This window comes from Lissotriton helveticus, chromosome 2_1 (genome assembly GCF_964261635.1).
Source record: "Lissotriton helveticus chromosome 2_1, aLisHel1.1, whole genome shotgun sequence".
Classification (NCBI taxonomy): domain Eukaryota; kingdom Metazoa; phylum Chordata; class Amphibia; order Caudata; family Salamandridae; genus Lissotriton; species Lissotriton helveticus.
In genome coordinates, this window is record NC_136059.1 from 1,925,952,835 (window position 1) to 1,926,097,013 (window position 144,179).

Sequence of the window (144,179 nt, forward strand, 5' to 3'; positions counted from 1 at the left end):
ACTGTTGCTCCCTTCAACCTTGGGGAAGGCAGGTACAGAGGGCAAAAATATATCCTATCCCTTGGGCAAGGCATGTTTTGTAGCAGCATATAGTCCACTGTCACTTGGTAAGTCTAATGCTCCACCATTATTAGGCCAGTTGAACAGGAATAGTAATTAAGATCCATTCTCATAACTAATATTATTTAACAAAATCTAAATCACTGCAAAAAGTATGAAGCACTAAAAACAAAAAGTAGCGCCTTCTTTCTCTTGGACAAGGAAGGGGGAGGGACAATGACAAAATCCTCACCCATAGGCAAGGTTGAGAGGTGCTGGCACAGGTATCATTTGCCCTGACAAAAATGAGGATGAGGGAGGTGGGTGTGACAATTCACTTCTTTTCCGTTATCCTGTTTTCAAATGAGAAAAGGACTGGGGGTTATATGTAAACAGTGATGACCCTCTTTTAAATTACTTTTAGGGTGAAGGAAGGATATAAGGGTTGAATTATATACCCTGCCCTTGATCAAAGTGGAGTGTGTGAAATCTACCCCCCCCCCTATTTCGCCACAGCGGACCCCAGAGACAAATGAGCATAACGTGTATTTGTAAAGCACATGTTCACCCAGGAGTGTATCTTGGCGCTGAATAACAGACATTTAGTGTTCCCCAACTCAATGATACTCATTTTATCGAACTCAGATGAATGAAAGGCTGAGCAGACCCACCAGGATATGAAACCTGGACCATGAGGTCGAACACAGGCCCCTGAAGTGGACGCATTAGTCCACTGATCCATCAGACCTAGCTCATATAGCACCTGTAAACTGCTTATTTTTTTAATTCTCTCTTTCACATTGGTCAAGGTGGGGGGAGAATCAGTAATCCTTCACATCCCTTAAGAAAGGGTAGGAAGATGTGAAAATTGAAATCCCCTACCTTTGGGGGTGGTATTCAGATCATGCAGCAAACTGAGGAAATATTGATTTTTTAACATTTAGGCCTTATGAGACGGCGGTGAGTAAGTTCAGTTCTGTCCATATCAAGTGATGGGGGAGCATTGAAACTCCTGTTGTGGTGCTTCTTTATGTTTTTTATTTCATATATAAAATACATTTTTCATAAATAATTGGTTTTAGGGCATGTGATGTGTCACTATGGTGCACAAATAGGGTTTCTTTGGAATTAGATATTCATGATAACTACACCTGTATATTGCCTTACTTAATTTAACACCACTGATTTTACATGCTATTTTTACTGCCAAATATTGAATCCACCAGTTCGAAAATTCCCCTGTATGTAGTGTGTTCTATATGAGGCGATAACTGGTAATAAGGTCATTGCAAAGCCCTTTCTGTAATTCTTCTAGAACATTCCTTAATTTGGAAAGGATTTCTGACAAAGGTGATGAGGGAATTCCCTTTTAATCAATCTATCAATCAATCAACAACATTTATAAAGTGCTGCTCTTAAACCCTGCGGGTATCCATGCTCCGAGGTTTTGCTGGTCTAAGTCAAAAAGCCAACTCTTGAGTCCCCTTCAGAATTCCACGAGGCTGGGTGATGTTCGTAGGTTGAGGGGTAGGTTGTTCCAGTCTTTGGTGGTGAGGTAGGAGAAGGAACAACATCCACTGTGACTTTAGCGAATGCGGAGTGTGTGTGCGAGGGAGGCAGAGCACACATGTCTGGTGGGTTGGTGTAAGTTCAGGCAGTGGTTGATGTGTGCTGATCCTTGGCTGTGTATGCTCTTGCAGGCGTGTGTCAGTATCTTGAACTGGCCTCTCTTCTGGCCTGGGAATCAATGGAGGTTCCTGAGGTGGGGGGTGATGCAGGTCCATTTGGGGAGGTTGAGGATCAGACGGTCAGCTGCATTCTGTATGGTGTGAGGTTTCTTGAGGAGTTGGGTGGTGAAGCCTGTATAGAACGTGTTTCCTTAGTCTAGCCAGCTGGTGACGAGGGCTTGGATGATGGTCTTTCTGGTGTTGATGGAGATTAATCTGAAGATTTTTCAGAGCATGCGGAGGGCATAGAAGCAGGAGGAGGTGACTGCATTGATTTGGCACTTCATGGTGAGTTTTCTGTCAAGGATGATGCCAAGGTGGGCGGGAGTGATCTGTCGGTATGGGTCCAAGCTCATGGGGCCACCTGGTGTTGTCCCACGGCAGGTGTTTTTCCAGAAGATCAGCAGTTCCGTTTTGTCAGTGTTAAGCTTCAGTCAGTTGGTCCTCACCCAGTCAGTGACACTGGCTGGTGTTGCAGAAGTTCGATCTGATGGCGGAGGGGTCTTCAGTTCTTCAGTGAATGAGAGGATGAGTTGGGTGTCGTCTGAGTAGAATATGATGTTGAGTCAGTGGGTTCTGACAATGTTGGTGAGGGGTGTCATGTAGGTTTTGAACAGGGTGGGTCTGAAGGGGGGAACATCCTTTGCAACGCAACTTTTACAACGCACTACCATTACGACGCAACTTTTACAACGCAAACTATTACAACGCATAGCGCTGGGGGGCGCTCTAGGATAGGGAATAGGTTTAATGTACTATCCAACACCTTCCCTACTATCCACGGGGACTGGAGTTGGAATAGTAAATTAAACTATTCACTATCCAGCGCCTAAAACCACTATGCGTTGTAAAACTTGCGATGTAAGAGTAGGCGTTGTAAAAGTATGCATTGTAACGTCATACATCCGTCTGAGGGACAATCCTTGGGGTACTCCGCAAATGATGCTATTGGGTTCTGAGGTGAAGGGTGATAGGCAGAATCTCTGAGTTTGTCCTGTGAGGAAGGATGCAATCCATTTTAGGGCATCCCCTGGACTCCCATGCGGTTGAGTCTGTTGATGAGATTGTGGTTATAAACGGTGTTGAATGCCGCTGAAAGGTCAAGGAGGATCAGGGCTGCTGTTTCACCCCTGTCGAGGCGGCATCTGATGTCATCAGCGGTGACTATCAGGGCAGTCTCGATGTTGTGGTTGCTGTGGAAGCCAAATTGGGAGTCATCAAGCAAGTTGTTTTTTTTCTAGGTGTTCTGTGAGCTGGTGCTTGATGGCCTTTTTGAGGACTTTGGTGGGGAACAGTAGCAGCGTGATGGGGCAGTCATTTTTTCATTTGCTGGGGGTCGGCAGAGGGTTTCTAGAGAAGGGGTCTGACCTCGGCGTGTTCCCATCTGTTGGGGAAGGCCGCAATGATGATGGATGCAGTGAGGATGTTGATGAGTTCTGCACTGATTCCTTTGGTTCTGGGGTTGAAGAGGTGGTGGGGCAGGGCTCCATGAGTGCTCCAGAGTTAACGGACGACATGATGGCTGCAGTGGACTGTGTGGGGAGCAGAGTCCAAGTCATGAACAAGTGACTGGTGTGCGTAGGTGGGCGCAGGTTGCTGAGGTCAAAGTCAGTGGGTTGAGGGTCAAAGTTGTTGTGGATGGTGCGTATCTTGCTGTGGAAGTAGTCTGACAGCATGTCGCAGAGTTCTTTGGAAGGTTGAATCCTGTTCTCAGTGGCTGTCGGGCAAAAGAACTCTCTCACAATTTTTAAGAGCTCCTTAGTGTGGTTAGCACTTGTTTCAATGTGGTCAGTGAGAGAGTTTCGCTTTGTGTCCTTGTTAAGTAGTTGATACTTGCCGAGGGCTGATTTGAAGGTAGCACGGTCTGCGAGGTCTTTGGGGGTGCACCATTGTTTTTCTAGTTGTTTCCATTTGCGCTTGATGGCTCTGAGTTCTGGTGTATACCAACTGGCTTGTTTTGATCATCTGTTGGTTTTGGCAGGATCATGGGGGGACTCTGACAGCGCATTTGGTGATCCAATCGGAGAAATTCTGGAAGGTCTGTTTCAGGCTAGATATGGCGTCAGGCTGACTGGTGTTAAGGGCCTCCATCCACTGGGTCCCAGTCACTTTGCTCCAGCTGTGGTGGAAGGAGCTCAGGGCTAGATGGAGGCATATGGGGAACCTGTGATGTTGAAGTGGACAATGGCGTGGTCAGTCCAGGTGAGTTCAGTGACATGGCTGTACTTGACTGTCGCTGGATGTGAAGAGTCGGTCTAGCTTGGATCCTGCACTGTGTGTGGGGTTGGTGACCAGTTGGGTGAGGCCAATGGTGCTCATGCTTTCCAAGATATTGGTCGAGTTGGTATTGTTAGGTTCAACAAGTTTGAAATTGAGGTCGCCGAGTAGCATGTAGTGCTTGGAATCGATATCCAGAGGGGCAATTAATTCAGAGATGGCGATGCAGAATACGGGTAATGATCCTGGAATTCTGTAGGTGAGGGAGCCTCTGAAAGTTGTCCTGGATTCAGTTTGGAGTTGGAAGTTGAGGTGTTCCATTATTGATGTGGTATCATCTTCATGGTGGTGCATTGAATGGTTTCCTTGTAGATGATGGCGATGCTTCCTTCTTGTTTGTTGGCGCGGTCTCGGTGTAGCATCTTGCAGCCATTGGGTGTTGCGGAAGCGATGTCGGGTGCTGAGGAGGGGTTGAGTCAGGTCCTGGTGATGATCACATCAGGGTGGAGAGTGATGATGGTATCACAGATATCTGTGGCATGTTTGTAGAGGGACTGGATGCTGAACATAATTCCGTGGAGCAGTTGTGTGGTGTTCATATCCTCCGGGGTGGGTTTAGCGACGGTCCCTGGGCGCATGGGCAGTCCTGCGCTGCAGGTGAAGCAATGGCAGGTGAAAGGTGCTTCCTTAGATCGGGTAGAGATGATACAGCAATTTTTGTGGCAGCTGAGGTCCAGGGTCTGGAACTCGGTGGAGGAGTATAGCTAGGTTGTCGGAGGGGCAGTGTTCCTGGTGCTGAGCGCAGTTCAGGCATGGACAGGAGCAGATGGGCTTGCCTTTAGCACCCGCTGTGTGTCTCCACTGCGATGCTATGCTGTGGCCCCTAGTAAGTCGTTCCTGGGGGAGGGAGGGGCTCAAAGAGGCGGGAAGTGTGAGGCGGAGGAAAGAGAAATGGTGGAAAGCACCCAGTGAACTGCCTGGAAATACAGGCAAGGCAACACAATGACAACACAAAGGCTAACAGAAAAATAAAGGCTCCCTGGGCAAAAATAAAATGAGCATGCTAGACAGAAAATAAAGGTTAACAAGGCACAGAAATCAGGCAAGGCACACAGACTAACTGGGCCTTTGAATGCTTCAATGACAGAAGCATGTAAAGGAGCAAACATTCTGTGAGATAAAAGACATTTAGGGCTTCATTTATCACACTTTCACACAGCACAGAGAGGCAAGCCACCTTGCTGCACAGCTGTGTGTGAAAGGGCATGAATGCGCCGTATTTAAAATTATACAGTGCATTTCTGTCCTTTCCTTGCGCTGGCACACAAACTGCTGCCTAGCGCCAATGAAAGCACCCTTGTGCCATGGTGCAAGGGTGCCTGTGTTGCAGACAGAATTGTTTTTGTGCAGGAAGTGCACTATCCTGCACAAAAACATTCCTCTGAGACATTTTCCTCTTTCTATGTGTGCTACAGAATGCAGCACACATGGAAATTGGAAGTAACAAGGAGAAATAAAGATATTTCTCCTTGTTACACCTCACCTGGAGAGGCATAGCATTTTGACACATTCCCAGGTCTACCACTAATGGCCAAATCTGGAATGCACTAAAATCCATGGATGGATGTGTAGGAAAACTCATGCTCCATCTATGGAATGCTTCCCAGGGGCAAAGTAAGGAGACGCAGCGATTTGCACTGTGTTGCATTACTCTAGATTTATCAAGCCACTCAAGGCCATGCAGCTCAGCTTTCTAACCTCACTAAATGTAAAAGGCATGAAGTAAGTGAAAAGTGAATGGGGAGGATAAGTTAGGACAAGCATCAAGTAGTGGAGAAGTGTGGCTCACTGGTTAGAGGTGGCAGACCCGTAAGCAGAGAACGGCCCGGGACCAGGGTTCGATTCCCGACGCAGCAGGGTCGTGGACCAGGGTCAGCGGACTCGATAATTCTCGCCTCGGTGCCTACTCTAGTCAGAAACCACTCTGGGCATCAGCTTGCCTCATCTTCACAACGGCCCCCCAGACTGCCGGGGATGCTTGGTCGCACCTTAGAGATACCCATCAGAGACCATCTCTCAGGGTGAGCCAGGACGGGTTCCCCAGCGGTCGAAGCGTGGAGATACTCCTCCGGGAGTCGATTCCTAGCGCTATATAAACCCACAATAAAATTATTAAAATTAAGTAATGATTAATGTTGGCGAAAAAATGATAAGGTGTTTGAGATTGTTTACAAACATTAAGAAGAGCATAAGTAAAATCTGTTTTAAAAAGAGGTAAATCAATTTCTGCAAATGTCACAAAAACCTCCAATGCGTTATGCTGGAAGCACCAAATCGCTTTGCATAAATGGCTGGGTAACGCGTGATATTTTACTTCAAGAATGTGATTAAGGATTTACTCTATTTTAGCTGTTGTTATTTACTCAAGGTTACGCTTAGGCATTTAACCATGATATCCTATATTCTGAACAATATCTCCTCCATGGTACATTTTTGTTCCGCAAATATATTTAACTATTTATAATGCTTATTTATTTCAGTGCTCCTATTTTTGGTAACACATATTATAGATAACGTACTGTATGTGGTACATTACTTGCTGACTGAATAGTTGGTACAATAAAGGGCCAGTGTTAAATTTAAGTAAATGCTCATGTTTTTTTTTTTTTTTTTTATCGTCCTCATTGCCCAGGTTTACAAAAGATAATTATCCGAACACCATCCGGTGATCTTTTGTTTTTTTAGCCCCGGGGTTGCACACTCTACACCTTACTTTCTATACCCTACCATAGGTGGCTAGTCTCTCTTTGCTCTTGTTTTCGTTTTTACAGGTGAACATTATTTATTTCACCAGAGTCTTTGTAAACAACAAATGTAATGGCAGATACACAAATATAGCAGAAAGATTATTTGGGACAGATATGTAAACAAATATGTGCACAGACACTACAGATGAATAGCTATCATACAACTTGATGCATCATTACTTTAGAAATGTAAATATGTTGATATATGGTTAGAATTATTTAAATGTGCATGCACATTGTTCGCACTTACAATTTTTATTTAGCTCTTACCTGATGACATGGGCAAGTTGTTCTGCAAAACAGCACTCACATGTTTTTCAAAAAAGTAGGGGGGAACGAATTACTTTCCCAATCTACAGTTTCCTTTAGGTTTTAAATTCCTCCACAAGGGAATTCCGTTTCAACATATTACTGTTTCCAGACGCCACGAATGACTGCTCACGGAATCCGCATATTAAAAATAAATTTTCAATGTAAATGTAGCATTATTTTCACACACGTTGTCTAAATAATCTTGTCATTGAACATGCTCAAGAGAACCACGTATATCTTACACTGCACCTATCATTGCTCCCATCTTCACCAGCTTGTCAAAGCTTTACAAAACAGTGAAGACAAAAAGTCATTTTAACATTGTACATGAAGCCTTCTGGAAGCAATAGACCAATCTGGAAGTCATTTTGCCTGCCTCTCAGTTTTAGAAAGGAGTTAAAATATTTTAGATTTTATATTATGTGATAGTGTACATTTACCTTTGCATCTTGTTAAGCCTTTCAGCAATCTTTCACTGTCTTTTTCTTTGATGCTGCATTACATCTGGTTGTGAAATGACAATATAGATATGCTTATCGTTCAAAGTTATGGTCAACGTGAAGAGCTGCGGAACTCGGTGGAAATTTATTTCTGAAACATTGTGCAAGACAAAACAAAAATTAATATTCTGTGCCTACTCTTTGTTCTTCATGTTGTACTTTCTCTTCATACTTCTCACCATTCCCTTTTGCATCCATAATATAGTTTGTCTTTTACAGATTTACGAGCCCGTTTCGCCACTTTTGCGTCTCTTTCAACATGGGAAAAGAGACGCAAAAGTGGAGCAAGAGGCTTGTAAATCGGCCCCTTAATTTGTAGACTCTCAGGCTTGACAATTAGAAGTGACAACTGAACATCACCCCTAGATCTGAGCCACCTCACCACTAAGGGCCTGATTCACAGAGGTAAGCGTACACTTTTGTGTAAGTTTACTACTTTTTTGTGATTCACAAACACCGAGTTAATACGTAAATTTACGACTGTGGAGAGTCCGCAGACAGGAAAAAGAGCTCATAAAAAGATTGGCCTGTCTAATCTTTTTTTATGTACAGAGTCCTCTGCCCCAATTGTGTAATCTCTTCAGTCGTAAACTTCCTATTAACTTGGAGTTTGTGAATCAGAAAAAAATAGTAAACTTATACAAAAGTACAAATTTACATTTGTGAATCAGGACCTAAATGAATAATTTTACAACTTTCGTCAGTCAGGCCCTATTCTTTGCTTGTACTTTTTTTAGCCTAATAGACCACCTCTCTGAGGATTCTTGGGCTCATTGACAACTAGAAAGTCCTTGTGAACAGTATGGCCATTGTCCTAGAATCAAAAGAAATTAGGTAATAGTGTGAGTTTACTGAATTGGTATGAGGATTATTTTTAGGTCCCGCCTGATCCAGCGCATGCTCTGCATGGCCGAAACATTTAGTGTACAGGTTTTCAAAGTGCTGCCTGTGGCCGAAAGCTTGCGTCCACGTGAGCGTGCACGCGCACAGCCGCCATGTGTCTTTTCTCTGCTGCGCTTGATCGCGATCACGATCACTTTCACTTTCGCGGGCCGCGTGGCAGTGTCACTTTCACGAACGCGCGCCCAATGCTTGTTCTGTAATTGTTGTAAATATGTGTTCCATAGTTAACTAAGTACTAAGAAGCCTTGCACCTTTCAGACCACAAGCCAGAAAAACTGTTAAGCAATATATAACGCTTCGTTGGATTAATAGGAGCTTTCACGAGATACTACTTCAATGTAGTCTATTTACAACGTAATCTCTTCACATGATTCCAGGGATCAAAGTAACAAATAATGAAGTGATTCTTTCGGTACTTCTACATTTTCCAGAGGAGCACACTACATATTTTATCAGTAAGTGTTATTTGTTACATTTATTTTTGCTAACTTCTGAAAGGTGACGTGCTGAGTTCGCCCAAGTGATATTTTAACTTTGAAGCTTGCACCCAGTTCTCTGCAGTTGGCACATTAACCCTCAGGGCCAGCCAGCATCCTAGTATAGTAACACGTATAGTGCCATTCGCATACAGATCTCTGCTGCAGATTCACTACCATCTCATCAATTTTACAGAGAATCAAAACTACATATGCTTGTTAAAGGGATAGAACAGCATAGAAATTTCCTCTCAAACCAGTATTTTGGAAATCGCAATTGCGCCTGCTTAGAGTCAGTCATGTGACTGATTCTGTCCTATCTGTACCTGCTACTTAGCAGGCACAAGTCTAAGTAAGCATGAAGTGCGGACTTCTGTAGATGCTGGTCGGTCGTAACTTCTCTACGCTATCCACCTGGTCTGAAGCACTTAGTCACTTTAGTATATATTGTTTTTAAGTTGTTTTAACTTGTTTTTACTGTTTTTTTTGTCACTCTACTGCGTGTTGCAGAGACTTATAGATTCAAACTTGAGTTTTCCTCTTACTCTTTCCTGTTCGTGCTGCTAGTAACTGTTCTTGCTTTGCTGCTAGGCACTGCCTTCACTTTGCTCTACTGTATGCATCATTTTAACCCTACAGTATTAGTTGCACTCCAGTACCTATGGCGCATGCTGCTTTAGTTTGATTTTTTTGCTTTTCTTTTCTTTGGTATTCGGTGTAGTGCCTACATTCTGTTTTCCGGCTCACTCTGAGCAGTTAGAGGAGCTGTGAACCTACCGAGACTAAAAACGTAATGGAGAGATTTGTGCTATAAAGAACAAAGCAAGCAGAATGAGCAGTGGGCAAGTTTTGAGCTACGACTATTGATTTCTTTTTTTTTCCTGTCCCAAAATTCTACATCTAGTGCATGTCACGGTTCATTTCTACTTATTTTATTGAGAATATTTGTATCATTCCAACTCAACTGTGGTCTCAACAAAGTGCTCCCTGTAGTATGACCAAAAGGTTTGAGTCTTTTGATGATAGTAACAGATTTTGGCAACTTTCTGTTGCGAATGTGCGACGAACAGGTCCGTTTCAAGCAAGAATTTGCGCCCATGTTCGCCATCTGCACCCAAGTAGGGTCATCCACCCTCTTGATCTGAATTGGGCAACTGATCTCTGTAGCCCTGAAATTTGTAAGTTTAGTACTTTTGGTTTTCTGTTGGCAAATACTAGCTTTGCCTCACAGTGCTATATGTTTGTCATAAGGGTTGGCACCTTTCCCAAGCACACAATATAAGTAACGTTCAACCTCCCTCATTGCCTCCTTTAAGCTTCCTTACTGTGAGTGCACAATAACCTTTTCACTCTGACGTTCACCAACCAGGGAGAAATGTGTCCGTGATTGTGGAACGCCTTTGAGCTCGTTCTTTCTCTGGGTCCTGGTGTTGCGTTTACACTCTAGTGACACTGGATGACGTCATGCTTCCAGTCATTGCAACTGAAAAGGGCGCTCCTCTGCCTGTTTTGCACACTCGCAAGGTCCGCTTGCGAACACCTCCCAGGGTGTAAACTCCTGACTGGGAGAGTCCCTCAGGAATGTGTGTGAGGAATGAAAGAGAGGTAGGAAAACAAGGCGTGAGTCGATGTTTTTATCGATTTGTGCGTTCAGGAGTGCTTTTACCAAGCAGGACTCAAGTCACTGCTGCTGCAACACTGTGCATACCCCTAAGATGGCTCGGTGTGGTAAGTAACTGCTGCTATAAGGTTTCGTCTCCAAATTTTTTATTTGTATTCTATGTAAACAAGAAATAATTTGGTCTCCATGAACTTTTCCTTCTATTGAACGGCAAAATATCTTTCTTACATTAATTAGCTCTGACGAACTCCCCTGAATGTACAAACTTAACAGATTCGTCACATCTTAATACTTTGAATACTTTAGCACTTTTTTTTATTTTTCATGAATATATTACATTTAATACTGTTCTTCAGCATTTTCATTAATTGCTATATGTAGTTCTCGTTAACTGGCGCTACCCAACCCCATTTTCTTTCCTCTCCCCTTCTTTATTTTATGTGTAATATAGTACATTGTTCTTGAACATGAGGTTCCTGGCACTGCTGGGCGTTGCAAGTGAAGGAACTAAGCTGCATTATATATCTATTTATAGTTGTAAGACGATGTTAACTTATTTTAATGATGTGTTGCGGTTATGATTCATGCGTATACTCAAATATTGTACCTGCTGTTAACACCTGTGCTCGACATGCAAGCAACAGGTTTATATCCCTTCTGGGCCTTTCATCCTTCTGAGGTTGATGAAATGAGTATCATTGACGAAGGCATAGTTTAGAGTTCGGGGGCTACTGCACTTGTTGTACTGTGGTGTCCCGCACTCCTTTCCTCCTTTGCTAATTTATGTTTTATAATTTCCAATACCAACACACATTTAATGTGGGGTGTTAAATTAAGTGTCACTGTCTAGAACAAGCTAAAGAGTGCACTATTTTCATGTAAAGAATACACATTTTTAAACCTGGCTCCAATTTGTGTCAGACCTTTTACTGTCAATTATTTAAGATACACAGAGAGCGGCTGTCGGCTCTGCAGAGAGGAGAATTTTCGTTTAACTTCATGCTATTGACTGTTTGGTATATCATCCCACCACCAATGGAATGTGTGCACAAGGGAATATTTTAGATCTAAATTGTCCACTCAACCACCAGACTTTTTGTTGCATTATTTCTTTTTTGTATCGTAAACATGAAATACCACTATCACCGGCAATACTGCCTCCACCACGACAGATACCATCAATAATACAACCAGTACTAAAACCAATAGAAATACATCAATATGACCAATATGACCACCACCAATATCTCCACCGCCTCGATGAACTACACCATCACTGTTACCGCACATCACCTATACACCATCACCAATACCACCATCAACAATATCTACACCCTACCACCAGTATCACTACCAATATGTTACCAGCTCCACCATGACCAATAATAATACTGCCACCACCAATACCACACAAGCACCAATAACACCATACCAGTTAAATCACAACACCCCACAACCATCAGCAACACTACCAATATCACACCACCACCTGCCATGACAGATGCCACCACCACAAATACCACTAACTCTGACAGCTGTGTTACCACTAATACCAGGTTGGTGGATCAGTAGACTAAGACATCCAGCTCCGGGATTTGTGTTTGATCTAATGGTCACAGGTTCGAATCCCAGAAGGTCCACTCAGCCTTTTGCCCTTCCCACATCAATAAAACGAGTAACATTGAGTTGGATAACAATAAACATCTGTTATTTCAGAGTCAGGAGGCCCAAGACTTGGGCGAACTTTAACTTTACAAACTCACATTATGTGAATTCCATCACAATAAGTATCAAAGCTACCACTACCCTAAAACAAAACTCACCACCAGCCCATTCTCCCATTGTCACACCACCGCCAGTACTACTAATGATGCTACCAACACTACTGGTGTAACCACTACCACCACTACCATGTCAATAGGTCTGGCTTTACTGTTTTATTGAATGAAAATGCATTCCTGCATTTCTGTGTTTGCAGTGCATGCGCTGTCACTTTAAATCCAGACTAGACCTATTGGCTTGGCTCATGCTTGTTTTTTGTAAATTCCTCCATTCAATCCAGTATCATTGCCCAGTAAAAGAGAGAACAAGCATTGGCATAGTCAATAGGTCTCGCCTTTGGGACCATATAAGAGTTTAGCCATGCAACAGTTGATGTTGTTGCACTAGGTATATTGTGCTGCATAGCAAAATACTTATAAGGTCCCAAAAGCGATACCTTGTGGCTATGCCAATGATTGTTTTACTTTACATTTATTTCAGGGGATAGTGAGGTCAAATATTTAAGACATTCTTGAAGGATGGTGCAAGGGGCAGCTTAGATACAGTAAACACTTAACTAGCACACAATAAGTCGAACTGGCAAGCCAGTTACAGTTATTTTGTAAACAATATGACTTCCATTCACTCTGGTCCAATAGCTCAGTAAATGCAATATAGCACACTGTGTAGGTTGTTGCTGACTTTCTCGAACAGGATAATTTAATATTCAAAGCACAGGAAAAGTTGAATAGGAGATAAATATATGAGAGGTTCTTGAGCCAACCTAAGCCATGCGTGTCTGGATCTTTTCGGGGTGTGGTATGCGGTGTGGACATAGGACATTGTGGTCACAATGAAGTCTTTCTTTTGCTTATCCCTTAGCCTCCTTTTTCAGGGTGCATCAGGTTCTCTGGTTGACGTTGAATAGCGGAGTGGCCCAGGGATGTTGCAATTGGAGGAGAGCAGCCGGTTCTATCATTTATGAGGTACATGGTTAAATCTGTGAAAGCAGGGCACAGGAGATGAATACACCAATTTTCCAGTGTGATCAAACTTTTTAACTAGAAGGTGGCAGACATTGCAGCTTGTAAAGTACAGCGCATGCCACTATGTTGTGTTTAGAGGTGAAGAATTATGACAGTAAGTAGAGTGAGGTTTGAGTGTTTAGGTACTCCTTAGAAGAGTCAGTATGAACTACAATCACATATCAAGCTTCTAGAGAGCTCCCTGCAACTGCCCTTCTAACCAGCACACACTGGACCTGCCTGAGCCCTGCTGGCAACTTCTGCTGGAGTGAGTCCTGATCCTCAAATAGTGCCCCACCCAGGTACTGGACATTTGGCTGGCATCAGAGTGTGCTCCTCTTGAAGAAAAAGTGTAGATAAATAGGTGTTTTGGTCCTTGCAACTGCAAAGGCACCTCTTCGCATCGAGAATCAACTCCCCCTACTGACCACCCATGGGACATGCTCTTCACATGGACAGCTATAGCCTGCGTCAACCACCAATGCGATTCTCTAGTGATGGCCAGCTCTTCACACTACTGCAGTGACTGTCCGCGATGCCCAACCTGCTCCTTGCAATGGCAAGCACCTCCTCGTGGCCGCTGCCAATGCAAACAACACACTCTTTGCACAGACTTGAGAAGGTAACACATTTCTCGACAAACATGGTCCCTCTATTCTACCCGGGCTCCGTCATGATCAGTCTGAAACTATGGCTTTCCCCCAGTCCAGTGCAACCAGATAACTGTTAGTGGGGCGGAGTGCTTTTTAACACTATTTTCGCCCAAAAATATAAAAACTCATAGCTCCAGTTCTACATATTGATTTTTTGTTTCTTTTGGTGTCATTGTATTCAATAAAATACACTCTATGTTTCTAAATTCTTTGTGATATTTCTTTTATTGTGTTTTCATGTTCTTATGGTGTGCATTCTGCATACAAACATAACACAATGCCTCTATGTAAAGCCTAGCTGCTTTTGGCCCAACCTACCAGAGGGTTAAGCAGAGGTTTTTTAGTGACTTCTGTGGTTCATCCTGACAATAAATGTGTTATTTATTGGAGTGGAGTTTTACCCCTTTCTACCAATAAGCCATTGTCTTACAGTAACCTGTGGCCATCTCCATTTAAATAGCCATGTTTTGTGACTGCTCATGTTCTTTCTAATAATGTGTGGCATGAACCCGTGCTTGTTCATTCAACGCTAATTTGTTATTGGACTCGGTGGTGCATTTGATGGTGATCATTTAATTTTACTTTTTTGTGTCTTTGCAACTATGAATTTGTTGTGTTACGTGGATCGTTTTATGTCAGTGCTCTCAACTTGTCTGTTTATCTAAGCTATTTTTGTAGCCAAAACCTTTGAATGCCAAACATCTGTGCCTATGTTGGATTCCTTCACAATGTTGAAGTTGTTGAGGTGTTAGTGATCAAACATTCGGACACTGTAATATATGTCAACTCCATCACTGTGGTTTACTAGGCAATGTTCATAGGTGTTTGGTGTTATGACATGGTAGTTTAAAACACTGGCCTCCTAAGTACCCCTCTTCAATGTACATATAAAGCTGCTAGCTTGGGTTGCCACAAAACATGGTATTAACCAGCTGTATACATCCGAAAGAGAGATGGTAGACATATGATAATAGAAGGTCTGTCCATAGATAATAGTGAATAGACATTTCTTCCTGGATGGTTAGAACAAACTGGTAATGAATAGGGCAGAAATTGAAAACATTGGTTTTAGGGACACACCCAAACTATGCCACATTATAACTAGCTTATTTCTTTGATTTCTAACCCAATTCCCCTTAAGAGATGAATAAGACAGCCTTTTAAATTGATTACACCCCATATCTGGAATATAAAAACTCAAAATTTCACGAGGCCTTGCTACTTTTTCTCACATTCGCTAATTCAATCTGTAATTAAAGCCTTAATATAGAATAGCTATCGGAGTCATCACCTTGTTCCCTTTGGTTGCTGGGAATTCTGTGTACAGTGGCTTATCAGCCTACTTCATTAGAGAACCAAGAGGCCCATACTAGATCAATGGAAGTGTTGCGTCAATTGGGCTGAAGAAACCATGTCCGACATGAATTTTCCCATCTAAATTGGCCAGCTGCTACAGAACACAATAGGTTTACGGTATTGACAAAACACAGTGGAATCAGGGGGATTGACCACTATATTTCCAGAGTTTGCTTATAAAGCACTTGTCTATTCAGAACCTTTCCTCAAGGTCTTCCTCATGATGAGGCCACCTAAGTGTGCAAATCTGATATCCAGAGAAAGGACAATGATGGTGTTCAGTATTAGACAATAGAACAATCACCCGGATGACTCAAGCAAGGAGGAAAGACTTCCAAGATTCCTGAAGCTTTTTAATAATTTAATGATTACCTGAGCATTCAGAAAGAGCTAATGTAAACTGTTGATGGTTCCAAACGATATGCACTCAAACAATCTCTTGTGCATTATATCCAAGTCCTCAGAGTGGGATATTGAGAAGCATGGATGTGAAATCCATAAATAACTTTGCACTTTGAAAGTAATTCAACACAACATAATATACAGCTAGCTGTATTGACAAAGTAGTTCTTTTCTTATTGTACAGAAGCTGTCTGGAGATGCTGGGATGGCTCTATGTGGACTGGGGAATGCGCTTTCTATTGTATTTATGGAAGTGTGTTTGATGGAGTCATTGTGCTGATAACAGAAGTGCTTTGCTCTGTAATTGCTGGTTTCAATAGTGCATCGCATTGCCTTTTACTGGTTTTATTTGCTCTAGTGTGGTATGACTATTTTCCTTTTGTCTCGTTTTTGAAATGATCAATTTAGTGATTATTCCTTGCTCAATTGGCCACCTCGAACCTTTTCTACTTTAATCAACGATTGCAAGATATGACATAGTACATTTTTCCTGCCTCTAATCTGTTAATAAATCTATTTATAACGTTTAGTAAGAATAAGTGATGGATCCTCTCTGCACAATTGCATTTCGTTTGAAAATGTGTCCGTAGTTGCTTTGTTGTTGCTGTTGCTTTAATGAAGTTTTACATTACAATTTCATATAGATTTATTCTAGGTCTGTATTATATTTTCAAATCAACGAACAGAAAAAGTGTGCATGAATTAAATATCTAATGAATACTTGAAGGTTGGTAGACTGTTAATGCTGCGTTGCTCTTTGTAACAGAAACAATCACAGATTCCCTGAACTTTCGACACGATAAACCAAAAAAGAAATCACATTCTTATCTTTTCTTTTTCCAGAGACATGAAAAGTTGAAATCGCCCTGAATTTCCCTTGTAGTATATTTTTTAATTAAATCCTACGTTCCAGCAACTCTTAACGGTAACTCCCTGCAAATCAACAGGGGGTTTATAGAGTAAATCATGGGTCCGATAACTTGTGAAGCAGTGATTCAAACATTCTTAAAACGGAGCTTTAATATTAGTTTCATGTCGAGTGGTGCTTGCAGCACTAAGCAGCCTTCACCTTCAGGGGGAAGGATTTTCATATTTTAAAGGGCATGAACTCTGCACTGTCAGAGCTGAAGAAGCAGAGCACATTAGGAGCAGTTTGACTGCACGGATTACATTGTTTGCCTCTCAGCATGACGAATACTGTGCTAATTTCCATCAGTACATGGAAAAGGCCAAAGTCCTGCTGTGTGGGTTGGATGTCGGATACCTCTGACCGGTGTTGTACAATATCTGGAACACCGGCCAGAGTCTGACAACCAGGCACGAGGAGCAGACATCTGCAGTGGGGATGACACGCTGGGAATGCGCAAGCAGGCCGCATCTCTGGGGGGAGATACTTGAAAAGAGCAGCGAGGCTGATAAATGGCACGTGGATTACAAGGATGTTTATCAGATACTTTCGTATTTGATCTTTCACTTAATAACAAATCAACTGAAGCGTAGCTTTCCATGGGAGTCACTGTTGGGACACCGTCCTTTCATCTGAGCTTGCTCTTTTTAACTTCACTTTTTAGATTTCTACAGGGATTTCTTTGAAAGAAATCTATTTGCTGAGCTGTGATTTTAGTGTTACTCACTTGGGAGCACGAGCTAGAGTTTGCAGACTGAAGAGGAACCTTGTTTTATCCAGTTTTCCTCTGCAGCTGTGTGACCAGGAGCATTCACCTAGCGGAGAGATTGTGCATGTCTATACTTAACGGGTATTTAGTGATCTCTCACTTGGTACAACACCCTCCTCTCTGTAACCACGTTTTCAGCCAGATTACATTTCCGCCAATGATTTTGTAGGGCAAAAGTTTGACATAAACTTAACCTGGGATCAAACCAGCAAATGAGACATGGTTTAGAGCAAGTTCAGTTCCACTGAACAGTAAACGTCTTTTTTCAAAGCCACAAAAGAATACCAGAATTCATGGCAATATTATGTGTGTGTGGCAGTTAATACTGGCATTAATGGTTCAAAATAAGTGCAGTAAAAGCATGAGTGACATGAAGGTTACGGACAGATCCCTGGATTGGGTGCTTAAGTCACTGAGGTCAATGTATAGATTGATGAGTTAGTGAATATGTGAGCTCTGCCCCCATTCTTGCTTAGGTGATACACCGAGTCAGTATCCTGAAAATTCTGCCGCAGTCACTGAGAGACCTGCTGCTTTTGTTGATCCTTTGGTGTTCCATATATTAAAAGGCAGCCGTCACCCAGTAACTAACCGTTCTCTAAACAGGACAGGCAGGTGCCAACCTCTATGAAAAGGTGGGGAGTGCACACGCACCAGGCGCTGTGACATCCCTAGCTCTGTGCTGCTCCTGGTATTGGCCGAAGGCTAGTAGATACTAAAGTATGGGTGAGGGATGAAGCTCATCTGCGATGGCCACCAGTGTAGTGCCTAGGCAGTGAGCACGTTGGTTGTATCTTTAATTGTCTGAGTACTGAAGTCGAAATTTAAGTCAAAGTTTGGGTAATGGCTTAAATGTCCTGCCACTGTACTTTTGTTCCATTCTTTTCAGACCCTTCTCTGCCCAGTACCATCAGTATCACATCTTCCCCCCAATGAGTAGAGCTCAGTTGTGCCAAAGTGTCACTTTATCATGCAGGAGTGGTGCCATGCCTTTGAGTGTATGAGCCTGCTTCCAGGAACGAACCCCATCAGTGAAAGGGGTTTGTGCCACCACAGTAACTGAAGGCATGCGGTACACTGGAAGCCCCAGGCCAGCACGAGCCATGATATGTCTTTCATATTGCACCGGCTGTGGTAAGTCCTGGGGCAAGTACAGATAGGGTCTCAGTTGTGATATATGGAAGGCAAGGCTAAAGAGACATATGTGGAGTAACCACAACACTCCGACAGAGGTATCCACCCAAAGTGGAGGTGCTCGCAATTTTACTCCACCCTAGTTCTTGGAATTGATGTCTGCATACATTTTGGACAGGATGAGCTTGCAAATCTGGTTGTGGAGCTTGCTAAAGAGGTAACAGACCACTACCATCTTAATAGATTCAACTTTGCCCCATTGGGAGAGGTTGTGTTGCGACCCCTTCAAATAATTGCTATTGGTGCCTGCCACCACTGGGAGGAGGTTATCTTCCACCATTTGTGTGAGAATTGAGTGATTTTTAGTCCAAGATATCTCAGGCCCTCTGGGGCTAATTTTATGTCATATTCAGCAATGCTTGTGTTAGTGGTGCCCTTTGATATTGGGAGCACCTCATTTTTCGCCCAGTTGATTTTGTTACCTGCTATTCTGGAGAAGTCAGAAATGAGCTACATCTCTGTGGCTATGTAGGATGCGGGATTGACCAGTAGGAGCATCGAGAAGGGTGTTCACCTCTCCGGCCTTGGTCGGGATACCCTGCACATCCAGCGACCAGCGTGTGGCAACAACCAGGGGCTCCAGGGCCAAGAGGTAGAAGAGGGGCAAGACGAGGCAAATTTGGTGAGTGCCTCAGCCTACTTGGAAGGGTGCTGAGGTGTGCACTCTCTATGTGACCTCCTCTGTAGGTGTGTGGAAAAGTAAATTTTGCCATGTTGTATGTGCCTACGTGTTTCCCCATCTTATGTCATATGTGCATGATCGATATGCATGTATTCCCTATGATCGATTAAAGACGCAATTATAGTTGTGTCCAACTTTAGTATGCCAGTTCCCAGTTCTCGTGAAAGCTACGAGTATTAGGCCTATGTAAAGCTATGTTGCCACGTTTCACAGTGTGCACGTTAATTCACTGAAAAGTCCCCGTTTCTAGGCCTCAAAAGGGCCCGGACACCAGATTCAGCTCCTGTCTCCTGAACCCTCTCCGAGGAGCGATACAGCCCCCACCTGTATCCCTGACCCTTCACTTACTTCCTGCCTCACAGTGCCTGGCTCGGCCTGGCTCTGCCTGCCAGTCTGCCAAGAGTATGTTATGATTCTAGTTATCAGTCCAGCTTTCCTTCTCTGCATTCCTAAGCTACTGAATCGCATCAATAGTTTCAGTCATGGTCTAGCCTTTACGTCTCCATGTAAGAGAAATACTGTATTAATGGTCATTTAATATTCCTCAGCACGCACTACGTGTAGAATAATGCATGCATCAGTCTTAGTGTCTGTTAGCCTTTGCCCTGATAACTCTTGGATTCTATCAACATGTTCTCTAAACACGAGATACTAGATAGGCTTTAGGTACATGTCGCTCTGACACTCCAGACTTTCGTCTCCTCTTCTAGCGCAGAAGTCATAGCCCCCCAGTTCTCCCTAGTAACACGTCATTGTCAGTTTGCGCGCACCACTAGGTTAGAGGTCCCAACTGCTCAGGTAGCCCCCTCCATGTTTCCGCCCCTTTTATGACATATTCTGTTACGTTTACATCACATGTCTATGTATACGCCCTGTACACACCTCTTGTTACACCCACTTTATGCCTTATCTTTCGCGACTGCTACGAACTCCGCCCACTGCTACGCCTACTGTATTAACTGTAATGCTATTGTTTAACTATAAATATTGTGCACTGTTATTAAAAGTTGCTAGCCATTCCCAGATCCTGCCCCGGCAGCTGCCGGGCCCTGCCATCCTATTCCCGTACAGGCTGTCTTGTTCCAGTCCTTTATGCTTAATTAAAGCCTGTCAACTCTAGCTACCTCGTATCTTGACTCTTATTTATTGAGCTATCTGTTTATATTGTATCCAGTCAAAAATAGAACCGGTAATTAATTATTTATTTACCACATAATGGCGCCCGAACAGGAACTTGCCCTTTCCCCACGCGCCGGAGAAGCCACGCAAGCCCCCTGACCCTCTGCAGCCGTGACGGAACCATCCTGCGCACCGGCAGATATTTCTGCTTTAAGTATCCCTCAGGTCCACGGAGGAGACGGAGGTTGCGGTCCAGCATCCAGACGAGGCGGTGGAGGAACGCGGCGAGTCCCGACCAGAGCCCAAGCCGAGAGTCCAAGGTCCGAGGTATCCGGAGTCCCACCTGTAACTGAAGTCCGAAGTTCGTAGTCCGTCCTCGTAGCAGTCCAGTCCAGTCCGAGGCCTTCCGTTCTTGCTGCCCGGTGAGTACCGTTGCTGGGGTAGTATCTAGACAGGGTCAATTAATTTGTCTCTGGTCCGTGGGTTTGGGTACACAGATCCAACACGAAGTGTCCACTTAGGTGGATGCGGGTCCTGACGTGTCTCTTTATGGGACCGGTAAGTTTCGTACTGTTTCAGCAGTGCATCTAGTCTGTTCTAGTAAGTTCTGTTCTCGAGAAATTCATGTGTTCTGTTTTCAGTATTCCAGGTAGTATCTTGTCCGAACTGTTATTCTGAAATGTTATTTCATGTGTTTTCAATGTCGTGGTATGAATGAGTTGTTTCCCCAGTCATTATTGTGTTCATCGTGTATTGTATTGTGTCTAGATCCCAGTCAAAGTCATGCCTCTGTTCTCTAAGTTACGTCAGTTAAAAACTAGAAAAGGTCTGCTCGAGGAAGCAGTTCCTGTCCCGCCTAGGGACAGTCCAGGTCATTTTATGTATCATAAGCATGGCATAAGTGCCATATTATATCTAGACTTATGGGTGGAGTACACCAAACAATTAGAGGAAAAGTATAGATGGCCCGTATCAGGTACGTGGGATGCCGAGTGCATCATGCGAATAGAAGAAGCATTATGGAAAAAGAAAGCCAGACAGTCCCAGAAAGATGCCATCGAGTTATGGCGCAAAGAATCTCACAGGAGAACAGAGAAAGAAATCAGAAAGTCAGAATTAAGTAGAGAATCCTCTGAAAGAGCCCAAGAAAGGGAATTAATCGAAATAGGTGAACGAGTTAAAGCCGAACAGTCAGACAGACAGAGAAATGCCCTCATTAAGGGTATGTATCCTCTTCTTGCCGAGGGCTTGCCAAAAGCAACCCCGGAAGCACCATGTAATTTTCCGCCGCCATTAGTTCCGATTAAGCTACGTCACAAACCGACCGCAGCTGATATTTTTCTCTCGTCCTATTTGGACGACACAGTCCCAGAATATGTGAATCCAGCTCCGCCAGCTCCTGTAAATAATGTAATTCCTGTTCCTCCAGCCACCGGGGCACCTGTTACAGCACCTGTTACGGTACCCCCGGTCCAGCCCATAGTACAAGTTCCCGCTACATCAGTCACTCTGCCAGCACGAAGAGTATCAGTCGACGATTCCAGTTTAGGGGCCGCGGGGGGAGGTCCTCCTGGTACCCCGCCGCCACACAAACGTGTAACGTTAGTCGAGTTACATGAACGTGCGTTACAGCGTACGGCCAAATATCAGTCCGTTGCAGATATCAGGCGAGCTCTTACCGAATGCCGTTATGATCCAGTCCCAGGCGATGATAATATGGTTATATATTCATTGCGTGTAAGACGGGTGACCGAGTATTTGGACACCCTGCCGGATATGAAAGAAGATCTAGACAGAATATATCGTTTCATCCGTACAGGGGATGATCCAGAAAGTATTGGCGAAATCATGTCTCTAAGGAAAGCTGAGACCCAGCTCATGCTATTAAAGTTTTTAATCAATTGCTTAATAAGGGAACAAGATTGTCCGACTAAAGATCCGACCGAAATGAAAGTTCTGACAAGGTGGAGTGATAATATAGCCGAGGGAAGACACAGGACACTCAGTAGTATAGAAAGTATGTACAAGAAAATTTGTAAGGAAATAATAAGGTTACACGACAATCGTAAAGCAGCACAAGTAAGTGAGAAAGAAGACAACTCTTCTACTGAAGAGGTAGACGACGAGAATCCCACTAGAATAGCGTATGTAGGTAGAATCAGATTTCCAGACCAACATTCACGCCTAGAACACAAGAAAGTTTTTCATCCTCCAGCACCAGAACAAGGTTCTCTGGAGCAGGTATTTCAAACTACCGATCACATTCTGAAATCACGAATCGGTTATAGTGAATTAAGTACTATGCATGAACAAGAACTAGCCCGATCAGCAGTTCGATGGATTACTGATTCTACCACTTTTCCAGATGAAATAGTGGCACAAATGTTTCTGAAACTGCCCCCAGCCGAGCAGCGACTGGTGGGTATGTATATGATCCAGCACCTCATTACACTGTATGAGGGTCAGCATTCTGATCCAGGTCCGTTACATGATGTTCTGAACGAGTTACTCCAGTATAAATGGAAAGGTTTAGGTACTGATTTAATTAGTGTCATTCTAGAACAGCGCCACAAATATAGAACGTTTCTGAATCCGCATTTCGTTCACGTCTCACCCCCGGAAAGTAAACCGTTTTACATAGATAGACAGCATGCGTTACGAGAAGTACACCCAGTTAGGACACCGGATGGTGAAATGCAACGAGTATTTGTTTACACCCCAGTTACCAAGATGGAACTCTTAGAGATGAAGAAATTAATCCCCTGTCATGACAAAGATCCAGCAGGGTTCCATCGCGAATTAAAAGACATGCTCCGTGTGGGAGAATACACGTATCCAGATATAATTAAAATGTTAAAAGTCCTGTTGCCTGCGGGCATATATGAAAAACTCAAAGAAAAAGAATGGGAGGTGGGAGAGAAAAAGATAGATTGGGCAGTTCTAGAATCTGAAGATAAGATACGAGTACCAGGTACCGGTCTTGGAGATAAATGTAAAGAATTACCAGAGTTATTGATTCAGGTTTTGCCTAGGTTATTAGCCACGAAAAAGGAAGACTGGGATGCCATCTCAGCTTGTAAACAGAAACCAGACGAAGATACTAGTGATTTTTATTCTAGATTCGAGAAATGTTTTATCATTAACAGTGGTTTGAGGACAGGTAGCGAGTCATACCCTCATCTTTTTGTTACTAAACTAGTCGAGAATTCAAGCCCACAAGTTAAAAATCGAGTTTTGAAAGTCGAAAGTACTTGGCAAGCTAATACCCCGTCCCAAATGCTCCAGATGCTCCAGTATCACCAGAATAGAATCATGGAAGAGCAAGAACACGAAAGGAAACGTATGAAAGATACGAAAATGAAAGTACTAGTTGCACAATCTGTTCCACAAGACAGTCAGAAAAGGGGTCCGAATCAAGCCAGTCATCCTGCAGCTCCCGTTAAAGGGACATGCAATTATTGTAAACAGCCAGGTCATTTTATAAACGAGTGTGCAGTTCTGAAACACAACATAGCCACTGGTAAGACTAAAGAAAGACCACGTCCGCCTAGACAAGAACAAGTTTCACAGACTTCTCAGTCACCACAGAATGCACCACAGCCAGTTCCAGCATCACAGCCTATAGCTGCAACACAGCATGTTACACAGCAGATGTACCAGTATGCCCAGACAGAGTATCCAGAGTATCAACAGTATTCATGAAACAGCCTAGAGAGGGAGGTAGGCTTGCCTCTCATCGAGATACCTGTAGATCAAGAGGGTCCCTATGTACACAGTCAAGTATTAGGCAAAGACAGAAAGTTTCTGATTGATACAGGGGCAAGTAGGACTACTATCAGTCATGACGAGGTTCCAGGGGCTCCGCTCTCAGGCTCTAAAAATGTTTCCCTTGGATTTTCAGGAAAGCCTATTGTAAACGAGATATCAAAGCCAGTTACTCTAGAAGTTGGTCCATTGTCCCGAACTACTGATTTATTACTTACGAAGTCATGTCCAGAAAATTTGTTAGGTATTAAAACATTGAATGAATTAGGTGCAGTTATTTGCTGTTCCCCAGAGGGAATACGTATGTTTTTAAGGGACTTTAAAGGCCACTATGTATTACGAGATTTTGATCCAAGATTGTCCAATGTTCCGCAGCATTTATGGGCGCAAGGTCCAACTGATGTTGGTTTTATGCAAATCACACCCCATCGTGTGACTCTCAAGCAAGGTATTATTGTTTATTATTGTGGGTTTATATAGCGCTAGGAATCGACTCCCGGAGGAGTATCTCCACGCTTCGACCGCTGGGGAACCCGTCCTGGCTCACCCTGAGAGATGGTCTCTGAGGGGTATCTCTAAGGTGCGACCAAGCATCCCCGGCAGTCTGGGGGGCCGTTGTGAAGATGAAGCAAGCTGATGCCCAGAGTTGCCGAGTGTGGTTTCTGACTAGAGTAGGCACCGAGGCGAGAATTATCGAGTCCGCTGACCCTGGTCCACGACCCTGCCGCGTCGGGAATCGAACCCTGGTCCCGGGCCGTTCTCTGCTTACGGATCTGCCGCCTCTAACCAGTGAGCCACACTTCTCTAGTCCTGCCACGAATCAGGCAGTACAGATTGCCACCTGAGGCTGTAGCAGCCTTATCCAAAATTATTGACGAGCTCATTGCTCAAGGAGTGGTTGTAGAAACTGACTCCAATGTATGTAATTCTCCTATTATTCCAGTCATGAAACGTACTGATCCAAATGCACCTCCAGTATATCGATTAGTGATTGACCTTCGAGAACTTAATAAATGTATCATACCCCAGTATCCAGTAGTCCCAGATATTTCATCCCTATTGACAGCCATTGATTCTGAAGCCACATTTTTCACTGTCATAGACCTCAAAAACGCATTTTTCAGTGTCCCCATTCATCCAGACAGCCAGTTCCTTTTCGGATTCTGTTTAAATGGAAGGAGCTATAAATTCACACGAGCTCCTCAAGGTTTCACAGAAAGTCCTAGTATTTACAGTCAAGCACTTAAGAGACAACTAGACAATATTCACATGCCAACTGACACTGCCCTGCTCCAGTATGTCGATGATCTACTGATCACAGCCCGTTCTGAACGTGACTGCGAGCGTGCGTCACTTACAGTTCTGTATTTCCTAGCCGAGATGGGGCACAAGGTGTCCCCTTCGAAGCTTCAATTCTGTGTCCAGCAAGTGATCTACTTAGGCCACTTACTGTCCAAGTGGGGTAGGCAGTTGACACCAGACCGTATCCAGTTAATAGCGAGTCTTCCACAGCCCAAGACACAGAAGGAGGTACGTGCTTTTATTGGCCTTACTTCTTATTGCAGACAATGGATTCCTCAGTATGCATTCCTAGCCAAGCCACTGATACAGTTAACGACACAGGAGGCAGCCGTATCGACTGTCATCCCTTGGACATCTGAACATACACTTGCTTTTAATGAATTAAAGAAAGCCTTATGCCAAGCTCCTGTTCTAGCAACACCGAACTACAGTAAGCCTTTTACACTTTTTGTCACAGAACGTGAAGGTACAGCATTATCTGTTCTCACACAAGATCAAGCAGGACAATACAAGCCCTGTGCTTATTTTTCGAGCACATTAGATCCAGTGGCCCAGGCTTTGCCTGCGTGCCTCAAGTCAGTTGCAGCCACAGCACTAGCTATCAGACAAAGTGATTCTATAGTGTTAGGACACTCCCTGACAGTACAAGTTCCACATTCCGTGGAAGTTCTTTTAAACCGAACACAGACTCAGCACTTGACAATTGCACGTTTAACAGGTTATGAATTGACACTATTCCAGCCACACATAGAAATAAGACGCTGCAACGTTCTAAATCCTGCTACACTGTTACCGTCAGTTTCTTCAAATCCTGCCACATATGACTGTGTGGAAGTAGTTAACACTATGACTAAGCCAAGACAAGACCTGACAGATATTCCGTTACCTGATCCCGACCTGACACTTTATGTGGATGGTTCATGTATGAGAACTAGTACAGGAGAACTAGTAGCCGCGTATGCAGTGACTACTGACACTGAAGTTATAGAGACACACCGTATTGACACTCTGTCCGCTCAAGCAGCAGAGCTAGTTGCTCTGACCCAAGCCTGCATACGTGCCAAGAACCTAAAAGTAAACATATATACAGATTCACGTTACGCATTCGGAGTTGTACACGACTTCGGAGTACTCTGGCAGGAGAGAGGTTTCATGACTTCTCATGGAACCAAAATTCAGCATGGTCTCCTCATTCAAGCTCTGTTAGATGCAATACATTTACCGACAGCTATCGCTATCATGAAGTGCAAAGCACATACGAAAGTTACAGACATTATTTCCCAAGGTAATGATCTAGCAGATCAAACAGCCAAGCTCACAGCTCAGACTCCAGACATTCCAGTTAACACGACGCAGACACACACTCCAGAACAGACTACATGTATGACAGTTAAGGACCCCACTCAAGATGTCATAGATATCCAGTTACATGCTACTCCTGATGAAATCAAGAAATGGTCCGAACAAGGAGGGGTCCTGACAGATCAGGGATGGGTGACGAAGGGAAAAGCCACATGGTTTCTCCCCGACTCTATGGTTCAAGTCATTATCAATACCGCACATAGTCCAGTACATTTAGGAGAAAAAGCTATGTTAGACAGTATACAGAACCTTTGGTTCAACAAGCACTTACGAGCTGCAGCCAAGCAGAAAGTCCGTACTTGTATGATATGTTGCCAGTTCAATCCAGGTAAAAGTGTCCCGGTGGAACAAGGTGGATTCCAACCCCCTGACCACCCTTTTGAAGTCCTCCAGATGGATTATATTCAGATGGAGCGATGTCGAGGTTTCAAGTATGTTCTTGTAGTTGTATGCGCTTTGTCCAGGTGGACAGAAGCATATCCAGTTCCAGATTATACAGCAGCGACCACTGCCAAGCAGTTGGTTCGTGAATTCTTCCCCCGTTATGGACTCCCTAGGGTCGTATATTCTGATAACGGCCAGCCATTCTCATCTGAACTTATGAAACAAGTTTCCCTTCTGTTAGGGTACCAGTGGAAGTTCCATTGTGTACGCCATCCTGAAGCAGCCGGTCTCGTAGAGAGACATAATCAGACCCTGAAAATTCGAATTGCCAAGACATGTAAAGAGAAAGGTGTAGACTGGCTAGTTGCCCTGCCAGTTGCTTTATTTTTTATGCGCATGGTTGCACATTCCAGATCAGGTCTGTCCCCTTATGAGGTCGTATTCGGCCGCCCCCCAAACATGTGGGGTACACCTAGACCCCGCAGTATTACAGATGTTTCAAGTAATATGCTGACAGATTACCTAGCTTCCTTGATGTCTGCCCTCCACTCTTGTCGTTCACAGGTTGCCGCCGCATTTCCAGACAATACCGAGGTGAAACCGCATGAAATCATTCCAGGATGTTTTGTACTTGTGAGGAACTTTGATCGTTCAAGTCCGCTGGAGCCCCGCTGGAAACAACCTCAACTTGTCCTTCTGACCACCCGCACGGCCGTGAAGCTAGAAGGCCGCAAGGGCTGGGTGCACCTGTCTCACGTCAAGAAATTCCATGGATGTCGCATAAAAACATTGGACTGTTCCATTTTAAAGGACTGCCAGAATTCTAAAGACTGCCCTATTCTCAAGGACTGTCCCGCTACTGATTTCGAAATCAAGCCTCCCCTGTTAGAGGAAACTCCGCAGCAGGAGTATAAAAAGAAGCTCCGGTCTAGTAAAATAAGTCAGCCAGTTTAATTGTCTAAGTCCCCCTCGGGTGAAGCGGTTAGACAGGTTTCTGACATGTATGAGATAGACCCCCATAGTGAGAGAGTTAGTCAAAACTCTATCCGATGTATCGTTTTTCTAAGTTTTCTATTGTTTCTAAGTTTGATGGTTACCTGCACAAGTTATGCATTTCATTTATGTTTTCCAATTTCTCATGTAAATAAGTTTTCTAATACTACAGTAGAGCACACATTTAGTGATCTGCCTCTTCACGAGTTATCCTATCGTCTTGCTATGAGAAATAACACGTTCATCAGAATGTTACACTATTCACACCAGACCACCAATGCCACTAATTGTTGGGTGTGTGGTCGACTCCCCCCTTTCCAGACACCGAAGGGAGTTCTGCCACTCTTTCCTTATCCGTTTTCACATAATGGTTCGTGTGGAGCATGGTCCACGTTAACGTCATCCTCAACTGATATGTCCCTTCTGAATAGTACATGTTTTCCAGACAAGCAAGGTCTCACCCATAGAACAGGGTTAGATCTAGAAAATGAAGTTTATAATTTAGGAAATTATTCTTCGAATTTTATGGTCCTGAATGTTCAGTCTGATACTACTCCAGACTTACCTGCCATTTCAGTACTACCAGTCAAAGGCGAATTATGTGTCAGAAAGAATGGTTCCGCACATGTAGGACATAGTGATTGTACTACTACTGTCGAGTATAGTGACAGTGGGAAATCTATTTTCAAAGCCTCACGTCATTCTTATTTTGTTTGTGGTCAGACCGCATATGTTCGTCTGCCCCTCGATTGGGATGGAACATGTTACATTGCCTTCCTACTGCCACCAGTTTTCCTAGCCCCATCTGATTATCATAGAAACACACATCTAGTACACGTCAGACATAGAAGGGAGATTGAGTCCCCAATTGTCGATCAAACTGAAACTACTCTAGAACAATATCAAGATTTTAATAAAGGTTTTTTCTTCTTTATAGGCTCTATCCAGAATAGTAAGTTAATACGTAGATTAACCAGAACCCTTGAAGCAGTAGTGAATGAGACTACTTCTGCTCTAGGTAACTTAACCGAAGAACAATCTGCTATGAGATTTGTCGTGCTCCAAAATCGTCTCGTTCTTGACGTCATACTGGCCGATAGAGGAGGAGCATGTAGAGTCATCGGATCTAGTTGCTGCATTTTCATTCCTAATAACGCGCCGTCTGTTTATTCAGCTATAACCAGACTTCATAAAATTGCCCATCAGTTACACCAGAATCCAGGCACCTGGACATGGTCCAGTTGGCTCTGGAGTATTATATCTGCCTGGGGATGGAAAGTATTGTCATTTCTAGGTATTGCAGTAGCGATCATATTCAGTTGCTGCCTCTGTATACAATGTGGCCCTGCGATTTGCGGCATTTGTGCTACCTCTTGTATTCCTAGTCCTAAATCCCGTTCCAAGACAATTCGAGACGAGCAAATGATGCTATATGAAATGATAGATGGTATCATGAATATTGATGTTTCCTGATGGAAACGTAGGGCACAAGGAGGGAATGTGGAAAAGTAAATTTTGCCATGTTGTATGTGCCTACGTGTTTCCCCATCTTATGTCATATGTGCATGATCGATATGCATGTATTCCCTATGATCGATTAAAGACGCAATTATAGTTGTGTCCAACTTTAGTATGCCAGTTCCCAGTTCTCGTGAAAGCTACGAGTATTAGGCCTATGTAAAGCTATGTTGCCACGTTTCACAGTGTGCACGTTAATTCACTGAAAAGTCCCCGTTTCTAGGCCTCAAAAGGGCCCGGACACCAGATTCAGCTCCTGTCTCCTGAACCCTCTCCGAGGAGCGATACAGCCCCCACCTGTATCCCTGACCCTTCACTTACTTCCTGCCTCACAGTGCCCGGCTCGGCCTGGCTCTGCCTGCCAGTCTGCCAAGAGTATGTTATGATTCTAGTTATCAGTCCAGCTCTCCTTCTCTGCATTCCTAAGCTACTGAATCGCATCAATAGTTTCAGTCATGGTCTAGCCTTTACGTCTCCATGTAAGAGAAATACTGTATTAATGGTCATTTAATATTCCTCAGCACGCACTACGTGTAGAATAATGCATGCATCAGTCTTAGTGTCTGTTAGCCTTTGCCCTGATAACTCTTGGATTCTATCAACATGTTCTCTAAACACGAGATACTAGATAGGCTTTAGGTACATGTCGCTCTGACACTCCAGACTTTCGTCTCCTCTTCTAGCGCAGAAGTCATAGCCCCCCAGTTCTCCCTAGTAACACGTCATTGTCAGTTTGCGCGCACCACTAGGTTAGAGGTCCCAACTGCTCAGGTAGCCCCCTCCATGTTTCCGCCCATTTTATGACATATTCTGTTACGTTTACATCACATGTCTATGTATACGCCCTGTACACACCTCTTGTTACACCCACTTTATGCCTTATCTTTCGCGACTGCTACGAACTCCGCCCACTGCTACGCCTACTGTATTAACTGTAATGCTATTGTTTAACTATAAATATTGTGCACTGTTATTAAAAGTTGCTAGCCATTCCCAGATCCTGCCCCGGCAGCTGCCGGGCCCTGCCATCCTATTCCCGTACAGGCTGTCTTGTTCCAGTCCTTTATGCTTAATTAAAGCCTGTCAACTCTAGCTACCTCGTATCTTGACTCTTATTTATTGAGCTATCTGTTTATATTGTATCCAGTCAAAAATAGAGCCGGTAATTAATTATTTATTTACCACAGGTGCATCATACATGAGACAGACCTTGCGGATGAAATTGTTTGTTAGGCCCATATGTGTTAAGACCTGGAACAGGTGTGCCCATTCTATGCTGTCAAATGCCTTTTTGCAATCCAAAGATAGAGCTTGCTGTTCCCTCAAGTTGGCCTTCAAGTTCCAGAGGTAATGGGCCAGAGTCCGAAGGTAGTTCTGTGAACCTCACATGTGACTCATGTACTAGCTGGGTTATCCCTTTGCTCAAACGCAGCACCAGGATCTTGGCCAGTATCATAAGGTCATCATTAAGTAGGAAGATAGGACAGTCCAGCAGGTCTTTGAACTCCTTGGGGACGATTGTGATAACAACTGTGTTGGCTCCCAGTGTTATGTTCTGTTGCCTCTTGAAAGGCTCCGGTATGGATAGGGACCAGTAGGTACCATCCAGTCTTGTAGAATTTCCCTGGGAACCTGTCCTCTCATGGGGATGTGCCAGTCAAGTGTGCAGCTATGGCTTCTTCCACTTCATCCTCCATGATATACCCGGCTAAGAGGGCGCAGCCGTGCTCTGACAGTGCTGGGAGACGCAGAGATACCAGGAAGTCTTGTACTTGCGAGCCATGAAAAAAGACGGAGCTCCAGGGCCCAACGGTCTCCCAGCCGGGTTATTTAAATGCGCCCCGGAAGAGTGGGCGGACCTTCTGACTCCCCTGTTCAACAACGTTTTCGCGACAGGCCAGCTCCCAGACTCTTGGTTAGGTTCGACTGTATGCCCTATATTCAAGAAAGGTGACCCTGCGTCACCGGCCAACTACCGCCTCATTGCCCTATTAGACCTGGAGGCAAAGGCATACGCTCGATGTCTTCTTCAGTTGCTTGAAAAATGGTTCGAAGAAAATAACATAATACCATACTACCAAACTGGGTTCCGGGCATCGGCCTCCACAATAGACAACATCATTACTCTAGGCGCTCTGAGTCAAAAAGCAGCACAAAAAACCCATCTTCCACTATATTGCTTCTTTATAGACTACAGCGCAGCTTTTGATAAAGTGTCTCGGAACATCTTGTGGAGGAAGCTGAACAAATGGGGGATTCCGCATGACCTACTAGGTGCACTAATTTCCCTGCATAAGAACACGTGGGTGCGAATTAAAACCAGCCCAGAGACACTTTCTTCAAGAATTGCCGTCGAAGATGGGCTAAAGCAAGGCTGTGTTCTTGCCCCGCTGTTGTTCATTCTCTACACAGCCGACCTCGGTACATTCTTGGAGAATAGTAATATTCTCCCGCCAAAACTGGGACCCGCTAAAAAGCCTCTTCACATATTACAATATGCAGATGATATTGTAATAATGGACCAAGCAAAATCGGGTCTCCAACGGGTATTAAGTATGCTTCATACATATAACTCCGCCAATGCCCTGAAAATCAACCAGGCAAAGACAAAGGTACTGGTATTTGGCAGATGTAAGAACAAGAAAAGGCTGGCATGGAACATCAGGCCCGCCAGGATTAACACAACAGTAAAATATAATTACTTGGGAGTCTGGTTCAACGAGACGTCCAGGCCTACGCACCTAGCCGCTTTGCAAAAGAGAGCAGGCGCAATCACATACTCCCTGACCCGGCTGAACCAAACTCTGAGCAGCCCCTCTGCAGAAGCCATCCTGAAGGTGGCTAAAGCTACTTTACTTCCTGCATTCACTTACGGACACCAGGCCTTTCCTGGAGCATGCTCCTCCAGTCTTGAGCTCGCCCAAATCTCCACCTACAAAAAACTTTTCCATCTGCCAAGTTTTATTCAGCGGGCAAGACTACGATTGGAGCTGGGCCTACAAAGACAATCTCTTCACTGCGAGGCCGACATCCTGAAATATTTTATTAGGACCCTAAAAGCAGGTGATAACACCCTTAAATTCCAGCTAAAAGGAATCCTGTCTAGCCCTGGCAACCCCTGGAATACTCAGATTATAAAGGCCTTAAGAGTGTTAGAGATTAACGAGTCATCTCTCCTCTCAGTCACTATTCCATACTCGGCCTGGAAAAGCTCCATCAATAAGCAAGTCAAACTTATTTCTCAGTCCATGGATCTGCAGGCTCTAAAGACATCAACCATTCTGCTCCCCTTGAACTCTTCGTATCTTCTTGGGCGTCCAAAAGCATACTGCCAGGAAAACTTAAGCAAAGTGGCTCAGAAGAACATAATGTTTATGCGACTTCTAGGCCTGCGCTCGACGGCCTTCAACAAATGGGCCCCAACAAGTGAGGGGGGGGCTTGCAGGCTGTGTAAATACCACTCCGAATCATGGCTGCATCTCCTGTGCTGCTGCCCGGCACTAGCAGCCCCCAGAAGGTCCCTTTTGAAACCCTTGTTCTTAAAATGGGGCGCCAGGACGTGCTGGGAGGCCTCGGCCTTGTGTTTTACATCTACTGACATTCAAGTGCTCGCTAGGTTTGGAAAATTTGTGAGACTTTCGGACAATCTTCTATTACCTCCCTTGCTTGCCATGCTTCCTCCCCCTCCTCCTCAAAGACTCATTACAGACTTTTTCCATCCTTTGGCCCAGTACTCTCTGTCTTAACTATTTTATCCGGCCAAGCATAGCAAAACGCTCACATAGGCAACTATAATGCTGCTCCTCAATAAGCATATTGGTCTCTAAGCCTTGAAAATTGTTCTTTAGCCTTGTTTTTATTTGATAAATGTGCTAAAAGCTAAATTTTATACTCGTGCTAAAGTAGACTTTGTATAGCAATGGTTTTAAGTAACTGTGCTAAATTAATAAAAACTTGAAACTTGAAACTCGTACTTGAGGGGCAGTGATTATGCTTTCTGGACTATAAAGGGAGGAATAGTAGGTACCAAAGCGGAAGACAGTGTTGTGGGGTTGGACCAGGACGTCTCCATCGCATCATGGATGTCAAGTATTGCCATTTTGGATCCGCACTGTTTCAGCTGTTTTGCCAACAATCTTCCCACTTTTTCCCCCATTATTGCACCGGTGCTATTGGGGCTTAATCAGTGCCTTTTTTGTAAATGACCATAAAAATGTTTGTCGAGGCGCACTTTTGCTGTTTCCAGTTCCTGTCAGGTGTCAGGCATAGGTGCAACAGTGTACTGGACTTTGAGGTTGCGGATAGAGGATTCTAATCACCATTGTTGTGCTTGAATTTGATTTTTGACTTTTACTGTGCAAACCTTGTGGCCTTCAAGCCTCCCTGAGGACCTCTGGGATCACACCTCCTGCAAGAGATACATACTGACATTATCACAGAGTGTTCTGTCCTCAGGAGAGATTTGGAGGCAAAGGTTTTCATTCGCCATCTATATAAGCCCCATGGGGCAGTCCTAAGTCTAGGTCAAGGGTTACAGGACTATGATCCGAGAGACTTGCCTCAAGAATGTCGCAATGGGTCAAATGTGGGAGGAGTCGTCCCTGTGAAAGGTAGTAATCGATGCGAGTTTGGGTACCATGTGGACAAGACATGAATGTGTACTCCCAGGATGTGGTAGGTACCAAATGTTCACTAGTGTGTGGTCTCCCAAGAGGTAAAGGAGTAGAGCTCTGTCGTTCCTGCTATGAATATTGTTTTGCCCCTACCTGTCCAGGAGTGTGTCAGTAGCCAGATTTTAGTCCCCACCCAGGAAGATTGAGTTCTTGTCCAAGGGAGTTAGAAGACAGGAGAAATGTGAGGAATAATGGTTTGCCAGATGTAGGAGCAAATATAGATGCTGTGATCATGGTCTCTTAAAGGACCTGTAGTTTCTGAAGGGCCCAGTATCCCTCCTCATCAGTCCATATGCATACATCACCCGAAAGGAAGCTTCTTCAAAATGAGAATGGCCACTCTGCACTTCTTTGAACTGATTCTGGAGGGGACGTTCCCCAGGCCAAGGTACCATTTGGGTACTGCAGACCACTGTTCCCACCCAGTCCCATTTAAGGATGGCGGATCCATCAACAGAGAGGTGTGTCTTTGCAGGAGAGCTGTCTGCCTGCTTGGTAAAGAAATATTGTACATTTGGTACAGCCACCGTCACTGTGTTAGATGTCATGAAATGAACGGTATAACGGCAGGAGATTGGAGGCTGAACTCTGTGAGTTAATGTGAGAGGAAGGGTTCTTGTGCTGGGAGGGGTTGAGGAGGGACATGGGAATATTAACACTGAACCTTGACATCTATAGTTAGTTCCTGCGGCAATCAGAGCCAACCTTGAGCTCTGCGCAGCAATCTTGTGAAATGAGATGTGCTTCAGTGAAATGGCAGTGTGTTCAGGTGTCATGCTCTGTCTAAAACTCCCTAAATGTATACATGAAAAAAGTCAGAATATCATGTACTAAGTATCTTTAACAAGGCTAGATATTCAGAGCCTACGTCAACAGCTGGCACAACGTTTTCGTTTTTAGCCCTAATACCACAGGTGGTTGATTTTTCTGGATGCTGCCTACATATATGTGCAACATGTTTAGATGAAATGGTTATGTTTACTTGTCCTCTGTTTCCATTACCTTCTTCTCATAAAATTTGCTACAATATGCAAAACTCATTTGTGGCTACCATGGTTCAGCGTAAATCACCTGCTTCCTGTTATTTAGACCAATACTACGAGGTTGTCTTTGTCCTCTACGGGGTGCTCCTTAAGGTCCTCCACTCTGGACCCTTTTCCAATGTGACCAGGCTGACGTGGCAGAGGCTTCAAACAAGATATACACCCCAGAACACTGGCCTTCCCTACTCTTAGACCATGACAGAATGCTTCAGGAATAAAGCCTTAAATTCCTCTTTTTTAAAATACTGAATTATTGGTACTGGTTACCCGGAAACTCAAGAGGAACAGGTTGATACTATACAACCAATGCTGAAGGTACGACGGTGGGGAATGTAATTATAGGAGGCTGGTTAAGTATATGGTGCTCATTTATGTAAGTGTAGCACCCTGTACTAATCCAGACAACCCTTATGGTGATTTTAGTGGTCTTAGACAACCTTAGAAACCTCTAAGTGGGAGCTGTGGAGAGCAGCCTTCATGTGTGGAGCTGTGGAGAGCAGCTTGTTTTAACAGTACTAATCATATAGTGAAAAGAAAAAGAACAACACAGTGTAGTTATGAAAATATATATTTATTATAAACACTCACTAACACATTGCAATATCTCCTACCTGGAGATATAATCGCAATGCACACAATACTTTAGTAATAGAACACGTAAGTAGCAAAAATGCACAAGCGTCTCCAGGGGGAGACCAAACCATACACTAATAAAGTGGTATGCGAATCACGACCTAAGTCGAGACTGGACTCAGAAGATGTAGAAGAGCCCGGGACCCAAGGAATCACACAGGGTAAGTACCCAGGAACCCCACGGAAGCCATGTGCAGAGTGAGAACACAAACACATGCTCAATACAAGTCAATGGGTAAGTGGAAGGTTGGAGAGTCTCCCCACCTGTGGATACCCCGTGAACCAGGATATCTACACCAGGGAAGCCGGGTGCATAGGTGCAAAGTGACATCGGCAACCACCATAGACCACAAAAGAGGACTTCAGTGAACATGCCACTGGCGGAGAAGGTGAAAGAGTCCAGGTGAACCCACAGGTGGATTCATGATGATAGGTACCTGCAAGCAGAGGAGACAGAGTCTATACCACTCAGGAGTGACCAGGAGGCACAGAAGAGGAATGCCCACCAATGTCATGAGATGCAGAAGCGTTGATGGTGACCTTGGCGCTGCAGCTGTGCCTACCTGGTGATGATGCGGAAGACCAGCAGCTGTTCACGAGCTGTCCCACATCAGATGACAAGAGACAGGGTGGCGGTGTCCCCCGGGAGCACCAACAGCCGTGGCCATCAATAAACATAGTGGACGAAAAGGTGTCATGTCAGAATCCGCAAGGTCCAAGGGACTCACCATGAGCAGGTAAGTTAGAGCAGGCCCCAAGCAAGTAGGGGAGCACACTGGAGCCGTAGAAGACCCTCAAGATGACCCACGGGCCAAAGGCACAGGAGTCGCAAGAGGACCTTGAGCAGCTAACCAATGATGAAAGCCCACGGAGCAGAGGATGTGGTGAGGACAAAACTCTTGGAAGCAAGAGATGCTGAAGGCTGGTGTGTCTTGGAGCCTAAAGATGTCTGGAGAAAAGAGTCAACAAGCCTTGGCAACGGCAAGTTAATGCGGTGCGCAGGGGTACTGCTCCTGTTGTTCCAACAAGGGATACCGGCTTCAAACTTGATGAGAAGACAATGCAGGCCTCAAGGGAGTTGCAGAGAAACACCACCTGTGTTAATGAACCTTCTGGAGTCTGTGGGAGCTTAGGAACAGCAGAATGGTCAGCTTCATTGCGGTGCCGGCAGATGCAGGGGAATGACTCCTTCACTCCAAGTGAGATTCCGTCGGGTGTCTTGGATGTCCACAGGCTTAAAGAAGAACCTGTATGGAGCACAGGCACAGACAATGCAGAACACTGGCAGGATGACGAGACCAGGAGCAGCAGGAGTCTTCCCAGTTGCAGTCTAGGTTCCCAAAGCGAAGTCCAACAAAGTCCAAAGTCCCCAGACGGTTGAAGATAAATTTGTTTAGGATCTGAATCTTGTCCCATGGTGAATCTAAGGAACCACCCACAGGTAAGCCTTAAGTGCCCTAAAGAAATGGTTGGACAGTGGGGAGGATACTCCCATGTCCTTTGTCTAGTTTCACACCAGAGTTGGAGCCACCGGCTCCCTGAACTGGTCCCAACTGGAGTATGCCAGGAGGGCACCAAATGTGCCCTTCAAAGCAGCCTAGTGGCACTGGTAAGCCCCCCCATCGTGGCCCAATACACTAAGTCCAGTCTGGGAGGTGGTCACACCTCCCTCTAATAGGAAACCTATTGTCCTGCCTCCCCCTGCTCGAGCTTGGCTCAGCAGCAGGAGGGCAAAATCGTGTCTCTGGTCGAAAGCAGCCATTGTTTACTGTCCTGGTCAGGAATACTGGTACCAGGAGCACTGAGTGCTTCCCGGAGGTGCCCCACTGTGCATGGAATCATACATGTGTTGGGGTATGATTCCGACATGTTTGATACCAAACACTCCAGGGTTCGTTACAGCCATTTTAGAGTTAGTCATTGTGTAATGACGCATGGCCACTCTATGTATCGTAATGGATGATGCACTTACAGCCTGGGAGAAGGGACTCTGAGGATTTTAGGGGTGTCCTGTTCATGCAAGGGCACTCTCACACTTATAACCGAGCACCCTGCCTTTTGGATTGAAAGGTTTGCCTTAGGGGTGACATAGGTTTTAAGTAAGTACAGTGACCTCACATATAAGAAAACATATATCCGTCATAAGGGATGCTAGCACCAGCTTACACAGGCTGGAATGGCACACCTGTAGTCACAATTTGAGTGGTCTCCCATGTTTGGCATAATACCTGCTTCAGCCCATGGGGGCCAGCTGGTGTACCTATGCCCTCTGTACCTTACTACCATATACTAGGGACTTACAGGGGTACCCCAGTGGCCAATCTGGGATGTACCTAAGTACTCACCATGGTCCAATTTAGGGAAGAAGACCAGAGACTGGGGTCCTGATTAGCAGGATCTCAGTCAGACTAGTCAGAAAAATATAATGATATAATGACACCAGCAAAAAGTGGGGATTGCCATGAAAGGAGTTGCTAATTCCCCACACAACCATTCTGAAAAAGGAATAAAAGTGACTAGTATTTTTTGTACAGTGGATCAAGAATTGTGGCACAGATGTACTCTTTGGATGACACAACGCCTCTTTGCAGCTTTGTATTAACAGCCAAGCAAAGGATTAAGCTCTCAACCATGCCATGCGCTTCAGCATTTTCGATCACACCTGCAAACCTTTCAGAGACCTTTGAACTGGTCCTGCAGCAAATTCAACAACTGGCTAACTTGGCTCTTTGGACTGTCCTCCTTGCTGACTTCCCATGTGAAAACCTCAAAAATAAGTAGCATCTTTGTCAGGCATTTAACTAGGCCCCCTTTGTCCATCTTCGTGATCATGCGCTTCCCAGTTGCATCCTCTCCTCTTTGTTTTATTTTGAATATTTTTTAATTAACATTTTCATAATAGAAACTCATTGCGTTGTCGTACATGTAATTTGACTGCAGGGCATTCATTATTCATTATTAGGTATTACAATCCGTGCACTGAGTGGACATTTATCTTGCACTTTATACAATCTCTTCAATAAACGATTTCAGCATATAAATGGGGTGTAAAACTGGGAGAGTGTTCATGGGACCTACAGTATATGAATCGGGTGGGGTACTGGGCTGTTGCAAACCTTGCGCATCTCACCTCTTTGAATGACATAGTCATTGATCGATTGTTCTGTTCAAACAGACGTTGCAACTTGTAATAGGTTGAGTTCCATGTGTTGGCACCTCTATTATTTAATTTTAACTGGTAATCTATTAGTGTAACTGTTCCCTCACTACTTTTCATGAGAATAGCATGTTCAACTCCCACTGAGTCTACAGAAATTAAGTTAAATTCATAACACAAGTGACTTCTTTTTCTTACATGTTCATATAACAAAATACATGACATTCAATTCTCTATGTTTAGCCTTATAGCAATCAATTATAGTCAAGAAGAAAAAGAAAAAACAGGAGTTGTGTGAATGAATATGTAGTTTTACATGTATGGGGCTTCACGTTGAGTGCAAAATCACAGCCTGCCAATCAAGAGGAGAGAGGTTTGGTACCCACTGCTAGAAACCTTAGGATGTCTAAACATGGAAAATATGGGACTGTACTATGCTTTTATACAGTCCAGGAATGATAATTGTGACCAAATGAAGGGTACCTAAACTGGGATTTCAATTGAAGCTCCTTTCCACATTCCCAAAATGCACTGCACCCAATTTATTTCCTCTTGGCCAGTGCTTAATTTGTAAAGGAATGAGTGCCAGTGCTCAATGGCTCTGCTCAGAAGTTCACAGTGCTGCTATTGAATGTCAGTACACCGAATTCCAAGGCTACACAGCCTTGAATCCATATCATGCCTCTTTATTCTACTGCCAGACACTGCCTCACACAATAATCTCACTTTAGTGGGTTCCCTGCTTACGCCCTTTTTGATGACTTTGCCTCATTCTTTCTTGTTTGTGTGTTTTCCCTTTCTTGTGCTTCTTAAACATTTGATGATGAAAAATAAGTGTTGGTCCCAAAGAAAAGTGCAGTTAGACTCCACCGGCAACCAGTGGCTCAATTTCAGCACTTCCCTGGGCACATTGAACCCAAAGAAAACACACATGTAGGGTACCACTATGCTCAGATGACCCAAGGGAGAAAACCTGGTGGTCAAGTCTTGACACAGATATGCTCCTTGATGTTGGAGACTGGAGGGAGTTAGCATACTTAGGAAAAAAGAATTCGATCAGCAACATGTTCAGCATTCCCTGGTGGGCATCCAATGGAATGGAGGAATGGCAACCAGTGATAGAAACCTTAGTGTGTGGAAATATGAAACACATATGAAATATGAAAAAATGCGGTTGTGGTATAATTTCATATAGCCCAGAGTTGATATGTGTGACCAAATGACAGATAACCTAAACCAGGATTTGACTTGTGCTGCTTTTCAAATTTCCAAAATGCACTATACCCAGATTACTGACTATGGGGACCATGACATCATAGACAACACAAAGATACATGGTACACTCATGCTCAAATATGCCAGAGGGGCAAGATGGGGGTGCAGCCTTCCTAGGCCTGCATTAAGGAGGTTGGAAGCAATTACCTATGCTTTGGGGGAAAATTGCTAAAATTCTGACCAGCCTCATTTTCAGCATGATCTTGTGGCCAGCCAATCAAAGTAGGTGAGGTATGATACCCAGCGGTAAAAACATCTGTGTGTGTAAATTTGTGAAATATATTGCTATGCTATTATCCATATGGCCTAGGGTTTCTATCTGAACAGACGACAGGTATGCAAAACTGGGATTTCGCTGGCAGTTGCTTTTCAAATTGCCAAAATGCACTGCAGCCAGTTTAGTGCCTGTTGGCAGCCTGAAACCATACATGTTGGTACTCCAGTACTCAGAAGACCCGGAGGAACAAAGTTAGGGGCAAGCCGTGGTAAGGTTATGTTTCGGTGTGAGGGGAATTGGAGGGAATTACCATGTCTTTGTAAAAAAAATTACTAAAAGTCTGACAAACGCCATGTTCAGTGTGTTCTACTCGCCAGCCAGTCAGGACAAGAGATCTGACATGCATCAATTGATTCCTTAGTACATGCAGAAGTTGAAAATACAGAGTTTTAAAGTGTGTGATCTGTGATAATATTAAATAATCAATTGACTGTGTTATTCAACAAATTAATTACAATGAAATTAGCTGTACATTTTTTCTTATATATTCTAGATGCAGAAAAATAATGATGAGGGGATTGCACCAATGCACAAACTTGAATGTGCCAAAAAGCATAGGGGCCTATTTATAAAAATGTCATGCAGTGCAATGCAACAAGTCGCCTTGTTGCACTGCACTGTGTGACAGGGAAAGGACAGGAGTGTGCCATATTTAAGGCAATACAGCTTCTTTCTGTCTTTTCTTCTGCACTAGCACTCTTTTGCCAGTCTAGTGTCAACATAGGCACCCTTGCACCATGGTGCAAGGGTGCCAGCAATGCATGCAGTATGATGTTTGTGCAGGAAGGAGTAGCTTCCTGCACAAAAACTATTCTGAGAGACATTTTCCTCTTTCTATGTGTACTGCATAATGCAAATCACAGAGAAAGAGGAAGTAACTAGGAGAAATAAAGATATTCCTCCTCGTTATGCCTGTCCTAGGAAGGCGTTTCTATTTGGTGCATTTCCAGGTTTCCCTGCTCTGGTAAATCTGGGAATGCTTAAAGCCAATGTGAATGCTGTTCCTTTAATTGTGGTGCCTAGTTAATAGAGATAAGTGGACCAACCACTGACAAGGAGATGGTGGTGGTGGAGGGGTACTAGGAGGGATTTGGAGGGGATCTTGATGATGCAGAACTAGGGTCCTCACACACCCAGCAAGCTAGGTGTCATGTTTCATCATTTGGACCTGCTCCTCGTTGGGTCAGCGCTGAGATACCCAATGGGCACCCACAAAGGGGCTCTTAGTCAGAGATCTTTTGTTCCTTAGCCATTTGATGAAGTGGGGGTGTGTGGCCCGTGAAAGTTTAGGCCTTGATCTATCTGAATTAAGAGAGTTATAGTTTGAATAAATAAGTATGAATAGGTTTACCCCATCATTAAAAAAAAGTTTTTTTAGTGAAATGGGTAGTGAAAGCATGGAAGTGTTTCCTCACAACTGTGACCTCACAATAGCAACGAAATAAAAAAGAAACGAGGGGTGCAGTAGCAATGAGTAGCCTGGCAAAATCTGGAGACATTGTGCGATCTATGTGTCAAAGTCAGGAATAGTTATGAGCATAGTGGTTTGGCTTTGTATCCCTAGGCCTAGATTTACAACAAAGTCACGCAGCGCTATACAGCAAGACTACTTACTGCGCTACGTGACAGAGAGGGAGCAGAAATGCGCCATATCTAGTAAGATATGATGCGCTACTGTGTTGCCTAAACACTTTTACTATGGTGTAAGGGTGCTTGTGTTACAGGCAGAACTGTTTTCATGCAGGAAGGGACACTTTCCTGAAAAAACCAATCCTGAGAGGCATTTTCCTCTCCCTATGTGTGCTGCAGAATGCAGCACAAATAGAAAAGGGAAACTAACATGGAGAAATTAACATATTTCTCCTCATTACGCATCTGTTGGGAAGGCATATAATTTTGAGACATTCCCAGGTTTACACTGCTTACTAAATATGGGAATTTGCCCAAAATCCATGGGTGGGTATGTGGGAATGACCACACTACATCCATGGAACGCCTTCCCAATGCAGAGTAATGCAACTTGCACTGCCTTGCGTTACTCTAGATATACTTAGCCACACAGAGCCACGCTAGGTGGCTTTGAGTGACTTAGTAAATATCACTTAAGGGCTTGCATTGCCGTGCATAATACAAGGGCATCACAAGCCCTTAGTAAATCTGGGCCCTAGTATCTAGGCTTTTTCTGTTTATGATGTCTCTAAGAATAAACACCAATGCGAAATCGGCAATGACTCTCCACATTTAACCATTAATGTGCGTCAATGCAATGCAAGACTCTGATTTCTATTAAATGTAAACTCTTATCGGAAGCTCTCACATAACGCAATAATTAAAATGGTACTAATCTGATAGTCATATTATTCCAGCAAACACCGAATAATGAATGTCTTCTTACTCAGCACAATATGCGTAATGCTACATAATGTAAAACACCCTCTAAGGCATAAGATAACGTCATAACCAGCAAATCAAAGGCGAACATCGGTTCAAAGGCAAGGTGGCATTAACCAGCCACAGTGTTGACAGGAGGAAAGACGCGACCAAAGCACGCAGGACCCAAGAGAAATGAAGGTCAGTAAAAGGAAGCACTTTTAACCTACAGGAATTCCTCCATCTGATGGATGACATATTAGAATAATAACTAAATCTGCAAAACATCAGGGCAGTGAAGTTAATCCTGTCTGGACCACTGTAGTGTCTTATGATTTGTGTGGCAGTTTTGAGTTGCGTTTTTGCTTAATGGTCACGTTTTAGACAATCTTTGTGCGTGGTTGGTCTTTATACTAAAGGAAGGGCTGCAGGGAACACTCTATGACTGGCTCAGACTGATCTAAATGAATAAACGTGCTTCTGTGTAAATTCTTCTCTGAACTCAATACCAAAGATGATGTATTTCCGAAGTAATGAAAACATTCACCATCCACACAGCAAAAACATCAGTTCAACAATTCATATATGCAGTTCACAATTACTATAAAGGCATGCAATGCAATACTTTGGTTACCAAAAATTACTTAAAAGTGGTGCTATCAAATCTGATGGAGTATGATAAATTCACACTACATGAAGCTGCTTCTTACTAATACTTTAAAAAGTGTCATCAAGCATTGCCAATGACATTAGGTTTGGCTTTAAAGGAATGCTGTATGGTAATATGCAGCATTACAAGTAGATAGCATGGGAGTGGAATTGTATTTGTGTGGAAGCAAATAACAGAAGAATACAATTGGTACAGGTTAAAAGGTCAGGCGACAGTTCAATGTCATGTGTGTGCTCCTTTAAGTTCAAGCTCCAACAGCTGGATAAACAAACAAAATGATCACATCTGTGTGGAGGGCAAGCACTTTTTTGTGGAAGCACACAACTTTTGCCCAATCAAAACATGTACTCCTACCAGCATGTGGGCGTAGCCAAAGCTCCTCTCCTAGTGATTTGCACATAATTGTCTGGTGACAGCTGCACTGTCAAGCTAGACCATAGAAATAACCTAATGCATAGTTTATAAATGACTCTCTTGGGAATGAAAAGTGTAACTACACATGTGGCGCTGTCATATGGAAGTGCTTTGCCAGCGCTCTGTACCTATGAAATTACTTTTTTTTAACTTCATGGGTCACTGTGACAGAAAGGGTGGCAGGTGCATGTGCATGTGTGTCCCCTTCTGCAATACTCATTGCCCAGGCGCACTTACTTAAAGTGAAGCAGCCTTTATTTCATTAGCATGGGGTCATAACTCCATGTAAATGTAGGCATGTCTTTTCCATAACACCGGTGCAAGAAGAAAGCAGTAACCGCTAAGCAGATGCACTGTAGAGATTGCACTGTCATTTAATCAAGTGTATAGTTCTGGTTTGAGCTGGGTGAAACCACCAAAAGCAGTTTTGATTCTTCTTAGCACCACATTGTCCTTGGGCTTATGGTCTAGTCTTTACTCTGTAGCTGACAGTTTTTTTTGGCAGTTGTTGTCTGCAGTTCTCAATGGATGAATCAGGAGAAATGCTCAAAGTGCCTAAAAGCAAAAAGGGGTTGGAAGCAAGCATTTTCACCCGCACCACATTACAAGAATACCCTGAGTCACGAGGCTTCAACACAGGGCCTAATAGTACAGATAATTCACTGGGCTGCAGAACATTACTTTCTCCTACCTCAGCCTCTTGCAGTCCAACACCCCTCTCCAGAGATCATCATCTTCCTTCAAAGTAGTCCCATGGTAGCTCTTCTTCCTTGTAGTTTGCAAAATGCCCAAGTTACTGTTCACAGACCTTGTAAAAGGGATTTGAGAGTCAGCAACCCTACCCCCGGAGCACAGATAAGGTCCTTCATCTCCACTGATATGGGACTCCTGGCACTCCAACTGGTAGTTTCAGTCCAAGTCTTATATAGAGCTGATTTCTGTATTCCACCGATCAAGATCTGGGACCAGTTTCAGGCAGTTCCTGACTTTTGCGTATTCCTTACACAGTGAACTAGGCGGAGTCTTTGTCTTCTAATGTTAGCATGAGGTTGGCATGGGGCTGGGCACTCTCTCCGAGGAAACCTAAAGAGTTTACAAAAGTGGGAGAGATTTTCCCATTCAGCTACCTCTCAACTTGTAACACCTCTGTGGGAGAATGGGTCAGGAGATGGGGCAAGGGCTGTCACCACACCTACAAATAAATGGTGATCATACCTGAGTTATTCATGTCCCACATGATGGCAGAAAAAGTACCAGTGTGTAGGGGACTGACAGACAAACTTCAAACAGGAAATATTAGTAGGCAACTTTCCTAGGATTGAACAGGTAAAAAAGTCTGTACTGCTCAGGGAATCTGTTGCTGCCTCTACTGTCAGTCCTCCACAAATCAGTGAACTGACAGCAGTCATGCTTAGCAAGGGAAGGCAGATATTGTGTGCTCCTACAGGCCACACAGCCCATCCCTGGATTGCATTATCTGTCACAGTGGGCCCTCACTGACCATGTATGATTGTCATATGTGTTGGGGCCAAAAAACAGACATTACCAGGAACTCGGTATTAGGACCACATGCCAGGGGCACATGCTGTTCAGAATAATTCTTTTTTTTTTTAATATTCATACCACTTACAAGATAAACTTCACATCACAGAAGGAGCAAAACTGATTAATATTGCAGCTGCCATCTGCCAAGAAACCCCAAAACCTAAACAAACCTTTTCCTGCATGACTCACATGTAGTGGAAAACGATTCCAGAACACAGCAGACTGAATTCAGCTGACTTGGCATTCAGAAGGGAATTAAAAACGGATTTACTTCTCAGACTATTTATTTTTTCTCTGTGTTTCTTACATGACACCCACTGTTCTACTATCCTTTCAATGATTGCTGGTGGTAACTGTTTAATGAGTTAACCTGGGTATTATAAAGCATTCCTCTCCTCTTTTAGCTACTGTATTCTAGGAGATCTAACACAAACAAATAAATACACTTTTCCTGTGTTCTACATAGTGAGTAGCATTGTCTAGTGATTTTTGCCTTTATAACCTGTGGTGTCCTACACATTGTGTTCTCCTATTGCCTCATTTAAGGAATAGAATGTTGGGATTCTTATGATCTTATATACGGTGTCTTGCTGTAATAAGAATGTTGGGGAACAGCAGATTAGAACATGAGCTTCAGTTGGTGCTGATCTTCTGGGCCCGTTAGACCTACTTACCTGCTACAGGAATAAACCTTTCTGCTTTACTCAAACTGGTGAACTACATCTTTACATAACCCAGATCCACTGTCAGAATATTTGAAATGGCCCATTGTGATCGGCCTTTCTTCTACCTTTATGAAACCCTTCCTTATCCCCATCTCTATACACTGTATTTCGTGCCCATGCACATGTAATCACAGAAATTCAGGCAGTCATTGCCCTAAGTATTAGATTAATCCCCTCCCCCAAGTTGTCAGAAATGGCTTGGGAGTCATACAGCACTCAGGCTTTAATTGCGATAATGACATTTGCTTGCCTTTAATGCCCTTTGGCTGACATATTGGGGAATGAAAATTGAGTACCAAGTACATCCCTTTAGCATTTGACTCTGGGGTAGCAGATTGAGCAACCCAAGTCTTACTTAGAGAAGCAGTGTGGGCTTAGATGCGCAGAAGTCTGCACTCATAAAGTAACTCCTAAAAATGTGATTGTCCAGTGGGTGCTTGTAGTAAACTCAAAACCTTTATGTAGTAATAAATCATCTTTATTTGAGATGAAAAGTAGGATAGTAAAACGGAGCTGTGCTCTGTGTAAACTCCTTGGCAAGAAGGCCCTCACATTCTAACTTATATACACATTCCATGTGTTGTCAACATATTCTAATCATGAATAATCTATTCAACCAAGAATGAATGTTACTGCATATCCCTTTTCCTAATAAAAAAAATAAAAAATAAAATAAAAACAAATCTCAGGAATCTACGGAGAACAGAAAATGTCCTAAATAATAATATGAATGACTATTTACACACAAAATCATGTACACTTTCGGTGTAACAAGTCTCTCATACCTTGTGGAGGCAGTTATACAATTATTTTATCTACAAGTTCTGAGTCACTAGAAGTAGTCGGAATCTCCTGAATGACCGATTCATGCAAACCCTTAGAAACTGGTTCAATGTTTGAGTCCCTAGATGTAACTCCTTGTTCTGTCAAAACAGCCAATCCAGAAACAACATGTGAAGTATCTGGTGTATCACCACATTTAGTCACCAACTCTAAATCACTGCAAGGACTTAACCATCCGTAATCATCACACAATCCCCTCACTTTGGAAATGTTATCAACCAATGATTGTGAATGTCGAGCGACTGCAACACGACTCATATGTGAACACTGCCATCATCCAACATTATCGTATTACACATGACTTTCGATACAGTTCTCGGTTCAGAAAAACGAGGTTGTACTTTTCCAACCTTTTTTGCACTTTTAATTCTCACCAATTGACCAATCTTTAAGGTTACATTCTTGGTGACATGTTTAATGTCAAAGTATACTTTATTTTTGCTCTGAGCATTAGAAATGCATTCTCTGACTTTCGTGCTGTCCCAATCATATTTCCTACTCCTGCTCATCCAGCTAGGATTCATTTTACAGTATGGAAATCTTCCTCCCATGAGACCAATGGGACTCTCACCACAAGTGTCATGGACTGTTATCCTATATGAGGATATAAGTTTGTCCAATTCAACATCCCAATTCTTCCTATCCTTGTTAGCTATTTGTAATGCACCTTTAATAACTTTGTTGACTCTTTCTGTCACGGAATTGCCCCAGGGATGATAGAGATCCAAGTGCAGGGTTTGAAACAAAGAAAGAAGGGTGGCGCGCGCAGACTGCGGGATTTGAAATCACATCTGTTGCCCAACAGTAAGTAAAGTCAGCCAGGGCAGCGCAACACTTACTAGTATTGCCAGTCGAAGTAGAAAAATCTATGTATTTCACCAATACCGCTGAGTAAATCTTGTAGTTCCACACAGAAACGTCTCCTTTTTCTTTCTTTCCTTCATAATCTCCTCGTTTCACAGTAGCAACAGTGAAACTTGCCTCAAAGTATCGCACCAATCTTCAATCGTAAGAAATTGCGCCCAGCCCTTTGCCAAACTTGTAGTAAACTCGAAGCCTTTCTGTAGTAATAAATTTGCTTTTTTTGAGATAAAAAGTAGGATAGTAAATCGGAGCTCTGCTCTATGTAAGATCCTAGGCAAAATGCCCTCACATTCTAACATTCTAACTTATATAAACATTCCATGTGATGTCAACATATTCTAAACATGAATAATCTATTCAACCAAAAATGCATGTTAATACAGTGCTACACATATACTGCACAAATTATTAAAGCATGATACTGGAGGCAGTTACTGATACTACTGAAACTAGACATATTGAGTTTCACAGTATAATAAATAACTGAGCTACTGCCCTTCCTTAGAGACAGTCCATAGGACCCTGCCATCACATTCTATCACTATCGTAGACCTCAGTAGAATCTTTTGCCTAATGATGCAGTGTATGGGAACCATTCCCAGGGTGGTTCTATAGCCAACTAGTCCTAGTTCCATCCTTTGCCCAGTCCCATCTCTCTTCCTCTACTCCTGTACGCTTGCAGGGCTGTCACGGTGGGCCAGATAAAGTCTTAGTTCCACACACAGCATTCGCAGGCCCAAGAAAGATATGATAACACCCAAATATGAAGTGATTAACAGGGTGGTCTACCGGACAAAGGATAAGGATTTTCAAGGGGGATGGCTAAAGATGATCACTGGAGTCCAAGGCCCTGGATCCTCACGCCGAAAAAGTGAATGGGGGCAAAAGCCACATCAATTTTCTCCAAATGCCTCACACTGTTCTTTCAGTCACATAAATATCTCCAGTTATGGTTTCAGACCATCAAGTCTTATGCTCATGGGAGTTAGTAAGGTCTGATAGTAGGGTTCCAGAATCACAGAGCTCCTTAATTAGTTAGTGAGTAGTGTCAATTTGGTTCGGAAACTCCATGGAACTCTCACATGTAGGCAAGAAGGCCAAGACACTCTCAAGGCTCAGCTGAGGCAGCTGGGAAATGAGCTTCAGCAGCCAGGGGTGCAAGGGCTCGACAGGGACGTGTGAACAGTTATCTTCTAAGTACATAGCAATGTTGCAATATCTTGTGCTTTTACATGCAGTCACACCTCTCACTCTCTGGGCAGCTCCTCCATCAGGCAGCCACAACTGGGTTCTCCCATGTGCAGACTTCTCTTGCAGGGTCGCCTCCAGTATTCCTCTCTCTGTAGCAAGGCAAGCTCCTTATCCAAAGCAGATCCTCAGCATCCCCAGAAGAACATTGCACATTTCTCAGATGAAGTCCCCTCAACAGCAGAAGTACTTTTGAGAAAATGTTTCATCTCATTCACCAGAGAATCCTAACTTTAGTAGTAGGGCTGGGACAGCAGATGCAGTGGTGCACCTGTAATAGCTGCTTGCTAGCCAGCTTTTCAATTACCTGTGCTTTACTTCAAACTATACTAATTCAATGTTTTTCACCAATCTTAGGGATATAGATTGTGAATAAGCTACACAAATTGTCACTGAAACAATGTTCTTCTCTGACAACTAATATGAATTATTTTATCTTTGTATGCGAGTTTAACTTTGAGCTTAAATCTAATATACATATTGTTTCTTTCGAAAATTAATTTTGCTGTGAAGTGTGACTTTTGCGTAGGGCAGCGCAGCAAGGCATCTTGCTGCGCTACCCTACACCAAAGTAAAAGAGCAGGAAAGCCCTGTATTTAAGCAATACAGTACATTCCTATCCTTTCTCCATGCGCTGCTGCCATTTTAGCAGCCTAGCACCAAAGTAGGCACCCTTTCACCATGGTGTCCCCGTTGCAGTCAGGATTGTTTTTGTGCAGGAAGGAGAATCTTCCTGCACAAAAACAATCCCACAATGCATTTTCCTCTTCCTATGTGTGCTGCAGAATGCACCACACATGGAAAGAGGAAAAACAGAGATAAACTAACATAATTTTCCCCGTTATGCCTTGCCTCTGGAGACATATGGATTTGTCACTTCCCCAGGTTTACATCACTTCATAAATCTGGGCCAGCGTCAAATTCATGGGTGTTGCGTGGGAAAACCAATAGCGACTTCGATGGAATGCCTCCTGGGCACAGAGTAAGGCGATGCAGCGATTTTAGATGTGTCGCATTACTTATGATTTATGAGGCTGCTCAAAGCCACAGAGGGTGGCTGTGCATGGGTTCATAAATCTTTACGTCACGGATGTACCTGTACATGTACATATACATGTGATGCAGTGCTCTCATAAATAAGCCCCTAAGTGTCTTTTAGTCAAAAATCTGAAATTGCAAACGTTCCTACTTACAAATTATGCTTTTATATTTTAAAGAAATAGAGTACTATTGAAAGGTAGAAGAACTATAGCTGTTATACAGACAGTACTGAATTCCTCTATCTTTCTTCTTTTGTGTATGGTGAATACCTGATTGTTTTAGGTTTCACCTGCACAGCACTTGTGCTGTGCTTGAGAAATCTATTGCTTTTAATAAAAAACTTAAAAGGGACTTACATCCTGCCACCTCCATCACCTGGCTTCTCATTGGTTCCTGTGCGTGCCACTTAGCTTTCCTCCATTTCTATTGGCTGTAGCATATTTTCCTGCATTTACCAATGCTTGTTTCTCATCTGCTTCTCTTATCAGTTTCCCGCCCTTGAAATACTGTTAACATATGCTTTAGTGGAACTATATTTTCATAAAGTTTTGCCTTTTACTCTTGCAGCATATTTCTATAACAATTTATCACCCGCATAGATTAAGTGATTTGCATAGAATCATAGGATGTTGTGCGGCCCCGCCGTGACTCAAACCAGGATCCACAGCTCTCTAGTCAGCAGCTCTTGCAACTGTGCCACATCCTCTCCACTGCAGTGTTATCTGTCAGGGAGCTCTTTCCTTCTCCCAGACGATGATTGATAGAAACAGCACTTTATTCATTACGTAGGCGAAACCGAAGCATTACCAATGCTTGTTTATTTGGATACTGGAAGAAAAATTTTAAGCATCTCTTTCCTGCATCATACAACAACTTTTAGGAAATAAACTGAGGTCTTGTTCTTTTGCAATACATTTCTCTTTGACGGGCGGTGGTTGAGAGATAGCAGGAAGCAACAATGGATTTTTTTCTCTCATTTTTATTTTTTTTGTTTATTGCAGGCAAAGCTTGGGACACATTCACACATACAGAATGTTAGAATAAAATGGTTCTCATTTAGAAAAGGATATTAGTGGGGCTTCCGCAGAAAGGTGGATGACTTGGTCCGTCTGCACGTAATTCTAACCCTCCAATTTTAGAACAAGTGAAGTAGGTGTTTTCTGAAGGCCTAGCTGCCCTTCTCTGAGCCGTTTGGCAAATATGATGCCAGCTGAAATGGCATCAGAACTGACACCCAATTTGCACACACCCATCCAATGCCATTCATACCTTCATACATTATCCTTTGAAGTTAACAAAGAGAGGATGTTCCTATTTAGGAATGAGCCAAATTGTTCTGGCACCCATGCAAACACATTTCCACAGAGGTTGGAATTCAAAGTTGAGCACAGTTTACTGCACACAGTATTTACCAGGAGCAGTAAAGTCTGCATTCTTGATTAAATCTTGGCAGGTGAAACCTGGCAGAATTTAGCAAGCTAAACAAGATATCATACACTATGATGAGGATTTTGGTTCAATAAGCACCAAAAGCCATATTTTATTCCTAAACATTTGTGACAGGAGCAACGTATGTTATGTTATATTATCATAATTTCTATAGCGCACTACTACCCATAGGTGTCTAGGCGCTTGTTGACCACTTGCTGCACAAAAAAAAGCTTCGTTCTTAAATAGCCATGTTTTAAGGTTTTTCCAAAACTCCAACAAAGACGAAATCTTTCTAAGAGTAAGCGGGAGAGAATTCACGAGACTAATGGTACTATGACTGAAACTCCTGCCACCCCATTTGGTGGTCCTAATTCTATAGGAATGCATTAAGAAGGTAGTAGCCAAATGCAAATGTCTAGAAGGGGAATACCAGTTCAAAGTCTGCCAACGAAATCGAGGGCCCATTTTATGTAAAGCCTTATGTGCTAGAAACAAGACTTTAAATTGTATGCGATGAGCAACTGGTAGCCAGTGCAGATTTTGTATTCCAGCCCTAATGGACTGGTGTTTAGGGACATAAAGCACCATTCTGGCAGCAGCATTCTGCACTGACTGCAGTCTTCTAAGCTGACTAGACAGTAAATTAATATATATGGCATTACAGTAATCAAGTTTAGTCAGCACACGGGAAGTTAAAACCGTTTTTCTTGCACTCTCCGGGACAAATGAAAGAATTTTGTGCACTGTTTTGATGGTAAGAAATGCAGAGGACACCACCTTGGAGACTTGGGCTTTAAAATTCAACTTCTCATCAATAATAACCCCCAAGTTTTTAGCTTTCACTACAGGCGCAGGAGGGGGGCTTGGGTGCTTGGCCACCATACTGGGGACCAAAGTGGGGTAAGTTTACCAAAAAGCACAACCTCGGTTTTATTCGAATTGAGCTTCAAACAGTGTTTGCCCATCCAGGAATTCAGAGCTACCATACATTCGTGCAAATTGTTAGCATGATTGACCTCATTATCAATGGTTGAAATAACCAATTGAGTATCATCTGCGTACGAGATCGGAATCATGTTAAAACTTCTAATCAAAGGTGCAAGTTCCGACACATAAATATTAAAAAGTGTGGGGCTCAGAGAGGAGCCCTGAGGCACCCCACACAGCAATGTAAAAGGTAAATACTTAAAATTGCCTAATTGCACTATCTGAGACCTGGCTGATAAAAAAGATGTTAAGATCGACAACGCCTTCCCTCCTAGGCCAATAGCTTTCAGCCGATCTATCAGTAGGGTATGGTCCACGGTATCAAAAGCCGCGGACAAATCAAGGAGTATCAGAACTGCTGATCCCCCGCCATCTAAAGCAGCACAAATCTCCTCAGTAGTCTTCATTAAGGCAGTTTCAGTGCTGTGGCAGGGATGGAAGCCAGCTTGGCTATGATCTAGAACATCATTATTTAAAATATAAGAGGAGAGTTCCATATTAAGGATTTTCTCAATTATTTTAGCCGGCAACGGAAGTCTCGCAATAGGTCTATAGTTGACTAAATCTGTTTCATCAAGATTGTTTTTTTTTAATAATGGGAGTATGCAGGCCTGTTTCCAAAAAGTGGGAAAAGTGCCTTGTAATAGCATTTGATTATAAATACCAGTTAGCTGAGGGCTAATGATGTTACTGATTGTATGCAGCAATCTAGGAGGACAGGGGTCATCTGGAGAACCCGATTTAGTTTTAAGGAGGAAGGAAGTAACCTGCTCAGAAGAGATAGCAGAAAATGTGTTAATAATGGTATAGCTATATCTCCCTGGTCTAGGTCAACATTATGAGAAATGTGTCCATCAAATTGATAAAAAATCCGATCTACCTTATTTTTAAAAGACTGAGCCAAAAGATTGCAAAAATCTTGCGTACCGATCTGATTACTATCTTTTTTTGAGGAAGTCAGATCGAATATGACTGAGAAAAGTTCCTTCCTGGAATTCCCCGCCCTTTCTATTTTCTGAGTATAAAAAAACACTCTTTTCTGTAATAATTGTATTTTTGTATTTACCTAACATAAGCTTGTATTGTTCTTTTTCAGTTATATCATTATTTTTCCGCCATAATCTTTCTTGTCTCCTACATGCCTGTTTATCAAGTCTTAGGCTTCAGTAAACCATAGGGCCAACGGGTTTTTCCTGTTTCTATTGATCTTAGACAAGGGGGCTGCTTTGGTAAAGTTAAGGTCAAGACAAGGGGTATAACCTCTCGCGGACCCATCTGCCTCCAATTCCAGATCGGGTATGCTTTGGATTAGCTGAGTTTCCAAGGTCCCTGTATCAATCTTATTCCATGGTCTCCTCGCCAATTTGTTTTTGGCTGTATTAGTGGTCATAGAAGCAGGAGACACCCAGTGCGCCATTACAGCATAATGATCAGACCATGTAAGGGGAAGAATAGAGGTAATAGATAAGGCAGGATTGTTTGTAAATACACCATTCAAGGTATGACCAGCTTGATGAGTCGCCCCTTCAACTAACTGTTGAAGGCCAACATCTGAAATCACAACTGATAATTTCTAAAACCATGGAATCAAATTTTATTGGTTGTCATAGTTGCATTTTCCCATGGGTACTCTTAATCAGGGCTCTATATGGTTGTTGGACCTTGCCCTTTTTGCAGGGTTATCCCCAAACTTTTTACCTTCTTCCTCCTTTTTCTCCTCCTATTTGTGTTAGCTTTAGGGTTCTGGGCAGCTTTTCACTGACAACCAGTCCTAAAGTGCATATGTTCTCTGTCTACATTGTATTGGTGATGGATCCATGATTGGCATATTTGATTATAGCCAGTCCCTAATAAATCAAATAATCAAATGCTACTAGTGGGCATGCAGCACTGATTATGCCACCCACATGAGTAGCCCAGAAACATGTTTCAGACCTGCCACTGCAGTGTCTGTGAGTGCAGTTTTAAACTGCTATTTTGAATCCACTTACCAGGTACAAATCTTCCCTTGTACTACAATTAAGTCACCCCTAAGGTAGGTTCGAGGTAGCCCCATGGGTAGAGTGCAGTGTATTTAAAAGGTAGCACATGCACTGTTGCCTTTTACATGTCCTGGTCTTGAAATACTGCAAATTTCGTTTTTCACTATTGCAAGGCCTATCTCTCCCATCGGGTAGTATGTGCATTGCCTTGAAATATGTTTTAAGTGTAATTTCCCTTTGGGAGCAGATAGAGATGTGGAGTTTGGGGTCTCTGAAATCACAATTTAAAAACACATCTTTTCGTGAAGTTGTTTTTTAAACTGCATGTTTGAAAATGCCACTTTTAGAAAGGGTTAAATATAAGCAAAAGGGGTGAGCCCTGTACCACACAGCAAGATTGGGGCAGTAAATATATAAGAAAAAGAAGTACCTAGATGTCTATTTAATGTGCTGTCAACTGTTTAACAGACTACGATCAGAATCTTTAGTAAGATGTTCTAATCATTTAATCATTAATATTTTCATTAACATATTATTCAAGAAGAGAAGGATAACACTTCACAATTTACCCAAATTCACAATTTAACACAAACAAGTGAAAATAACAAATATAATTGGGACACCATTCATAAATGACTTCACAATTAAAATGAAATGTTTTGTTCCAGAATTTTTAAATTTTTTAAAGGGTTTTTAGATATTTATTAATGATGTACAGGGAGATGTTGATGATTGCTTTACTTGCAGATAAGTAGTGTTTTCTTCTCGTTATGTGTTGTCATTTATTTATTATTCATATTGTATAATTGTGTGTGTAATTTTATGTGGCCCTCATTGAGAGCCAAAAACATAATAAACTTTTTGACTTTGACTTTGACTTTGACTTCACAATTAACAATTTGATGTATTGGAAACAACCAAACTTAAGCACATTCAAATAAAGTATACTGCTGCCAGTCAGCAAGAAAGAATTGCTAAGGTAACCCTATAGAACTAACTCAGGGTACCATCCAACGGGGATATTTTCAATTCCAGCAAAAGAAAATGAACAAAGTTTAACACTAATTTCTTCAGTTGCTATATTATTTATAAAGTTAGCTGATCCCCTGTTGGTCCAAATGATGTCAGCATGTTTCTAAGCCTTTTTCAACTAAAGGGCTTCTCTTCAGGGCTATGACTGGGTTCTGCGAAACCAAAAAGAATAGGGGGCATATTATGAAGAACGTCGTTAAAATTATTGCCGCTTTAGCGGCAGAAAACTGCTGCTAAAGCGGCGATAAGGGGCTTGATAATATGCCCTTGACAATTCCAATAGAAGCCCATGTTCATACCAGAACATGGGCTTCTATGGGAATTCCAAAGGGCATATTATCAAGCCCATTATCGCTGCTCTAGCGGCAGTTTGCTTCCGCTAGAGCGGCGATAATTTTAACGCTGTTTCTTGATAATATGCCCCTACCTTGTTTAGGAGGATTATTTAACCAAAAAGATTACCCATAGTCCCTCCTTTTCTGTGTGTTTAACAAATCCCTTTTACCTGTTTATCAGTTCAAAATAATGCTCATCAACTATGCTGGAGGCCCAATAAATTCACATAGTAGACTTAATCGAAAAAATGTCAGCAGCGTTCAAGGAGCGTTAAATATGGCAGGACAATACCCACATTTTACTCTTGTTATCCAATAAAACCGATTGTTATGTACTACGATAGTTTGAAATAAATCGCACTTACATAGAAGGACAAGATTATGTGCCTTCATTTTAATGCCGGTGCTGCACTGGAGTTATTTTTCTGCTGTAAGCAACCGAGGCTTAACCTCTATTTGAAACTAGAAAAAAGGTTTGGAATTGCTCAGGGTTCAGCTTAAAAATCCTTTTAACGCGATTTAAAAATATAGAATAAAACTTACTTAGTAGTCATTTGTGTTCATTTTATAAGCTAACTCAACCGGTGACAATTATTTTAGACGGCAAGGTGGTTAATTCTTAAACAGTTGACAGCACATTAAATGGACAGCTAGATACTTCTTTTTCTTATACTTTTAGAAAGGGGGCTTTTCACTTTTAGAAAGGGGGCATTTTCTTGCTTAATCGTTCTGTGCCTCTGTCTGTCTGTAGAATACACGTCTGGGTTGGCTGACAGTTGAGCTCTTGTGCATTCACTCTAGACAGCCACACAAAGGGATCTGAGGTGTGCCTCCTATATCCTGATGACCCATCGCCAGGCTGATGCGCCGTCCTGAGCCTGAGTGGTGGGAGGACGTGTCACTGACACCTAAATAGGGCTGTGCCTGTCCTCAAACAAGCTGTCTCCACCCCTCCTCCCCGCCTGCAGTGTGTCTGGAGCCAGGTCAGGGAAAGGCAAAGTCTACTTCAATGGCAGAAAGGGGTATAAGTATTGTACCTCTTACACCCCAAAATTAGAACACTTCTGGCCTGAGGACATTCTGCCAGGAAGACGAGCAGACTGCTGTAGGAGGGATGGCCAACTTGCCTGTTGCTTTGGTGTGCTGGCCTGCTGCTTCTGTCCTGGGAGTGAAAGGACTCTCTTTGCTTTCTTCATCCTGCTTCTAAAGTTCTCCAAGGGCTTGTGCATGCTTGCCTCTTGTTAAACAGTCTCAGGGCCAGCAAATACTTCATCTACCAGTGCCTGGGCTCTTCTGCTGAGAGTCCTGACTTGCTAAGTGGTGCCAAATCCAATTCCTGGGTACCTTGGAATTGTAACCTGTTGATCTTACAGAGAAAATCCACGCATCGACTTCCCGTTACTGCTTTCTCGCCGCATCGCTGCAAAATATTGACGCATTGCCGCTGCCTGCACAGAAATGTGGTTCCTGCTGGAAGCATCAACCACGGTTTTCACCACAGGTCCCAGCTTGCCATTGCAGGGATTCAGAAATATCACCACAGTGTCAGTCCTGACCACCGTCTCACTGACGTCAGTGGCACCTGCTCCGATGCAGCATTTACTCGTGGTTGAAGAATCGACACAGCGCCTGCCTCACGGCTGCAAAATCAATGCAACGCCTGCATCACCGCTGCCGCATTGATACAGCACGACTGGATATTCAATGCATCATCCCTCCACGCTGACTCTTCATCGACACTACACAGCAGTAAGGAACCAAGGCCCTGTGCCCAGAAACCGATGCATCATCCCCCCTGCCAGTAAGGAACTGGGGCATGACCACCCCTGTCAGTAAGGAACCGAAGCATCACCTCCCCTGCCTAGCAGTAAGGAACCAATGTATCACCTCCCCTGCCGGAAAGGAACCAACGCAACGCTTTGCTTTTCTGACTACTCATCTCCCGTGCTCCTTGCACTGTCTTTGATTTTTGACACATATCAGGTACTTTGTGCTTAAATTAATGCATCTATTGATTTCTATGTACTAAACTTATTTAATCTTTTAAAAGGGATATTTTGACTTGTGTATGTTAGATTTTTGTTGTTCTGGTCTTGTTTATTCAGATAAATATTGGCTATTTTTCTAAACTGGTGTGGACTGCTTTTGTAATGTTTTCACTGTGTTACAGTGTGTGTATGTACAAATGCTTTAAACATTGCCTCTAAGCTAATCCTTACTGCTCATGCCAAGCTACCAAGGGGGCGAGCAGGGGTTATCTTAGCTGTGCAACTCCCTTGCCCTGCTAGAGTGAAGGATCCTACTTGGACAGTGTGCAAACCACTGCCAACTAGAAACACCATTTCTAACAGTTGTGCTACATACAAGTCTGTAAATATGACCCTGAAGTTTCCAGCACACCAGAGACATTTTGAATGTGGGTCTTGCAAAGAGTCCTGATAATTCTCCCTCCAATGTTAATTTATCTGTATTCCCTCCTGTATGTAATGTCCTTGCAAGAAACCTCTTGATGCAGTTTGCAAGTGCATGATTGGTATGTACATTGATGATCCCATTTTGTAACCCCCATGTACATTTTTACTGATTTGCTATGCAATGGTAAGATCTGCCTGTCGCCATTTCAATGTAATATAAATAGCTCTCCATTGCAAGTTCTATGGATTTTAGCAGGGCCGGACTGGGAAACCAAAGCAGCCCTGGCAATTTTGACAGACCTGCAACCCCCCCACCCCCCCCCCCCCCACCCTCCAGTTGCTTTTGTTACTGGGGTGGGGGCAATATAGCACCACAACTGCAAAACCGGCCCTCAGTAACAAAAACAGCTCTCACTGCTGCAAAATCGGCACCCACCCTTCCAACACCCCTGGGGAAATGCCTGATGCCTGCTATGGCCAGTCTGGCCCTGGATTTCATTGGGGGATACCAGGGCGCTGAAACCAAGGATTACGGAGGGGGGGGGAGACCTAGCGCAATCTTTGCAGTAGTAGGTTGGGTGAGGCTGAGCTTATCTGCTGCCTCTGCAGCACTGGAGAGGACATCTGTGTCCCCTGGCCAAAGATGCACAGGGTATGGTATTTTCAGATGCGGCTAATCCAGGTCACGAAACACTGGGCTTTTCAGAGTGGCCCTGAGTGGCATCTTCTAGTGTGGTCATCGCTTCGTGCCACTCATAACGAGAGCCTCTGGGTTCAGGTCAGAATCTTTCTGAATTAGACCTGTAGACACCAAGAAAAACCCCTCATTTCTATTTTTAGGAATCGCGCACTCTTTCTGACACATTACATGCAGACTGTGATTAATGAAGCCTTGGTCTGAACTTAGGAGCCTGTGCACAAGACCATGGTCTCAAGTGAAGTTTATGAAAATGTTTTTCTTAAGAATGTAAAAAACTGTACAATGAATTGAAAGTAGACCCTCTAAATAGCCCAGAGGACCAACGAAAATGTTTTCCTGCTCTCTTTAGAGGAAGATGCCTTCAGATTTGGCCAACTGATAACATGTTCAGGGAGGGGGCATATTATTCTGGCAACTCTATCTCTCTCGCCGGGCATTGCACAAGGCTGTTCAGACCGAAGCACTCACTATTTTATTTTCAGAACTTCATCATTCCTCATTCTGATACCTGAAACTAAACAGCCTGCCGTTCCCACGTGGTATTCAAAATAGAAAAGAGTGGAGATCTGAGCTACAGATAATCAAACATCCCTTCAGCCGTATACAAATGTCTCCAATCACTTGAGTCAGTTGAACGTTGTTATTGCTATCATTCTCACATCACTTCCTTCAATTCTTTAAGGCAGCAAACATTGCATTACATGTTTATTCTCAGCTTTAGCACCGCACCGGAGTGCGTTTTCTCTTCCAGTTGTTGCTACAGTTCCCCCTTCGCTGACTGATTGCATGTGTCCCGTCGCCCGCTGGTGATAAAGGAATAGTTTGAAATACAAAGGATAAAGTTAACAAACAATACGTGGGGATTTTAAACATTCGTTGCTCGGTGTCTGCTTTCTTTCTTTCTTTCTTTCTTTCTTTCTTTCTTTCTTTCTTTCTTTCTTTCTTTCTTTCTTCCTTTCTTTCCTTCTTCCTTTTGTTCTTTCTTTCATGCATAAGCCCTTTAGGCAGAGGTGATCTCAGTCATGACTGCAGAGATCTCTGCAGCTGTAAGGAGAGTGAGGTTTGCGTTTCAAGTTTCACTAATATGAAATGTTAAAATAATTCTCAAACTACGATCAGGGCGGCTCCGCCCCTTCCCACTATGGAACTGGTTAGAGATTTACTCCAGCACAGGGTTGGTGTAGCTGCACTGCAAGGGTGGAAAGGAGAACAGATCAGCCCCAAATTAGTTGGTGCTGTACAGGAAGAGGCTTTTCCATAAGAAAAAAAATATTTTCCACTAGTAAATTTGTTTTTTTATTGTATTGGCTTAGGGAAATCCTTCACCCCTCTGTAGGGTTCTCCATTATGGAGAACTTCATAATAGACAATAGACTCCCAAATCGAAACTCATGTGATTTACCAAGGAATCCTCATGGAAACCTGCAACAGGTGCAGATTTCTATGCAGAGTTCTCGAGGAGTTGGTGAATTCTAAAAGTAGTAGTTTTGAACATGCACATACAAATAAATCTAGAGGTGCAAATTTGCTACTTTTTTCATGAATATGGCCCTCTCTAGCATATTGAACTATGAAAAACCTGTCAATCTTTGTGAGTAAAACATAGTTAGTTCATTATAAAAAAATATTGTCAAACACTAGTCCGGTGGGGAGCAGACTCGTCATGATGTGTACAGGTGCACTTAGTTTTACTCAATGAAGGTCACTAATTCGAACTTGAACATAGCTGTACTGTCACAGATAAAGAATTTAATAGAAAATACAAGCAACGTCAGCTAAAACTATTCAAATGTGTACGCTCACACACTCAAGTGCCTCTGCTGACAGTATGGGAACAGTTGATAATCCAGACATGGTAAACTGTGACAGAAGTTTCAAGACGCGTCAATAAAGGTCCAGAGAGGTGGAAACTAAGGGGTATATTCACAAGTAGCTATCGACGAATTAACAGCACTTTATCGCAGCCAAAGTCGTGATAAATTACCCCACCATTCACAAGCAGGTGCTAACAGCCCACAGCACCACTATACCCGCGATAGCAGCCGCAAAATACATCGCCACAGAGGACCCCCGCAACTATCGCTAATGAGATGCAGAGTAGGTGTTCCCGTGACAAAAACCGCAACAACACCACACCTCAACATTCACAACGACCAGACAGATCGGCGATAAGAACACAAAACATGTGATACGGCGCGTTAGCAGCAGGAATTTTACACCTGCTCTGACCTGGTGTAAAGTCGGACGGCCGCTTGCACCACAATAGGGAGCCCTGCCCAGGGCATCATCGGAAGGGCAACAGATGCCATGGAGCCACTCATCATGCAGTACGGACACCCAAGAGGGCCACAACACCCACCCAGCACCCCCTCCGGACCTCCACAGCGGCAACGCCGACAAAGACAGGGGCCCACCAGGAAACGCACCTGCCTCACACGCCCAACATCTGACAATGTCACTGTCCACTTCAGGCTGAAAAGGACAACTATCGTACACATCCTGGCCATCATCGCCTAACAGGCCTACGGCCTCAACACAGCGGACAACCAACATCCCACCCCACACCAAGGAGCTCTCACAGCCAGCCACATCCAAGACCCCCAAGCCTGTCCTGGACATCACCATCATCCTTGTACCCCAGTTCCCCTACGGCCAACACAATGCGCAGGAATCACTGGTGACAAAGCAAGGACCATGCGCCATAGCCGAATGCACGCACGTGTATGGGGCAATCCACTGCACACATGTCCCATCTGTGCCCCTTGGTGACACAGCACACAATCAGAGCAACAGGAAGCACACATCACACATTAATGTGCAGGCAACATCCGAACACCATGGGACTATCACCAATGTCGCCTCCAAATACACAGCCAGCGTGGATGATCCCTTCACCCTCCGATAGTCCAACAGTAACCAGCCATCCAAGGGAAATGCACAGCCCCTTGGTAACTTCACAATTAACACCCCACTCACCTTAACTCCACAATCGTGCAAACCACAACTCTGGCAATGCACACTTCACAAGTCCACAACCAAGATGCACAACAACGTGCCCACACACCAGACACGATAGAACAACTCACAATGGTAACCTGGGCAAGCCGTGAACGGATATATGACATTACAACGCATGCATTTACATCGCATGCCTTTACAACGTAAGTATTACAACGCAGTCCATTACAACGCATAGTGCTTTGGGGTGCTGGATAGTGAATAGTTTAATTTACTATTCCAACTCCAGTCCTTGTGGACACTAGGGAAGGTTATTGGATAGTAAATTAACCTATTCCCTATCCTAGAGCGCCCCCCAGAGCAATGCGTTGTAATAGTTTGTGTTGTAAAAGTTGCGTTGTAAAGGGAGTGCGTTGTAAAAGATTCGTTGTAAAGGCTGTTCACCGCCGTGAACATGACCAATCTACGGCATGGCACCTCAGCCACCCAATAGACGAATGTTGGGAGAGGAGGCAACCAGGCATATGTGAAGGATGCAGTAGAACCATGATTGGGAAAGTACACAATGCCAAGAGTGGCGGCAAAGTGTTGAGCACACCGCAGTATACAGAAGTCACCCATATCCACGGCGACATACACCTCTGGTGAATGGAGTGTAGTGGACAGTGGACGCAACCATGTCACCCCAGACAGTGGGGGTCCTTGCGGAAATTTTTCCTGTTACGCCCCACCCGTAAGCGTGAGCAGAGTGGGATGGGCCGCCTTATGCCAGGCCAGCATAGGGGTGTGAATAAAAAGCACGTAGCCCTGGGTGTTGTCCTTGTCAATCTCTGCCAGGACGGCACCTCCCACCCCACCCCGCCACGAGGCCGACACTGTCCTCGTTAGTGGAGTTGCCTGGGATCCTGTGCACCTGCCATACCCCGGCCCGCTGGACCACAAACCCATCAGGGCTGACCCTACGCAGCCAGGCCACACTAATCAGCATTCGACACCGGCGTGTGTCATGGAGGGCCCACCACATGCCAGTGTAAGCTCCAAGCCTGAGGCCCGCGACCCTGCCAGCCTTTCAGACCACCACTGTCCCCCTGACGCTGGCCCACATTACCACATTACTCCTTTCTCATTTACATATTCTACCGGTGACCTCTGTGGCCCAGTGGGTCCCATATGTGAGACTGTGTCCTGGCTCCTGAATGGCAGTGACCCCAAATCCGGGACAGTGGCCACAGCACCTGACTCCCTTCGATCAGTGAGGTATAGTTCCATATGTGCATCTTGTGACACATCCTGCCACAAACCCTGTCCAACGCCATCCGGCGAGCTGTGCTGCCATAAACTCTGTCCAATACAATCCAGCGAGCCGTGCTGCCACAAACCCTATCCAACACCAGCCATCGAGACGTGGATGAGGGACCAGGACAACCCTATGGACCAGTAGGTTTCACATCCAGCACCTAGTCGTGAATCACGAATGGCTGAGTCCACACCAGTGGACGCACGGAGAGGAGTAAGAGGAAGATGCAGCTCAGTCTGGACAAAAACCGGGTCACAGTCAAGGAGGTGACAGAACACGAGGTGGCACTGAAACTGAACTATGCAGGCGGGTGGGGCCACCAACCTATGCCAGCGACACTCTGTTAATGGCCCGTGCTGTCCGCTGCCACCAGACTACACTGCTCTTGGCTAGGCTGTGCTCGAGTAGGCCACAGATTTGCCACTGAACATCGAGTATGTAAAGGCAGATTACACATCATTGCACGCAAGGAGAGGAGAGGCCTAAGTGGATGTCGCCTTGCAACTTGGCGGAGAGAAAAGGATCATTGTTATGGAGGTGTTTGTACATTGCCAACAACTGCCCTGGTGTCACTAGCGCTGTGCATTGCGAGCCAAAGCCACGTGGCTCCAAACGCCATCTGCCAGAGTTGAAGCGGTGGTCCTGACAGACTTTGTGGTTGCTCAGGCTTGTCGTGGATGCCATCATCGGCCTTTTACCCTGCTCAGCACTCCAGGTGCCAGTGACTCAGTGTGCCTCAGATCATTGTTCGTAGCTGATTGTGTTTTGTGCTGTGGAGCGGTTGCGCAGGTAGGTCACCTCAAACAGTGTGGGGGCCCTGAGACGTTGATGGTGAAGATGATGCAGGTCTGACACACCCCACTACATCTGCATCAGGAATATATCGAAGGACACAATCCGAGGCTTTTACTGTACATGAGCGCGGTCATCTCTAGTGTCCACAGCCCAGTGCACTGCGACTCACGGACACTTCTGTTTGCATGTTGGCTGTCCTCTGGACTTTCTCCAGTTCACCCCATGTTGCTCATCAGTTGACTCTATATTGCATGTGTTTTCTGTTTGTGTTGCACTTGTGTCCAATGTCCAAGTGGTTGCCAACACCAGACTTTTCGTGCGGGTTGGCTTACACTCACCCAACACACATCCAGCACAGGCGTCACTGCACATGTGGCACTGCCAATAAAGGGACCGGGCACATGTGCCCGTAGCCAGTTCAACATGACCTCTGGGTGTTTCCCTGTGGTCTTGTAGTATGGATGTGGTCCCTGGGCCCTACATTGTGCGGTGTACCACGGATGCAGACATGTCACCAGAGGTAGCGGGTTAGGGCTTGGACATGTAGCTTTGTTTCACCCACTCCATTTGTGAGAGGAGTGGCCAGGGCCATCGTACGCACAGCCAACATGTGTGTGTGACTGATAATTGTGCGCCCCTGGGCGTGGTTCTGTGCTGTGCATCTGCATCTGCATGTATCTCTATGGCAGTGTGGGTCTCCTTATTGGGGTGTGGGTGGGCCCTTTAGGGGATAGACCTGTACGTATGTGTCCTGGTTCGCATTCCATGGGTTCGGCCCCACCCACGGCATTTGGGCCACCTCCTTTTGTCGTGCTGACACATGCCAGTGGGGTGCCATGTGTGGGTGGGTGAAGTGTCGTGAGCCAGCTGTGCCTGCGGGTGCTTTCTGCTGTGTGGCCTGTTGCAGGCTCAGTGTTCTTCTCTGAGTAGCTTAGCTGTTCGGGTCCTGGTTGGGGGTTGCGTGGGATATCCATGTGCTGTTGTAGGGCGTTGTATTATGTGCTCTGCTGCAGGTGTTGTGTGCTCTTCTGCGGTGTAAAGGAGAGGTGCGTGTTGCCTTTGTGTTGACATATATGTTGGCGCATTGTGTTTGTAATTTCTTGATGTGAAAGTTTTTTCTATCTAAATAATAAAAATAATATTTTTTTATAAAAAAAGAATAAAATACAAATGTAATGGCTAAAATGTTTCCTTTGATGATATTCATAAAGAGTTGGAACATTTAGACATTCAGAGTTCATATGCCCTTTCTATAGTTAAACAGTACTGTGCCCGGTGTTTTTCTTTTCCAAATCTGATTGTATGGTAGTGTACATTGTGACTGTTTGGGGGTGCTGGATTCGTCTTCGGGTATGTGTACAATTGGACTACATGACCAATGTGAGGTTGTACGCATACATTACCATTTCACTGTCACAGGCTCTGTCAGCTGTAGTGGGCATGTTTCTGTGCATGTGCGGAGCCAGTTGTGTCCTCTGTTCTGCAGTGTCGGCTATGCGCGTAGTTCCATGTTGTCGTCAATATGGGTGTGCTGTTCGTGCTATGTGTGTGCTGCAGTGTGCCAAAGGGATCTGGGAAATGATCCTGGGTGTTTGTGGGTGTGCAGTGCGCTATGCCTCATTGTGCATGTGTGCCATTGTGCCCATCTCCCCCCGTCCCTCCAGGCCATGTTCGTTGCACTCCCTGTTGATGTTGTGTCTGGTCCTCTCAAGCTGTGTCGTACTCCCTACTCCTTGCACCGTCTCCACACTGATGACTGTGGGCTGTTTTTTCTCCAGCTCCTCCGGTGGCGCTGGACTGCCACCTCCTGTCACTGTTATTGCCTTCCTGTTGGCAGCGGGTTGGTGCCTGGTTTAGGTTGTCACATCATGCCGTCGCCTATTGGCCTCCTGGAGTGGTCTCCTCAGCACTCTGACTGCATTCCAGGTGGTCTACTTGTGGGTCAGTTGCTGGTAGTGTTCTGTCACCTCTGTGACGCTGGTCTTGTTTTCCTGCGGTCTGCACCCCGTCTTCCTCTCCCTCTTCTCCATGTCCTTCCCGACCCCGTTTATTTCTTGCTAGTGGTCTGTGGGGGTTGTGGGGTTCAAGTAGGCCTCTGTGCTGGGTCAGGGTGCATCCATGTTGCTACGTGCTTTGGCTTGTTTTTGGTGTATTTTTCACAAGGTTTTTATGGTGCATTGTCCCACCAGGCATGTGGGATTAGCAGATCTGTGGTTGGTTTTCACTACTTTTTGTCCCGTGGTTGGCCTCATCGCCTGTTTTTTTGCGTTCGCATATCGCATTTTTGTAGCGTGGCGTTGATTTTCATGCGGATATTTGCCGCGTTATCTGGTGTCTATCTCATGCTACCGGAGTTAATCAATAATGAAAAAGGACACTTGTAACACTTCTCAACCTTTGGTTTGGAAAGATTAGAATACCCTCAAAAACTCAATGTTGTTTGGAATGCGGTATATATGTTTCATCCGCCCCACATTGAAGTTATGGCAGTTATCATAGGGTGTTCCAAATTGTGTTGGCTGCCAGCCTCATCCAGAGGCACCTCTGGTCTCAAGTGCAGTGTCCAGAGATAGAGGGTTTTCCCCACAAAAATGTGAAACCAAATTTTATGAAAAAAGGAAAAAATTGTTAAAAAGGGGAAAAAACACCCAGATTTTTTAATGAGAGTTGAGTTTCCCCTTGTGTAAAATAAGCTGATACTCTGAAAAGATCGAGTTACTGTATCTAGTAGTATTATTAAAGAAGAATTGTCGACATGTTTCAGCTCCTTAGGCCCGAGGGGTCTGTGGAGCTTTCGTCAGGACTAACACACATAAATTAATACTCACACGACTTGTGCAGTATTATTCGAAATGGTCGAATTTTTTCTTATTTTGTTAGAAAAATCAGCTCTCCAGATTCTGTAATAAAGCGATAAACAGACATGCAACAGTGTACAATATTCATTTAAATTGTTTGGTTGTCAAGTCATTATAGGTTGGGGGAAAATATCGTCTTCTGTAAAGTAAGCCTTATGTTACTCAACTCTATAAAGGAAGATGTATTTATATACATTGGATTAAGATAAGCGTGTTGCGTGTACACCAAGGGTATTCAGCTAAGTTATTACACACAATACAGATTGGCAATCTGGTTTTATGCTTGACAGGACGTTAAATGTCTTGTTATCATAGTGTATACAACTATGAACATTTTCCCGATGTCACAAAATGCCCAGAACAATTTGACATCTTTAAACAGAGCGAAAAACTGCATCATGGAGTAACAAACGATAATATTAGTATTCGAGCAAATCACAAATTTGTTCAAAATGCCCAGAGCGATTTGACATCTTAAAACAGAGCAAAAAACTACATCATGGAGTAACAAACGATAATATTGGTGTTCGAGTAAATCACAAGTTAGTTCATAGGGATGGTATTTCTTTTTTAGATGGTATTTCTTTTTTAGATTCAGAAACCTCTTTTTAGAAAATAATGAAAATTGAGCAAATATCAACCAGTTAAATGCGCTTGGTATGATGAGGTTAGAAATACGATCGTTATGCCTGTTCCCAGTATACTTAATCAGCACAAACACACAAGGGAAGAGTCTGTCCTACCTGAGTTGGTAGAACTAGGTTCTTCATCGGGGGTTCCGCTAGTTTTTGCACAGAGCTATGTGGAAAAAGGAGGCCATAATGTTAGAGTTGCGGTTACCGCGTCTTACCAGTTTCCTCTCGGACAGTCTCTGAGACGCCATTACCCGCGTGGTGAACTCCTGTCGGACTGGTGCTGGCTCTGCCCCCGGATTCCGGATGTATGCTGGAAGCTCCGATTTAAAGGGGCCTTCGATATGGCGAGTTCTGATTTAAAGGAGCCTTCCTCGTTCTGTGATTGCAGATCTGCATATCCATTTGGCAGCGAAATAATTGAGTTTTTTACGAAGCAAGGTTCTTTATGAAAAAGGGGGTCCTTTTTGAAAAGTCAATATCACGAGTCTTTTGAAAATATGCGCAGTAATTTATCTGCTGTTTTTTCTGGTATGGCTCGGCGAGGTTCTCCTAAGTTTTTATAATGGCAGTGGATGTTTATCATTTCGCAAATTGGTGCCAGGGTACACTATCATTAAGGCCTTGCTCATGGGTATGAAGTCGATTTACCCACCTTTGTTCTTTTTCGTACAGTATTTTCTCAGAGTTGTGGGACTTGTCGGTTAGCATTTCAATCACAGTCCAGTGAATGTTGTCGCAAGAATGGTTCAGTTCTATAAAATGAGAACATAGTTTGGTGGTGTTCTTCTTTAGTCTAATATTGCTTTTATGTTCGCCAATCCTTATTTTTACTTTGCGACATGTCATCCCTATGTATTTCTTTTTACAGGGGCAACTCACCATGTAGATGACATGGGAGGAATTGCAATTGGTATGTTGCCTCTGTGTCCATACCAAGTTCTCTGATAATTGTAATGTTTTTGATGCTGTAGTTGTTTTGCATGCTACACATGTGCCGCAAGGGTAATGTCCTGTTAAAGGGGCCATCGTGACATTTCTTGTTATGGCTAGTGGTTGTTTCTTTGGAGGACGTGTATGCACCATCTCCCATACAGCCAATTTTTACGGCTCAAAAGGAACTGCAGTAAAGACGAAGACTATAAGATTCAAGCACAAGAACTGAGCGCAAAATTAAAGAACAGAGACTACACTGAGAAAACAATCAAAAGATGCAGAAAAAGAGCTAATAATCAACTGAGAGAATGTCTCCTGCAAATCCACCCAAAAGCACCAATACAAGACCTAACCACCTGTGAAACAACTTTCAATCCGGCCACCTACGACGTACAAAAATTGATAAACAAAAATTGGCATATATTAAACACTGGTAAATTCGAGTGGCCCAAACCCAGATTTGCCAACCGAAGAACAAAAAACCTGCAAGACGCACTGGTGCATACACGTCCTCCAAAGAAACAACCACTAGCCATAACAAGAAATGTCACGATGGCCCCTTTAACAGGACATTACCCTTGCGGCACATGTGTAGCATGTAAAACAACTACAGCATCAAAAACATTACAATTATCAGAGACCTTGGTATGGACACAGAGGCAACATACCAATTGCAATTCCTCCCATGTCATCTACATGGTGAGTTGCCCCTGTAAAAAGAAATACATAGGGATGACATGTCGCAAAGTAAAAATAAGGATTGGCGAACATAAAAGCAATATTAGACTAAAGAAGAACACCACCAAACTATGTTCTCATTTTATAGAACTGAACCATTCTTGCGACGACATTCACTGGACTGTGATTGAAATGCTAACCGACAAGTCCCACAACTCTGAGAAAATACTGTACGAAAAAGAACAAAGGTGGGTAAATCGACTTCATACCCATGAGCAAGGCCTTAATGATAGTGTACCCTGGCACCAATTTGCGAAATGATAAACATCCACTGCCATTATAAAAACTTAGGAGAACCTCACCGAGCCATACCAGAAAAAACAGCAGATAAATTACTGCTCATATTTTCAAAAGACTCGTGATATTGACTTTTCAAAAAGCACCCCCTTTTTCATAAAGAACCTTGCTTCACAAAAACTCAATTATTTCGCAGCCAAATGGATATGCAGATCTGCAATCACAGAACGAGGAAGGCTCCTTTAAATCAGACCTCGCCATATCGAAGGCCCCTTTAAATCGGAGCTTCCAGCATACATCCGGCATCCGGGGGCAGAGCCAGCACCAGTCCGACAAGAGTTCACCACGCGGGTAATGGCGTCTCAGAGACTGTCAGAGAGGAAACTGGTAAGACGCGGTAACCGCGACTCTAACGTTATGGCCTCCTTTTTCCACATAGCTCTGTGCAAAAACTAGCGGAACCCCCGATGAAGAACCTAGTTCTACCAACTCAGGTAGGACAGACTCTTCCCTTGTGTGTTCGTGCTGATTAAGTATACTGGGAACAGGCATAACGATCGTATTTCTAACCTCATCATACCAAGCGCATTTAACTGGTTGATATTTGCTCAATTTTGATTATTTTCTAAAAAGAGGTTTCTGAATCTAAAAAAGAAATACCATCTAAAAAAGAAATACCATCCCTATCGACTAACTTGTGATTTACTCGAACACCAATATTATCGTTTGTTACTCCATGATGCAGTTTTTTGCTCTGTTTTAAGATGTCAAATCGCTCTGGGCATTTTGAACAAATTTGTGATTTGCTTGAATACTAATATTATCGTTTGTTACTCCATGATGCAGTTTTTCGCTCTGTTTAAAGATGTCAAATTGTTCTGGGCATTTTGTGACATCGGGAAAATGTGCATAGTTGTATACACTACGATAACAAGACATTTAACGTCCTGTCAAGCATAAAACCAGATTGCCAATCTGTATTGTGTGCAATAACATACCTGAATACCTTTGGTGTACACGCAACACGCTTATCTTAATCCAATATATATAAATACATCTTCCTTTATAGAGTTGAGTAACATAAGGCTTACTTTACAGAAGACGATATTTTCCCCCAACCTATAATGACTTGACAACCAAACAATTTAAATGAATATTGTACACTGTTGCATGTCTGTTTATCGCTTTATTACAGAATCTGGAGAGCTGATTTTTCTAACAAAATGAGAAAAAATTTGACCATTTCGAATAATACTGCACAAGTCGTGTGAGTATTAATTTATGTGTGTTAGTCCTGACGAAAGCTCCGCAGACCCCTCGGGCCTAAGGAGCTGAAACATGTCGACAATTCTTCTTTAATAATACTACTAGATCCAGTAACTCGATCTTTTCAGAGTATCAGCTTATTTTACACCAGCGGAAACTCACCTCTCATTAAAAAATCTGGGTGTTTTTTCCCCTTTTTAACAATTTTTTCCTTTTTTCCATAAAATTTGGTTTCACATTTTTGTGGGGAAAACCCTCTATCTCTGGACACTGCACTCGAGACCAGAGGTGCCTCTGGATGAGGCTGGCAGCCAACACAAATTGGAACACCCTATGATAACTGCCATAACTTCAATGTGGGGCGGATGAAACATATATACCGCATTCCAAACAACATTGAGTTTTTGAGGGTATTCTAATCTTTCCTAACCAAAGGTTGAGAAGTGTTACAAGTGTCCTTTTTCACTATTGATTAACTCCAGTTCTTACCCCGGGGAAAGAAACGGACACATCGATTCCTCATCCCTCCCTGTTGATTAATTACCTCATGCTACCGCCTTGTTGTGAATTTCATGTTGACACGGGGTTGTTTTCCCGCAATAAGCTGCGATGTTCAAAGTTGCGTTACGCTACTCTTGCGGTAATTACCACACGTTCTTGTGAATATACACCTAAGTGCTTTACTTTTAGTTTTGCGGACAAAAATCAGCCGCCTGTCTAAATTTAAAGAGAAGAGGATGGAAAACTCCCTCGATGGCCCAATCGAGTAAGAGCAATTGTAGGAAGGACATCGTCATTCAGTCAGTGGAAGGGTTGGGAACTATTCACTGTGGTACGCTGAAACAGGAAGGCACAGGTAATCCTAGCAATCTTTGGACATGACGATGACAGGAAGTGTGAAACAAACAGCTTGAAAATGGAAGTGCCTCCCTGCTCTCTAAGCCCTTATACCTTTGCCTCATGGTGCAGTACCTTTAGCCTTGACAGAAATATGTTGAACCAAGTTAAGTACGGCTAGAATGCCTTGAATCACATTTAATAAACCAACAGATTTTTTGTACTTTAAATTTGTTTCAACTGACTAACCTTACTAAAATTGTATACATACAGCAACTAAAGCTGACCTGGCCAGGTGCCTTTGGTGATGCTACTGAGCTCTCCATCTGACATAATATTTACTGCCTGCACAGAACGACAGGAAAAACGAGTTCGTTATTGTTACTCCCAGCAAAACAAACGATCCTTGCAATGTGGGGTAAAGAGAAACCCCAGGGTTCAATGCATTGTTACAAGATTTGTGGTTTTTAAGGAGCATGGAAAATTTAACCTAAGAAATCATGAACAAAGACAATCTGACTCAGAAAATTCCTGCCCACTTATGTAGTTTTTGGCTGAAAACTTTATAAGCGCAGGACTTGCCCAAAAGGACAAGCACTGAGACTGTTAGGAACTAGAAGAGACGAGAAAAGGCACCAAAGAGAACACTCAAGTACTTGAAAAGACGAATGGGAAGCGATTAACTTGCTCTGATGGGCGGGGGTGGGGTAAGGGCGGGGAGGGGGGGGGGGTGCGGTGGATGGATGAAATTGTACAGGGTACCTTTAGGAAATTGATATGTTTTCTCAAGTGCCGATAAAAACAACTCAAACTAAATGCAAATCTACCTGTTTTTTTATTCAACTGTGCATGCTCAATATTGGCTCTACATATTTTTGTTCGTATGCAAATCAATATCATTTTGCGAAATGAAATGACTGTGCAATAAGTGCACAACGAAGAAACACTGAAATTCTATAGAATCTTTAGTATTTTCGTTTGTCGTCACTACACTAGCACACCCGTGTAAATATTATGCAAACGCACGCCCCTTTAAAGAGTATACCATCTCTGTGTTGTGCCTTTGTCACTCACACCTTTGACTAAAATATCGAGTTCTCATGATGTTCTTTAATAAGCAGCAGACATGTGTGTATGTAGGTTGGCCCGAGGCCTTGACTTCAGGACAGATGTGCATTCTTCAGCACGCAGAAAGCCTCTCACACTACGATTGACACTAGTCTAGCCACCTTTTAGTGCGACAAATGACTTTAGTGTAACAATGCTAGTTCTCTAAACCTGGGAAAGGTCACCGCCGCACCTGCATTTAGGGTCCCAGGCAACACGTTTTAAACGCTGAAAGACTTCAAGAAGGGCCCTCATCCGGTGATCCTGAGGTGTCATCAATTATTAGCCACATGCGTAACAATATTGCTTGCTCACAGGACAGCAAACGGTGTTGAAACTTGGAAGCACTTCACAGCACCAACAAAGGGGCAGTAAAAGGAGCAAATATTGGAGATTAAATTGAGAAGGTTTTAAAGCCTCATCAGAGACAACTGAAATGCAGACCCCTATAAACAGACACCTTTCAGGAAGAGGAACATCCTTGCCCCTTATGGTAACTCATTTCAGGAATGGAAACACAGCTGCTGCACTCCTGCTGATGTTTACAAGGCATGCAGGGGCTGCAATAAGTTCACCAATAGAGGAAAGAGTGTTGGAAGTGGCGAAAAAAAGAGACTGCGAGAAAGAAATTTAAGGCAGAATAATTTACTTCATTTTCTTAATTTAAGCCATGGTAGAGGAAAGGCAACTTTTGTGATACTCAGTCTTTACAAAGAAGACCCTGTGTAGTTTCTCTTACGCAGGCATAACCTAGCATAACTCCTACATTTTGCATTTTGGTAATTCTACAGATTGTTCACCATTCGCACAATGCAACATTTTGTGTGATATGTGTCCTCAGGAAACTGGTTTGAGAAGAAAACATTTATCTGAGTGACATTTTCTGATCATAATAATCTCTAACCAGTACCATTAGTAACTTTTCTATAAGAAGTATGCTCTCACTTAGAAAAGCCAAATAACAGGTAGACACAAAACCTGTTATGCCCTCGCATAAAGTTGCGTAATTTTCCACAATTTCACTGCATTTTATTATTGCAGATGCATTTCCACACTTTCATGGGAAATAATTCACAACAATGTCACAGGGTTTCTGACTGTCAATTTCTAAATCAGACTTTAACAAAGGGGCAGAATCTTTTACTCTGTTGCAAGATTAGTATGTGCCAATTAAGGTGAATAATATGACAGTATTTGTGCCAGTTTCTTAAAAAAAAAAAAATTGCCTCCTTTCAAAACTAAGCATTAGCAGTGATTCTCTCTTGATAAAAAATGAAAGGGCAATTTCATTATTTTTTATGAAAAGCAGTGCAAGAGCCGAAGATACTGCACTGCCGTTGCATGAAAAGTAGAAAGCAGGATATTGCCATAGAAGTGGCACTCCTCCTCTCTTGCCTAGCCCTAGGACACATTCTGGCTGCTTAACATTACGCCCTCACCATTGCACCATAGTGAAAAGGGGCCTGCATGAGTCTAGCTTGGGTTTAGCATTGGAAGGGAACCCTTCCAGAACAAAATACTATGCTTAGTCTAACTTAAAAACGTTTCCCATGTTGTGTGTGTGCAGTGCAGCACACATGAACAGTGACAGGGTTTGGAGAAAATAAAACTTTTCCCCTTCTTTGCCCTTGCTTCGGTGAGGTGTAAATGTTTGGTGGAAAGCTCTGTATACAAATATTAGCAGATAATGCTTTACATCTAAAACCATGGATACGCATGTAGCACCCAAGGGACACTGTCTTGATGCATAGTAGTGCAAAGCAGCAAATAGTTCTATTTTTGATTAATTAGTGGCTACATCCCAAATTAACACTTTGCACCAATTTGTATCACGTGGATAGATTTGTCCCGAAGTGCCGAATGCTGCATGAAAATGATGTGTGACATAGGCAGCTAAATATTTAAACATGCAGCACATTACGACATGGTTTCAGGGTAAAAATGATCAGTTTTCACATAAGTCAGGCAGTAGTTTGTTTTGTTGGGATAGCACGCGAGAACGTATTGATATAAGCAACAGGTTTCACTTTGTTGATGAATTTGTGTACAATTTGTAGTCACCTTTTCAAGGATCTAATCGCATATACACCAGGATCGCTTAGAGTGGCACCAGTGGCATGTGTCCCAGTTCTCTATTGTCATGTCCATGATCGTTATCCATGGCAACATTTTTGTGTCTTTGGGGATTCTTGAAATTGCCATACTTTTCCTTTACCAGGAAGGAAAAATTGACCCTGTAGAATGCTCCTTCATTGACCCATCACATACTAGTATATTTCCTCAGTCATTACATGAAAGCCCACTCTGATATTTGACTTGAGATTTATATAAGATATCCTTTCTTCCGGGTAGCTATCTGATTGAAGCACAGCATGGGAACAAACGTTGAATGAAAAAATTACAGGTTTATTTTTCTTGCAGGTGAAAATCCAAGATTTTGCATGTTCAACATATGTCGCTTCAATAAACTCTTCCGTTATACATGACAATACAAAAGTTTTAAAAAAGCACAGAGAACAGTTGTATGTACTTGAGCACTGGATTTGAGTGCTAAATACATATAAATGATCTACTAATTAAACCTCAACAGGAAGCACTTACAGCTATAAATAAAGCAGGTGCCCGAGTTGAAGATCAAATTCGGTCACACATTATAATCAGCTCAAACAACTAGTGAGCGCGGTCTAGGCTAGGCAGGTGTGCTTCCTCCCTATATCTATTGTCTACAATTAGATGTAATCCTTGATGGAGGTCTTTGCATCCAAGAGTTTCTCGAGCCCAATCCCTGTGTACTTCCTGTGACCAGGAGGCTGCTTTCTTCTCATCTGCTGCTCTGATCGGTCTCTGACCCTTTATAAACAAGAGGCATGTGAACTCTCATAGAAGCCCCGCCCGTTTGGCCCCGCCCCACACACACTAGGGTATGCAACGTCTTCCCGCCCTTTACCCCACTGTGATGTACAGCTCAATCGAAGGACCTCCGCGCCTATGGGCGCGGTGGCAAAGTTACAGACACACGTGGTCCCTGGAGACAACTCTTCTGGCCCTTTACACAGCTGTAGTGTAGCAAAAGCACTATACATTTACCCAACGCACTTACTGATTAGCCAGTAAAAAGTACTCCAGATGAGTAGAGGTATGGCACAACCCTGTGGCATCTTCGTGGATAAATATGCAGGCAGGATTCATTCTGGCACGATGCTCCTGTCACAAAAATTAAACCTCAACAGGAAACACTTACAGATATAAATAAAGCAGGTGCCCGAGTTGAAGCTCAAATTCAGTAACGCATTATATTCAGCCCAAACAACTAGTGAGCATGGTCGAGACTAAGCAGGTGTGCTTCCTCCCCATATCTGCCGCCTACAATTAGATGTAATCCTTGATGGAGGTCTTTGCATCCACGAGTTTCTCGAGGGCAATCACAGTGTACTTCCTGTGACCAGCCCAAACAACTAGTGAGCATGGTCGAGACTAGGCAGGTGTGCTTCCTCCCCATATCTACCGGCTACAATTAGATGTAATCCTTGATGGAGGTCTTTGCATCCACGAGTTTCTCGAGCGCAATCCCCGTGTACTTCCTGTGACCAGGAGTCTGCTTCCTTCTCATCTGCTGCTCTGATCGGTCTCTGACCCTTCTTAAACAAGAGGCATGTGAAGTCGCATGGAAGCCCCGCCCGTTTGGCCCCGCCCCACACACACTAGGGTATGCAACGTCTTTGCGCCCTTTCCTCACTATGATGGACAGCTTACTCGAGGGACCTCGGCGCCTTTCAGCGCGGTGGCAAAGTTACAGACACACGTGGTCACTGGAGACAACTCTTCTGGCCCTTTACGCAGCTGCAGTGTAGGAAAAGCACTACACAATTACCCAACGAGTTAACACTTACTGATTAGCCAGTAGAAACAGAACTCTAGATATTTCTGTGCAAATCCGCGAGTTCGCGGATTTTCCTGCGAACTCGCGGATTTTTTGCCAAATCTGCAAAATTCACCCATACTTATTATTTAGGCATAGCCCATGCTACCCAAATACTGGCATGGCTACTTCCACCCGTACCAAACGTCACAACGACTTCTTGGAAAACCAGCCTAAGCAGTCAGGGACTTCCCCTTGCTTGAATATTGATTTGTCCAAGAACTCAGTTACTTTACAAAGAACAACTATTCCCTAGGGGTTCTTTCCTGACGTTCATATGCCCAACTTTATGTCAAACTATGGCATTCCCAAACACCTTCAAGGTATAAATGTACCTTCACTTGTTCTAGCAAGATACGGTGGTTCGGAGAAGTTCGAAGACCTACTTGCCCGATGCAGCTCGCTACAGCAAGTGCAGAAGGAAGCCGACTTTCTAGCTGACGCACTGATCAGGAAGCTGCCCTTCTCCTGCCGAGAATCAAGCTCCAGTATTTCCGGCTCCCCTTGCGGGGTGTTGGGAAATCGAGTCCGGAGACAGAGATACCAGACCTCCTTCATTCTAACAAGGTATGGAGCTGATTAGAACCTACAGAAACCTTTGGTAGATTCTTGGCAAAAACTAAACCTATGCTACACAATACTTACTTCTTCCCTCGTACTAGACTTAGGTTAGGTACATTGGGGTAGGCGTATTTTAGAAGCACCAGTTGAGTATTTTAGTCAATGTTATTTATGTATGTATTTTTATATGGCTTAGAAACCATACAATGCTCTTTCAGTATTATTTCATATTACTGTTTATGCTGTACACATTATACTTTGCAGTCTGCATAACGATTGTAGCAGTTCACCTCTCTTGCATGAGAAAGAAGACTGTTCAATAAGCCCTTTTATTGAAAATGCCTGTCTCACTCTCTGCAACTCTGTAGAAACTAAGCATGCACGATTCACTGAGTGAAATACTTATCCATTGTTTCCGCGACTCTGAGAGATATATTCTTATTCTTGGGAAACAAAGTTGTCATGTTTATGCGGTTGTCAGAAACTAATCCCTTCTTGTGTATTCGAGAAAGTTTCTAGTGACCTCTAAGGTAGCTGGCACACACACAATTAAGTTTAGTATATTTGATAGAGACCTTGTTGACCTCAGTCCTACTTCAGATCTATAGGGTATATTATTCCAATGTGCAGAGCCTATTGGGAATATAGGAACTACACATCAATAGCAAAAAAATCAATTAACAATCACAGGGCCACCTGAATAGCCAGCCTTACTCTGAAAGTGTCACCCTGTTCTTCATGTTTTCTTTTTTTAGTAAAGATAATGCATTGAATTTGAATTATACAATGTGTCAGCATTTACCCTTTAACAGAGTATACTATTTGTTATATATTGTGGTTCTACCTACTCCATCATAGAGCATGCGAGGCTTGGAATATGACGACCCATTGACCATTACCTCCAGCTACCTTATGTCCTCGTTCCATTCATTACTAATTGGAGATAACCAATGCAAGAATGCTGGGACACTAATTCCGCCCCTCCCATCAGGAGTGCATAAGGGGAACTTACCCAGCATTCCTCCTGTTATTTTTTCTGTCTGTTGACAGACTCGATTGTGGATGCTGGTGCTGCTCCTGCAGGGCTTGAGTGGCTTATGTTCCTGTTATTCCCCTTCCAGCTGCCTGGCTGTGTGGTTGGGGTATCTGGTTCCTTGCCTCCCGGCCTGCTGGGCTTGCTGGGAGGCTTGGTTTCTATGCCGGCTCTTTGATTCCCTTGTGTGGTGTTTGCGGAAGGCCCTCTGCAGCTGGTGAGCCACCCTCCCGGGTCCTTCTGTGTTGCTGAAGGCTCTTCTTCCTGGGGCTTGGCCAGGTAGAATTCGAGCCGGTTTCCTGGTATCCCTGCCTTCCTGTCGGTCTCCACCCCGCTGTGGCTTCTGTGGGCGCTGCATTATGATGGCAGGCTGTGAGAAGTGCACGCTACATCGTAAGCGTCCTCGCTTCCGGACTCTGCTGCCTTTGGTGTCTGGCAGCGGCTTCCTGGAACCCAGAAGGTGCTGGGGCGGGGGGGGGGGGGGGCTTGTGGCTGTTTGCGCCCCCCCGGGTGAGTCCTGCATAAGGGTGTTTCTCTTCTTCTCAGTTTGATGTCCTGATTGGCCGGTTGGAGTGGGGGCCTTGTTCCTGTGGTTGGCCCCCGCTCCAGGTGGGTGCTGATTGCAGGTTTTCTTGATTCTCTGCCTGTTCACTACTGTTTACCACTCCCTGTGAACTGCTAAGCGGTGCTTTTGCGCTGCTGGTGTGTTTGGCTGGGGGCTTTTTGTCCCATCTTCCAGAGGGCAGCAATATGTGTACCTTTGTGTTGGGTTGCAATATTCATTTGTTTTCTGTGCGCTGGTGGCCCTGTTGTCTTGTGGCCCCCGCTTCCGCTTGGTGATACTGGCAGCATGTGGTGACGCTTGTTGCTTGGTTCCAGTGTGGTGGCCGGTTTGGGATGGGCTACGGTCTGCCTGCGCTGCCCGGGTGTTGTTTACCTTTTGTCCTTGTTCCTGCTGGTGCCTTTTGAAGGTCGAGAGGGCAGGATGCCGGTGGGCCTACTGGAGCCCACCAGATGGCTCTGTGGGTTGCACGGTTCCTGTGCTCTGCATTTCCCGAGTCTGGGTCCTGGCAGGGTCTACACCCTCAGAGACTTCCAGAGTCGATAACTGGGTTTCTGTTCCTTTGGGTCCTGCCTGCTGCTGTTGTGGGTTCTGCCAGTTGGCGGTGTTTTCTGCTGCGGCCGCTTTCTTCATGGTCTTCGCTGCTGCTTGAGGCACCTGCTGCGTTCCGAACTGGGTCCTTGTGAACCGCTATGCCCGGCTCGACATTTGTGGCTGACTTGTCGATTCTGCCATGGATTCAGCTTGATTTTTTTCGTGCTGGTATTGCTGCAGGTCTCAGCTGTCATTGGGGTTGGTCTTGGTTCCCTGCTGTCGCCGGGCGTGTTTTGCGCTGCACTGTTGCAGTTTTGGCGCTTCTTTGGATGCCCGTGGTGATGGGTTTCCTTTTGCCACATTTCGTTGGGTCTTCGTATCCCTGCGCTCGTCCTCGGCTGTCATCCCTGGGTATGGGGTCCTTTGGGATGTGTTGTGCTCTGCCCCGGCCTGGGTGCTCCGTGGAGCCGTTGCCGGGGTTCAGTTCCTTGTACCCGTTTTCTTCTTCTGCCGGTCTGTGGGGCTCCCGCAGTTCGGCGTCGGGTCCGGTTCCATTGCTGTGGTGTGTTTCCTTTACGGAATCCTCACCTGTCTCTTGCTTGCTTTGTTCTTGTTCTGTGTGGGGGCGGTTTCGTGGAGTTTTGCTCCTGCTGGCATTTTTTTGGGCTCGCTGGTGGTGGGCCTGCTGTTCCTATGTGGATTTGGCGAACAGAAGTGATCACTGCCTGTCGGTATAGAGGATCAATATTAAGGATTGACCAGATGGGATTATACTGCTGCCAAAGTCCGTAGTTTCGGCGTTCCTTGATGGAAGTTTGAATGAAAGAAGCCGCCCGGTAGAGAATTGTGTTCTCTACAAGTTTTCATACTTGGAAACGGAATGTATGAATTATATTTGCCCTGAAAGTCCTGATGAGGCCTGGATTGATAAGAGGCTGAAACGCGTTGAGACAGTTTTGTTGAAGGCACCAATACAAAAAAAGTGTGTTTGACTGTGATGATAAAATAAGAACTAATAAGGAGTGCTAAATGGAGAGAGGTTAAAAGCTGTTAACCTTGGACACTCCTTTTGTGTTTGTTTTGTTTTGTTGATCCGAAAATAAGGAATTTGTTTTGATTAACTGAAATAAACATCCTTTTGTAAAATAAGCTGGGCAAAAGAACCCCAAGTTTGGTTCAAAGAAAATTGTATATATGTGTAAATGTATAAATCCTGTGTGGTTTTGTATCTATGTATAAATTGTGTATATCTGTGTTAAATGTGAGATACTAGTACTTATGGAGAAACATGGTTTAATTAAAAGAAATAGTTAAACCATATACATGATAATTATTTGTGTTTGTTGGCTGCCCAGTTGAAGAAACTCTATACTTAAAATTGTATCTGATTAAGATGTTGTTAAAATGACCAACCCAAGAATGGATAATTAATGGTATCCATTCCTAAAACTAGTTAGACATATAACAATTCCGTAGGCTTTATTTTCTTTTTTGACTGTTCTCTTGCTCCTGGGCAGGTTGGGGCGGTCGCTTTCTGTCTTCTGGGCGCTGAGTCGGGTTTGTTTGTCTCCCGGGCTGGCTGTTTTCTCGTTTGTGTATTGGGGCTTGTTCCTTGCTCACACTGCGGGTTCTTCTCTCGCCGGGCTGCTTTGCGTCGTTGTTCCAGTGGGTGTTTTCCGTTGCGGGGGTGGGGGCTGCTTGTTTATGGGTGCCTCCCCTCCTGTGTGCAGTGGTTCTCCTCCCCTGAGACCCTGTTCTTTTTGACGGCTGTCCGTTTCCTGGTGTACTGCCTTAGTGCTGTGGCTGGGTTGACTTTCTTGGCCCGTGTCATCTGGCCCCCGGTGTTGCCGGTCTGTGGGCACCTGGTCTTTTCTGCTCTCAGTCCTGGCCTGGCCTTGGCATTCCCTGTGTCTCTGTGGTGGTGCTCTGGGCTCCGTTACTCTTGTTGGCTTCGGTGGGTCTCTGCCCATTGCTTCTTCTGGAGGATTTGCCTGTGTGGCTGTGATGATGGTTGCTATCTCTGTCATCCTCCTGCTGTCCTGGCTCTCGTGGTTCAGTTCCATATCGTTTTGCCTGCGCTTCGGCCTGGCTCTTCTTCACGCACTTTTTGTGCTGTGCTTTACCCTGGTTCTCGGCTGGCCCTTGCATTTGGGCGGGTTACTGGGGTTCCTTGGCTGTGTCCTATGCCTCGGGTTGCTGGTCCTGGCCTCCGGTGTTTTGCCTGTGGCCGTTGCTCCCTGGGGGCGGCTTCTCTCATGGTTGGGGTTGTCCGCCTGTTTTTCTGGTTGGGGTTGTGTCCTCTTTTCTGCTTCCCGGGCTGCTGACGGGCTCTGTGGGGCTGGGCTGGCCTGCTTTCTGGGTCTGTCCCCCTTGCCAGTGTGCTTTGGGGCTCCCTGGTTGGCCCTCTCTGGTCCCTGCTGCTGTGTTGGGTTCTGGCCGCTTCGCCTACTCTGGTGCCAGGCTTGCTTCTTTCTTCTGCTGGGGTGTCTTTTGTTTGGTCTCTTGGCTGGTGGCTGTGCCTCTGCCTTCGGCCTTTCCTCCCTGCTTCCTCTGGTCTCGTCTGGTGTCAGTGGTGCTTCTGGGTGGGCACTGTTTGTTGCCTGGTTGGTTTTCAGGGTTGTGTTGGCCTTCGCTGGGTCTCTTCTGGCCTGCGTTGTTCTCCTCCGGCTTGGGTCTCTGTGGAGGGGGGTGCTTGTCTCTGCCCTTTCTGGTGGTTTTTTTGTGGTGTGCCTCAGCTTTTCCCTGTCCTATGTGTTGTTCCAGGGGCCGTGTTTCAGTTTCTCCTGGTCTGCTGGCCTGCAGCTGCTTCTGCTTGGCTTTCGGCGGTGACTCCTTTTGGTTGCCTGTTACCTTCAGCCTTCCTCCCTGTTGGCTCCGGTTCTTGGCTGGTTTGCTGGTGTCCATTTGGTTGGACCTGCTCGGTGTTGCCTGGGTGCGCTCTTGCTGCGGTCCTGGGATGCTTTCTGGGGCTGTGTTGGGGGTCCCTTGTGGGGCCTGCCTCTTCTTTGCTCTGCCTGTGAAGTGGCTAGTCCCTCTGCTGTAGGGTTCTGGTCCCGGCGGGTGTTGTGCGTTCCTGCTATTGTGGCCTCTTGGCTCTGGCTGGGCCTGTTTGTGTCTGTCCCCCACTTCTGTTTTTCCACTTCTCTGGGGATTTCTGTTGGGCGACGCCAGGGCTGCTTGCTTTCTGGCCTGTGCTCTGATGGGGCCTTCCCTTCTTTCGCCTTTCATCGGTTTTGGGTTGGGCCTTCGGGTCCTTCTTGTTGGACGGGTTGCTCAGCTTTGGCTTTGGCTTACCGGCTGCGGTGTCCTCTGTTGCAGTTTTCTGCCCTGGGGTTTATCCCCTGCACGGATCCTGCCTTAGGCCGTGCTGGGCAGTGGGGTTTGTTTTTTTTGTGCTTTCAGCCCAGGCTTCGGTTGTTTCTGTGGTCGCAATGTGTTTTGTGGTGTTGCCTCACCCCTGGTGGGTTGTGGTTTCCGTGCTGTGTTATTTGGACATGTCCCACTCCTTTGGGGCCTTTCTGGGTAGTTGGCCCTCGGTCTTTGCTGGCCTTTGTGTTTTTGCCTCTGCCTTCTGCTTGGGTTGTATGGGGCCATCTCTGCTTGGCCTGTCTCTGGTTGGGCTTGTCTGCTGTTGGTGTTGGCTTCCTTGGGGTTCCCTTCCTCTGGTCTTGGGTTCTCTGGGTCGTTTGCCCGTTTTGTTGCTCTCCTTCTCTGTGGTTTGGGGTGTGCCTTCTTCGGCTGTGGCTTCCTGCTCCAGCTTCACCGGTTTACGGTTGGGGTTTCTGTGTGGCTGTGTTCTTGGGTTCATGTGTTCCTTTTGTTCCCTTTTCTTCTGTTTCCCCGAATTCCGTTGTCCTGGTTGGTTGCTCTTGTTGTTTCCTGCTGTTCGGGCTTCCTGGCGGTTCTGGTTCCCTTGGTGCTGTGTTTCCTGGTCAGGTTTTCGTCCTATGGGGTTCTGGTCCCTGCTGGGCCTGCTCCCTTCTGGCTGTTGTGGCCTGGTGGGTTGGCTTCCAGGGGTTTGTTCCTCTTTGGGTGGCCTCCTCGCTGTTTTGTTCTTTCTTACCTCGATTGGCTTAAGGCTCCGTGCTCTCCCCTTCTATGGTTGGCTGTGGGGTGTTCCTGCTGTGGGCTGGTTGGCCTCCGTGGGTTGTCAGACTGGTCTTCTGGCTGTTCACCCATTGTTTTGTTGGGTGTGTACCGGCTTGAGGGGGTTCCCTCTTGTCTGGGTGCTCTGCCTGGGGTTTTCGCCACTTCTTCCTTTTGTTTCCTGCGGTGGCTGCCTTGGTTTGGTTTCCTGGGTTGGCTTCTGTTTTGTTTAGGAAGGCCGGCTTTCCTGCTTTGGTAGTCTCCAATTAGTAATGAATGGGACAAAGACATAAGGAATCTGGAGGTAATGCTCTATTACTTACCGGTAATCTTCATTACTCCTGGTCCCATTGTCCTCGTCCCATTCAAACACCCCTCCCTCCCGGACGGCCGGCCTTCCTTGTGGGCTTGGTTGATCAGGAGGAATGGTTGGTAAGTACCCCTTATGTACTCACGATGGGAGGGGGTGGGTTAGTGACCCAGCATTCTTCTGATCTTTTTTTTCGGTCGGGAGATGGTTATCTCCAATTAGTAATGAATGGGACGAGGACAACGGTACCAGGAGTAATGAAGATTACCAGTAAGTAATAGAGCATTATTTATTTTCAGAGAGAAGGATATTATCCCTTAGCAGCCATTCTTATGGTATAATATTCAGATAACAAGAAACACTTATAACCTATTTGAAGCACTGCTGGAGGAGGGGATGAAAGGCAAGTTCACTGTCACAGAATGTACCTAATACATGAGCATTTCCTGCCTTAAATAATACATGACAGCATTCTAGCTATACCTAGGACAAGTGCCAAAGTTAGGGCAAATATGCGTTTCCTCCATCAATCACTTACTGTGGAACTCTTGCCTCGCCTATGCATTTACATCTTTAGACTCACGCAGATTTGGCAACACAAAAATGCACCGTAACAGATTTTGTTGTATTCACTTATACGAACCGACTAGAGAAGGAAAAAGAAACTAGCAATGGTGTGATGCATGTTACTACCGTAATCTGCACTTCTAAGCTCTGTTCAATTCCTTTCCTGTATGTTTCCCATTAAGATACTGTTTAATAAACAATATGGAGTCTGCATATACTATTTATCCTCTGTATGCCTTAACACATTTCAGGTCTGAATAAGCTAGTCATCCTCTTTATGCATTAGCACATTTCAGGTCGGCATAAGCTATTCATCCTCTGTATGCACTATCACATTTCAGAATTTCATAACCTATTCATCCTTTAAATTAATACATTTCAGGTCTGAATAAGCTATTCATCCTCTGTATGCATTAACACTTTTCAGGTCTGCATAATTTGTCCATGCTCTGTATGCTTTAAAACATTTCAGGTCTGCTTAAGCTATTCAATCCTCTGTTAGCATTAACACATCCCAGTACTTCATAAGCTATTTATCCTCTGTATGCATTAACATATTTCAGTACTTAATGTGCTATTCATCCTCTGTATGCACTAGCACATTACGTGTCTGCATAAACTAATCATCCTCTGTATGCTTTAACACATTTCAGGTCTATATAAGCTATTTAATCCTCTGTATACATAAACACCTTTCAGGTCTTCATAAACTATTCATCCTCTGCATGCATTAACACATTTCAGGTCTGCATTAGCTATTCATCCTCTGTATGCATTAACAAATGTAAGGTCTGAATAAGCTATTCATCCTCTGTAGGCATTAACACATTGCAGGTCTGCATAATCTATTCATCCTCTGTATGCACTAACACATTTCAGGACTTCATAAGCTATTCATCCTTTGTATGCATTAACACCTTTTGGGTCAAACTAAGCTATTCATCCTCTGTATGCACTAACACATTTCAAGGACTTCATACGCTATTCATCCTCTGTATGCATTAACACCTTTCAGGTCTGAATAAGCTATTCATCCTTTGTATGCTTTAACACATTTCAGGTCTGCATAATCTATTCATCCTCTGTATGCACTTACATTTCAGACCTTCATAAGCTATTCATCCTCTGTATGTATTAACACATTTCAGGTAGCATAATATATGCATCCTCTGTATGCATTAACACATTTCAGATCTGCATAATATATTCATCCTCTGTATGCATTAAGACATTTCAGGTCTGCATAATTTATTCATCCTCTGTATGCATGAACACATTTCAGGTCTGCATAATCTATTAATCCTCTGTGTGCACTAACACATTTCAGTACCTCATAAGCTATTCATCCTCTGTTTGCATTAACACATTTCAAGTCTGCATAAGCTACACATTTCGGGGTAGATCATTAAAAATGTGATCTTCCTCAGCACCGATATAAAACTAAGAAGCAATTCAATAACCTGCGTGTTTTGCATAACACTAACAATCAACACAGACAAAACACATCTTGTTGCAGATTAAGGCCACATTCACCAGCGACGATTAAACACCAATAGTATACACTGCAGTAAGATAGCACTAATACTTTGTGGGAATCGAGCACCAGTCCATTGAACACTAAAGCACAATTTAGGGACATAAAAAGCACATTAGGAGCATGGGATGGATGCTAAAGAAACAAAAACTGTGGATGGTTAAAGACATGTTGTGAGGCAGTAACCTGGAGCTACAGGACTATAACATTCAATTTACCTCTAGCAAAAACCATGCAGAATACTTTCTTCAGGACAAAGCATACGTGCACACATGCATTTGCATCAGCCAGAATAACGCTCTATCCACCAAGGGCAGCACTGGATTTTAATCTAAAATCGCTCATTTCACATACATGGATTGAATGCTTCCTAATTCATAGACTTCTGCCTCCACCCACCTATTCACAATTACGTAATACTTGACCTAAATTTAAAAGGCTGTCCCATTTCCTGTTAAATATGTGCACAACATTCATTGACTGTGTATGTGCAGTGACTTTAAGCCAAACGTAATAAAATTTGATTCCCAAAAAGTGGTCACAAAATGCTCTCTAACATTTGCGAAACAAATAATAAGGTGTTGTCAACCGAAGTATGCACTAATAGACCAGTTTGCAAAAAGCGAATCACAGGGTATCGCAGAATGTTTTTCATAATTAATATTCATTTGGTAGGTCATAATTTGTTACCACAGGCAGGGTCAGATTGGTGTCATGAATAGGCACCGGCACCCCAAATATAGTGGCCACATTTAGTGGATCGCAGCCTTTCATGATACACTGCTAGATTAATATCAGGGGACTTCTTTGTGCAAGTATGTGTGATAAATTAAGCCTTTCAAACTTATAGGGGGAAATAACATTGACCAAGAATAGAAAAACCACATCTTTGAAATCTGAATACTTACTTGCAGTCTCAATGCCTTGTATAATGAAGTGAGATGTTCTACCCCAACCATCCATGTCCTGGTCCTGGATTATCATAGAAATCTAGCCCAGGGCCAAGATTTATTTAGGAGTTTTATATAGCGCTAGCTGGACCCGAAGGTCTCAGAGCGCTTCACAGCAAGTAACTTATGTGCAAATAGGCAGTACAGAGAATATTGAAGAATATAGGGGTTCTGATAAAAAAGTGAAAACTGTTCCAAAATTGCTGCAGTATGACTATGAGCAGTACCGTCTGCACTTATGATTGCCTTAATTTTAGTTTGAGCCCTAGCTTCTGCAGATTGAAAAGCTAACACTTTACCGATATGTTCTCCATATTCGTATTGCTCCTGGCGATGTTTGTTGTACTTCTCTGCAATTTTCTCCCTGAATATTTTTTTAATTTCTGTTCTGGTATCCTATAAAAGAAGAAATAGTTAGTCCTGATATGATTGACCTCGTATTATCGCCTCAGCATGCTGTTCTACCTACTTTGTAAAGTCGAGATTAGTTTGTCTATATCGCTTTTCCTCTGTTTGTTTTGGTGCCAAATGTACTGTTGTGTCACTCCCCTAGCAAATGCTTTCATGGCATCCCATACAATCAAAGGAGAAGCTGTCCCTCCATTCAATTAAAAAAAGTCTCTAACTGATGCTTCATATGTGTAACATATTTCTCATCGGTTAGTAAGTATCTGGGAAAGGAGAATGGGCTTGCGTTCTTATTTTCGGAATTGACAGCAAAAGATAACAAAATGGGGTTATGGTCTGACATCACTCGAGGGCATATTACAATATCTGATCCTACTACCAAATTTTCAGAAGCCCAAACCATGTCAATTCTTGAATAAGATTTATGAGGGGCTGAACATCAGGTGTAGCCTGGAATAAGTGGATATAGCTACTGCCAAACATTGTGCAGAGACTGTAATCGGGCCATTTCAAGTATAGCTGCCCTAACTTTTCGCATTCTGCTAATGCCCCCTCTTTTAGTAGAATCAATACTATAATCAATAACACAGTTGAAGTCAGCCATTATCAGACGTTCCCCATCCCAATTCAACAATTCTAGATTAAGAAAATCAAATATCGCAGGATCATCTACATTAGATCCGTATATTGACACAAGAACACATTTTCTACCAGAAATTTCAATGTGAGCTATTGCCCAACGGCCTTTAGGATCAGCCATTTCCTTAATTATTTTACAAGAGAACCTCTTATCTCTTAGTATAGCCATCCCTTTCATAGAAATAGTTTGAGGTACAGACAATAAGTTAATATCCAAGATGTTTAAACAAATGGCGATCTTTATATGCCAAATGAGTTTCAGTCATAAAAACCAAGCGCTGTTGATATAATTTTAACTCTTACTGCACCAATTGTCGTTTGCTAGCACTGTTAAGACCGGATACATTCCAAGCCATACATTTTATCTTAGTCATATCAAATTGCATTTTCTTTTCAAAGCCCCTTTACCAAAAAAGATTACCCTAAAAAAAAAAGAAACCAATACATGATGATTAACTAGTAAACTCTTATCATAGCTAAATTTCCCCTTAGTGATGTCCTTTTTTAGTTTTTACCCCCCATCTCCACACCCAAACCACCTCCATCCCTCCCTCTGACCTGAGAGACCCTGGAGGGCCCACCCATCTCCCTGTTCCTTGAAGGAGGAATCCTCCCTTTAACTAGCTGCCGCTTGCTTGGCAGCCCGCTAGAGCCATCACCGCAGGAAGTTGCCCCCCCACACCCAAGCATATCAAAAAGGAGAAAGGAGAAAAGAAAGGGAAAAAAGAAAAAAAAACATGGAATAAGTATTGTCATCACCCAATCTCATTCCTATTCCCAACCTAATTGCCAAATCCTTGTAAGAAATTTAAATCATCATTTTTTCTGAATAGCTTCCATTTGCCATTTAGAAATCGCCAACTTAACATCATGATCCTCATTAAAAAAATAAGACCATCCATCTTTGAAGACCTTCAGACGAACCGGTTACTAAAGATAGACTTGGGCCCCCAGAGCTTTGAGCGGATCGATTGACTGTCGGAGCTGCCAACGTCTATCCATAGTGATTTTACAGACATCTGACCTAGTAAAGAATGTAACAGACTCGACGGTGACTGGAGTGTTAGGTCTGGCTTTCAGAGAAACAGCCTGTCTCAATAAAAAGTTTCCAAAAAACACTATAAATGGACGAGAATAACTGCTTTCCTGATTACGTTTAACCATTGGGAGCCTATGTGCTCTTTGCAATTGAGAGTCCCAATTTCAGTCAGATAAGTCTTGGAATGCCCTACGAAATAGCTGTACCAAATAGGCTCGAGGATCCGCCCCTTCCACTCCTTCAGGAATACTAAATATGCGCAGGTTATTGCGCCGTTGGCGGTTTTCCAAATCTTCAAGCTTGAGCTGGAGAGTCGAAATTTGAGTTGCCTGCTTCTGTACCATAGTGTCTGTAAGACTTACAGTATGCTCCGTCTCTCCTACTCTCTGCTGCAGATCTGATATATCGTTAGCAAGCCCACCCACTTTTACTGTAACCTCCTGTAATAGTTGCGACATCTTGTCTGTGTCTGATTTCGGCTGTGCGAAGTGACCTTGAGTTTCCGTTCGTTGATCTCTCAGAAACTGCATTATTGAGGCAACAGTCGGATCAGAGTCTGCCAAAGAATCTGAATGCTGAATTGCTTCCATTGAAAGCGAGGCAGCTGTAGTAGATGTTAGTTGAGAAACCATCTCCCTTTGGATTCCAGTGGGGCAGTTTACCTTCTGCACTTGTTTTAGAGCAGGACTGTTGCCCACCATTTTGCTAGTTGTATTGTCCTCATTAGGGCTGTTGCCAGCGATCGGGGGGACCATACTCTTTACTCCTCCCTTTGCTTGGACCCACTTCCGTAAGGAGCTATTTTTTTAATTACATTTTCCATACGTATTATTTTGAGATAGGCTCTGCAGAGAGTTATCCTGCCTCTGAGGTGTCTTCTTGTTCTTGAATTTAGCTTTAATTCTCTTTCCCGGAGAAGTCTTAGTAGATCTGCCACTGACTGTTGAGACCGGCGGAGGCGGCTATGCTTACGGATGTCTTATCGCTGTGAGATGCCAACTCTTCCCACACATCTAAAGCATTATCATGTTTTTCTTTCTCATCCTTATTAATAATATCTCTAGTTGCCGTTTCCAAATCATTACTGTCGAGATTACCATTTCTTAACTCTATTAGGGACTGATTCATCACATCCCCCATATCTGGTGAACTCGTTATTGTAGGGGTAACCTGGCTGTCCTCGATAAATATATATCGGCTTCTGCTTCTGCTCCTATATGTATCCCAGCATTATTTTTAGACACAGTATCAGCACTAATCTCCAGAATACTATGTATCCCTGATTGTGATACATTTTTAGTCCCACTTTGATTTGACGGTATAGCCTCGAGCAGAGTCTCTGATCATTTGTTGCTACTATCCGTATGACTCATAGAGTTGGTTGCAAGCAGCTCAGAAGCTTTCCCTGTCTGAAACAGTCATAATATGGGCTTATCGACAGAGGAGCCTCCAGTCTTGCTTCCAGCAGCGGTAGTAGCAACAGCAGAAGTAACAGCTTTGCTCACCTTCCCTGTTTCAATGTTAGCGAGGGCAGGGCCAGCTCGTGTTCCCTGTGAAAGATTTTTTGGAGGCTCCATATCTCGCTGCAGGGTTGCTGGCATTGTCAGCACTGTCAAGGAGCCGTATGCAAGCCCAAACCAGTTGCGTGCTGAGTGACGACCAGACAACCAACGCAGAAGCCTGAATGCCAACAGCCCCCAGCTACCTCCAGCAATGCCGGTCACCAACATAGGCTCCAAGTCCTGAATCCCCGCAGCTCCCGGGTCTAGTGTCCTCGCCAGTACCTATGCGCCTCCTGGCGCTTGGAGCCTTGTCATCAGCCTAAGCACTGCTCTGAATGCTGGAAAATGGAGTCTTGACAGCGTAGCAGCAGCATGTTCCTGTGTCCCTAATCGCCAACAAGGCTTACGGCAAGACAGGGCAAGGTGAGTTTTTCCAGGAGCTCCCTCTTTTAGGTCTTTCCGCCAAATTAGATGAAAGGGGTTCTCTAACCTCTTGTTTGAGCTATGGCGCCGCTTGTGCCCCTGCTGGGTCGTGCTTCTTCATGTGGCACCCAGATAGTTAGGAAAGGTGGTGAATATTCGGCCAGCTCCTGGTTTTCTTTTTCGCAGAGGCGGCAGCGGTATACGTGCCTTTTCCTCAGCCCTTCCGCCTCGCAGCCTGGAGCCTGGTGTTGTGCGGACTGGAGGACCACGGTGTTGCGCGAGGGGCTGGGATGGATCAGGTAGGTCAGGCAGTCGCCACAGTGGAGTTTCCCGAGTAGCTGGAAACTTTGCATTGCCCTTCTCAGGACTCCTTTTGAATATCTCTACGGGTCGCACTCCGTCAGAATGCACTGTTACCTGCAGTTACAGCGTAGGCGGCCAGAGTTGCAGTCTGACTACTCGTGCTCGTTATCATACGCGGGGAAGCTCTCGCTGTTTCCTCAGGCCCCCTCCGGTCCGCAGCTTCGGTGGGGAAAACGTCAGCGCCGTGTGAACGTGTCCAATGTTTTCGATCAAGGTCAATAAAAGTCAGTTTTTTTGATCGGGTGGGCAACTGAACAAATTTCACTCCATCATGCCGCTGATACTTTTCTCCCCCTCCGAGCAAAACACACTTCAGTATGCAGCCGGGGTTGGAAGGCACTCTCTCCTATGGTGTGCTCCGTGGCGGCGTCCGCCAGCCATCTTGCTCCTCCCTCCCAGGTTTACTTAGTTTCTGCTGGAGAATCGGCAAAAAGAAGGTGTCACTGAAGATCAGATTTCACTTTTTTAAAAGAACCTCAACTCGCCTTCTGATACCGTTGATGCAGGAAATGTTATACAATATATCACTGAGATTAACCTCTCGGCCCGAAGTGAATACGAGGCAGCTTCGTTAGATAATTTTATTTCGGTGGAAGAAATAGAAGTAGCTATTTCTACATTACCTTCAGGCAAAGCCGCAGGGGTAGATTCTCTGCCAATCGAATTTTACACAGTGTTTAAAACCACTTTGCTAGCACAATTTAGCACAGTTATTCAACATATTGGCGTAGATAATAAGACACCGGAGTCGTGGAATATGACCCAAATTATTTTTTTTCTTAAAAAGGGTAAAATCCCTACTGACTGCGAATCATACCGACCCATCTCCCTCATAAATATAGATGCCAAGATTTTTTCAAAGATCCTTGCTAATCGTCTTGCCCCAATGATGGCAGGTCTGGTATACGATATTCAACATGGTTTTATACCAGGCAGAGATACCACATCTCATGTTAATTTGGTGATTGGGGAGTTCAATTATGCAGAAAAAGAGGGGGTGGGTCTCGGTATGATGATTCTTTAAGATGCCGAAAAGGCTTTTGACAAGGTCGGGTGGGAATTTCTATGGGCTACATTAAGTGCATTTGGCCTTGGGAGACTGTTCAGACAATGGGTCTATGCCTTGTATCGGAAACCTAGAGCTAAGCTCTCATATTCTGGTACATACTCTATACCATTTGACATTTTATGCAGTACAAGACAGGGCTGCCCTCACTCCCCGCTGTTATTTGCCCTTTACATGGAGCCGTTTATACATGTTTTACAAGCTGATAAGAACATTAAGTCATTAAAGACTACCTTTAGTGGCTTAAAAATAATTGCATATGTAGACGATCTGGCAATCTTTTCTACAAATTCTGTAGAAGCTCTTCTAGCTATTGAGAGGCAAGCAACTAAATTTGGATTAGTTTCAGGATATAAATTAAATATTAACAAGACACAGGTGCTTCTGTATTTTGAATCTAGCCCTCCAATTTTGGGGAGCTGTACTTCTGTTACGTACTTAGGGGTTAAAATTTCTGCTAAAATAGGACAAATTATATATTTAAATTAAGCTCCTTTATTAACTGAAACTGCCAAAATCTTAAAAACATGGCATAAACTCCGTATAGGGCTCATGGGGAGATGCAATTTAATAAAGATGAAAATACTACCCACATTTTTATATCTGTTTAGGTCCATTCCTTTACATCTCTCTAATATTCTTTTTTTTTTAAATTGGATAGAATCCCGAGCAATTTCATTTGGGACTTCAAGAAGGCTCGCCGGGCTATTGACTTGCTCAAATTACCCTATAAACAAGGTGGTCTTGTTCTATCAGATTTTAGATTTTATTTTTGTTCATCGTTTGCCGGACGTTTTCGTATTCTTTTGGGGATTGATTAGAGGGATTCTCTATATTGACTGATCTTGGGGGATGACAGCTTACATTTTTTATATCGTATTTACGATCCAAATTAATTCAAACTTGTTAAATTTAAGACCATTAGAGACAGTGTTTTTATATGGCGGGCTATGGTCGCCAAAGGTACTTTGTCTGTAATTCACACCAAGCTTCCACTTTGGGGGAATCCAATGCTACCAGAAATTTTCCAGGATTATAGAGGTTGGGTGATATGTATGATGTTAGAGGAATTAAATCATTTGAAGCTTTACAATTTCAATATAAACTGCCTACAATGGAGGGTAGCATATTCCGCCTCCGCTAAAGCAGAGTACACTAACTGTAGGCGTAGCTACCATCAACTACTACGAAAGGGCAAATCAGCATACTTCTGCGCTAGGATTGAAGGAGCTGAGCAGTCCACTAAGGAGCTCTTCTCGATCTACAAGTCCATCACCATAGGGAAGTCTGCTGCATGCCCCTCGAAACTCTGCACTGTGGAGGGCTGTGACCGTGTTGCAGAATTTTTTGCTAACAAGGTCATTCAACTCTACAATTCCTTTCCTCGGCAGGCACTAAATGCTCCCACATGGGAGAAGGGTGTTAAAAAGAAAGGAGTACGACAGCTTACCTCCTTTTTCACCCCGCCTACAGAAGAACTAATCCGTATCTGCGGGTCAATTAAATCTGGCTCTCCAAGAGACCCGACGACCCCCAGCCGACTTAAGGGTAGCTTGCAGGTGCTTGAACCTTATGTTCGCAACCTACTCGATTCCTCTTTTCTGTCCCAGAGTGTCCCCAAGGCTTGGAAGCAGGCAGTTGTACTCCCCCTGCAAAAAAAGGCCAATGTGAATTTTGAGAAATTCGACAACCTCCGACCCATCTCCCTTTTGCCCTACATGGCTAAAATAGCGGAGAAAATTGCTAACACACAATTGATGCAGTTCGTGGAGGAGGCATCGCTACTCCACGACTCGCAATTTGGGTTCCGTCCCCGTCATTCAACGGAATCTGCACTTCTCGCGGCGGTGGAGGCACTCCGACAGGGTGTGGATGAAGGCCAGACTATGGCTCTGATCCTACTTGACCTAAGTGCAGCATTCGACACTGTAGCACATACCATCTTGCTACAGTGTCTGAGTGAAGGTGGGGTTATAGGCGCTGCACTTGGTTGGATCAAGTCCTTCCTGTCTGACAGGTGTTTCCAAGTCAGGATGGGAGAATGCTACTCGAGGGAGATCGAGTTGGGCCAGGGCGTACCGCAGGGTTCGTCCCTGAGCCCAACCTTATTCAATATCTACGTCTCCCCTCTAGCAGCCATCGCGGAGGGCTACGGTCTCCACCTGGTGTCTTACGCCGACGACACGCAGTTGGTCGTCTCCCTGTCTCGTGCCCCCGGCCTTGCGGCGGACATCTTCAGGAACTGCATGCAAGATCTCGCAGCCTGGATGTCCGCAAACTGTTTAAAGTTAAACGGTAGCAAGACCGAGGTGCTCGTGGTGGGGGGCGGGCCTTCTGCGTGGTCGCCTGCGTGGTGGCCACCCTGCTTGGGCGAGGTCCCCACTCCCAGTCTGGAGGCCAAGAACCTTGGCATATGGCTTGACAAGGACCTTGCCTTTGGCCCGCAGGTCGGCCGGGTGACGGGGGTGTGTTTCGGTGTCCTGAGAGCTTTGAGGAAGGTTTTAGATCTGCTTCCCATCTCGGCTCGTAGGACGCTGGTGCACGCCCTGGTCACCTCGCGCTTAGACTATGGGAATCTGCTCTATCTGGGGGCTTCAGGCAGGGTCATGGGTCGCCTCCAGGTGCTTCAAAATGCCGCAGCACGGCTCGTGCTTAGACTCCTGAGGAGGTCACCTTCCAAACCTGCTCTCCAAGCCCTCCATTGGCTCCCGATGGAGAAGAGAGTTGAGTTTAAGGCCCTCTCAACATGCCACCGCATTCTGAGCGGCAAAGCCCCTGTGCCGCTTCAGAGTCTGGTGTCTCACTATGAGCCTACCCGCAATCTACGGTCCTCTCAGATGGGACTACTGGTGGTTCCCAGAGTTAGGAAGGCACGGATGGGGGGGAGATCTTTTAGATATCTTGCTCCCAAATGCTGGAACGTCTTGCCTCCAGACCTGCGTCTTGAACCATCAGAGGTCCAGTTCAGAAAAAAACTGAAAACTCACCTTTTTAGTAGATAACTCCTGAGGGAGGGGGGGATGGCAAACTGTTCACTTATCATAGCGCGGGGACACGCCTTCTGGCGTCACCAGGCGCTTTACAAATGCCCTAAACTAAACTACTAACCTCGTGTTTTAATATGTACAGATAAGGGATTATCTTCAGAAAAATGTTGATCTAAATTTTATTACAAAATCCTCGATTTGGGATCTTTTATATGAGGAGAAAACTAAATCTCTTATAGGCAATATGTATAAGTTGCTGACCTGTTTTAAAACCAATGGGTGTGAAAAGCTAGCACTACAATGGAGCCAAACGTTGAACTTGGCAATAACATCTGGTATGATTGCACAAGCTTTGGGTAATATTGGTGACTCAGTCTGCAACTACAACAATTTCGTACAATTGGTATGTTGTACTATACACCTGAAAGGATTAGTAGATGGGCAGGAGGTAATAGTGGAGGAGAAAAGACTTAGAGGCCTATTAGGATGGCGGACGGACCTGCGTCCGTCCGCCACCCCCGAGGTGGAAGGACCGTCCGCAGGGGCAGCAGCGGTCCCTCCGGTGCAATTAGGATGTGACCAACACCCTGGCGGTCACATCCCGTATCTTTTTTTTTTTATTAACCTTGCGGCTGGTGCTGCTTGAAGCAGCACCCGCCGCAAGGTTAAAAATGCATGCTTTGCATTTACATGCACAAAGCGGCAGGCACCGCTTTGTGCATGCAAGTGCAGGGGGATACCCTAGGTACCCCCCATGTGCACCCCCCAGCCCTCCTTCACCCTGGGGGCCTGCAACGGGCCCCCAAAGAAAAGACCGCATGCCTTTCCGTGGCGGCAATGGCTGGCGGTGTCTGATAGACACCGCCACCATATTAGAGCTTTTCCGCCACGGTCGGAAGGCAACCGCAGCGGAAAAGCGGCGGACGGTCTTCCCGTCCGCCGATGACCCCCCCAGCCATCCTAATGTGGCGGGGGGTCTTTTCATGTACCGCAGCGGTGAATCCGCATCCTCCGGGCCGGCGGTGGCTTTCACCGGCCCGGAGGATGCGGATTCACTGCAATCCTAATTGACCCCTAAATGTCCTAAATGTGGGACTCAAGCTGCAAATCTAATACATATGTTTATAAATGGCCCGAAATTACAACTTAAATGGCAGAAGAATTTATGACTGGTGGTCCATTATTAAAGCGACTTATGGCATGGAATTTGCCCTGGCTAAAGCTAGGGGTACAGCCTCTATGGTCAAGAACCTGAAAATATGGGGCCCTATGGATCTTTCGATATAGGTTATTACTGATAAAGAAGGTAATTACCATCATTTAGGAATTGGAATGTCCCAGATTAGGCAGACTAGCTGCTGATGAGGATTATGATTATTCCCCCTTTTTTGGGGGGGATTTGTTAAAACCAATTCTGTTTCTTTTTTTTAATTGATGATTGTATGCATATAATTGAATTTATGTTATGAATTATTGTATATTATCCTTGTGTAAATATATAAGATATAGATCGAACAAAGGAGTGATCAAGCAGAAGGAACATGGAGGGTGCAGGTCAAACAAGCATTGCATGCACATATGAACCACAAATGTTACATGAACATATAAGCAACAAATACAATAGATATATCAGTAATAAATGCTCCTATAATGTCAGAGCATATTACAATTCTGTCATATTACACAAGAAAATATATGCAAAGTGTCCTGGGATGTGACTATGGGGTCAATTACGATGGTGGTGAATCCGCATCCTCCGGGCCGGCGGAAGCCATCGCCGGCCCGGAGGATGCGGATTCACCCCTGCGGTCATAGCAAACACCCACCGCCAGATTATGATGGCGTTGGGATCAGCGGCGGATGGCAAGTCCGTCCGCGGTGGGTGTATGCAAATATGGTGGCGGTGTCTGCAAGACACCGCCAGCCATATCACGATGCAGGCGGAAACATGCTTTTCCACAGCGGCTTTTCCGCCGTGGGAAAGCATGTGGTCTTTTGTTTTTGGGGGCCCATTGCGAGCCCCCAGGGTGTTGGGGGGTGGGGGTGCACATAGGGGGTACCTATGGTACCCCCCTGCTTTGGCATGCACAAGGTGGCAGGCACCACGCAGTGCCTGCCAAGTTGTGCATGCCAAAGGTAAACATGCATATTTTACATTGCGGCGGGTGCTGCTTAAAGCAGCACCCGCCGCAATGTAATATATATGGGATGTGACCGCCAGGGTGGAGGTCACATCCTAATTGCAACGGAGGGACCGCCGCTGCCCCTGCGGTCGGTCCCTCCACCTCGGGGGTGGCGGACGGATGCAGATCTGTCCGCCATCCTAATCGACACCTTAGTTATGAAAATAATAATCCACATTCCTTAAGTCGAGTATCCAAAAGGTTTTCTTGATCAAGCAAGGCGAGTATCCAAAAAGTTTTCTTGATCAGAGTCAGTGTCACCGGTCACATAGTTGAAGTTAGATGGAGTGCGGCTAAGGTACTTCCTTGGCTCCTATCGGTTCGCTCGAGAGCGGTCGAGGAAGAGGACTTTGAGCAGGTTTTTGAATTTTGGAAACAAGGGTTCGTTCTGATGTGAGCGGGATGGAATTCCAGATGTTGGTAGCGTTTCCAGCAAACGATCTGGCTGCAGTTTTTTGTTTGCGAGTTTTTAGCGGGATGAGTAGCAGAGTGTTGGAGCTCTTGAGGTTCCTGGACTGGCCGGCCCTTTTGAGTTTGGCGGCTAGGTATTCTGGTTTGCCTGTGTGCATGGCTTTGTGCATGAGGCTCGCAACTCAATTGGGAGCCATTTAAGTTCTCTGAGTGCAGGGGAGTTGTGTTCAAATTTCTTAGTTCCGTTGACCATTCTGGCTACTGCATTAAAAGTTGATTTCTGGGGGACGAAGTGGGATTTTGCTGTACCAGTCAGGGCTGCAATCCCATAATCGATTCTGGAGAGCACCAGTGCTTGGGTGGCTTGTTGAAGGTCCTTGGGCGAGAGGAAGGGTTTTATTTTGTACAGTAATTTCAAAATGAAAAAGGCACTTTTAGCGGATCTTGTAATGTGTTTTTTCATGACCAGGTTCGAGTCTAGGTTGATACCTAGAGATTTTACAGAATCCGCCTGGGTGAGGTTACCATTGAGGGCATCAATAGCTTTGAGCCATTCTACAATTTGGTTTTTTTTGTCTTTGTTGGAGATGAGGAGTATTTCCGTTTTCTCTTGATTGAGTTTCAGGTGGTTACTTGAGAGCCAATGCTGTACCTCTCTGTGCGTGGCGTTGAGTCTCTGGATGTCGTCAATGGAGGAGGTTTCCAGATATAACTGTGTGTCATCAGCATATAAGTGGAAAAGGATGTTAGATTTCCTGATTAGAGTGGTAAGGGGTTCAATGTAAATGTTGAAAAGCTGAGGGGAGAGCACTGAGCCTTGTGAAACACCCCTGTTAACGGGGTGGAGCTCGGACTCAACATTTTTAATTTTTATTCTGTGTGAGCGGTTGCGGAGAGAAACAGTGGAGGACCGTCTCTTCAAGGCCAGCCCTTTCTTGTAGAACCTTGATGAGAAGCTTGTGATCAACTGTATCAAATGCAGCCGATAGGTCCAGGAGGATGAGAAGACAGCATTGGTCCGAGTCGAGTGACTTGTGTAGATCGTCTACGACACTGAGGATTGCGGTTTCAGTGCTGCAGCCGTTTCTGAGGCCCGATTAATGGGGATCTAGAAGGTTGATGTTGTCCAAGTGTTGGGTCAGTTGAGGAAGTACACATCTTTCCAGGATTTTAGATGGAAAAGGTAAGCCCGAGACAGGTCTGAAGTTATTCAGATCCTCAGTGTCTAGTCCTGGCTTTTTCAGCAGTGGTGTGACTTGACCAACTTTGAGGTAATCTGGTAGGACTACTGATCTCAGTGAGCTGTTAATAATCTTGCACCCTAGTGGGGCTTGGACGAGCTTCAAGTCCTTGGTCAGTTGAGGGATTAGCTGATCAAGGGCGTGGGATGAGGGTTTAGCGTTGGAGATTAGTTTGACTATCTCTGCTTCCTGAATGGGAATGAATCGTTGGTTTCAGATGCCTCTCAGTGGAGGAGATGAGATTCGAGCCAAACGAGAGATTGATCTTGGCGATTTTGTCGTTGAAAAAGATGGGGAAGTTGTCACATCGTTCTTTGGATGCCTGAGTTGAGGAGGTCACTGGCTTAGAGGTTTGTTTTCTGATGATGTTGAAGTGCTCTTTGGGTCTGTTTTTTGCGTTGTCTAGCGCAGAGCAGAAGAAAGAAGTATTTTTGTTCTAATGTGCTTTTTGTAATTCTTGGGGGCTGCTTGGAGTTGATCACGATGGAGGACGGTGGTATTGTTCCTCCAGAATCTTTCTGATGTCTTCTTTCTTCATTGATGTCAGTGGTGAACCATGATGTGGATTGAATGCTCTTGGGTTTATTTAGTTTCAGAGGGGCAAGTTGGTCCAGGCTGAGCGTCATATTAGAGTTGTAGAGAGAGGTGAGTTCAGTAGTTGGGAGGTGATCAGTGATGTTGGGGAGGAGCAAGCTTATTCTTTCTTCTAGATCCACTCGAGGGATCTGAGCTGTGTTCCTAATCCATTTGGGGGGGTCCTGAATGGGGTGTTGAGTTAGGACCGCTTGGTTGATGTGAAAAAGGAGGATGTGATGGTCGGACCAGTCTATGTGAAGGATGTGGTCGATGGTGATTGAATTCCTTTCGGCAATTATTGTGTCGAGGGTTGCCCCTCTGTGGTGTGTTTCTTTTGAGCAGTGTTGGGTCAGGTTGTTTTCTAGTAGGAGGTTGTTTAGGGTTTGAATAAGCAGGTTTTTTGTTTCATTCCATCTTAGATTAAGGTGACCAAGAATTATATTATTTGAGTTTCCGAGTGAGCAATGGGCAATCAAGTCAGAGAGGTGTTCCCTGAATTCGGAAGAGTTGCCTGGGGGGTGATACAGGAGGTGGCAGAGTGATGGCCTGTTATCGCTTGTCTTGATGTTGACTGAGAGACATTCAATGGAGCTATACAGGCAGGATGCAGTTTCCGTGTTGGAGATGCTATTCTTGTGAATTATTGCTATGCCCCCTCCTCTTTGCACTCTCCTAGCATTGTTGATCTTTGTGAATCCAGAAGGCGCCAGCATGTCCATGCAGCGGTAGGAGAGATTGTTGAGCCAGGTCTCCGTGATGAATACTTTGTCTATATCATGGGAGAGGATGGCTTTTGCTAGTTCGGCTACATGTTTAGAGGCCGATCTGCAGTTTAGGAGCATGCAGGTAATGGGGGACCCTTCGTTGCTCGGATCCTTAGTAGATGGGGTCCTAGGTAGAGAAGTTAGGTGAGCAGGGGGTCTAGGGTCTTTCAGTGGAAGGTGTTCTCTTCCAACTCCCGTAATTACTTGGATCATAGATTTGAGGGAGGAATTAGAGGGAGAGTCATAGGTTGAGGCTAGGTATGCCGCTTCCCGGGAGGAAAGTGCGGCTTTTGATCTTCTGGGTCTCTCAGAGCGATTCTCAGTACCCATTCTGTTGGTCGATGGCCAGGATCTTGAGGGACAGGGGGCCTGCTGGGGGGCGGTACCTTGGCACGCCCGGGTTGGGTGAGACTTTGCGGGAGGTGGGGGGCTGAGTGGGCTTTCGGATCATGACCAGGTTGGATAAAGTTTTGTTCAGGCCTCGGATCAAGATTTCAAGCTGAGCTTCCAGGAGGTTGAGCTGATGGGTCGTGTTATCCAAGGTGGGAGGGGGGTGTCTGGGAAGCATTGCCCGAGGGGGAAGGGGGTGGGTCCCAATCATGGTGGCTATTGGGGGAGGAGCTGCCTGGTTTGTCTCTGGGAGGGATCATGGGCAAGAGGAGTATTGGCTCATAACGTGGATTAGGCCTCGTGTGGCCTGAGGGCGGCGTGGGGCTGTAGGGAGACTGAGCTTGGGAGTAATGCTCATTCCTGTTTGGCTGGTTGGGATGAGAGAAGAGGCAAGGGTGGGAGGGTCATCCACCAGGGGGGATGGGATCATTATTTGGAGGAGCAGAGTTGTGGGAGGTGACTCGAGGGGGCGAGAGACTGGTAAGACTAAAATCATTAAGAAGAACAATCTGAGACTATTCTTCAGAGATTCGAACAATTTTTAACTTAAAGAGAACTACATTGTTTTTTGATATTTAAAAGCTCAAAGATAGAAGGCAATAGATTCTTCTAAAGTGGGAGAATTAAACAAAGATTTAGGATTTATGTTTAGAAAACTGAGTATTTGGCGTAAAGTGTTAAAGATTGCCAAATCACTGTGCTAGTTTTGTGTCATATCTTTTCTTTTGTATCTTCACAGAATCCCACTTAAAGAAAGTCTACATACAGTTTAGAGGTAAGAATACTTGTGTGGGTGGGTTTAACCAACAAAATACTAACCTATTAACCCTGTCATTATTCTATTAGAGATTGTATATGTTTTTTGTGTATTTTTAAGGTGATATAATTCGAATCATCTAAATAACTGTAGAAGTGATTACAAGGGTCTTCTGAATTGTGGTACGTTATTTATAATGGAACATCCCATGTATATTGTGTATTGCAACAAAGTGTAGTGCAGGTCATAACTAAAAGAGTGTTGTTGATTTTATAGAAAAAGGTGTTGCCTGTTGGCAGAACTATCAAGGAAGACCCTGAACATTTCAATCAGAGAAACTACATCTGGATTCCTTAAAAAGAAGACCCAGTGTTTGTCTTGTTTCTCTCTCCACTTCCCCTTTCCCTCGGGGACAAGTTGGTTTGGCAAGTGTCCTCTATCCTTGCTATACTAATTTGTTCACGGTGGAATCTGGATATTACAACATCAAGAAGGATACAACCGGAACGTCGTGAGTGATTGCGCAACAGCGAGAGGAGTCTGGCGCCTCACCTGACGTGGAAGGCTCACTGGGGGGAAGAGAGGGGTCAGGCCGGGTCGAGTAGTGTGCAAGGGTGCCTTTTTTAGCGAGAGGAAGAGGGAGTCAAAAACTTCAAGGTTATCATTACTAGCCTATATCAGGACTGTGCCATTCGAGTAGATGGTTATGAAGATGTTGCCGCTCAGCATCTGGTGGTTTGGGAGAGAGGTCGTCAGTTTGCGGCTATGGGATGTGATGGTAAGATGGAAGAGTTTAGGTCAGCCTTCATTGGTCATTCCTCGGAGGAGTGGGGAGGGTTTGAAAAGTGAATTGGATTGTCCTCTGAAGTTAGTGCTCTGGCACTGTGGTCCTCCTGACTTGGCATACTTACAGAAATAAAAGGGCTGGGTGACCGTGAGTTGTTTTTGAGAAGAGGGTTGTGACCTGTCTCCTGCCTGGGCCTCGGGAGTTTGACTGGGCCTCTAAAGGTCTTGGTCCTCATCAGGATTAGGTCCTCGTCGGCAGGGTGGGAGAGGACTGGGGCATAAGGAATTGAAACACAATTCAGTCACAATATTTAACACTGAGCAAGGTATTTTTACAAGCCCAGGGACATAGTGTTACAGACACAGGATCAGGGGCACAGACAAAAGGCATGCAGAAACTCACTTTAAGAAAGATCCATTGAATGCTCCTGATGGTTTTAATTTCCATCCAAAAGAATGGTAAAGCTGTTACTAAAATTCAAGTTAAAAAGTACAAGCGTATCTGTAAAGTTGAAGTGCTACTACTGTTCAAAATATTAAAAGCAAAATAGTTAATTTTCAAGAAATTCAAATGAAAAAAAGAAATTGAGAAATGTGGTCTCTTATTGTAAGAAAAAGCTTTTTCAAGTTTAAATATGAAATCTGAAATGTGAAAAATGCAATTTTCAAGATGAAATAAATATTTCCACATAAAAAGGTATAAAATTAACAAAGTGCGAAGCAGCAGTGGCAATGCATCAAGTTAGCAATAATAGCCCTGAAACAGGGGTCTCCAACCAGTCGATCGTGAGCTACTGGTAGCTTGCTGACTCCTTCAGAGTAGCTTGTAGCCTTGAGTTCATTTTTATTAATTAAGTGAAATAGGTGTTGCATTTTCCTTTGTAAGTTAATGAAGCGTGTGTTTATTTTAGTCAAGCCTCTTCATTATAATCATCTGGCTGCAGACACCAGGGCCTGATAATTACTATAGCACGACTCTTCTTTAGGACCCAGGGTGGGACACAGAGGTGAAGAACTAGAAGACTGATGTATTTAACACTCCAATAAAAGTCCTTGTCAACTCAGTATTTGAGCTAAGAACAAAGGGGGATATGTACAATAGAAGACGCCATGCGTTTCAACCTGTGATAGTGCTAAGTTTAACAAATGTGCAAGGTAGGATTGGTTATTTGTAGGAAGGTGTCCCTTCCTGCACATAAACAATCCTAAAATGCCATTTTGTAGCTTTCATGTGTGGTGCTTCATACAGCACACATGAAAGTTACAAAATGGCATTTTTTAAAAAGGTTTGTTTATGTACAGGAAGGGACACCTTCCTGTACATAAACAAACCATGGCATTTTGCTTTTTCCATGTGTGCTTTAGTAGCTCACAATTATTTTCACTGCTCATAAGCAGCACTCACTATAGAAGATTTTTAATGCATCCTCTGATGAGCAGGATGAATGACACCGCTTGATTAATGAGGGGATGAAGTTCTAAAGGATTAAATATATTATTTGACCTCAAAATGAAATAAGATGTTTTGAGAATGAGGATTACTCCTTTATCACTCTTCTCGGTTTTTCTCCATTACCTCCTCGTTAGTCTTCCTCGCCACATGACTAACAAAGTGAGCTTCAGCTCTACACCAGAACCCGCCAAAGCAAAAAGTCAGCCTCCCATGCCTCCCACCCCTTCCCAATATGGCCGACCCATTACACCCCTGACCCCTATAAGAGGCGGGCCGGCCCAACCCATCAGCCTGTTTTTTTAGTTCTGCGTTGCAGATTCTCCAGAGCTTCTGTTCAGGGCTGAGGTCCTGCTCCAGCAGGTCCCGGTGCCGTGGGGTGGGAGGCCCTGCTCCAGCAGGCTCGCTCTCTGGTTCCCCCACCTTCTGGCCCTCGCACTGTCCCTTGGAGTTCACAGCTCTGCTCTAGCGGGCTCCTAGTGCTTGCGGGCTCTTGAGGGTTCTGCCCTGCGCCCCCTCCATTTCTGCTTTCTGCCCTGCTTTATCGGGCTTCCTATTTGGGCCCTGCCATCCCCGAGTGGGTTGGCTGCTTGTCAGTCTGAGGCCCCGGCCTGCCGGTTACTGTGTTCCTCGGCCCGTCTCAGCCTGCTGCGGCTTTTTGCCCCCTCCTGTGGCGAGACGCCCGCTGACAGCCCTGGTGGTTGCGGGCTTTTGGGCTGCCCTGTGCTCCGACCGCCCCCCCCCCTCCCATTTTGTGCCTTGATGCTCTTCTATGGCGGGCTCTGGGGTTTGGGCTTTGCCGTTTGGCTGCCCGTCTCTGTGGGATCGGGCGGGTTGTGTTTCCGGTCCCAAGCTACTGGGGCGGCTGCGGGCTTCACTATGGTCAGGCTGGTTACGGTGTCCGGGCCTAGGGCCCGAAGGGCCTATTGCTGTTGCTCGGCCTCCTGCTACTGCCTTTACCATTTTGCATGCTTCCGCAGCTCGTGGGTTCTCTTTCCCTGTTTGGGGTGGGCTGTGATTCCCGCTCCTCCCCCTCGCTCCCTCCCGGGTCTGGTGGCGTTTCTGCCCAGCTCTTTGATCTCGCCGCCCGCCTGCCCCTCGAGTCGTTGCGGGAGGCGTCGGCTGTGCTAAGCGGCAGGGTTCCCATTACGCGGTCGTCTGCTGCTTCTGTATGCATGCCCCGCTCTCTATTCCCCTGGGGTCAGCGCTGTGGCGGGGTGCGGCTGTGCTTCTTTCCCCGCTCGCTCGCTCATACTGCCTTGCACTTACCGACCCTCGCTCATGTGCGGCGCCCGCCGCAGCATTTTGTGCTTCCGGATGATCCGGGTGGTGTTCCTTGCTGCTCGGTCTTGTTCCGGTTTCCAGGGGCGGGTAGAGGCGTGTTTTTTTCTGCACTTCCTGGTGCAGTTCTGCTGGGCTCCCTCTGCTGTTGGTTTGTTTTTTCAATATGTTGTCTTCTCCCTCCCGGGCTGTTTAACTTGCAGCCGAGGCAGGGGGCATGCGGTTTTTCCTTTTGTCCGCTTTGGGTTGGGGGTAGCACCGGTAGGGGATGGTTCCGGTCCCTGAGGCTCTCTCCGTACGTTCCACCCAGGGCGGTTTCCGGGTGGATGTTTCTGCTGCTTTTTGTTTGGCGCGATGGGAGTCGGGGTTTTTCTTCCCCCTCATTCATCCTCGCATGGCCCACCCCAGGTGTCTGGTGCGGGGAGGGGGGTTGATGGGGTTCTCCGGGGACCCTGTGGGCTGAGTCTCCTGTTCCTCTGGCTGTGGGTGCCTGAACGGGAATAAAGGTGTGTTCTTCACTTGTGTGCAATTTTCGGTATTCGTTTGAGGTTCCTTACACGCTGTCCTGTTATTGATGTCGCTGTTGTGATTTCTATAGACCACATCTTTTAGCGCCGGCATGCCCTTCGGGGTGTGGGTGCTCTTGGTTTTCCCTGTTGGGCGTGCGCTGCTTGTCGCATTTTGGGCTGCGCTTGCCCTGAGGGGTGCTGTGGAGTGGTCATCCGCTCTTCCTTTTTGGGGAGTATTGTGGTACAGCGGCCAGCGCGACTGGCACTGGGACACGGGGGCTCACGGTTCAATCCCCGAGGGCGGCAGATCAGCCCTGCTCCGTGTGTCTCTGTGCAGTTGCTCGCTTCATCTTCCAGAGAGCCCCCAGTGCCTTGACACCTTCGGATTTTTGTTTTCGACCTGTGTTTTTGCCTTTGCTCGGTTATTGGTCACTCTTGCGGCGTCCTCTTGCCGGGTGGGGTGGGTGTTCCTGGCCTGTGTGTTGCGGGCATTGTCCTGCGGTTCCTCCGTCCTGTATGCTGTGGCACTGGGGGGGGATGTGGCTCAGTGAGGGTGCGTTTGAGAGCTTTTCATGAGGTCCCCCTTCGTGGTTTTGTTCTTGGTCCCTTAGTTCTTTCCGTTGGGTACCCTCTCTTGGTTTGAGGTTCCCCAAGGGCTATGGTATGTCTTATGGGGCCGAGCCCTTGTCTGCCCTGCCCGTCCTTCCCTGGGCTGCTTCTGTGGTCTCCAGGTGGGCTTTTTCTGCTGCTGCTGCTCTTGGTGTCTGGCCTTTTTCTTTTACGGCCCGTGGCGCTTGCATCCCCGGTTGCCTGTCTCGATTGCCAGCCTTGCTTTGCCCTCCTGGTCGTGTTTCCCATGCATCCTGAAGGTTGATGGCTCTGCTTGGGGTCCTTTTCCTTGGCAGGGTCTGTTGGCAGGGTGGTCTCATGATTACGCTGTTATGGCTTGTGTTTGCCCTCGTGGTCTCAGGTTCTTCTCCTGGTGGGTCTACTCTGTCTTTTCCTCCATCTGGGGGAATTATTAGGAGTTCCTTTCCACTGGGTGACCTTTGACTCCGGTGCTTCAGCCCCTTCTGGCCCTTGGGTGATACATGCGCTTTGCACTTACACGTTGTGTTTCGCCTTTGCTGGGTCGCCGCTGGTTGCCGGTTGCTGGGCTACCTGGGTCTGTCCGTCGGGCTGTGGCTCTGTGGTGGGTCTCCTCCCTTGGGAGGCTGTCCCCCTTTGTATGTTTTTGTGTGGCCCCGGCTGTTCCTGTCCGGGTTGTTCCCCTTGGTGTGGACCCTCCGCAGTGGGGGTTTTGGGTGCCTTTTTGTCTTGTGGTGCTTTCACCGTCTATCCGTTGGGGTTCCTCCCCTTTCGGTGGGTCTCTGTGCCATTTGGGCCTTCCCATCTCCGCCTGTTCCCTTGGGTGTTCCTTTTTTTCTAGGGTCCCATGGCTTTCTTGCCCTGTGTGCATCTGTCCTCCTCTGCTCTCGGTTGTTGGCCGGATCTGGACTGGTTTGCTCCTTTGTGTGTCACGCCTGTGTCTTCCTGGGTTTGGGCTACCTCTCCTGTGGGGTCCGTGTCCTTCCCGGGTGTGGGAGGCCTTTGCCTCCCTTTGGGGCGTGCGGGGGTTCCCGGTTGGTGCCGGGTCGGTTGGTCGGCTTTCTGTCGCCCTTTCCTTGGCTTCTCTGGGATTTGCCCCGGCCCTGTGGGGGCTTCTGGTTGCTCTTCTGGGCTGTTTCTCCCCTGCTTCGTGCTCCGGGGTGTTTGTGGGGTTCGCCCCTGTTGTCCTTTTGGCGCAATGGTGCTGTCCTTGCCTGGGTCTTTTTTATTCTGGCTCCGTACGTGCCGGCCTGTGGGTCGAGCCTCTTGGTGCCTGGTTCGGGTTCTCCTCGGGCCCCCGGCTTTGCCCGTTCCTGGGGTCCTTTTCCTTCCAGGGGTTCTGGGTCTGAGGACTCTGTGGCCTGGCCAGGGTTTTTGTCCGTTTGATGGTGCTCGCCTGAGTGCGTCTCCTTTGGCATCCGCTGCTGCGATGGTTGGCTTGGGCGTTGTTTCTGTTTGGTCCGTGTTGGGCCTATGTGGGCACTGGTTTCGTGTCCTACCCCTGCTTTATGGCTTTCTCTTGTTGGTTTTTGTTTCCGGCAGTGCTGTTGGGTGCCTGGGGGTGCTGCTCCCGGTTCTCTTCTCCCTGGCGGGGTCCTGCGCTTTCGGTGTGGCTTTGCGTCCTCACTTTTTTGTCCCTGGTTTTGCCCTGTTTCTCCTGGGTGCTCGCTTTGTGGGGCATTCCTGGGATGGCGGTCTTGGCCCGTCACGCTGCGTGTCCCTTCCTTCGGTCTCTGTGTTTTTTCTTCTGCTTACGGTCCTCTGGGTGAGTCCCTGTGGCCTGCTGGTTGTGGTCTTATGCTCTTCCCCTCGGAGTTAAGTGTTCAGTTCTAGGTGTTTGATGTTTCTTTTTCCTCCTGTACGGAGGTAGGCACCTCTGGTTTCTTTTGGCGGCCATCCGCTTCTTTTCTGGTTGCTTGGCCTGGTCTCTTCCGCCCTTCGGCCTCCGTTGGCGCGCCTCTGGGCCTTCCACCTTGCTCGGTTGGCTGGTTGGGTTTCCTTGGTGGCCGGGTCTCTTTGGTGTCGTTTCCGGCTCCTTCCTGGGTCCTTTTCGGCCTGGTGCCTGCCTCTATTCTCTCGTAGTCAAGGTCCTTTCCGGGGGTCTCTTGTGTTGGCCTCCCTTGCAGTGTTGCTGTGTTTGTCGGACTGCGTCTCTCTTGCTGCGGTGTTTTTTTTGTTGGTCACTGTGGTGGGGTTGCCCTCTGTGTCATGGGCTCTTGCCCCCCCTCTCACTTTTGGCTGTCCGTTGGGCTGTCTTGGTGGGTTGCTGCTTTCTCTTCTGGGGCCTGTTGCTGTTGCTTTTGGCTCTGTGCTGTCTGGTGCCGTGCATTCTCTGTCCTCCTTCGGTCTTTCCTGGGGACTCTTTTTTCTGACGGCACTTCCTGTCTCGGGGGTCCAGGTTTTCAGCCCTTCCGTTGTCTTTCAGTCCCGGGCTGGTTCTTCTGGCTCGTGGTTGCCTCTCTTGGGTGGTTCTTTCGCTCATCTGGACTGTTTGGTTTGTCCTCTTCTGTGGGGGTCCCATTCTGGTCCGTTGGTTTCTTGTGAGTTTCCATGAAGCCGCTTGGCTTTGGTATGTGCTCACTTTGTTAGTCATGTGGCGAGGATTACTTACCGGTAATCTTCATTACTCCGAGTATAGTCTTCCTCGCCACATGAATTCCCATCCCTCCCTCCCTGTCTGGCTATCGGCTTCATGTTTTTGCTTTGTAGTTTCAGGCTGATGGGTTGGGCCGGCCCGCCTCTTATAAAGGTCAGGGGTGTAATGGGTCGGCCATATTGGGAAGGGATGGGAGGCATGGAAGGCTGACTTTTTGCTTTGGAGGGTTCTGGTGTGGAGCTGAAGCTCACTTTGCTAGTCATGTGGCGAGGAAGACTATACTCGGAGTAATGAAGATTACCGGTAAGTAATCGGGGCATTACTCTCATCCCCTCAGGCATTTGGGAGCGACATTAAAGCATCTTTTTGGATGAGGTTGCAGAGTTGGTTACTATGCAGTCTGCCCTGTGATCTTTCATCTACTCAATAGAAAAGGTGTGAACATTTTAAAAGTTCAACATTTTAAAAAGTACTGTTTAGTATTAAAAAAACTAAACAAGATAAACAATTAAACACAAAAAGGTTAATATTTAAGTTTAAAGAACTATAAATGAGGTGACAGAATGTAAATGTTTTAAGCTCGAAAACCTGTAGATCTACTATGTTGATATAGTAGATAAAATATTTCTGTCATGCAATATAGTATGGGTATACCCCTGCAACCACCTAGTCCGTAGACTGTTGCACTTCGGTGTAACTAATCGGGTGTACAGTGTGATTGATAAAGAAATACTGCCTCCAGCCGTGGTCTGAACTAATTCTTAATCACTAAACTTCTTTTGTGGCACTTGTTTCACACTTGCAACATGTAATGCACCCTGAGTCAGTGCAGAGGCCAACTCGAACCCCACAAACCCCACAGACTACCAGCAAGGAACAACAGGGTTGGGGAAGGCCAAGGAGAAGAGGGAGAGGAAGACAGGGTGCAGACCACAGGAAAACAAGACCCACGTCACAGAGGTGACAGAACATTACCAGCAACTGACCCACTAGCAGACCACCTGGATTACGTAGCTGTCTATCACCCTTCAGGGCCCACCCACACCCCACCAAGGAGACCCACACTGCCATAGAGACACATTCACAGGACAGAACCACGCCCAGGGGCGCTCAAATAGCAGTCACACACCCATATTGGCTATGCGTACAATGGCCCTGACCACACCCCTTACGAATTGAGTGGGTGACGACAAAGCTACATGTCTAAGCTCCAACCCGCTGCCTGCAGTTACATGTCTGCATCCGATGTACACAGCACAATGTAATGTCATAGGGACCAGGACCTTCATGCATACAACAAGACCACATGGACACACGCAGATATGATGTTGAACTGGCTACGGGCACATGCGCCCGGCCCCTTTATTGGCAGGGCCACATGTACAGTGACACCTGTGCTGGATGTTTGTGGTGTGAGTGTAAGCCATTCCGAACGGTCTGTCTGGTGCTGGCAACAACTTGAACATTGGACACCAGTGCAACGGAAACAGAAAACACATGCATAACAGAGTCAACTGCTGAGCAACATGGAGTGAGCCGGAGAAAGTCCAGAGGACAGCCTACATGCAAACAGAAGTGTCCGTGAGTTGCAGTGCACTGAGGTTGGGAAACTAGAGAGGAGCTCGCTCAAGTGAAGAAAAAGTCTTGGATTGTGTCCCTTCGATTTGTTCCTGATGCAGATGTAGTGGGGTGTGTTAGACCTGCATCATCTTCCCCATCAACGTCTTAGGGCCCCCACACTGTTTGAGGTGGCATAGCTGCGCAACCGCTCCACAGCACAAAACACAATCAGCAACGGACAATGGCCTGCGCTGCACTGAGTCACTGGCACCTGGAGTGCTGAGCAGGGTATCAGGCCGATGATGGCATTCACGAAAGGCCTGAGCCACTCCATAAGTCTGTCAGGACTACAGTTTCAACTCTGGCAGATGGCAGTTGGAGGTGGTCCCTGCGGTGGTGGTGTGTGCCTCCTACGGTGATGCGACATCCGGGCCAGTCTGGACTCACTTTGGTGTATAACCCTCACCAAAATGGAGGATTCATTTAGTGTGATTCCAGTGGTTACAGCGGTATTCATTTACTATTAAAATATAGTATTTATTTAGTATGCATGAAGACTAAGTAGTATGCCCACAAGCCGAAATATGCAAATGAGGGAATACTAGTTCTACTCAACTACCCTTCAAATACATAATGAACACTTCAATCAATTGCTAAAAGAAGACTAGCAGTATTCTAGAAGAATAGTATTTGAAGCTTAGTAGTATTCTGTTAGGGTTTATTTGCAACTCTTGTGCTATTTCAAGAGCAAAATGAAGGCTAGTCTCATTGATTGCGACCACTATTTGAAGACTAGTGGTATTCTTTGTGAGCAGTATCTGAATACTAACGGCAATGATTGTGAAGGGGGGTTTGCAAGGGGGGCTTCGCAGGGGGGGCTTCGACCTGTGGTTTTGCCTTCGCTCGGTTATTGGTCACTCTTGCGGCGTCCTCTTGCCGGGTGGGGTGGGTGTTCCTGGCCTGTGTGTTGCGGGCATTGTCCTGCGGTTCCTCCGTCCTGTATGCTGTGGCACTGGGGGGGGGGGATGTGGCTCAGTGAGGGTGCGTTTGAGAGCTTTTCATGAGGTCCCCCTTCGTGGTTTCGTTCTTGGTCCCTTAGTTCTTTCCGTTGGGTACCCTCTCTTGGTTTGAGGTTCCCCGAGGGCTACGGTATGTCTTATGGGGCCGAGCCCTTGTCTGCCCCTGCCCGTCCTTGCCTGGGCTGCTTCTGTGGTCTCCAGGTGGGCTTTTTCTGCTGCTGCTGCTCTTGGTGTCTGGCCTTTTTCTTTTACGGCCCGTGGCGGTTGCATCCCCGGTTGCCTGTCTCGATTGCCGGCCTTGCGTTGCCCTCCTGGCCGTGTTTCCCATGCGTCCTGGAGGTTGATGGCTCTGCTTGGGGTCCTTTTCCTTGGCAGGGTCTGTTGGCAGGGTGGTCTCATGATTACGCTGTTATGGCTTGTGTTTGCCCTCGTGGTCTCAGGTTCTTCTCCTGGTGGGTCTACTCTGTCTTTTCCTCCATTTGGGGGAATTATTATGAGTTCCTTTCCACTGGGTGACCTTTGACTCCGGTGCTTCAGCCCCTTCTGGCCCTTGGGTGATACATGCGCTTTGCACTTACACGTTGTGTTTCGCCTCTGCTGGGTCGCCGCTGGTTGCCGGTTGCTGGGCTCCCTGGGTCTGTCCGTCGTGCTGTGGCTCTGTGGTGGGTCTCCTCCCTTGGGAGGCTGTCCCCCTTTGTATATTTTTGTGTGGCCCCGGCTGTTCCTGTCCGGGTTGTTCCCCTTGGTGTGGACCCTCCGCAGTGGGGGTTTTGGGTGCCTTTTTGTCTTGTGGTGCTTTCACCATCTATCCGTTGGGGTTCCTCCCCTTTCGGTGGGTCTCTGTGCCATTTGGGCCTTCCCATCTCCGCCTGTTCCCGTGGGTGTTCCTTTTTTTCTAGGGTCCCATGGCTTTCTTGCCCTGTGTGCATCTGTCCTCCTCTGCTCTGGGTTGTTGGCCGGATCTGGACTGGTTTGCTCCTTTGTGTTGGCGTTGTTTCTCTTTGGTCCGTGTTGGGCCTATGTGGGCACTGGTTTCGTGTCCTACCCCTGCTTTCTGGCTTTCCCTTGCTGGTTTTTGTTTCCGGCAGTGCTGTTGGGTGCCTGGGGGTGCTGTTCCCGGTTCTCTTCTCCCTGGCGGGGTCCTGCGCTTTCGGTGTGGCTTTGCTTCCTCACTTTTTTTTCCCTGGTTTTGCCCTGTTTCTCCTGGGTGCTCGCTTTGTGGGGCATTCCTGGGACGGCGGTCTTGGCCCGTCACGCTGCGTGTCCCTTCCTTCGGTCTCTGTGTTTTTTCTTCTGCTTAGGGTCCTCTGGGTGAGTCCCTGTGGCCTGCTGGTTGTGGTCTTATGCTCTTCCCCTCAGAGTTAAGTGTTCAGTTCTAGGTGTTCGATGTTTCTTTTTCCTGTACGGAGGTAGGCACCTCTGGTTTCTTTTGCCGGCCATCCGCTTTCTGGTTGCTTGGCCTGGTCCCTTCCGCCCTTCGGCCTCCGTTGGCGCGCCTCTGGGCCTTCCACCTTGCTCGGTTGGCTGGTTGGGTTTCCTTGGTGGCCGGGTCTCTTCGGTGTCGTTTCCGGCTCCTTCCTGGGTCCTTTTCGGCCTGGTGCCTGCCTCTATTCTCTCTTAGTCACGGTCCTTTCCGGGGGTCTCTTGTGTTGGCCTCCCTTGCAGTGTTGCTGTGTTTGTCGGACTGCGTCTCTCTTGCTCCGGTGTTTTTTTTGTTGGTCACTGTGGTGGGGTTGCCCTCTGTGTCATGGGCTCTTGCCCCCCCTCTCACTTTTGGCTGTCCGTTGGGCTGTCTTGGTGGGTTGCTGCTTTCTCTTCTGGGGCCTGTTGCTGTTGCTTTTGGCTCTGTGCTGTCTGGTGCCGTGCATTCTCTGTCCTCCTTCGGTCTTTCCTGGGGACTCTTTTTTCTGACGGCACTTCGTGTCTCGGGGGTCCAGGTTTTCAGCCCTTCCGTTGTCTTTCAGTCCCGGGCTGGTTCTTCTGGCTCGTGGTTGCCTCTCTTGGGTGGTTCTTCCGCTCGTCTGGACTGTTTGGTTTGTCCTCTTCTGTGGGGGTCCCATTCTGGTCCGTTGGTTTCTTGTGAGTTTCCATGAAGCCGCTTGGCTTTGGTATGTGCTCACTTTGTTAGTCATGTGGCGAGGATTAATTACCGGTAATCTTCATTACTCCGAGTATAGTCTTCCTCGCCACATGAGTTCCCATCCCTCCCTCCCTGTCTGGCTATCAGCTTCATGTTTTTGCTTGGTATTTTCAGGCTCATGGGTTGGGCCGGCCCGCCTCTTATAGAGGTCAGGGGTGTAATGGGTCGGCCATATTGGGAAGGGATGGGAGGCATGGAAGGCTGACTTTTTGCTTTGGAGGGTTCTGGTGTGGAGCTGAAGCTCACTTTGCCAGTCATGTGGCGAGGAAGACTATACTCGGAGTAATGAAGATTACCGGTAAGTAATCGGGGCATTACTCTCATCCCCTCAGGCATTTGGGAGTGACATTAAAGCATCTTTTTGGATGAGGTTGCAGAGTTGGTTACTATGCAGTCTGCCCTGTGATCTTTCATCTACTCAATAGAAAAGGTATGAACATTTTAAAAGTTCAACATTTTAAAAAGTACAGTTTAGTATTAAAAAACTAAACAAGATAAACAATTAAACACAAAAAGATTAATATTTAAGTTTAAAGAACTATAAATGAGGTGACAGAATGTAAATGTTTTAAGCTCGAAAACCTGTGGATCTACTATGTTGATATAGTAGATAAAATATTTATGTCATGCAATATAGTATGGGTATACCCCTGCAACCACCTAGTCCGTAGACTGTTGCAGTTCGGTGTAACTAATCGGGTGTACAGTGTGATTGATAAAGAAATACTGCCTCCAGCCGTGGTCTGAACTAATTCTTAATCACTAAACTTCTTTTGTGGCACTTGTTTCACGGTCCCCCCCCCCCGCCCCACTTGCTCACTAAAGCGCCGGGACACCACAGTGGAGGCAGCTGTTGCGCTATATAAACTTCAGTATTATTATTATTATTATTATTCTTAATTAGAAATGAAAATATACAAGCCTTTTAGCATAAAGTGTTAATCTTGATATGGTATGTAGCAATAGTTGTTAATAAAATGCAATATACCTGTTCTATAAAGCCCTTATAGAAAGGTTCATTGAAAGTGCAGTGAACAGCCTAGTTTCTTGTGTTTCATACCCAGAAATGTAACTTCTAATTCGCAATTGTAACAATAACACATGTTCTACCAGTATTTAATTCCATACACTTTTAATCCTGTAAAAGGTGTTGTTCACCTGACATTCAACTGTTGATCAAGCTCCCATATACCCTTTCCTACCCATTCTCTTTGAGATCTAATCATGCCTTCCGGGAGAGAAGGATTATTCAACTTCGAGTCACGTCACCAGTCATTTAGTAAATTTATCATATTAATCCATTGGGAATAACCTTGAAACATTTATAAATCTTTAGGAGAATTTTGGGCTACCAAACTTGGCAGCATATTCATGAGCTCAGTACAAAATAAGGAACCAGTGGTGGACAATGTTTAACGGGGTCCAGAGTATGTGTCCATACAACTTATAAGCAAAAGAGTACTGAGTTCCCCGGAGATAGATAAGGAGGGAGGTGTAAGGATATGGAGGCAGGACAAAGGCAGGGAACAAGGTGTTCCCTTGTTGGAACTAGGAGACCTCACACACCCAGAAACCTAGGTGTCAGGCTTCATCATTGGTCTCCTGCTCCTCGTCAGACTGGCGCTGCAATGTCTGACGGGCGCCGTAGGCGCTCTTTGTTAGAGATCTTTTGTTCCAGCCAATAGTTTGAGTGCGTGTGAGGGGTCTGGTGAAAGTGTAGTCGTGAGGGGTAAGTGAGGTTAAAAAGGGTGAGTCAGTCCACAAGGGACTTTTATTCGAGTGGCTGACTCCCTTAATAAAAGGGTGAGAGGGGAGAAAGGAACTGCTTGATTTACAGTGGACTAACTAAACCCTCTAGAAAGGTCGACATGTTTCATGCCTGTCTGGCAATTCTTCAGGACCTCGAGTGTTGGGTACTACACAGTGAAAATTATGAAAAAAGTTAAAAGGATACAACCTCACTGGGCCGATCAGGGAGTAAGCCAACTGGTCCTACTCTAGAGGGGAACCTAGAAAAAACATGTAGAGGAGAGCCAATTTAGCATAAATTGAGGCAGTTTCTTCTAGAACTAGGTTCCAACAAGTGCTCCATAAAACATACATAAAACATACATGAAGTGTATTCCTCGAATTACACAAAAGTGGGCATATTAATGATAACATGTCCACTCCTAACATTTGGGCAGTGTAATATAGGGTTGAAACAATTTGTAAACTACAAAAAACGAGAAAACAAGACAAAGAGGTTATCACAGCACTAGTTGATGACTGGTTTTGTGCTTACCCTAAGAACAACCCTAAAGGGCCCCGCAGACTGTTCCCGTGGGGCTGTTTGGAAAGGTAGGTTACCTGTAAAGAAGGAACAAATACAGGCACCCAAAGGGTGTGTTCGTTTAAGGCAGATTACTACAGTGAGGTCAAGTGGGTATGAGAACACTTGGCCTAACTAGAAGGACTGAGAGTTAATGAATGGAGGGACCAGAGAAAACCATCCCAGTCCCCCTCTCTGCCCTATGGCACAGCCCTGTCAGAGGTAGGCCCTGCATGATAAGCAACAGGACCGCGCGCACACAGCCTACTTCGCCTCTGCGCCCGGTGGCCGGACGGGTCCGTCAGGATAACACCCGCCCAAACATCGGTAACTGGGCCTGGGCAGTCAAGACACACACGGTCCTGACGCGGAATACCTCTGCAGGGCACCTGATGGTAAGGGGCATGTCCAGACCAAAGCTAAGGGGAACCCGTAGAGGTGCTCACCCCGGAAGACCCAATCACGTCATCGCAGTGTCAACTGCAAGTCAGATCACACAACCGCGACCACGCTTACCTGTGACAACGAACAGCCAGGATGAAGAACCTACCCCCAACGCGAGGCGCCCCTGCCGGTGGCGCGGAACAGCTGGTCCAGTCCCGGAGGGGCCATCGGGGCTAAATGCTGTTTGCTGTTTGACCGCGAAACCGTAGCGTGACGCCCCGTCAGTGGGCGTGGCCAGCGTAACCCAGGTTGCGCATGCGCGTCAGCGTGGACGCGTGTGATGCGTCTGAGATGAGAAAGAGCGCTCCTACAGTGGCGGCCATCTTAGTAAGGGGTGATTGTGCAGGGGGGCATTACCCAGCGTAATGTAATAGAAGGGAATTCACCCGAAACCATGTGAATAATATGTTGAATGTAATATTCGTCAACGAGGTAAACTGACACCTGTATATGAAGGCGTCGTCACTAGATAGTGTAAGTGACAGAGAAAAAGTAGACCCGTGACCAGGGAAAGATGAAAAGCACGGTCTACTTAATTTGATTGTAAACAAGGTTTCATGGGGACCCATAAAGTAATTAGATGGGGTGGGTAGGTCGTGTTAGGTTGAGTGCACGCCAATTGGATCGACCCATAGTGATGGGACCAAGATTAATGTGTCCCAGCACTGGACAGGCCGTAGTGGCACGGGCAGTGGGAAATCCTTATGGAACAAGGGCAAAATTGAGGTATGGCAAGAGAGCAGTCTAGTAATGCGCGTATATGCCAGTAAGCATTCACCATGATACTTTAGTGTGTCCATACACTGTGGTGGCCGATTATGGTGTTCTAAAGTATCTGTATGTTGTGATGGCAGAATATGGTGTTCCCCAATATATATGGGCCATGTAGTTAATTCACAGTGGCTCTCAGTGTTGTTAAGGGGACTATGAACCAAGCAACCAAACCTGAACGGAGTAAGTCACGGTGAGAATAACGTTAAAAATAACGTTAGCAATACTGAGGATGACTCTATGCCAGAGGGTCAAGTTATCTCGCTAGTAATGTCCAAGGAACAGAGTCGTTAAGGCCCAGGGTGTCCAAATGGAGACGATGTATCCATCACTGTTCAATTCTGAACAGTGTTTGGTGGGTGATGGAAGAGTGGGACTCAAGAACCAGCCATTTGATGTTGTCAGCTTGGTGGCCATGTTGAACATAATGTTCGTACAATCTGGTGTGAGTCTTGGAACAACGGATGTTGCTCTTGTGTTCCATAATTCTTAGTTTTACTTGTCTCATCGTCATGCCTATGTAGTGTTTGCCACAAGGGCAGGTTAGTAGATAGATGCATCTTGAACTGTTGCACTTCGTATGTTTGTTCAGGTGCCAGGTGAAGCTATCTGAAAGTTTGATTTCTTTGCATTGTGTTGTTTGTTGGCATACAACACAGCCCCCACAAGGATAGTGACCAACAACTGGTGGAAGCCTCCACAGGGTACTCTGATTGGTGGTAATTTGTTTCTTGGGGCGTGTGTGAATAAGGGAGTTTTTTAAACTGGCCGTACGCTTAAAGGCAAAGCGAGGGCGTGGTATTTCTAGATCCCCTGTATTCAAAAGACCCCAATGTTTATTGATTGTTTTTTTCAGAACAGTAGAATTCTGTGTGTAACAAGTCACGTAGGTGATTACGTCGTCAGGCTCTTTTGGGCGTGACACCAACAGGGCCTCTCTTGGATTTTTAAGGGCTCTTTTGCGTGAATTGTTAACCAGTCTAGAGGGATAACCTCTGTCTTGTAATTTATGTTGAAGCATCATTGATTCTTTTTTGTAATCAGAGGTTGCGGTACAGTTCCTTCGGATCCTCAGAAACTGTCCGAAGGGGAGGTTTTCTCGTAGAGATCTAGGATGATGGCTCCCAAAGAGCAGTAAGCTATTCCTGTCCGTCTCTTTCCTATATAGGGAGGTCCTCAGTCCCTCCTGATTCAAGCTGATTGTGAGATCAAGGAAGGGTATCTTGATATCTGATATCGTGGCTGTGAATTTAAGAAATTGGTTTTGGTGGTTGATCCACACACAGAAGGCTTCGCAGCTCTCCCGGTTTCCATGCCAGAAACCCAGAATATCATCAATATACCTGCACCACATTATGATGTTCTGGTTGTAGGGGTTGTTATCTGAGTAGATGTGGTGGTTTTCAAAAGTGATTTTCAACTGGAGAAGCACTCGTCCTTTTTATATGGTCTGCTTATCAACACTTAACCTTTACTCAATTTTTTGAAAAGCGTGCACTGGAGGTAGCACGTTTGTCTAAACCGTGCCTCAACTAAACCATCCTATCTTGAGTGTAATACAACACTCAACCTCTCTGCACTGTCACTAGATGTAGTTCTAAGATTTCGAACATTACCATAATTTTCAAACTCAATTTCAAAATGATGTTACACTTTACACAAGAATTTCAACGCATATTTTATGTTTGTAATTCACATAATTATCGTTTTCTTGAAAACATTCCTGTTTGTCATTTTTCCGAACAAAACATATATTTACAAATATTTCAATTTTTATACAACAACAATTATAAGAACATCCAAGATGTTTTCTTCATGCCCGATGCATTTCGAGCTACTTGAGCTCTTCCTCGGGGGCCTGAAATCTAAACATGCATGAATGAATGAATTATTTTCTTTAATACTCAGAATTCATGACATTCATAAACTTACACAATGTGTACCCCTTTCTGATTTCCTCGCCTCCGCCCTCTTCCTCTGCCCCAACCTCTGTCGTGAAAAGGAGGGTTCATGGGGAAGAACTGGGGTGGCGGCCTTGTTATTCAGGTCACTTAAGGGAAAAATGCATGCATGACATGCACATACATTAAACATAGGGTACACGCAGGGGACATATTGGTCAGGCAAAATATCATTTTCCTCATTCCCTCCTTGTCCCCTACTTTTACCCTTCAGGACACATCTATATTCATGAGACTGTATAGTTGATCATACAGCATCATTTGTTCATCTTTGATCCTTTGTACTCGTGGGTGTGGAACACAGGCAGTCGCACACAGGCCGCAAATGGCCGGGCCACACTGCAGACAGAGACAGCAGCCGAATATCATAAGCAGTATCATTCCTAGGAACGACAACACTTTCCATCCCCAAGCCGAGATTACACCCCAGAGCCAACTGGACCAAGTCCATGTGCCTGGGTCTTGGTGTATATCATGAGCAATCTTGTGGAGTCTTGTTATTGCTGCGTACACAGATGGCGCGTTATTAGGGATGAAAATGCAGCAACTAGAGCCGATCACTCTACAAGCTCCGCCCCTATCCGCCAGGATGACCTCAAGAACAAGGCGGTTCTGAAGAACAACAAGTCTCATGGCAGACTGCTCCTGGGTCAAGTTCGCCAGGGCAGATGCAGTCACATTCACTACTGCTTCCAGAGTTCTTGTTAACTTGCGTATGAGTTTACTATTTTGGACGGGACCTATGAAGAAAAAGAATCCTTTGTTGAAATCTGTATATTGCTCCCAAGCTGTTTCTGTCTGATCGATCTCTGAGGAGTCAGTCTCTCTCCTTTGTCTAACATGCTCTAGTCGTGAATCTCGATGGTAATGGGATGGGGCCAGAAAGACTGGTGGCAGCAGGAACGCTATATAACATGTCCCACCCCAGTCTGGGGGCAGATGTACATAGGCTGTCTGACCGCAAATGAAATAGGTATGGCGTGATGTTTTGAAAGAAGACTGTCCTTTATCGTTAAACTCTACTACATCTTTACACTCGCTGTGTCCCATATGTACTGAACCTTTCTTTCTAACACATAAATCACCTTTTGCTGGTAGGACTGAAATAAATGGTGGACCTATATCTTGCATGGGCTGAGCGTTCAGTATTACAAAACTAACAGATGCATTTCCTTGCTCGTACTCTTCATTTTCTAGATCAGTTCCCTTCCTTTGGGGAAATCCGTCTTTGTCTGGAAAACATGCCTTATTCATTACTTTATTCAAGTTCCCATATATCCAGCCACCCTGGTAAACTATGGTCTTTCTATCTAGTGAGGTCATTAAGGCAAACCATGCTCCACACGAACCATTGTGGGAGAACGGTAAAGGGAAGAAGGGCAGAACTCCCTTCGTCTTTTGATAAGGTGGCAGCTGACCACATACCCAGCAATTTGTCGCATTGCTGGTCTGATGAGAACGGTGCAACATTCGAATGAAAGTATTGTTACGCAGGGTAAGTCGATATGACAGTTCATGAGGTGGCAGTTCACTGAATGTATGCTCTATGGTGTTATTACGGGATGAGTGCATATGTGAGGCAAAAGGAGGAAAGAAAACATGTAGCATTAAACTTACACAGATAATAATGATGCACAGAAAAAATAAAATAACCAAAGAAACTATACATCTACTGCGTAATAACTTGCAGTACTTTTCTGTCATTTTGCTCTTCTTACTATTCTCGTATGCGATCTCATACATGCCAGAAATCTAGTCTAACCGATTCACCACCTAGTGGACTTAGACAATTAAACTTCGTCTGACTTACTAGATCGTAACTTAGACCTATACTCTTGCTGTGGAGTCTTTTCTAGCAAAGTCAGCGCAAGCGGCGCAAAGTCTTTAATGTCTTTATGTTTTTCAAAAGTTCCAGATTGTCCAAAGTATCTTTTGCAGTGTTGAGCGTGAAGCCATCCCTTGCGTCCTTCCACTTTGATCGCGGTCCTCGTGGTCAGTAACACCAACTTCGGCGTCTTCCAACGTGGCTCAAGGGGGCTTGATCGATCAAAATTCCGGACAAACACGAAATCACCAGGGACAATGGCGTGTTCCTTGACCTGGGTGTTGTCAGGGAAGGCGGCAGCAACCTGTGAACGACAAGAGAGTAGTGCAGACATCAAGGAAGCCAGGTAATCTGTCAGCATGTTACTGTCAACATCAGTAATTTTCTTAGGCATAGGCGTACCCCACATATTTGGCGGTCTACCGAAAACTACTTCATACGGGGATAGGCCTGTTCTGGAATGAGCTACCATACGCATGTAAAAGAGGGCAACCGGCAAGGCTACCATCCAATCTACGCCTTTTTCTGCACAAATCTTTGCTAGTTTCGTCTTGATTGTCTGATTATGTCTTTCTACAAGGCCTGCTGCTTCAGGGTGTCGTACACAATGGAACTTCCAAGTATATCCTAACAGAAAAGACACTTGTTTCATTAATTCAGAGGAAAATGGCTGGCCATTGTCTGAGTAGATGACACGGGGCAATCCATATCTGGGGAAGAACTCACGCACCAATTGCCTGGCAGTTGTCACAGCAGTATAATCTGGAACTGGATACGCTTCTGTCCATCTAGATAGTGCACACACAACTACCAAGACATACTTGTAACCTCTACATCTGTCCATTTGGATGTAATCCATCTGGAGGACCTCAAAAGGGTGGTCAGGAGGATGAAATCCGCCTTGTTCCACCGGAATGCCTTTACCTGGATTGAACTGGCAACAGATCATACATGTTCGTACTTTCTGTTTCGCTGCTGCACGCAGGTGCTTGTTAAACCAGATATTCTGTAAGCTGTCTATCATTGCCTTCTCTCCCAAGTGTGCTGGACTATGTGTTGTGTTTATGATTACTTGTACCATGGAATCTGGAAGAAACCATGTGCCTTTTCCCTTAGTCATCCAACCTTGGTCAGTCTGGACCCCTCCTTGTTCAGTCCATTTCTTTATTTCATCTGTAGTGGCATGTGTCTGTATGTCGTGTACATCTTGAGAAGGATCCCTGACTGTCATACTTTTTGTCAGTAATGGTACCTCTGTCCTTGTCGTGTCTGTTGGTGTCTGGGCTGTAAGTTTAGCAGTTCGGTCTGCCAGGTCATTACCCTGGGAAATGGTGTCTGTAACTTTGGTGTGAGCTTTGCATTTCAGGATAGCTATGGCTGTAGGTAAATGTATTGCTTCTAACAGGGCTTGAATAAGCGGGCCGTGCTGAATCTTGGCCCCATGAGAGGTCAAGAAACCTCTCTCCCTCCAAAGTACCCCGAAATCATGAACTACGCCAAAGGCATATTGTGAATCGGTATAAATGTTCACTCTTAAGTGCTTAGCTCTTATGCAGGCTTGTGTCAGAGCGATGAGCTCTGCTGCTTGTGCTGACAGTGTGTCTATTCTTTGTGTCTCTATGACTTTAGTAGCAGTGGTCACGGCATATGCTGCTACTAACTCTCCTGCACTCGTTCTCATGCACGATCCATCTACATAGAGTGTTAGGTCAGGGTCTGGAAGTGCAATATCTGTCAGGTCTTGTCTTGGTTTTGTCACTATATTCATTATTTCCACACAGTCATGTGGTGGTGCATTTACTGTACTTGACGGCAAAAGTGTAGCAGGGTTTAGAATATTACATCGTCTGATCTCTATGTGTGGTTGAAATAATGTCAGTTCATATCCTGTCAGTCTCGCTATAGTCAAATGTTGTGTCTGTGTCCTGTTTAAGAGAACTTCCACTGCATGTGGTACCTGTACTGTCAGGGGATGCCCCAGCACTATCGAGTCACTTTGTCTTATGGCTAGGGCTGTTGCTGCAACTGATTTCAGGCACGCAGGCAGAGCCTGGGCCACTGGATCTAGTGTACTAGAAAAATAAGCGCAAGGCTTGTGTTTTCCTGCATGATCTTGTGTGAGAACAGATAATGCTGTTCCATCTCGTTCAGTTACGAAAAGCATAAAAGGTTTACTGTAACTAGGAGTCGCTAGAACTGGCGCTTGACATAATGCTCTTTTTAATTCCTCAAATGCCAAGGTATGTTCTTGTGTCCAAGGGAGGACAGTCGAAGTGGCTGCCTCCTGTGTTGTCAATTGTATGAGTGGTTTGGCTAGATAGGCATACTGGGGAATCCATTGCCTACAGTATGAAGTGAGGCCAATGAAGGCTCGTACTTCCTTTTGTGTCTTGGGCTGTGAAAGGTTAGAAATGAGCTGTATACGTTCTGGTGTTAGCTGTCTACCATCCCTGGACAGCAAGTGTCCAAGGTACACCACTTGCTGTTCACAGAACTGTAACTTTGAAGGGGACACTTTGTGCCCCTTGTCAGCCAGAAAATGTAAAACTGTCAGTGATGCATTTTCGCATTCTGGTTCTGATCGTGCTGTAATTAGGATGTCATCTACGTACTGGAGTAGCGCAGTGTTGGGAGGCATATAAATACTGTCCAGCTGTCTTTTTAATGCTTGACTGTAAATGCTAGGGCTTTCTGTAAAACCTTGAGGAGCTCTTGTAAATACAAAGCTACACCCTTTTAAACTAAATGCGAACAGATATTGGCTATTATTTATTATTTTATTTATTGCATTTCTATGGCGCAGCAGCTACCCAGAGGGTTTCCCGGCGCCCTGGATCAGCATTTTAGAAGACGTCTTGTGGCCGTTATAGATCAAATAACCAGGCTTTCACTCCTTTGCGGAATCGAAGATAACAAGGTTCCAGTCTGAGATGGATAGGGAGTGAATTCCAAAGTACTGGTGCTAGGTATGAGAAGGAGCGGCCACCTAGTCGAGCTCTTTTTATCCTGGGTACAGAAAATTTAGCTTGCCCTGCTGAGCGTAGATTTCTTGAGGGGATGTAATTGCTAACTATATTACATAGGTACTTAGGAGCTATTCCTGCATTTATTCTGTGCATATAGCACAGAGCTTTAAACTTTACTCTGCTGGAGATCCGCAGCCAGTGTAAGTTTTTGAGATGTTCTGTCATCCTTGTTCTCGCTGGGAGATTCAGGAGTATTCTTGCGGCGGAATTTTGTACCACTTGTAATTGGTTTAGTGTTCTATTCGTTGTTCCCAGAAATAGGACGTTACCATAGTCTAGTCGCGACATTATTAGTGCCTGGATAACAGTCCTTTGTGCTCCCTCTGGTAATTGCCATAGAATTTTCCTGAGCCATTTGAGGATCTGAAGGCATGTGGAGGCCGTTTTGGCAATGTGTATCTGCATGGTCATGTTGTCATCAATAATTATCCCTAAATTCCTTGCATGTTGGACTGCAATTGGAGTGTCGCCCATCTCATCAGGCCAGTGTGTTGGGTTCCAGAGATGCTTTTGATTACCGAAAATCAATAATTCGGTTTTGTCTCCGTTCATTTTTAATTTGTTCGTCTGGAGCCAGTCGGCCATTTTAAGTAATCCAGCACGCAGGGGCGAGACAGTGTTTTCGTTTGGGGTGGAAAGGGAGAACACCAGTTGCGTGTCGTCAGCGTAGGAATAAATGGTGAGTCCCATTTTTTCCGCAATTTCTGCTAGAGGAGTGACATATATATTGAATAGAAGGGGGCTTAGTATGGAGCCCTGAGGTACACCATAGGGAGATGAGTGTATCTCAGATCGATTATTTTTGGAGAAGACTTGATAAGTGCGTTGCTGGAGAAATTGTTCCAGCCATTTCAATGCCTTCCCTTTTATTCCAATCTCTTCTATTCGTTTGATTAGGATATCATGGCAAATGGTGTCGAAGGCGGCACTCAAATCCAAAAGGATGAGTGCCGACGTGCCTCCTCCATCAAGTTCTTGGCGGATGATTTCTGTCACTCCAAGTAGGGTAGACTCTGTGGAGTGCCCTATTCTAAAACCCGATTGGGAGGGGTGTAGGAGATCATTCTTATTGATGAAATCTGACAATTGCCTATTGACGTGTTTCTCTATAACTTTAGATAGTGTAGGTAGTAGAGAGACAGGGCGGAAGTTGGAAAGCACCTCCGGATCACTATTGGTCTTTTTTAGTAAGGGGACCACCATAGCGTGTTTCCATTCTTTCGGTAGTGTAGCTTCTTGTAGGGAGGCATTTAGTAGTGCCCTGAGTATCTCGTGCGTGGGCAGCTCAAGTTGTTTGAGGACATGTGCAGGCAAGGGGTCTAAGGGTGAGCCTGATTTGATACTGTTCAGGGTGCTTTTGAACGTCTGCGCGTCTATTGGTATCCATGTTCTAATTTCTTGTTTAACGGGAACACTATGTTGGTCCTCTATGAGGGTTGCAGATGGGGGCTTTCCTCTAATTTCATTCTTTGGTGGGAAGTTATCATAAATAGTGTTTATTTTCTCATGGAAGAAGGTAGCTATTTTATTACATTGGGTGGTAGATAGGGACGGCGGTTCAGGTATAGCTGTGTCTCCTGCTAAATTCTTTAAGACCTTGAAAAGCGTCCCTGGATGACTCTGGGCTTCTAGTATTTTGTTTTTAGTGAAATTTCCCCTAGCTATTTTGCAGGATAAGTGATATGCCTTGAGTGCTGTCTTATACTTTTCTTTACTGTCGGGCTTATAATCTTTTCTCCATGACCTTTCATCCATATCTGGATGAATGGGAACACTAAAGAAAGCGTTCTTTAAGTCTATGACAGTGAAGAACGTGGCCTCAGAATCAATGGCAGTCAGTAATGAAGAAATGTCTGGAACCACTGGATATTGTGGTACTACACATTTATTCAATTCTCGTAGGTCAACAACTAGTCGGTACACTGGCAGTACACTAGGGTCAGATCGTTTAAGGACAGGAATGACAGGTGAGTTACATACATTCGAGTCGGTCTCTACCACTACCCCTCGTGAAATGAGCTCGTCAACTATTTTCATTAAGGCTACTTCGGCATCAGGTGGTAACTTGTATTGTCTAACACGTGGTAGTACTACTCCTGCTTTGAGAGTGACATGGTGTGGTGTTATATTCATGTACCCTACGTCAGTTGGTCCTTGTGCCCATAGATGCTGTGGCACGTTCTGGAGTCTGTGGTCAAAATCAGTCAGCACATAATGTCCCTTAAAATCACGTAAGAACAGTCGTACTCCTTCTGGAGAACAACAGATAACTGCTCCTAGTTCTTTTAATGTCTTCATACCAAGTAAGTTTTCTGGACATGATTTAGTAAGTAGCAAGTCTGTAGTCCGTGACAGTGGACCAACCCCGAGGGAAACTGGTTTCGATACTTCATTAACAATAGGCTTTCCTGAAAATCCCAGGGAAACATTCTGTGAGCCTGAGAGAGGTGCCCCTGGAACCTCGTCATGACTGATGGTAGTCCTGCTCGCCCCTGTGTCAATCAGAAATTTTCGGTCTTGTCCTAATACACGACTATGTACATACGGACCCTCTTGATCTACAGGAACCTCAATAAGGGGCAAGCCAACTTCCCTCTCAAGGCTGTTTCATGAGAACTGTTGATATTCTGGATAGTCTGACTGTGTGTACTGATACATTTGTGGTGTGGCATGAACAGGCGGTGGTGGAGATGGAAAAGTCGCTACTGTCTGCTGTGTGTTCTGTTGGGTGCTATTCTGTCTAGGAGTGTATTGTCGTTCTTTTGTCTTGCCTGTAGCTATATTGTGTTTCAGGACAGTACATTCATTTACATAGTGACCTGGTTGTTTGCAATAATTACAGTTCCCCTTAACATGTGTCATGTTATTTCTGTTCTTATTTGCTGGTACCGTCTGGGCAACCAGCACCTTCATTTTTGTCTCTTTCATGCATTTCTTTTCCTGATCCTGCTCTTCTCTAATTCTGTTCTGATGATATTGTAGCATCTGTAACATTTGTGAAGGGCTGTTTGCTTGCCAAGTACTCTCAACCTTCAGTACTCTATTCTTGATCTGGGGTAAGGAATTCTCTACTAATTTGCTCACAAAAAGGTGTGGATATGATTCGCTACCTGGCTTAAGGCCACTATTAATAGTAAAGCATTTCTCAAATCTAGAATAGAAATCACTTGTGTCCTCTTCTTGCTTTTGTTTACAGGCTGAAATAGCATCCCAGTCTTCCTTTTTCGTAATCAATAATCTCGGTAAAACTTGTATCAGGAGTTCAGGCAGTTCTCTAGCTTTTTCCCCAAGACCAACCCCTGGGAGCCTACCTTTTTCTTCCGTTTCCAGTGCATCCCAGCTAAACTTTTTCTCGCCTACCTCCCAGTCTTTTTCCTTAAGCTTTTCATAAATACCAGCAGGCAACAGTACTTTCAGTAACTTCAGAATGTCATCGTACGTATAATCTCCTATGCGGAGGATGTCTTTTAATTCTCAGTGAAACCCCCCCGGGTCTTCATCATGGCAGGGCAGCATCTTTTTCATTTCTAGTATTTCTAATTTTGTTAAGGGGGTGTAAACATACACCCGTTGCAACACATTGTCCGCATCTTTGACGGGATGTACCTCTCGTAGGGGGTTCTGTCTGTCTACGTGTAAGTTATTTCTGCCGTGATGTGAGGTTGGAAGCATACATGTGGTCAGAGAATTTATGTACTTATGTCGTTGATCCAGGATAACATTAATTAATTCAGTACCTAGGCCTGTCCATCTGTCTAGAAGCAAGTCGTCTAATAATTTATACAATTTACCGGGATCGGAATATTGACTCTCATACAACGTTATTAAATGTTGGACCATGTAAATACCAGCCAAACGCTGTTCGTTCGGTGGAAGGCTCAAGAAAGTCTGAGCCATTATATCACTGCTGTATATATTAGAATTAGACACCCACTGGGTGGCTGACCGGGCCAATTCAATTTCATGTGAGGTGGGAGGTCTCTCACTCCCTATCCGTTTTTTCAGGGCTTGTTCAGTAGCTTGGAACAGATTTTCGAGGGAATATCTTTCTTTTATAGCTGGCCCTTGTTTACAGTAGTCAAGACATTTGGGTCTGTCAAATCGTCGGGCATTGCCTACATAATTTATTTTGTCTTTTGGCTCGTCTACTTCTTCCGTTGATAACTCACCCTTCCCATCAGACTCTGTTCTATGTATTGCCAATATTTCTTTTTGTATTTTCTTGTACATGCCCTCTGTCTGTCCCTGTTTATCATGTCGACCGGCATCTATGTGATCACTCCATTCTATCAAACCAGGCTTAACATCTCCGTCACCTCCGTCTTGTTCTCTGATCAGGCAATTAATAATAAAACGTAGGATATAGTTCTTAACCCCTACCTTTCTGTGTAGCATGGCTTGTACTATACAATCTGGTTCCTCCCCCGTTCTAATGAAACGGTACATTTTATCTAGGTGCTCTTTCATGTCTGGTAATTTGTCCAAATATGCGACGGCTTGTCTCAGTCTTATTGAAATCACAAGCATTGAACCCTTTCCTGGTTCTGGATCATATATACACTGTGGAATTGCTACATCTACAGTAGGCACCCCTCCTACTGCCCCTCGCCCTACGTCATCTTTCCCGAGTTGCTGGAGCTGATCTGCTGCTCGAGGCGGAGGGAACTCTGCATTTGCATAGTCCGGTAGGGGCTTGTCTAGATACGAGGAAATGAACGCCTCAGATGGTGTTGGCTTTATTCTACGTATTCTATATGGTACAGGTGGTGGCGTTCGCGACCTACTGGGTGTTTCTGAGGTGGTCACTCTAGCTAGTTCTTCTGAGAGGACGGGATAAATACCAGTAACGACGGCATTTCTTTCTCTATCAACCTGTTCTGTTTTGACCCGTTCCCCCTCCTCCCGCAATTCTTTTTCTTTGGCTCTTTCCCCTGCTTGTTTAGTTCTCTCTACTTTATTAGATTCTTTCTCTATTCTCCTATGTGACTCTTTGCGCCACAACTCGATGGCATCTTTCTGAGAGGGTCTTGATTTCTTTTTCCATAGCGCTTCCTCTACTCTCATAATGCATTCAGGATCCCATGTTCCCGAGATAGGCCATCTATACTTCTCCTCTAAACCCTTGGTGTACTCTACCCATAAGTCTAAAAACAAAATGGCGTCTAGCCCGTGCTTATTATACATAAAATGACCAGGTGTGTCTCTAGACGGGATGTTAACTGACTCTTCTAGTATACCTTTTCTGGTCCCTATCTGACGTAATTTCGAAAACAGTGGCATGTTGAAACCAACACAATGGAAACACAATACACACAAAATAGACTGAAACAATCAACAATCATTCACACTAAACACCAAAACACTAAAACAGATACAGTCTAACCTGATACATGGAATAAAACATGTACTTGAAAACAGTTAACTTTATGCACTGAAATACAGCACAGCCATACCGGTCCCAAAAATGAGACACGTCTTTACCGTGCCCACGTTTACCGTGGACCCGTCTTTACCGTGCCCACATTTTACCGTGGACCCGTCTTTACCGTGCCCACGTGTTACCGTGGACCCGTCTTTACCGTGCCCACGTGTTACCGTGGACCCGTCTTTACCGTGCCCACGTGTTACCGTGGACCCGTCTTTTCCGTGCCCACGTGTTACCGTGGACCCGTCTTTACCGTGCCCACGTGTTACCGTGGACCCGTCTTTACCGTGCTCAAATAAATGAACCCGTCTTGAACTTTATGCGTTCCCCTTAGTGGTACTCACCGGGAAGCAGGACTTGAAGGCCTCGGAAACTTGATACTACGCTTCTACTTCTGCGCATGCGCCTTGGAACAGGTGGACCTTCGGAACCTCGGACCTTGCTCTCTCACGGGTTGGGCTCTGGTTGGGATGATCCGCGATCCTCACCGCCTCGTGTGGACGCCTGGTCGCAGTCCGTCTCCTCCGTGGGCCTGAGGGAGTAAGCAGGAAGTCCCGCTGCGTGCGCACTTTGAAGTCCGTCACGGCTGTAGAAGGGGGCAAAGGCTGGACCTACGTCGCCGGCGTGTGGGGAAAGGGATAGTCCTATTCGGGCGCCAGATTAATGTGGTAAATAAAATATTACCCTGTCATAATTTCTAGGCATAAACATGCATCATGCATTTAAATGAGAGGCAGAATCCGTGATGTCCGAATTAAAAGGGCTTTATTCCAATAACTCGAGTTAAGGGAGAATCTGTTCCATCACCTCTAAGGTTCAGGAAGGGTCTTCTAAACATTTATTTACAGAGTACATATTTATAGTACAATCTTGTACATAGGGAGGAAACGCTCCAGGCAGAGCAAGAGAAAGAGAGATAAGAGCATGTGGGCGTGCATGAGGGTGTACACTTGATGAGTCATAGGTGAGTCATAGGTGGGTGGATACATGGGGGGGTTGCATGGCAGGCTGGAACTTTGCCCTACTTGTGTGTGCAACTTGATCATGACGTGCAACTGACGTGTGACTGGGGGAAAGCTGACATTCAGTCTAGTAGAGAGGCCTTCAGTGTCAGGGAGACCAGCACGTCTGGTACTATCTGATACTATCTGATATCTTGAGTCGGGGATGTATTATCTGAAGCAAAGGTTGCTCATCACTAAAAGACAGAAAGGGCATATATTTCTTCGTTCATTGCATGGGGGCTGTGAGCTTTCTACAGATGCAAGTACTGTAATTTCATTTAAACAGAGACAGAAAAGCTAGGCCCTATCTCTGCAGACGGGTTCTGTTTACCTTCTTCACCGGGCAGGAATGTGATTCTGTACAACAAGCAGATAACTATTTTGCAAAACACTGTCTTGGCACCCCTTGCTGCTATGCGAGGTCAGGGATACGTAACTGTAGCTTTCAGAGTGTCTGAGCCATGAAAAACCCTTAATTTAGAAACGGGCTCAGGCTGAACCACAAAAAGGGTTCATCGTGATTTATTTAAAAGTGCACAATGCAAATACATGGGCCTTAAAAGCTAACTTAACATTTCTTACATGGGAGACTTGAAGACTGGCATCCTAATGCAGGACGTAGTTGCAGAGGCCTTGTTATTCAGGTCACTTAAGGGGAAAATGCATGCATGACATGCACATACATTAAACATAGGGTACACGCAGGGGACATATTGGTCAGGCAAAATATCATTTTCCTCAGCTCGAATAGTGAGCCTATGCCGGACACTATCGGTCTCCCGGGGACTGGGGTAGTTCCCTTATGTATTTTGGGAAGGGTGTAAAAATAAGGGACGACCGGGTCCTTTGTGAGGAGAAAATCAGCCTTGTTTTTCTAAATCCATTCATTGGTCTCTCCTTCCATCACTATACTAGTGATGGCGGTGGTGAGTCTAGGAGTGGGATCTGATACTAATGGTCTGTAATGCCTTGTGTTGGCAAGCTGACGTTTGCATTCAGAATCATAGTCTGCGGTGTTTTGAATCACGGTTGCGCCCCCTTTGTCAGCTTGTTTGATGACAATAGAGCTGTCATTGCCCAGATTCTGAACGGCTAACCTTTCCATTCTGGTCAAGTTATTGAAGACAGGTTTATTGGGCCTTATCTCCATGGACTTAAGAACTGCCTTTTCAAAAACCAGAATCTCCGGGGGTACCATACCATCAGTAGGGGTAAACGTAGATGGTTTACGCAACCCAGTATCCAATGAGTCGTTCCCAGGGCTATCTCCAAAATAGGCGCGAAGGTGTATTTTTCTGAAGAGCTGTTTAACCTCACACATTTCGTTGAAATTGTCTGGGGTGGGAGTGGGGACGAAGCCTAGACCCTTTTCAAGGACCACCGTCTCTGTGGGGGTCAATGGTCTATTAGAGAGGTTAACTATTAAACTCTTCTCCCTCGGGTTGTGCTCCTCGTCTCCACTGATGTTGATGCTGTTTGTTGGTCTTGGAATTGTACCCCTTTCTGATTTCCTCGCCTCCGCCCTCTTCCTCTGCCCCAACCTCTGTCGTGAAAAGGAGGGTTCATGGGGAAGAACTGGGGTGGCGGACCCTGGGGATAGAACGGGTATTGCCAAGGAGGTATCATTTGCGGTGGCCCTTGGAACATTTGGCTTTGATTGTAACCTTGGTTCCATCTCTGCTGCTGCTGATTTCTTTTATTGTTTGTTGGGTGGCCCCCGCTGGAATCACTACTGGAGGAGCCCCTCCGGTTACTGAATTCAGAGCTCTCATCAGAAGAGTAGCCAGTCTTTTTGTTAGTGTAACCTTCCCTGAGATAAGGATAAACCTTCTCTTTATCAAATTTGGAAACATCCTTTTGGAGTTTTGTCATTTTCTGTTTGAGCAGAAATTCCTGGCTGTCGGAGATTTCTTGGTTAATTTCCGCCAGTTTAGTAGTAAAGGGAGTTTTAGTTAGGGTACCCCTGATGGCGGTTTCCAAAGCCGTGATCTTGGCTAGCAGTGCATCTGCCAACCTCTTGGCTGTTTTAACTATTAAGAACAGAATGTCCTTAGTGCACTTCCATGGGTCGATCCAATTGACGTGCACTCAACCTAACACGACCTACCCACCCCATCTAATTACTTTATGGGTCCCCATGAAACCTTGTTTACAATCAAATTAAGTAGACCGTGCTTTTCATCTTTCCCTGGTCACAGGTCTACTTTTTCTCTGTCACTTACACTATCTAGTGACGACGCCTTCATATACAGGTGTCAATTTACCTCGTTGACGAATATTACATTCAACATATTATTCACATGGTTTCGGGTGAATTCCCTTCTATTACATTACGCTGGGTAATGCCCCCCTGCACAATCACCCCTTACTAAGATGGCCGCCACTGTAGGAGCGCTCTTTCTCATCTCAGATGCATCACACGCATCCACGCTGACGCGCATGCGCGACCGGGGTTACGCTGGCCACGCCCACTGACGGGGCGTCACTCTACGGTTTCGCGGTCAAACAGCAAACAGCATTTAGTCCCGATGGCCCCTCCGGGACTGGACCAGCTGTTCCGCGCCACCGGCAGGGGCGCCTCGCGTTGGGGGTAGGTTCTTCACCCTGGCTGTTCGTTGTCACAGGTAAGCGTGGTCGCGGTTGTGTGATCTGACTTGCAGTTGACACTGCGATGACGTGATTGGGTCTTCCGGGGTGAGCACCTGTACGGGTTCCCCTTAGCTCTGGTCTGGACATGCCCCTTACCATCAGGTGCCCTGCAGAGGTATTCCGCGTCAGGACCGTGTGTGTCTTGACTGCCCGGGCCCAGTTACCGATGTTCGGGCGGGTGTTATCCTGACGGACCCGTCCGGCCGCCGGGCGCAGAGGCGAAGTAGGCTGTGTGCGCGCGGTCCTGTTGCTTATCATGCAGGGCCTACCTCTGACAAGGTTGTGCCATAGGGCAGAGAGGGGGACTGGGATGGTTCTTTCTGGTCCCTCCATTCATTAACTCTCAGTCCTTCTAGTTAGGCCAAGTGTTCTCATACCCACTTGACCTCACTGTAGTAATCTGCCTTAAACGAACACACCCTTTGGGTGCCTGTATTTGTTCCTTCTTTACAGGTAACCTACCTTTCCGAACAGCCCCACGGGAACAGTCTGCGGGGCCCTTTAGGGTTGTTCTTAGGGTAAGCACAAAACCAGTCATCAACTAGTGCTGTGATAACCTCTTTGTCTTGTTTTCTCGTTTTTTGTAGTTTACAAATTGTTTCAACCCTGTATTACACTGCCCAAATGTTAGGAGTGGACATGTTATCATTAATATGCCCACTTTTGTGTAATTCGAGGAATACACTTCATGTATGTTTGATGTATGTTTTATGGAGCACTTGTTGGAACATAGTTCTAGAAGAAACTGCCTCAATTTATGCTAAATTGGCTCTCCTCTACATGTTTTTTCTAGGTTCCCCTCTAGAGTAGGACCAGTTGGCTTACTCCCTGATCGGCCCAGTGAGGTTGTATCCTTTTAACTTTTTTCATAATTTTCACTGTGTAGTACCCAACACTCGAAGTCCTGAAGAATTGCCAGACAGGCATGACACATGTCGACCTTTCTAGAGGGTTAAGTTAGTCCACTGTAAATCAAGCAGTTCCTTTCTCCCCTCTCACCCTTTCAATAAGGGAGTCAGCCACTCGAATAAAAGTCCCTTGTGGACTGACTCACCCTTTTTAACCTCACTTACCCCTCACGACTACACTTTCACCAGACCCCTCACACGCACTCAAACTATTGGCTGGAACAAAAGATCTCCAACAAAGAGCGCCTACGGCGGCCGTCAGACATTGCAGCGCCAGTCTGACGAGGAGCAGGAGACCAATGATGAAGCCTGACACCTAGGTTTCTGGGTGTGTGAGGTCTCCTAGTTCCAACAAGGGAACACCTTGTTCCCTGCCTTTGTCCTGCCTCCTTATCCTTACACCTCCTTCCTTATCTATCTCCGGGGAACTCAGTACTCTTTTGCTTATAAGTTGTATGGACACATACTCTGGACCCCGTTAAACATTGTCCACCACTGGTTCCTTATTTTGTACTGAATTCTAAGCGTGGGTTTCCCCACGGAACCTTTAGGGTTACCTACAATGACAATTTTCGCTGTGAGGACCAGCTGCCTGTGGAACCACTTCTGGGTTACCCGATAAGGCCGCCCGATATTCATTCTAATTTTTTCCTGAAGTTCAGTAGTTACTCTCACATACCGGTAGCGATCTTCCTAATATGGAGGACGTTCCTGGTTTGAGCTTCGACGAAGAGGCTACAGCTGAGGCATTAAGATCAGCTGCTCCACCCTTTGGGGCTGGAGGGGCTACTGCTTCTAATTCCACTAATGATGACTGGTCCACACTAACTGGATTGAAAAAGGAATTGTTGAGGATAACTGTCCATGGTATCATGATGACAGAATACCTAAGGGCCAAAATAGCTCCACAGGGGCTCTTGGTGACCATTATACCAAGACTCTTCCTTGAGGATAGCCAGTTTAAGGCGGAGTGGTGTCAGGTGTCCTGGAAGTGCACTAAGGACCTTCTGTTCTTAATAGTTAAAACAGCCAAGAGGTTGGCAGATGCACTGCTAGCCAAGATCACGGCTTTGGAAACTGCCATCAGGGGTACCCTAACTAAAACTCCCTTTACTACTAAACTGGCGGAAATTAACCAAGAAATCTCCGACAGCCAGGAATTTCTGCTCAAACAGAAAATGACAAAACTCCAAAAGGATGTTTCCAAATTTGATAAAGAGAAGGTTTATCCTTATCTCAGGGAAGGTTACACTAACAAAAAGACTGGCTACTCTTCTGATGAGAGCTCTGAATTCAGTAACCGGAGGGGCTCCTCCAGTAGTGATTCCAGCGGGGGCCACCCAACAAACAATAAAAGAAATCATCAGCAGCAGAGATGGAACCAAGGTTACAATCAAAGCCAAATGTTCCAAGGGCCACCGCAAATGATACCTCCTTGGCAATACCCGTTCTATCCCCAGGGTCCGCCACCCCAGTTCTTCCCCATGAACCCTCTTTTTCACGACAGAGGTTGGGGCAGAGGAAGAGGGCGGAGGAGAGGAAATGAGAAAGGGGTACAATTCCAAGACCAACAAACAGCATCAACATCAGTGGAGACGAGAAGCACAACCCGAGGGAGAAGAGTTTAATAGTTAACCTCTCTAATAGACCATTGACCCCCACAGAGACGGTGGTCCTTGAAAAGGGTCTAGGCTTCGTCCCCACTCCCACCCCAGACAATTTCAACGAAATGTGTGAGGTTAAACAGCTCTTCAGAAAAATACGCCTTCGTGCCTATTTTGGAGATAGCCCTGGGAACGACTCATTGGATACTGGGTTGCGTAAACCATCTACGTTTACCCCTACTGATGGTATGGTACCCCCGGAGATTCTGGTTTTTGAAAAGGCAGTTCTTAAGTCCATGGAGATGAGGCCCAATAAACCTGTCTTCAATAACTTGACCAGAATGGAAAGGTTAGCTGTTCAGAATCTGGGCAATGACAGCTCTATTGTCATCAAACAAGCTGACAAAGGGGGCGCAACCGTGATTCAAAACACCGCAGACTATGATTCTGAATGCAAACGTCAGCTTGCCGACACAAGGCATTACAGACCATTAGCATCAGATCCCACTCCTAGACTCACCACCGCCATCACTAGTATAGTGATGGAAGGAGAGACCAATGAATGGATTTCGAAAAACGAGGCTGATTTTCTGCTCACAAAGGACCCGTTCGTCCCTTATTTTTACACCCTTCCCAAAATACATAAGGGAACAACCCCAGTCCCCGGGAGACCGATAGTGTCCGGCATAGGCTCACTACTCGAGCCATTATCCAAGTTTTGCGATATATTTCTACAACCCATAGTGAGAAAGATACAATCCTTCCTCCAAGATACTAGGGATGTACTTCGCCTCATCGAATCCATCGAGGGCAGAGAGAATGTGGACCTCCTCCTAACTTTAGATGTGGAGGCCCTATATACGAACATTCCACAGCAGGCCACCCTGGATGCAGTTGAGCACACCCTCCGGCTGGAGGATTGGAGCTCACCTACACCCATTTCCTTCATAATGGCATGTGCCAGTATAGCACTAACTGAAAACTTTTTCCAATATGGGTCTCAGCTATACCACCAGATCCAAGGGACCTTTATGGGTTTGACTTTTGCCCCTAGCCTAGCCTGCATCTATATGGCCACTTTTGAAAACCACCACATCTACTCAGATAACAACCCCTACAACCAGAACATCATAATGTGGCGCAGGTATATTGATGATATTCTGGTTTTCTGGCATGGTAACCGGGAGAGCTGCGAAGCCTTCTGTGTGTGGATCAACCACCAAAACCAATTTCTTAAATTCACAGCCACAATATCAGATATCAAGATACCCTTCCTTGATCTCACAATCAGCTTGAATCAGGAGGGACTGAAGACCTCCCTATATAGGAAAGAGACGGACAGGAATAGCTTACTGCTCTTTGGGAGCCATCATCCTAGATCTCTACGAGAAAACCTCCCCTTCGGACAGTTTCTGAGGATCCGAAGGAACTGTACTGCAACCTCTGATTACAAAAAAGAATCAATGATGCTTCAACATAAATTACAAGACAGAGGTTATCCCTCTAGACTGGTTAACAATTCACGCAAAAGAGCCCTTAATAATCCAAGAGAGGCCCTGTTGGTGTCACGCCCAAAAGAGCCTGACGACGTAATCACCTGCGTGACTTGTTACACACAGAATTCTACTGTTCTGAAAAAAACAATCAATAAACATTGGGGTCTTTTGAATACAGGGGATCTAGAAATACCACGCCCTCGCTTTGCCTTTAAGCGTACGGACAATTTAAAAGACTCCCTTATTCACACACGCCCCAAGAAACAAATTACCACCAATCAGAGTACCCTGTGGAGGCTTCCACCGGTTGTTGGTCACTATCCTTGTGGGGGATGTGTTGTATGCCAACAAACAACACAATGCAAAGAAATCAAACTTTCAGATAGCTTCACCTGGCACCTGAACAAACATACGAACTGCAACAGTTCAAGATGCATCTATCTACTAACCTGCCCTTGTGGCAAACACTACATAGGCATGACGATGAGACAAGTAAAACTAAGAATTATGGAACACAAGAGCAACATCCGTTGTTCCAAGACTCACACCAGATTGTACGAACATTATGTTCAACATGGCCACCAAGCTGACAACATCAAATGGCTGGTTCTTGAGTCCCACTCTTCCATCACCCACCAAGCACTGTTCAGAATTGAACAGCAATGGATACATCGTCTCCATTTGGACACCCTGGGCCTTAACGACTCTGTACCTTGGACATTACTAGCGAGATAACTTGACCCTCTGGCATAGAGTCATCCTCAGTATTGCTAACGTTATTTTTAACGTTATTCTCACCGTGACTTACTCCGTTCAGGTTTGGTTGCTTGGTTCATAGTCCCCTTAACAACACTGAGAGCCACTGTGAATTAACTACATGGCCCATATATATTGGGGAACACCATATTCTGCCATCACAACATACAGATACTTTAGAACACCATAATCGGCCACCACAGTATATGGACACACTAAAGTATCATGGTGAATGCTTACTGGCATATACGCGCATTACTAGACTGCTCTCTTGCCATACCTCAATTTTGCCCTTGTTCCATAAGGATTTCCCACTGCCCGTGCCACTACGGCCTGTCCAGTGCTGGGACACATTAATCTTGGTCCCATCACTATGGGTCGATCCAATTGGCGTGCACTCAACCTAACACGACCTACCCACCCCATCTAATTACTTTATGGGTCCCCATGAAACCTTGTTTACAATCAAATTAAGTAGACCGTGCTTTTCATCTTTCCCTGGTCACGGGTCTACTTTTTCTCTGTCACTTACACTATCTAGTGACGACGCCTTCATATACAGGTGTCAATTTACCTCGTTGACGAATATTACATTCAACATATTATTCACATGGTTTCGGGTGAATTCCCTTCTATTACATTACGCTGGGTAATGCCCCCCTGCACAATCACCCCTTACTAAGATGGCCGCCACTGTAGGAGCACTCTTTCTCATCTCAGACGCATCACACGCGTCCACGCTGACGCGCATGCGCGACCAGAGTTACGCTGGCCACGCCCACTGACGGGGCGTCACGCTACGGTTTCGCGGTCAAACAGCAAACAGCATTTAGTCCCGATGGCCCCTCCGGGACTGGACCAGCTGTTCCGCGCCACCGGCAGGGGCGCCTCGCGTTGGGGGTAGGTTCTTCACCCTGGCTGTTCGTTGTCACAGGTAAGCGTGGTCGCGGTTGTGTGATCTGACTTGCAGTTGACACTGCGATGATGTGATTGGGCTTCCGGGGTGAGCACCTCTACGGGTTCCCCTTAGCTTTGGTCTGGACATGCCCCTTACCAATCAGGTGCCCTGCAGAGGTATTCCGCGTCAGGACCGTGTGTGTCTTGACTGCCCGGGCCCAGTTACCGATGTTCGGGTGGGTGTTATCCTGACGGACCCGTCCGGCCACCGGGCGCAGAGGCAAAGTAGGCTGTGTGCGCGCGGTCCTGTTGCTTATCATGCAGGGCCTACCTTTGACAGGGCTGTGCCATAGGGCAGAGAGGGGGACTGGGATGGTTCTCTCTGGTCCCTCCATTCATTAATTCTCAGTCCTTCTAGTTAGGCCAAGTGTTCTCAAACCCACTTGACCTCACTGTAGTAATCTGCCTTAAACGAACCCTTTGGGTGCCTGTATTTGTTCCTTCTTTACAGGTAACCTACCTTTCCGAACAGCCCCACGGGAACAGTCTGCGGGGACCTTTAGGGTTATTCTTAGGGTAAGCACAAAACCAGTCATCAACTAGTGCTGTGATAACCTCTTTGTCTTGTTTTCTCGTTTTTTGTAGTTTACAAATTGTTTCAACCCTGTATTACACTGCCCAAATGTTAGGAGTGGACATGTTATCATTAATATGCCCACTTTTGTGTAATTCGAGGAATACACTTCATGTATGTTTGATGTATGTTTTATGGAGCACTTGTTGGAACATAGTTCTAGAAGAAACTGCCTCAATTTATGCTAAATTGGCTCTCCTCTACATGTTTTTTCTAGGTTCCCCTCTAGAGTAGGACCAGTTGGCTTACTCCCTGATCGGCCCAGTGAGGTTGTATCCTTTTAACTTTTTTCATAATTTTCACTGTGTAGTACTCAACACTCAAGGTCCTGACGAATTGCCAGACAGGCATGAAACATGTCGACCTTTCTAGAGGGTTGAGTTGGTCCACTGTAAATCAAGTAGTTCCTTTCTCCCCTCTCACCCTTTTAATAAGGGAGTCAGCCACTCGAATAAAAGACCCTTGTGGACTGACTCACCCTTTTTAACCTCACTTACCCCTCACGACTACACTTTCACCAGACCCCTCACACGCACTCAAACTATTGGCTGGAACAAAAGATCTCCAACAAAGAGCGCCTACGGCGCCTGTCAGACATTGCAGCGCCAGTCTGACGAGGAGCAGGAGACCAATGATGAAGCCTGACACCTAGGTTTCTGGGAGTGTGAGGTCTCCTAGTTCCAACAAGGGAACACCTTGTTCCCTGCCTTTGTCCTGCCTCCATATCCTTACACCTCCTTCCTTATCTATCTCCGGGCAACTCAGTACTCTTTTGCTTATAAGCATATTCATGAGCCCCTGCTTGCCAGTCATACTGAGAGGGTTCAGAAATGTATTAAAAAGTAAAAAATAAAACCCTTGAAGTATCATTTTTGTAAGGGCAGGTAGTGGTCCATGGGACCATTGCTTGCTCTAAAAAATATTATTGTTTACATTCTCAAAGGTCCCTTGTGACACCTTCCTCTTTGTGAATGGGTTGCCACCAGTTTTAAACTGGTGGTTAAGTATTACTGTTTTGCAACCGAAATTTGGTTGCAAAATAGAAATACATACCATACCGATTCGGTATTTGGAAGGGACATCCTAAACACGCCCTTTCTAAATACCGATTAGCAAAATGCAAAATCCACGCGTCTGGCGGGACAATGCACCAAAAAAACCACAGAAAAAATACACCAGAAACAAGCCAAAGCAGGTAGCAACATGTAATGCATCCTGAGTCAGTGCGAGGCCAACTCGAACCCCACAAACCCCACAGACTACCAGCAAGGAACAACAGGGTTGGGGAAGGCCAAGGAGAAGAGGGAGAGGAAGACAGGGTGCAGACCACAGGAAAACAAGACCCACGTCACAGAGGTGACAGATCATTACCAGCAACTGACCCACTAGCAGACCACCTGGATTACGTAGCTGTCTATCACCCTTCAGGGCCCACCCACACCCCACTAAGGAGACCCACACTGCCATAGAGACACATTCACAGGACAGAACCACGCCCAGGGGCGCTCAAATAGCAGTCACACACCCATATTGGCTATGCGTACAATGGCCCTGACCACACCCCTTATGAATTGAATGGGTGACGACAAAGCTACATGTCTAAGCTCCAACCCGCTGCCTCCAGTTACATGTCTGCATCCGATGTACACAGCACAATGTAATGTCATAGGGACCAGGACCTTCATGCATACAACAAGACCACAAGGACACACGCAGATATCATGTTGAACTGGCTACGGGCACATGCGGCCGGCCCCTTTATTAGCAGGGCCACATGTACAGTGACACCTGTGCTATTATGTTTGTGGTGTGAGTGTAAGCCATTCCGAACGGTCTGTCTGGTGCTGGCAACAACTTGAACATTGGACACCAGTGCAACGGAAACAGAAAACACATGCATAACAGAGTCAACTGCTGAGCAACATGGAGTGAGCCGGAGAAAGTCCAGAGGACAGCCTACATGCAAACAGAAGTGTCCATGAGTTGCAGTGCACTGAGGTTGGGAAACTAGAGAGGAGATCGCTCAAGTGAAGAAAAAGTCTTGGATTGTGTCCCTTCGATATGTTTGTGATGCAGATGCAGTGGGGTGTGTTAGACCTGCATCATCTTCCCCATCAACGTCTCAGGGCCCCCACACTGTTTGAGGTGGCATAGCTGCGCAACCGTTCCACACCACGAAACACAATCAGCAACGGACCATGGCCTGCGGTGCACTGAGTCACTGGCACCTGGAGTGCTGAGCAGGGTATCAGGCCGATGATGGCCTTCACGAAAGGCCTGAGCCACTCCGTAAGTCTGTCAGGACCACAGTTTCAACTCTGGCAGAAGGCAGTTGGAGGTGGTCCCTGCGGTGGTGGTGTGTGCCTCCTACGGTGATGCGACATCCGGGCCAGTCTGGACTCACTTTGGTGTATAACCCTCACCAAAATGGAGGATTCATTTAGTGTGATTCCAGTGGTTACAGCGGTATTCATTTACTATTAAAATATAGAATTTATTTAGTATGCATGAAGACTAAGTAGTATGCCCACAAGCCGAAATATGCAAATGAGGGAATACTAGTTCTACTCAACTACCCTTCAAATACATAATGAACACTTCAATCAATTGCTAAAAGAAGACTAGCAGTATTCTAGAAGAATAGTATTTGAAGCTTAGTAGTATTCTGTTAGGGTTTATTTGCAACTCTTGTGCTATTTCAAGAGCAAAATGAAGGCTAGTCTCATTGATTGCGACCACTATTTGAAGACTAGTGGTATTCTTTGTGAGCAGTATCTGAATACTAACGGCAATGATTGTGAAGGGGGGTTTGCAAGGGGGGACTTCGCAGGGGGGGCCTCGTGTGGGGGGGATTCGCACCGGGGGCGGTTTGCGCGGGGGTGGGCGGATCGCACGGGGACAGTTCACACAGGGCAGTTCGCGCAGGGGGGGTGGTTGACACAGGGGTGTCGGTTCACGCAGGGGGGGCGGTTCACGTAGGGGGGGTTCGCGCATGGGGGGCTCGTGCAGGGGGGTTCGTGCAGGGGGGTTCACGCAGGAGGGGTTCGCACAGGGGGGCTCGCGCAGGGGGGGCTCGCGCAGGGGGGGTTCGTGCAGGGGGGGTTCCATGCAGGGGGGAGGTTCAGGCAGGGGGAGGTTCGGGCAGGGGGGGTTCATGCAGGGGGGGTTTGCACAGGGGGGGTTGCACACGGGGGTCATGCAGGGGGCGGGGTTTGCACAGGGGGTGGGATTCACGCAGGGGCGGGGTTCACTCAGGGGGGGTTCACGCAGGGGGGTTCACGCAGGGGGGACTAGAAGCCGGGCACCCAGCATGGGGGGTTCATGCAGGGGCAGTTTGCGCAGGGGGAGTTTGCGCAGGGGGGGTTTGCGCAGGGGGGTTCGCGCAGGGGGGGACTAGAAGCCGGGCACCCAGCTTCAAAGTCAGCAGTTGTGACTGTAAGACCATTCCATTGATGGTACGGCGATACAAATTCCCACATTCAATCACTACCACACATGCTTTTTATTAAGGGCATGTAATTAATTTGAGCCTGAAGCGCCATGGTTGAGAGGGAATCTCAGACACCCTGCCTCAATTGGAAGTCCCACATTGAATGCCCTGCAGCGTCCTAAAAGCCCACAAATAATGGGATCCAACATAGCTGCCAAAGTTTCGGATTGCTTATGTGTGACGTTTTCTGAATTTCAGTGCAATTATGAGTGACATTTCAATGACTATGAGTGACACTTTCTCGCAAGCAAAATCAAGCAATGAAGAGAGTAGTAGAGAGTGAGTAGTAGAGAATGAGTATAGAGTAGAGTAGTAGAGAGTGAGTAGTAGAGAGGCTGACGGAAGACAGATGGGGGAGAGGAGGGAAGGAGAGGTCGCCGCTGAGGGCGTTTGCAGTATGAAGCGCGGGACGGTTGTCCACAGCTCTGGAAAGAGTCTTGCTTGTGTGCTTTAAGCCATGAGGCTGGTGGGCACTTTATAAAATGTCAATAAAATGTCCAGCCTTTCTGCCGCTCCAGGTATCACCATTGAGTAGCGAGAGGCGGGCAGCTGTAGAAAAATGGTACTGGCCCAATGAAGACTGGCACTCCTCGTGCCTGGTGAGCCCCCCTCTGAGACTCTGTCAAGAAAATGCCCCCCAATGCTGGAGTCCCGCTCTGGGACTCAAAACGGAGAATCCAAACTTTGCCCCCGTTGGAGCAGCTGCCCTCTGACAAGCGAAGCAGCTGCGAGCACCGACGATGTGCCCCGAAGCGGGCACCAACCATGTGCGGGCGGGCCCCACATGCTCGCACGCTAAATGCAGGCTCACGCTTAACCCCCCTCAACCGGGCCTTAGATGCACCGGCTCCCTCTTGCCGCTCTGCTTTGGGGCCGCTCCTGGTCCCCGTAATGCTGAGGGGAGCTTCCCTTCACCAGGACTCCTTGGGGTCACAATGTTGTGGTAGGGGGAGGGCACCAGCAGTGTGCCTTTCTCAGCCCCGCCTCCCGGTCTTCTCTGGTGGGCCGCCGGTCACTCTGGCAGACTCAGAGGCAGCAGGACACATGCGGGGCTCTCCCTTTACCATGGGAGCCCCACGGATGAATTGAAACCCCTCTCTTCCTTTCCTGAGGCTCTCCTCCGGCCACGG